Here is a 144,179-nt window from a genome sequence, read left to right as displayed (position 1 = left end):
CTGGAATATCTCCTTCCTTGAATATCTCAAAATGAGCTTTGAGCAGAACTTTAAAGAGGGTGAAGGACAGTTTGGCCTAAAGATGCTGAGAAGGATACCCAGTAAGGAGGCCCAGAGAGAGGCAAGATCAGGAAGGCTTCCTATCTCTATCTAGCATTCCAACCCTCACAGAAAATCAGACTCTAGGGACTTTTAGGGCTGCAAGAGACTTCAGAGACCATCTACCCACCTCATTTTCCAGAGATAAAATTTTCCAGAGTAAGAAAATTGCCTAAGCCTAATTATGATAGAACTGGATCTAGTTCCTTGAGTCCAGTTTTCTAATTATTATACTGCTCCCCTCAATACCACCTCCCATGTTGACTGCCCTCTCTATAGGCTCCAGGGGTCTCCTGTTCAGCCCCACTAATTCCCACCTCCTTTCAACTCCTCCATCTACATCTCCCTCACTCTCAGTGCCCAGTCTCCATTTGCTGTAGTTCTCTCCATTAGCCCTGGGCCAGAGGAGCAGAACAGTCACAGCTAAGTGCTCGAATTAGACTAATAGACGACTGCTCATTCCTGCTCTTATGTGGTACAAAATTCCTGGTAAACAAACTAGCAGCTCCCACCTCCTGGGCTGGGAGCCAAGAGCTGTGGTGGGGAAATGAAGCGTCAAGATTTCATCTTTGAGGGTCCCACCGAGTCAGATCTGTGTTGTTATGACCATTAGGCTGGCTAATAAATAAGGAAGAATAGAAGGGAAAACAGAGAGGGAGGAGAAAGAATAAGGAGGTACAAGTCAATAATCAACATGTTGAAGGAAGAAAAGAGATAACGCTTTTTCCAGTAGTGGGCATCTATCTCAGGGACAACAAAGGCATAAAGAAAGAGCTCATATATACCCAAATGTTTATAATGGCATTTCCCCCACCCTCCTTTGCAATAGCTAAAAAAGAAAAGGAAAGGAAAGGGGGGAAAAGATTAGAAACTCAGAGGATACCCATCAATGAGGGAATAGCAGAACAAATTTGGAATGTGAACATAAGGGAAGAGGATTGCTCTATGAAAATGACAGATGTATGGGATTCAGAGAAAATTAGAAAGACTTGTAAAATGATAGATAATGAAATAAAACCACAGTCAAAAGAATAATTTCTGGTAATTCGAATGAACATCATTCAACAAACATTTATGAAGTATTAGGAGGGGGAGCAAACACTCTTCAAATACAAAGACAAAAATGCCCTTAGAGACCTTCCACCAGGTCTTTAATGACTAAGTCAATACAAAAAAATAGGCAATGAAGCATTGCTTTTCTTCTTTTTGTAAAGAGGGAGTATGGAATGATGCAAACCCAGTGTGTTGGTTTTCATTGTAATAAGGCAGAGTTCAGGGAATCATAGGAAAGATTATTTAAAATGAGCAAGTATGTGTGTTTTAAGGAAAAAATGGCACCCTGGATATTAAACAGCCAATCCCAAATGGGCTGTATACATGCCCCAGGGCCCAGGCAGAGGCAAATGAACAAATCAGTAAAAGAAACAATTAGCACCAGCCTCCAGATCTAAGGATTCCCAAAGCTCCATTTTGCACAATAAATTATATTCTAAGTGATGACTCTCTTTGGGACTGTGTAGCCTGGGATCTAAAGATCAGAAATTGTCAGAAGTGCTCAGTTAAAATTTCTATTGGTTAAAACAGCTCTTCTACACTTGGAGTAATAGGGACTAAAAGCGGGAGAAGTGGTAGAACTGAAATGATCCATTTTTCTGTCCCCTAGTTTCCTTCTTCCTGGATTTGAAGGAGTCTCTTCTGACCATCTTTCCTCAATAAGGCATAGAAGGAGGTGGCATTTGGTCCCTGTTGTGATGTTAGGTAGGTCTTTCTTTTATCTTCCCAAGTATAAAATTAGGGAGCTTCACTGGGAACTGGAGAAGAGCTAGTGAATTGAGGAGGAAATGGATAAGAGGGATTTTAACATGAAAGTCATCGAATCTGTTTTGCAATTTAGCTCTTTTTGGAAGCATGTATGCATAGGCAGGGTTCAGGAGCAGGATGGATGTGTTTCTTTTTCCACATCATGATCTTACACATCTGGAATGTGCTTTCTTCCCTTTACCTTGTAGATTTGTTATCTTTCTTTAAAGCATAATAACTCAGATACTAGTTTCAAACTGAGACCTTTCCCAATCTTTTAGATGACCTATTCGTTAGCCCTCTTTCCTTCTTGAAATTACTTTGTATATATTTGATCCCTGGAAACTTTGTAGGAAGGGCCATATTTATAAATAGGTTGTATTCTGCCAATACCTTGAAGGTGTGAAGTTTTGCTTTTTTAGCTTTAGTGTTATAAAGTGTCTTGCACATAGATCCTTAATAAACATTTGTTGATGTTTAACCTATATTGAATTGCTTGCTGTCTAGGGGAAGGGAGAGGGAGAAAGAAAGGAGAAAAATTTTGAACACAGAATTTTGCAAAAGTGAATGTTGAATTCTGATGGACGTGGCCCTCTTCAACAATGAGATGAACCAAATCAGCTCCGATAGAGCAGTAATGAATTGAATCAGCTACACCCAGCAAAAGAACTCTGGGAAATAACTATGAACCACTACATAGAATTCCCAATCCCCCTACCTTTGTCCACTTGCATTTTTGATTTCCTTCACAGGCTAATTGTACACTGTTTCAAAGTTCGATTCTTTTTGAACAGCAAAATAACTGTTTGGACATGTATACTAATATTATATTTAATTTCTGCTTTAACCTATTTAACATGTATTGGTCAACCTCTCATCTGGGGGAGGGGGTGGGGGGAAGGAGGGGAAAATTGGAACAAAAGTTTTGGCAATTGTCAATGCTGTAAAATTACTCATGCATATAACTTGTAAATTAAAAGCTATAATAAAAAAGGAAAAAAGAGTGAATGTTGAAAAAAATAAAAATAAATAAATAAAGAAAGAAAAAAAAGAAAGTGAATGTTGAAAATTTGCATGTATTTTGAAAAATAAAAAGCTATTATTATTTTACAAATAAAACATATTGCTAAATGATTTTAAAAATAAGTATTTGTTTAATTGAATTGAATTCTCTTAGATAGAAATCTATCCCTACTGACTTCGAGCCTCTTCTGTAGGTGTTTTGCAACCTTACTCCACTTTCTCTTTTGTACTAAAGTTTTAACACAATATTTCTTTACCCAGTTCAGGAACTGCTTAATTTTCCTATTCATGGGCTTCGGAATCAGAAGATGCAGTTCCAATTCTGTCTCTGAAAATTACTAACTCTATGACCTTGAGCAATCTCTGTAAAATGAGGGGGCTGGATGAGATGGCCTCTAAGGTCTCTTCTAGATCTCCAAGGGTCTACTCTTTTCCTTTAGCCAAATAGCCACTACTCAAGTTTCATATCCACTCCCCATTCTAAGGATCCTTTGAGCGTGACAAAACACGCAGAATAACTCACAATGGTTCCTGGATGTTCAGGATACCTGGCCCTAGACTCCCCTGGAGAAACAGGACAGGGACTAGAGCCTGAATTATATTTGTTATCCCCAAACCCAGGGCTCCTTCAGTTTTCTCTGCAACCAAAAGTGGAGTGAAATGCAGAGGTCATTGTATGTGGAGGAGAAGATGAATTGGGAGCTGTGTCTGAATTCCTAATGATGGGGGAGCAAAAACACTGGATCCTTCCTCTCTTGGGGAGACAGTGCCAAACAAGCCTGCTCAGTTCCATTCTGCCTTGACCCCTATCTGTCTCTTTAGTCTACTGAAGTCCAAGGCATCCCTTTCACTGACCCTCTCTTCACTGGCTTCTTTATATGTTGAGGTCAGTGTGAGATGCCTCTCCTCTGTTCCAGAGCAGGCTAACCCAGCACATGGACTGGGTGTCCAGAGGATTCAAGCCAGAACTATTCGCTGCTCCATAGTCATTGGATTCCACAGCCTCTGGTTATGAAGTTGTAACCTTCAAGTGCACACAGAGAGTAAATAGGAGAGAGAAGTCAGCTGGTGAATTGCACTAAAAACAAAACTTTACCCTGTTTTCTCAGTTTTGCCTCAGGCGGGTCTTTGTTGGACTTTTCCAAACACTTTCCTTCACAAAGCTTCCTTGTATCTCCCAGTCTTTCTATGACAGACCCTCTGATTCACAATTGCTTCCCTCCTTCGGAGTAAGGTTCCCTCCTAGTCTGTCTCTGATGGGGATGGGGAGGCATGAGGGAAGGAGGGAGGGAGGCATTCTGTGGATTGGATGGGCAAGAAGCTGGGGGATAATAAATGCCTAGGGGGGTTGATTTCCAGGAAGGCAGCGGTCAGGAACACAGCCAGGCAAGAAGAGAGTTGTCTCCCTGGGGAAGGAGGTGGTGTGGTGTGGTGTGGGGTGTGTGTGTGTGTTAGGGAGAGAATGAAAAGAAAAGGGGGGAGGAGCACCCCGGTCCTGCCAACACTGAGCAAGACCAAGACAAAAATCTGGCCAGTGCAAGATCCTGTATGCGGCTATGATTTCCCAATCTTTTTGAAATGACTGTTCGAAGTAGATTCTTTATTTCTTTTGGGCGCACTGAGATGTCTGAAGTCTTGGCCTTTGGAAGAGCTCCAGGGGTTGGGGTGGAGACCAGAAGAGAAGGGGGATGATATCAATGCCTTTTATGTGTTTAGCCTTTATAATTTACAAAGCTTTTTAACAGTAATTATTCCATTTCATCCTTACAACAACTCTATGAAGTGGCCATGCAAGAATTATTATTACTAGAGCTGCAAGCTAATATTGAGGGGCAGTATGGGTTTGGTGGATGGCAGGCCCACTTTCCAGTCTGTAGGACTTGCATTCAGATCCTGCCTCTGACATATATTGGCTATAGGATCTTGGCCAAGCCACACATTCTCTTTTGTTCCAAACAAAATTCTAAGTGGCAAATAGGTGGTAGTGGAGCAAGTTCCAGACTGGGACCAAAAAAAAGTTATGATTGTTTTGAAGGATGGACAGAATTTTGACATGCTAAAATAGCCACCAAATTACCCACCCAAATCTCCAGATACTCCTCAGTAGCCATAGCCGCAGTATAACCAAACACCACCAGTATTCCCCCCAAATAAATCAAAACCACAATCAACCCCCAAAAAGTACTATTTAAACTCACAACAACAGCACAACCCAAACCCCCGCTAATCACAAGACTTAGACCTCCATACACAGGAGAAGGCTTAGAAGCAAAACCAAAAATTAATAGCAAGGACAATAGTTTTTTTATTGTGGGGAGAGTATGTAACAGAGAAGTGGGGAAAGTACTCTCAGTCAAAGCAATTTAACTCACAGGACTGTCATGTGGGTTAGATGAGATAATATGCATGGAAAATGCATATTAAACTACTATACAAATAGCAATTGCCAGATACCTAGAGTGGAGGCATATATTTTTGGGGAGAGAAAAGCCTTAAACATAGATGACCTTCAATTTAGACTTCTTAATTCTGCAGAAAATTCCTTATAGTATCAAAATTACTCTCTCATTCTGTCCTTTTTTGTATACTAGAATGGTAATTTACTAAATGGGAGTGTCAGAAGATATGAATAATATAGTAAAAACTCCATTAACAGAAATGAGGTGTTTGACTTAAATAAATTTTCTGATTAAGTCAGGGTTTCACCTAATTCCTTTCTGGATGAGTCTATGTTGTTGAAAATCGTTTCCAAATGTATTAGAGGTAGTGGGGGCATTGTGGAAAGATCACTGACTCTTGAATAAAAGGACCTGGGTTCCAATTCTACATCTGATGCCTGCTGACTATATGATATTGAACAAATCACTTGACCTTCCTGGATCTCTGTTTCCTCATCTATCAAATGATGTGATTGGACAAGATAGGTTCCTTCCAAGTCTAAATCAATGATCCTATTAGTTCACTTTCCCATCACAGTAAACTAACCAGGAATATTGAACAAAATGGAATACTTTTATAATGAGTCGATATCCTATAGGGACTCTAAGTTGAAATTCTATATATTAGTTCTCATTATGTCAGAGTGTGAGGTAACAGTTTAGGTTCAGTCTGAAACTAAATTGATTTAGTTCTACAACCTCATTAATTGGTACTCTCTCAGGCAGTACAAATAATACCCATACATACTTTTAAAAATCCATATGACTTTTGTTTGTTTAGATACTCCAATAAATTCTCACAGGATCTCTACCCAATATTCAGCCTGAATGTACACAGGATCCATCCTGGCTGCTGTTTCGACCTGTGATACCATGGGGGAAGTCCCCAAGCTTCAGTTTTTTCATTTGTAAAATGAGATTTATTGGACTAGATAAATAGATAGATCTCTTTCAGCCCTAGATCTATGAAATGTGATAGAAGCTTTCCACTAGAAATCCTAGAAATGGGGTAGAAGTTTTCTCCTAGATCTCATGATGTTGAGTGGATTCCAGTGAAGCCCATGGGCTGCTTATCTATCATCCCTAGGTCTTGTTTCTTGACCAGCCATTTCCTCTTCCACTTGTTCATCTCATTGATCATCTCTTTTGTGCTACTTTTATGGCTCAACTCTTTATTGGTTGTGTGCTATGGGCCTTCACAAACCAGTATTCTACCATAGAGCACATTTTTATAATCAACATAATAAGATATAACAAAGCCAAGAAAGATCCATGGTACTTAAGATTTGCAAAAAAATTTTAAAGCATTTTATTTAATTGAGGAAAAATAGTATCTTTCATACACATGTTAAAATCACACAACATTCCTTGAGTGATATAACAAATTTTTTTCAGTGACCCTCTGATTATTAATGTTGAGCAAGGCATAAAACAAATATGCATGCTCACTAAATGTCCTAGCTTGTCTTGAAGGAAAATCAGCATATAATCCAAATGGAAGGGAGAATCCCCCACAGACAGTGAGGTCTTCCACATGCTACTGTTTGCAGATGACATTGTGATGAATTAAATCAAGGCCTAGGGTGAGCCTTCTAAGAAACTCCTAAATTAGATCCAAAAATTGCTTCAGTTTGGCCTATTTTTCCACGAAGGAAAACAAAGGGAAAGATGAATGTTTATTACACAGATTATAATATACCACTTTGGATTACCCATTGAGCTCAGCATCAGTGTTTTGGTCAGACATTTCAGTGGGACAATAAACTGAGGCTACAAATGAATTAAAGGAAGAGAATGGACTGAATGTATTTGGAGAATTTTGCAATTCTTTTTAATAATATCAAATTTCTTGTTGGATAAAAAAAAAGTCTCCTATCTTTTGTTTTCACTTATAAATAATCTGTTCTGACAATACATCAACAAATACACAAACAACACCTTCTTCCCCTCATGGTCCTGCCCTGCTCCAGAGTATCTCCTGGAAAACTGTTAAGTAAAATTGGACTAATATGTTTGCAACAAATAGTATGAGTCAACTTCCATGTTACTGATTGTTAACAAAAAAGAAAGATGTATGCTCCAACTTTAATACTATTGTCCATTAGAATTGACAACTATTTTATTACCTCTCAGTGTTGTCAACTAACCCCTCACTGCAACAGAGGGGTTACATCTCCCTAGTTAACCTTCACAGTTCCCCTAATGTCAATGATTACTCCAAAAAGTTTATCCCCATGGCACTCTTTCCATCACCCCTCAGCCAAGAATCTTGTCTCAGACTTGATTGAAACATTGAAGCTGTTTGATGAGAGCTTTCCCTTCTTCCTTCTTTGTTTTACATTACTCAGTTGCCTTCCTCAACTATCTCTTTTCATTGCTGTTTCACATGAAAAGATATTACTTGTCTTTACTAAGACACTTCATGCACAAATTATGCTATCTCATCCTATCTTCTCCAGCAGATTGCTTCGGCTATTCCCACCACTGTCGAATTAATCTTCAATAACTTTTTGTTTACTATCTGCTTCCCTCTGACCTACAAACACCCCTATGTCTCTCCCACATTAAAAAAGGCTTCACTTGATCCATCCGTTACCAGTAGTATTATCCTATATTTTAGTCAATTAATAATCAGTCAGTGGACATTTACTCTCTGCAAAGCACTGTGCTAAATATTAGCGATACACAGAGTCAAAAAACAGTCCTTACCCTCAAGGACTTTACAATTGAATGGATTTTTCTCATGTTTTTGTGGCTAAACTCCTTGAAAAAGCAGCTATAACTGGTGCCTCCATTTCTTCTTCTCTCATTCTCCCCTCAATTCTCTGCAGTTGGGTTCTTTTACTGGATTTTTTAAACTGGATACCATGCCCTTAGACTCTGTCTTTGGCTTTCTTCTATTCTTGATCTGTATCCTCTCATTAGCTCTCATGGGTCCAATTATCATTCCTATGCAGATATTCTCAAATCTGCTTATCTAGCCCTAACCTTTCTGCTGACTTCTAATCTCACATCTCTAAATGCATTTTGGACATCTTGATTTGTATGTCCCATGGAAATCTGAAACTCAAAACTCATGACTTTCATGAGTTTTGCTCTTGTTGTGTAGTCGGTACACCAAGGAACTCATTATCTTCCTCCCTTCCCCAAATCCATACCCTATCATTAACTACTCTATCACTGTCAAGGTCACTACTATCCTTCCATTTACTCATGCTTTCAACCTAGATGTCATCCTTTCCCTACTTTTCTATACCATATCCAATCTCTTGCCAAATCATATTGTTTCTGTCTTCATAACATTTCTTCTGTTCATCCTTTTTCTCTTCTGCTGCAGCCACAGCCCTGATGCAGGCATTGTGCCTGAAACATTTACTCTCTGCCACAAAACTGTGTCCACTCCAGTCTACCTCCTACTTAGCTTTCTAAATTATCTTTTTTACAGTGCAGTTATGACCAAACCCTCCTAGTCAAGAAATTCCAGTAGCTCTCTGTTACTTTTAGGATCAAATATAAAATCCTCTGGCTATTAAAGTCCATTACAGGTTGCTTCTTTCTTATCTTTCCAGTCTTTGTAACATGTATTGAAGCTGTCAAGTGAGAATAGATGCAGCTCTAGAGTCTCCTTCCCCAATTCTTCTTCAAGAAAGATTTTAATTCTTGCCAAGAGGAGCCTCCTTAGATAGAAGGCAGGGCTACCAAGCTAGAGTTATATTTATTTGCTCCCTTAAACATTAGTAATTTGGGGAATATGATATTTATGCTCAAGATAAATTCTCAATTGTTATTTTTTTTGACCATTGGTTAATTTTATTATGAAAAGAAAGAAAAACAAATTACCAGCATCAACATTTTTAAAAAGATGAATGTATAACCAATAAGACAAAACTAATCCTACTCCTAGTGGGCTATATTGCCCACCTTCATACCAGCAAAACCAACAATCCAAGTGAAATGGATGAATACCCACAAAAAATATAAACTATAAATGTTAACAGAAAAGAAAATATAATGTTTAATAACACTAGCTTAGGGGCAAAAATGAGCAAGCCATCAATGAACTCTCCAAGAAAAAACATTCAGGACAAGGTGCATTCACAATCGAATTCCACCAAACACTCAAGCAACAACTAATTCCAACAGCATACAAATGTAGAGGGTCACAGTCAGTGGGGAAATTCTGGGTAAGGTATAAGACCCTTCAACCCAGAGGGAACTTGCTGACAATGTCTGGTCTGGCTCCCCATCTCCCCTAAGGGCTCTCGGCCTTCCTGAGAAGTCAGGGAGTGGTGACAACCTGTGTTGAGATTGAGGCAGAGTGATAGCAGGTAAAAGAGTGATACCAGGTGGCAAACTACATACAATAGCAAGTTGTTTATGTGGGCCTATGTACTCAGTATTGTTTTTGTTTAATGATATAAAAGGGAATGTCCTTGAAATAAACAGACTCCATTTTTCCACCATCCTCAGGAGTCTTGCCTCATCACTTCTCCACTAGGAAGGTATATTTTAATCACCCCGGTGTGAGGGCTCTAGAAAGCACTGGTACATTTTGTCACCCTAACTGGGGGGCTCTAGAAAGCAGAACACAACATACAAACTACCTGGAGAAAGAAAAGATAAATAGGTCCTACCAAATTCTTTCTGTAACATAAATATGGTTTTGATTTTTAGCTAGAAAAAGTAAAAATCAGGGAAAGAAAACCATAGACAAAATCTCCCAATGACCACTGATGAACAATTTTGTAAATCAAATACCAGCAAGGAAACTGTAACAATATATAACAAGGATCATATACCACAATCAGGTGGAATACATAGCAGGAATGAAGACTAGGCTCAAAACAAGGAAAGCCATCAGCACAACCAACTACACCAAGAGCAAAAACAAAAATTATATAATTATCTCAAATGATCCAGAAAAATACTCCATCAATATACAACACCCATCTCTAACAAAAACACCAGAAAGCATGGGAATTAATGGATCCCTTCTCTCTTTTTTTACCTCTCTAAAAGTAGCCCAAGATCATTTTAGCTTTATTATTTGAAAAATAACATTGTTGGCTCTTACTGATATTTCAGTCAAATGAAACCTTAGATCTTTTTTTTTTTAAAGATTTATAAAGTTTTTTATTTTCAAAACATATACATATATAAAAGAAGACCTCAAGTTTTCTTCCCTTCCCACCAAATGACAGTTTTCATAATGAGCACACAGAGCAAATGGTAAAAAAATTCATTTATCTAAGTTGATAGCAAAACAGAAATCAGAAAAAGTATACATATAATACATACCAGACAATACATGGAATAAATGAGCTCTCCCATTGGGAGTGAGGTGATTTAGCTCAACCAAGAGAGACAGTCTTTGATCTCATCTAAGAGGAAGTTCTCTGAAAAATCTAGTGGAACAAACTATGAATAAGGACATGACGGAGACTGCAAGCTCCTCTCTAGTTGACTTCTTCCCATGGTCTTTTTTCCCCTTCAGTAATCTGAAAAAAGTTGTCATTTCCCATGAAATCTATCAATTGTAAAGAGGTTACAATTTTTTGAAGTTGGGCACCAGAAGATGAACTTTAAAAGACTCAAGAATGGGAGGAGACTGAAGAGACTGGATCTTTCTGCTCCATCCTGCCCTTCATACCTGTGTGGATCTTCACCAATAAGGAGAAAATCCCATACCAAAGGGCTTTGGAATTTAAGATACATACACTTTTCTCCCTCTCATAATGTTAGATTCCCGGATATTTCTTGCACATGACACTCCAACATCCAACTCTCTTTTTTATTGTCTGTCTCCTTCTTAAATCTGCTTGCTTCCTTTCTTCAAAACTCAGTTCAAATCTTTCCTCCTGCAAAAGGTTTTTCCTGCTCCCTCCTGCTCCTTGCTCTCTATACCTATTGCCTTTCTGCTAAGATTATTTCCAATATACCCCAAATATATACTGTATTTGTTTGTATGTTATCTTTTCCATTAGCCTGTGAGCTCTGTGAGCAAGAGCTATTTTTGACTTTCTTTGGATCTGTAATACAGTACCTGGCACATAGTTAGCATTAGACATCATGTACCTTGATCTTTTGACTACTTTTTCTTTCTTCATTTTATATTATTTCAAACATATGCACATGAATTTTTCATATCTATTCTTCCTTATGGCTCAGCAATATTCTATTAAAATGTTAAATATATATGTGCATATATATTTATTTAGTTTGAATCAGTATATGATCATTATAAGACCTATCTTTTCATCACCAATGTATCTTCTAGCTATGCTCCATGATTGTGAATCATGGAATATTACTGTCTCAACAGAATGAAAGTTTTGGATCACACAAAAGGGCAGTGGAAAAATGTATGGTGACTATGAATAATCAATAGCAATTTACCAATTATAAATTTATTGTCATACTGTGGAAATTGCTTGTTTGTTCAGATAAATACTTAAACATGCTTCCTATCCTGTGGCAGAGAGATAGTGGCTTGGAGATGCAAAATGAAACAAATATTTTCATATAAAACCAAGATGATGCTTTGTTTCAAACAGCTGTATTTATTTACTATAAGAAAGGGCAAGTTAAGCATAAAAGATTGATCCAAACTATTAAGCTACGGCAGTAAAAGGTAAAGAATTAATGGAAGGCTGGTGGGCATGGCATGAAGAACCAGCAAGAAATATTAACTATTGGATAGCTAGGTGGCACAATGGATAGAGCATTGGCTCTAAAGTAAGGAGGACTTCAATGCAAATCCAGTCTCAGATATTTAGTACCGTGTTTCCCCGATAATAAGACACTGTCTTATTAATTTTTTTTGGACAGAAAAAACCCCCAGAGGGCTTATTTTCAGGGGAGGGCTTATTTTAATGAACATTGACAGCAATTTTAATAAACAGGTAAATGTGAACCAAAAAAAAATACCATTATTCAATAATGATCATGTCATCTTCTTCAACAACATCGTCATAAGTGTCCATACCCTGAATTCCATCCTGGATGTCTTGCGCCTCTATTTCCTTCAGAAGAAGTGGACCCAATCTGTCATGTCCAGCAATATAGCTCTCTTTAAGTGAACATGTCTTGTCCAGGTAACCTGCTCGTAGTGCCTTGGCGACACAGCTGTCTGTAATTTTATCCCATGACTTCTTCACCCAAGTCACGACTTCTTGCAGACAGGGCTTCACAAAGTTTCCACGCTGATTTCTTTCCATTCTATTTTCAATGTAGTCATTGACTTCCATGTGCAAATGGTCCTTGAATGGCTTGTTTATTGCAATATCAAGGGTCTGCAGATAGGCAGTCATTCCTGCAGGAATCATTACTTGAGCTATTCTTCTCTCTGCAAGGAAATTCTTCATTTCTTTAGCGCGGTGAGTACTGGCTGAGTTCTTCTTTTATCCTCCATCATGCCCCCTGAGTTCTTCTTTTATCCTACATGATGCCCCCTGAGTTCTTCTTTTATCCTCCATGATGCCCCCTGAGTTCTTCTTTTATCCTCCATCATGCCCCCGAGTTCTTCTTTTATCCTCCATCATGCCCCTCAATAATGTTTTAACCCCATCATGCTCCCTGAGTGCTCCTTCTATCCTCCATGATGCCCCCTGAGTTCTTCTTTTATCCTCCATCATGCCCCCTGAGTTCTTCTTTTATCCTCCATCATGCCCCTTTTATCCTCCATCATGCCCCTCAATAATGTTTTAACCCCATCATGCTCCCTGAATGCTCCTTCTATCCTCCATGATGCCCCCTGAGTTCTTCTTTTATCCTCTATCATGCCCCTTTTATCCTCCATCATGCCCCCTCACTCCCACTTACATACCGGGTTTTTATGTTGTCCTGCCTCAGCTCTCCTCCGCGGCACTGCTCTCAATGGCGCCAGCAAGCAAATCACTGAGGAAGAAAAGGATGATGCGCTCACTGCTGCAGCTCTGATTGGATGCAGCTTGGAGCGCGGAGTGCATTTCACCCGGGGGAGGGGGAGAAAGGGGGACGGTGCATACAGAGGATACCGTAATGTAGCATATAGCGCAGGGGATCCCCTTCACTACAGTAGCAATCTCAATAGGGCTTATTTCCGGGGGAGGGCTTATTTTAGAGGAATCTTACACAGCAAGGGGAGGGCTTATTTTTGGGATAGGTCTTATTATCGGGGAAACACGGTAGCTATGTGACCCTGGGCAAGTCACTTAACCCTGATTGCCTTGCAGAAAGAGAAAGAAATATCAATATAATTTTTAAAATTTGGAATGGAATGGAATTTTCCTTAGTTGCTCTTACTAGGTTTTGTTGGTTGCCTATAGGAATGCTGATAGTTTATGTGAATTTGTCTTAGATCCTATAACTTTGCTAAAATTATTGTTTCATTTAATTTATAGTTGACTCCCTAGAAGTCTCTACATATGCCATCATATCATTTGGGAAAAAATTAGTCATTTTATTTCCTCTTTGCTTATGCTATTTCCTCTTTTTTTTCTTGTCATGTTATAACTAGCATTTCTATCACTGTGTTGAATAGATGTGATAAGGGGCATCCTTGTTTTTCTCTGATATAAAGGCTTTTAATTTCTCCAATACATTTATTTGTTCTTGGATTTAGATTAATGCTATTTATTATGTTAAGGAAACACGTATTTGTTCCTGGGATTTGTAGAATTTTTAATAGAAATAAATGTTGGATTTTGTCAAAATCCTTTTCTGCATCTAATCACCTTTTCTCAGTCCTCATCCTTCTTTACTTCTCTGCAATATTTAATACAACTGATTATTATTTCCTCCTGAATACTCTCTTCCCTGGGTTCTTATGACATTACTCTCTTTTAATTCTCCTACTTGGTTGAACACTCTTAACTATTTCTGTTTGTCTGTCTATCTCTCCAAGACAATTAGGGCTGTGACTTGCCCAGGGTCATAGAGCTGCTCAGGACCTCTTGACTCTAGGGCCAGTGCTCTAGCCACTATACTACCTACCTGTCTTATGTTCAGTCTTTCTTACTGGTCCTTCATCCATGTCATGCCCACCATCTTCCACTTTAACCCTCTACCTTTCACTGCCATAGTTTTAATAGTCTGGGTCTGTCTTTTATCCAGAATAATTATCCTTATATATGTAACCTCTTTACAATTGATAGATTTTTCACAATCAGATGACATCCAAGTCTGGTTTCTGAACAGTCTTTTAAAATGTGGATCAACTCAGTACTATTATAAATGCTGGTTTCTGAATTGGTGGTTATTTCCTCTCTATCTAAAATGTTTTTTTAAAGGACACAAAACTCACCAGGAGTCATTCATATCATGCTCTCTCCAACAGTGAATTCTTTGACCTACCATCAAATGGGTCATTATTCCTCCTTTGCCTTTTATTTGCAGCTCTAACTTTGTTATGTTTGAAGGCTACTTGGCATAATGTCTCTAATAAAACTCAAAACATCTGTTTATTGTTTTTTATAATTTCTTAGACTATTTTCTAGTTCCAAAGGAAGAGATACTTTTCTCCGTAAAATAAATCTATTGTTCTCTCCTAATTTTTTAATTTGGAAATTCCCAACATCTTGCAAAGAAGAATTTAAAATTTTTTGTTTCAGTGGTTTTGATTTGTATCAAAGTCATGAGGCCTTTTGCTGCTGTTATAAGTATCTTTGCCATACTTCCCAAATCTGCTAAATTGGTTTTAAATGTACAAAATAAATTTGTTATAGTTGCTTACAAAGTCCTATCCTATGCTACCAGGAGAGATGGGTCTAGTAAAACATTTTCTTTTAAAAGATTTTCTTGGGGCATTGAGGTGGCGCAGTGGATAGAGCACCAGCCCTGAAGTCAGGAAAACCTGAGTTCAAATTTGGCCTCACTTAACACTTCCTAGCTGTGTGACCCTGGGCAAGTTATTTAATCCCAATTGCCTTAATGGGGAAAAAAATAAAGATTTTCTCTTAATATTTGGTAATATTATAGTTGAGTTCATTAATAACAGAATTCCATCCTGAGGAGGGACATGTAGAAATTGTATTGATTTGATAGGGAGAGAAAAAAAGGAAGAGAGAGAGAGGCAGATGGACAGACAGACAGACAAAGACAATGGTAGAGAAAAGAGAGACAGAGAGACAGGGAGAAAGACAGAGAGATTCCCTTTTGCTAAGACAAGGAGTTTAATAATATAGCCTTTGTTCATCCAGGGATGATAGAAGGTATAAGTAAAGATACAGCTGCCCTGAGACTTAGTCCCAATTCTGATCAGCAACTTATGAATTTAAAGGAGAAGGAGTTTCTTGTCATTAAGGATTTTGTATCTCTCTCCTTGTCTCCAGAGAAGATAGGGGCTGTCAACAAAATTCCTTCCTTATCTTGATCTCAGAAGTGTGGTTGTAGATAAAACTGGTCCCAGCCTTCATCAATGACTCATGGAACTAAAAGGATATGTTGGAAGTCAACTTCAGTCTGTCTTCACTAACCACTTTCTATACTTATGGGATGCTTTTAACAGCATCCCATTTTTGTCACTAAAAGCTGTGTATAGTATATACACAAAAGTATTTATTGGTATATATGCTAACTAGGGTAATGAAACCATCAAATTAGATCTATAATCAATGAATGAATCAAACTTTATTAATCAATACATGCAAACAATATACACATCAACTCCTCTAGGAATAGCCCATCAATGTGGTTCCTAAGAGTCCTGGAAAATTATCTTTTACTAATGGTCATGACAAGGTACCCTCTCTCCCCAGCTGGAGGCTGTGTATCTCTCCAATGGAGTGTTTTAATAAGTATTTGCCAATTAATACTCTTCTTAGGTGAACACAATGCTTGATTCTTTGAATTTGGAGTAATTTGGGAGTCAGTTCTGGGTGGCTACTCAAAGGCAAATTGGTAGCCAGGGGATTGGTGAGTTTTTATGGTTCTGGCTGAAGACATTTATAAATTACAACTATGTTCTGATTGGGGATCAATTATCAAAGCTTATGATAGAAGAAAACTATTAGTCAATATTTTAATTTTTAAAATTAGTATTTATGAGTTACCTATAGATTTGAGATTCAAAAACATATAAGCAATGGATTTTTTTAAACCAAATTTGGGGAACATACACATCATTGCCAAACTGCATCACTCAATTCCTTAACTTATTACAGAAAAGCAACTTAACACAACAACTACTCAGTCGCAAAATGGAGTTGCTTATCTTAAGTTAACAAAGATCATGTAGACAATGACTATGGTCACAAGTCATTTTCCTTGGAAGGAAAGCTACGAAAATCTGACAGCATACTAAAGATAGAGACACTACCTTGCTAATAAAGTATAATATATATAGTCAAAGATACAGTTTTTCCAGTAGCAATGTATGGCTTTGAGAATTGAACTAAAAGGAAAGTTGAATGCCACAGAATTGATGCTTTAAATGATGGTATTGGAGAAAACTTTTGAGAGTCTCTTGGATAGTAAGGAGATCAAATCAGTCAACACTTAAAGAAATTAATTCAGACTTTTCATTGGAAGGTCAAATACTGAAGCTGAAGCTTAAATATTTTGATCACATGATGAAAAGACAAAGCTCACTGGAAAAGACCCTGATTTTGGGAGAGATTGAAGGCAAAAGGAAAGAGAAATGACAAAGGATGAGATAATATATAGTGTCATGGAAATAATGAACATGAACTTGGCCAGACTTCAAGAGATAGTGGAGGATAGAAGGGCCTGTGTGCTATAGTCCATGGGGGCCACAAAGAATTGTTCATCACTGAACAACATTCCCACTATATTAAGGGACTAAGTTTTGTTCATCTCTTTTCCTTATAGCATTAAGAACAGGGTCTAACATATTAAGTAACACTTAGTAAATAGGTATTGAAAGAATGAATAAACAGGAAGGCTCAAAACATATTTGGTAAATGAATAAAAAAATAACTGGCTCTGAACCTCACATGAAAAAAATTTCTCAATATCAAGGTCAGCAAAAGTGGGACAAAGCCAGTATTTGCCTTCTGATTTGAAAAAGTATACTAACTCACCAGAAGCTTTGAGCTTTTATGGAAACACACACAATATTATATCAGCAAAAATATCTGCCTGCTAGGAAAAGCAGAACTTTGTGGAGTTAAAAATGAATGCATTTCCTTGTTAGTGGAGTTGTGAAATGATCCAACCATTCTGGAAAGCAATTTGAAACTATGCCCAAATAAAACTCTTCATATCCTTTAATCCAGCAGTGTCTGTACTAGGTTTGTATCCCAAAAAGATCATAAAAGAGGAAAAAGGGCCCAGCTGTGCAAAAATGGCTTATGTATGGCAAGGAACTGAAAACTGAGTGGATGTCCATCAGTTGGGGAATGGCTGAATAAGTTATGGCATATGAATGTAATGATATATTATTGTTCTATAAGAAATGATGAATAAGCTGATTTCAAAATAACCTGGAAAGAGTTATATGAACTGATGTTAAGTGATGTGAGCAGAACCAAGAGAACATTATACACAGTAACAACAAGATTATGTGATGATCAACAGTGATAGACTTGGCTTTTTTTCAATAGTGAGGTGATTCAAGACAATTACAATAGACTTGTTATGGAAAGTGTCATCCATATCCAGAGAAAAAACTATGGAGAATGAATATAGATCAAAGCATAGAATTTTCATCTTTTGTTGTTGTTTGGTTGGTTGGTTGCTTGTTTTTTTTTTTCCCTTTCTCATGTTTTTTTCCTTTTGATCTGATTTTTCTTTTGTAGTATGATGAATATGGAAATACATTTTGAATAATTGCACATGTTTAACCTATATCAGATTGCTTGCTGTCTTGGTGAAGGTGCGAAGGAAGGGAGAAAATTTTAGAATATAAGGTTTTGCAAAGATGAATATTGAAAACTATCTTTGCATATATTTGAAAAATAAAATACTATTAAAAATGTGTGCATATCCTTCCCCCTCCTTCCACTTTGTTTTCTTCCTCTTGGGGAGTATCTTAAGTAACTACAGTGACTATCTACTTTGCCTACTCCTAATTCTAGCTCTGAGGAACCAACTCTGTAACCCTCCTTATATAACATATAGCCTTTCTAAGCACACAAATTAGACACTATTTAAAAGCTCTTTGAATGATGAGTTACCCAGACTCTGGAAGGCTCCCTTTTGCTCTTGGGAGGGATAAGATGAGAAGCAAGAATGTTTGGATCTAAGAATGAGGAAAGTGAGGGGGTTGGGTTGGGAAGGAGAGAATGTGGGGGAAGAAGTACCTAAGGGACTGAGCTTATCCTTAGGGACTACATGGTTTCAGGGAAGAGTGCTGCTGGAAACACTTGTGTGTCTCTTGGTGTCAGAGTCCAGCCTAGCCCTGTAGCCAGGGAATGAATGGAGCTTCCTCAGGAGTGGGGGAGGGCAGGAATAGACTAATGTAGAAGTCAGTTAATTAGAGGAGAAGGTTATGTCATTAGCTGCGGAATCAATACAAAAAGAATTAAGAGCCTTTGACAGTGAATCGCTTGAGCTCTCTCCAGGTACCTGGGGTCTTATTTAGCTAAAATTCAATACACATTAGTAGGCAATCAATGTTTGCTTGTGTTGGGGCGGCTGCACGGAACACTTTAATTGGACCCTCTGTAGCGTTATCAAAGCTAAACAAGATGTCAGATTGAGACAGTCTGCCCAAGCTTGTCCAGGCAACCCAGGCAGTGCAAAGAAGAGACTGTTACAGCCAGAGTATCTCTGGGCTTTCCCAACCATCCACCCTTATTCTTTATACCTGGGACATACAAACACACACACACACATACACACTCCACACACTCCTCCAGGTATTTGACCATGAACTATAGGAGGAGCTCTCCCCTCCTCTTCTCTACTCTCCCCTCTTCTCATCTCCTCTCTTCTCCTCTCCTCCCTCTCCTCTCCTCTCCTTCTCCTCTCCTCTCCTCTTTCCCCTCCCCTCCCCTCCCCTCTTCCCCTCTCCTCTCCTCCCCTCCTCTCTTTTCTTCTCCCCTCCTCTCTTTTTTTTCCCCTCTCTTCCCCTCCCCTCCCCTCCCCTCTCCTCCCCTCCCCTCCCCTCCCCTCCTCTCTCCTCCCCTCTCCTCTCCTCTCCTCCCCTCCCCTCTCCTCTCCTCTCCTCTCCTCTCCTCCCCTCTCCTCTCTCTCTCCTCTCCTCTCCTCCCTTCCCCTCTCCTCTCCTCCCCTCCCCTCCCCTCCCTTCCCCTCCCTTCCCCTCCCCTCCCCTCTCCTCCCCTCTCCTTTCCTCCCTTCTCCTTCTCCTCTCCTCTCCTCTCCTCCTCCTCTCCTTCTCCTCCTCCTCTCCTCTCCTCTTCTCTCCTCTCCTCTCCTCTCCTCTCCTCTCCTCTCCTCTCCTCTCCTCTCCTCTCCTCTCCTCTCCTCTCCTCTCCTCTCTGTCTGTCTCTCTCTGTCTCTGTCTCTCTCTGTCTCTGTCTCTCTGTCGCTCTCTTTGTCTCTGTCTCTCTGTCTCTCTCTCCTGAAAGTTATATATCTTATTCTCATGAATAGGATGGTTATGGAATTTTTGCCAGATTTTTTTTTTGAGGGAAAAGGAAGCTGGGGACACAAGGTCATCTAGTCCAATAGTGTCAAGCTCAGATAGAAAGCTGGGCCACTCCAGAAACTGGAAATTGAATTAATGCCCATCAATTGGAGAATGGCTGAATAAGTTGTGGTATATGAATGTTATGGAATATTATTGTTCAGTAAGAAATGACCAGCAGGATGATTTTAGAAAGGCCTGGAGAGACTTACATGAACAGATGTTGAGTGAAATGAGCAGGACCAGGAGATCATTATACACTTCAATAACAATACTATATGATGATCAATTCTGATGGACGTGTCCATCTCCAGCAATGAGATGAACCAAATGAGCTCCATTTATTCAATAATGAAGAGAACCAGCTACATGTAGCAAAAGAACTATGGGAAATGAGTATGAACCACAACATAGCATTTCCACTCCCTCTGTTTTTGTCCACTTGAATTTTTTATTTTCTTCTCAGGTTATTTTTACCTTATGTCTTAGTCCAATTTTTCTTGTGCAGAAAAATAACTGTATAGATATGTAAACATATATTGTATTTAATATATATTTTAACATGTATGGATCTACCTGTCATCTAGGGGAGGGGTTGGGAGGAAGGAAGGAAAAAGTTGGAACAGAAGATTTTTCAAGGGTCAATGCTGAAAAATTACCCATGCATATATCTTGTAAATAAAAAGTTATAATAATAAAAAAAATAGAAAAAAAGAAAAAGAAAAAGAAAGCTGGGCCACTAACTGGTACTGAAGGATTTCTGTGGGCAGCATATTGTCTTAGAAAACCACATATTAATATTATCTATATTCTATTCTATTTTTATTTATTTGGTTAAATGTTTCCCAATTACAGTTTAATGTTTAGCCTACAATGTAGTCAGTAGACTGTGTTTTAACACCTCTGAATTCTAGTCACTTCACTTAGAATTAGGAATTCTCTATAATATCTTAATGTCCAATATCCATTCCATCTTTGCTTTGAATATTTCCAGTGACAAGATAAGCTATCTACTGAGTCAGTCCATCCTACCTTTAAAAAAATGTATTTATTTATTTAAAACTTAAATACAAATTAGAAAAAAAAATTTTCATGTGCAAAGTAGAACATAAGGGAAATAGTAAATTGACATTTCAAAACCATATGTAATAATAGAAGAAATTGTATTCAGAACTGTCCATCTTTTCTGTACTTCCTTGTAGGTTTTCTTTTGTTCTCTGCTATGCATTTTTTACTTTCTTCTTTTTCCTCCTTTCTTCTCCCTCCTCTCTCCCAAGCAAACTACAAGTAATCATGGATATATTTATGTATACATCCATCCATACACAGATAAACACACAATACACACTCCCATATATAGTTATACATATATATGCCTACCTACATATATACATATATATGCACACACATACATACACATACATCTAAAACAATATTAAAATGGCTGACATATAATGTAGATTTTTCTCTTATTGAATCTTTTTTCTTTGACTTTGTGATCAATGATTACTATGGTTACTTTTTTTCTAATAAATTCTTCTCCTGATTATTGTTATTGTGTTTGTGTATATCTGTTACTTTACTAGTTGTATGATTTGGGGGGGGGGGATAATTTTCATTTCCTAAGTTCCTGTTTCTTCCCCCATAAAACTGGATGAAAATTCCACACCCTATCCTGGGACTATCCTGGGAGATGATTTGAGGACTACTTTTTTCTTCTTTTTGAAAAAATTGAAGAAGATTCCTAGTTTTCCTTTCTTTCAGATTATGTCTAGAGGCAGCAAGGTGGTGCAGTGGATAGAGTGCTGGGCCTGGAGTCAGGAAAACTCTTCCTTAGTTCGAATTTGGTCTCAGACATTTATTAGACATGTGACCCTTGGCAAGGCACTTAACTCTGCCTCAGTTTCCTCATCTGTTAAATGAGCTAAAGAAGGACAGTTCAAATCATTGTAATGTCTTTGCCAAGAAAATTTGAAAAATTGAACATTACTAAAAAATGATTGAACAAGGTTCAAATCTTATCTCTCCTATACCATTAGCTCCATAAGCTCAGAGCAAAAGTTATATTTTACTTATTTGTGCCTCAATACTCATGAGCATGGGCCTGGCACATAATAAACATATTAGAATCTAGATTTAGTGCTTAAAATGGAGTCAGAGGCCATATAATTCAATGTCCTCATTCCATAGATGAGGAAACTGAGGTCTGGGAGATTGATGACTTTCCCAAGATATCCCCCCGCCCCCTCCCAGGCAATTAGAGTTAACTGACTTACCCAGAGTCAGACAGTTAGGAGGTAATTAAGTGTCTGGGGCTAGATTTGAACTCAGGTCTTTCTAACTTCAGGCCTGGTGCTCTACCCACTGTGCCACCTAGCTGCTCCTCAAGCTGTTGTCAAAAGCAGGATTTGAAGCCAGATCCTTTCCACCGTGCCATTCTCCCTCCCAGTAAATATTAGTTGTTGGCTGAATGGGATGGAGTTGGGAGTAATGAAGTGGAACATTCAAGGGAACACTCAAATCATAGACTAGGTCCCTTAGACAAGGCTAACCTAGGTTCAAGGTACTCTGATAGTCCTCAACCAAATCACAGTTTATGAGCCCCTATTGATGTGTGTGTATATGTATATATATAAAATTTATTATTATTATTATTATTTTTTTTGCTGAAGTAATTGGGGTTAACTAACTTGTGCAGGGTTACAGAGCTAGTGAGTGTTAAGTGTCTGAGGTTGAAATGAACTCAGCTTTTCCTGACTTCAGAGCCAGTACTCTATCCATGGCGCCATCTAGCTGCCCCATGATGTAATTACTTTTCATATTCGGCCAAGGGAGTCAGTTGAACATAAAGCAAAAGATCCAGCAGAGTAAGAAAAGTAGTCATGAAAAAATCCCTCATAAAACTTGGGGCCCACTTTTCTACAAGAGCACACGTGAAACCTTAAGCGAAATCACTTACTTTCTTTTTTTTTATTTAATAATTACTTTACATTGACAGAATCCATGCCAGGGTAATTTTTTTTTTTACAACATTATCCCTTGCACTCGTTTCTGTTCCGATTTTTCCCCTCCCTCCCACCACCCCCTCCCCTAGATGGCAAGCAGTCCTTTACATGTTAGATATGTTGCAGTATATCCTAGATACAATATATGTTTGCAGAACCGAACAGTTCTCTTGTTGCATAGGGAGAATTGGATTCAGAAGGTAAAAATAACCCAGGAAGAAAAACAAAAATGCAGATAGTTCACATTCGTTTCCCAGTGTTCTTTCTTTGGGTGTAGCTGCTTTTGTCCGTCATTTATCAATTGAAACTCAGTTAGGTCTCTTTGTCAAAGAAATCCACTTCCATCAAAATATGTCTTCATACAATATCATTGTCGAAGTGTATAATGATCTCCTGGTTCTGCTCATTTCACTCAGCATCAGTTCATGTAAGTCTCGCCAGTCCTCTCTGTATTCATCCTGCTGGTCATTTCTTACAGAACAATAATATTCCATAACATTCATATACCACAATTTACTTAGCCATTCTCCAATTGATGGGCATCCATTCATTTTCCAGTTTCTAGCCACTACAAACAGGGCAGCTACAAACATTTTGGCACATACAGGTCCCTTTCCCTTCTTTAGTATTTCTTTGGGATATAAGCCCAATAGAAACACTGCTGGATCAAAGGGTATGCACGATTTGATAACTTTTTGGGCATGATTCCAGATTGTTCTCCAGAATGGTTGGATTCGTTCACAACTCCACCAACAATGCATCAGTGTCCCAGATTTCCCGCATCCCCTCCAACATTCATCATTATTTTTTCCTGTCATCTTAGCCAATCTGACAGGTGTGTAGTGGTATCTCAGAGTTGTCTTAATTTGCATTTCTCTGATCAATAATGATTTGGAACACTCTTTCATATGAGTGGTAATAGTTTCAATTTCATCATCTGAAAATTGTCTGTTCATATCCTTTGACCATTCATCAATTGGAGAATGGCTTGGAAATCACTTACTTTCCTTGGGCTTCATTTGTAAAAGGAAAGGGTTGGTTTAGATGACTTCTGAGGTCCCTTCCAGATTTCTATTTATGATCCAATAATCTTATGGCCATCAGTGGGAAGAGTAGACATGTATAGGGAAGGTATAGCCACGATGTATATAGCTAGCGCCTACTCTGTTTCAAGTATTGTACCAAGCTCTTGATAAATATTATTTCATTTGATCCTCATGACAACTCTGTAAGATAGGAATTGGTCTTATCTCCATTTTGCCTTGAAGGTGATTTGCCCAGGGTCACACAGCTCATAAGTATGTAAGGTCAGATTTGAATTTAGGTCCTTCTGACTCCAGGACCAAGGATCTATCCATTGTGTTACCTAGATGCCTCATTCAGGGGTAACTCCTGCCTATGCTTTGGGGCTGCTGATGTTTTTTGATGATCTTCCCACTTTGCTTCTAATGGAGGGAATTGCTTTATGTGGTTCTTTGCAAGAGGCTGCTCTGGAAGTTTCTATGCTTATTTCCCACTTCTCTTAGAGATTTTAGTCCTCCTCCCTTTCTTAGCATGTCCCGATTTCTTCAGCCTTGTGTCAGAAGTGCCAAAGCACAATATGGATCACTGACATTTACACAGAGCCTTAAGGTTTACAGAACACTTTACATATATTTTCTCATGTGATCTTTACAGCAAACTGATGAGAAAGATGTTACTAGAAGTTGTCTTTTAATAGATAAGAAAAGAGAGTTTAAGTTGTGGGATTTCCTTCCCCAAATTAACTAATCAGAGACATCTTCAGGTACAAAGAGATAGCATTTATTTAGTCCCTGCAGGGAGAGGCCCAGATACACCTGGGAAGCATCTCAGGTCCCAACATATGCTTGACCTGACAAGCTGGAAACAGGAAAGCTGGTTAAATAGCAAAAGACCCAAGTTTTTTCACTGGATAAACTAAAAAGAAGTAATCATCATTGACCAATGGTCACCAATGTTGTTTGCTTCTTATGGGTCCCATCACTTCCTGTCACCTAGGGTCTTCAGAGACTTCTAGGCCTTAAGATCATGTGACTTCCTGCAACCTGGGCCTAAGACCTGATCTGGTCCTGCAGACCTCTGGGAATAGGGATCATATGACTTAGGCCTAGTCTCATAGATTTCTTGAGAAAACTTCACCTATCTCACTCAAGAGTTACACAGATAGTGTCTGAATTAGGATTCAAACTCTAGTCTTCCTGACCCTGTGGTCTTTGTCAAAAGATATTATACTTTGGTATTATTTCTTATGCCTTCCAGTTTTAATCTCTGAAAACTATGCCCCAAATTGTCAAAGCTATTCTAAGTCCCCAAACCCCCAGTTCTCTAATTCTCAAACCTGAGAGAAATAACTCTCACTGGACCTCTACTGTATTCCAATGACTATCAGTTCATTTGATAGAATCATATTAAAGTTCTGTACATAAGACCCCAGAGTTGTGAGCTGCAGATTCTAAGTTCACTTACTTAACTATGGGAAATTAACCAAAGGCCCTACACCTTTCTTTTTCCTTATGGTGACCAAACTCAGCATGGCCAAGAGTACAACTACATGGAGAGTACTCCAAAATATTTTTGTACCTTTGGACCAATCACTTATCCAATAGGAGCAGATTACCATTTTATGGCCACTTAGGTCACCAGTTGTAATAGCTTGTACCATTTCCTCCTGCCCAAATTAAGGAGAACCTTGTCTATCTTATGCAGATATATTACTTGCTTTACCCAACTTGTGATCCTACTGACATTGTTTATTTTAGGTTATGCATAGCACATCAATCAGTGGAATTATTCTGTATTGTGGTTAGATGTTCTGGAAATGACAGAACATCTAGTCTTTTTAAAAATAGGGCCCTGCCTCATATCCCAAAGTCATCTTAAAGGAGGGAAAGGACCCACATATACAAAAATGTTTGTAGCAGCCCTTTTCATAGTGGCTAGAAACTGGAACCTGAGTGGATGCCCGTCAGTTGGAGAATGGCTGAATAAGTTACGGCATATGAATGTTATGGAATATTATTGTTCTGTAAGAAATGATCAGCAGGTTTCAGAGAAGCCTAGAGAGACTTACATGAACTGATGCTAAGTGAAGTGAGTAGAACCAAGAAACTATTGTACATAGCAATAGCAAGATCATATGATGATTGATTCTGATGGACATGGCTCTTTTCAACAATGAGATGATTCAGGCCAGTTCCAATGGTCTTGTGATGCACCTAAAGAGAGGATTGTGAGGACTGGGTGTGTTTTTTCACTATTTTTGTGTTGTTTACTTGCATTTTGTTTTCTTTCTCGCTTTTTCCCTTTTTGATCTGATTTTTCTTGTACAGCATAATAGTGAAAATATGTATAGAAAAGAACTGAAGTGTTTAATATATATTGGTTTACTTGCAGTCCAGGGAAAGGGGTGGAGGGAAGGGAGGGAAAAAATTTGGAACACAAAGTTTTGAAAGGGTGAATGTTGAATACTATGTATACATATGTTTGAAAACAAAGAATTTTAGTAATAATTTTAAAAATAGGACCCTGGAAGAAGGCATCTTAGATAATGAGGAAGATCTGAAGTCCACTTCAGTAGAGAAAATCATGGACCCTTTAATAAAATGTCATTGACTCAGATCTTTGCCTCAATTTCTCTTATTGTAAGTGGGATAATTTTAATCCCCACAAACCCCTTTCTTTTTCCCAATCAGATGAGTTGAGGGACTGGCTGAAGGAGCAGTAAGGAAGTTACAGGCATATAATGTTATTCTTTCCACATGTGGGGAGGAAATTTAGGGACATTCCCCTACCTCCAATTTGTGATCTGGAAAATCCAGTAAAATTTTTTTACCCTCCTTTTGTACCAGAAGAAAAGTCTGAATTATTATGATATTTAAAGATAAAATATGTTGATATTTCTTAATACCATACATATATTTTATGCATTTCTGAATTTTTAAATTTTTTTCAATGTCATTGGTTGGCCTTTGCATATCATTTGTGGCTTCTTCAAACTCTGCCTTAATTTCTTATCAAAACTGAATGGGGAGAGTCATGATATGGAAGGGATAACTGTCCCTAAATCAAGGGTGAAAGTTTAACTTCTCTCATTTTTTTATTCTCCTGCCTTTCCTGTCTACACTCACTGAGTCAAAGAGATTGAGAAAGATAGACAGCTAGAACAGAAATCAAAAGGATAGGAGAGAGGAGGAGACAATTAATAGAATAATAATAGCTCACATTTCTGTAAAAAGTCTTTAAAATTTTAAATGTGTTTACCTCTTCTAGCAGCCTGTTGAATTAGGTAATATAAGTATTATTTTTACATTTTCCAGTTGAGGAAACAGGGTTAGAGAGATAAAGTGATATGTTTTAAGTCACACAACTGGTGTGTATCAGGACTCAGGTCTTATAAATGAGACCAGTATTCTTGCTTATAGGATGAGATGAAATTGCACCTTTAATACCCATATAGTTGCTACCTGAATTGGAGGAAACTACCACTTTAATGAAATTCATTTCAATAAATACTTTTAAAGTAATTCTTTTCTTCCTCTGCTTATTCCATTTTGTTATAACTGGGATGTTTGGTAAAAACTTCATTTCAGAGTGCCTTCTTAGGGGCTTCCTAGAGAAGGAAGATTTTACAAGTCATGGAGGATGGAAGTGTAGGGTAGTTTCTTTGGGAGGATTGCTTCTTTTTCTGGCAAGTAAAATGGGATTAACTCATTCATAATTTCCCCTGCTTTCTAACTCTGATGCTGAATGTCTGTCTACTCCTCTTTTGAAGTCTTCTCTTTATTACCTTTCCAAAGCAAATTGCTCCTCATTATTCTCTGAAAGCCTTTTTTGCATCCCCAGCTGATTCTGACTCCTGTAAGATCTTCCCAGGGTCAAGCACAGAAAGCATCCAGTTGCTGAAATGCTCCTTGCTTTGATGCATCCACTGAATTAGGCAGCCCAGGCGAGGCTGATAAAAGCGTTATCTCAATCATATCCCATTACTAGGATTAAATCAGACTGGGCTCCAGGGGGCCTGCCTGGACTACTGGGAGACTCCATTCTCTGCATCTTTGGGTAATTGCTTTTGTTCTAATCTGAGGTCATCACACTTCTCCTATGGACAAGAATGATTCTAATAAGTAGGAGCTCTTGAACGTACAATTGAAGCTGTGCTAGAGGTCACTGATCAGGGCCCAGAAAAAACAATTTGTCTGTGTCTGAGTCTAAGAGGCGTCAGGTTTTGAAATTGGTGGTTTGGAGTGATTGGAGATTCCCACGTCTCCCAAGAGAGAGTTCTAGAGTAGGAACTGTCTCTCCTCTCTCTGAGCTTTCTCATTTTCTACTTCCCACTGCCCCACCTCCCAGAAGTCAGCCAGGTATTACAGCCATATAATTGCTACCTGAATTGGAGGCAACTACCACTTTAATGAAATTCATTTCTATCCTTTAGTCCAGATACAAGAAACCAGCCCTTAATCAGATCCTAAACCAGGGAAGAAATGAAGTTTCCCTTATTTTGTTAGGTAAATTAAGACCATTCACTGCAGCAGTTTGAATGAGAGCTTAGTGTGAATTCTAGGATATTTGATCTATTTCTCCTTCTTAATTCAATTCCTGCATTTGGCGGCAAAGGCCTCTCCAAATTAATGATTATGTATTCATTCAATACCTGTATTGGGTGAGAAGAAAAAAAATAATCCATATATAAGACTTAACATGAGTTCAAACAAGTTCTATTAAAGATGTATGTGGGAGAAGGGTGCCGTTATCCTCCAGATCTGCATCCAGATTGGGATAGTGGTATGGCAGCTATCTCATGGCTTCCTAGCTTTTCCTTTTATACATGAAAAGTCCTATCTCCTATATTTGTCAGGAATGCTTCATCCTTTTTTTGCAGGGTGGAAGGGGGAGTTCAGGAGTAATTCCAGAATGGTGATTGATTAAGAGGTCTGTTACCTCCATTTTCTATTTTGGGATTTTTGAGCACAGTGATTGATTTAGAGTGACGAACTTATGGATCTGGAATTCTTTCCAATCTATTGGATTAGTTAGGTTGACTCACAATTAGGATGTGAGGGATCCAATCTGTGACCCCAGGTGTTATGGGGCCTATCGCATGAAGTATTAGTGTTTCTTGAAGAGAGGCTAGCTTCTTCTCCCTCCACTCTCTTTAAGGGAGGTTTTATTTCCCTCCAAGGGGGGAAGGAGGAAGGAAGAAACTTGGTCACTCTGTTATCCTGGCAGAGAACAGGCATAGGGTTGGAATTATATGTCTGTTACCTTAAATATTATTATTTCAGGCGGTATGGTTTTAGATTCAAACTGAGGGCAGAAACAGAATGCCAAGTTTTATACCCAAGGCTTGACTCTCTTCCTACCAAATACCAGTTTCATAATAAACACATATATTACTTAGCTAAGAAAGCCATTTATCCAAATTGGTAGCAAAACAGATGTCAGAGGCGGTATACATATGAAAATGTATACCAGACAATCTAGAGTTTGGGAGTTTTCCCACGGGAATGAGGTAACTCAGTTTAATCAAGAGAAAGAGAGAGTCTCCCCCAAGGGGAAGTTTTGAGTGTAGCAAGGTCCGGATAGGGACATGATAAAAATGACCAGCTTGTCTCTTGTCAACTTCGTAGGAGTCTTTTCTTTCAGCAATCTGAAGTGGAGTTGGCATTTTCTATCTTCTTCTTTGAAGCTCGAAGCCCCTGAATCAATTAAAGTGCCCTCAAGAGACTCTTCAGTTTGAAGAGAACTGAAGAGCTCTTGTCTCAGCTACTTTTGCCAGCTTTGCTCTGTCCCTTAAGCAGGCACAGAACATGGATCTTCACTAACAGAGTGTTCCATAACAATGGGCTTTGGGACTGGGGTTATATTCAGTTGTTTCTGCAGTTATTGTACTTGCAATACTTTCTTTGTAAGTTCTTTCTCCCATTAGGTTGTGAGTCCTGGAGGGCAAGGACTGTCTGTCTCTTACCTTTCTTTATATCACCAGTGTTTAGTATTTGGCACATAGTAGGTTCTTAATAAATGGTCATTGACTAACTGAATGAATAAATGAGCATATCAAAGTACATATTCCCTAGCAAGTAGTAGTAATTACTTTATATTCCCCTGAGAAAGGACGGCACTTGTAGTTACAAAATTCTAAGAAACAAATGTATCCTGATTTCCTTAAGGAGAGACTACAAAATAAACACTGTGAAATGAATCACAGCCATCATAGATTGGACTATAGTATTGGACCCTTCTCCAGGAAACAATATTAACAAGACAAGGGACTCAAGACACAACTATGTCATCTTCCTCTTCTTTAGGAAAAGATGTATAAAGAAAATGAGTTTCCTTGATCTTGTTATTCTTCTCATTGCACTAAATGAAGAAACCTTGAGGAAACTCAAAGTTTGAATCCCCCCTGGAAGTTTGACTATCAAATAATTGCAAATTCCCCAGGAATCTTTGGTACAGGAAGAAATCAACACCAGTACTCAGGCTCCTAATTTTAATATGCCTTCAATAAAGCTGACATCTTTACTGTCATGTTGTGTGCTCTCTGTTTCCTTATGTATCAAACTTTAATTCACCTGTGTCAAGACACTGTCCCATTGTCCTGAGGAGAATCTTGCCCTAGGATGCTTAGGTCATTTTCCTCTCTCAGTAAATTTTTTGCTATATGATGTCATTTAAGTACCTTAACTTCTAAATTATCATGTGGGCACTGAAATGAGGAAAGGAAAGGTGTTATTCAGAGGACTATAGATTGAGAGCTGGAAAGGACTTTAAAATACATCTAGTACAACCCTCTCATTTTACAGATGAGGAAACTGAGGAATAGAAAGATTAAGTGTATTGTTTAAGGAGACACAAGTCTGAATTCAGGTCTTCTGATTCTTTTTCCCATTACAAGGATTCTTTCCCTTACAGGCATAATTCATTTTATCAACTTTGCAGGGGTTACATTTTGTTTTGTTTTACTAAATTGAAAGTTTGCAGACTAGCAATATTAAATGTCAAACTATATTATAAAGCAGTAATCATCAAAGTTATATACTATAGGTTAAAAAATAGAATGGTGGATTAATAGAATAAATTAAGTACATAAGACAAAATGGTAAATGACTATAGTAACTAATGTTTGATAAATCCAAAGATCCTACCTCCGGTATAAGAACTCACTATTTGACCAAAAATTTTTTTTGAAAGAAAGTTAAAAAAAAAAAAAGACTAGAAGGACTTTTACAAAGAGCAGAAATCAGAGTTGCTATGACTCTGTAGCACACGAACCGCATTCGGCTGAGCCAAATGATCAGGGAATCACTGAATGCTAAACTTTCGTTGTTGCAATAAGAGCAGCCTGCACTCTAGGAATCCAGTTACATGGCCCTATCAATCAAAGATGGTTCATAGCCAGAGACTATGAGAAGTAGTTCCTTATGGGGCTCTAAATGACCATCTTAGCTGTGGAGCAGAAGTGGACCTCTTTTTAGAGACCACTGCCAATAAGAGAATCCTTTCTGTAGAAGTTTGAGCCAGGATTTCTATTTGTTTGACTATTGTTCAGTCATTCATCCCAGAGGATCAAATCGGCTCAATTTCAGTAGACAGGACTGTCAACTTGGGGATGGTACTTTAAAAGCCCACCCAACTGGGCTGGGCATTATTTGGCTACAAATATAGGCAAGATGAACCAAAGCATACTAAGTATACTTGAGAGTACAATGTTAATGGTCCTCTTCCTCAAAGAACAAATAACAGCCTTAATCATTGAATGGGCGCTGCCTCAGTCAAACTGAAACCTGCTAAAGACCTTAGCTTAAAAAGGCCAGGGTCTCCCATTGCATCCAGGGCCATCTTCAGTCATCCTGATCTATAATTGGCCACTGGACCCAGAGGGCTTTGGAGGGCTTGGCAATCCCTCTCATCAGAGGAGCTAGTCCTCTTTGAACACTTCATAAACCCCAAGAACAACTTTCACTTCCCCATAAGTATATAGGCCAGGGAGGATGTGGGTCTGGAAAACAATTTCTCAGGGTTCCATGAGTGGCACAGAGGTCACTGGATGTGGACTTTGAAGCTAAAGGTAAGAAAAATAGAAATACAAAGGCATAATAGCAAAGGGGAAGTCTTTGACAATGCTAAATTAATTTTTTTTTATTTCTTTATGAGCAGAAACTTGAAAGCATGGGAAGGATGAAAGTGAGCTACATTTATTAAGAACCTACTATGTGCCAAATACTAAACACTGGTGATATAAAGAAATGTAAGAGACAGACAGTCCTTGCCCTCCAGGAGCTCACAACCTAATGGGAGAAAATGACCTAAGCATCCTAGAGCTTCATACTCTTGGTATGAGTATGAAGGAAAGAGTCTCTGTCCACTCAAGCTAAAGAATGAAAAATATGAAAAGCCATAAGGGTAGTTGTTGAAGATTTCTGTAATCATTTGAGTACGGAGAATTTCAGTTCCTTTGCTGGCACTGGTTATAGCAATTGACTTGTTTGTCTCCCTTCTAGATTCTTGTGAGAATTAGATTTAAATTTTGCACTAAGCATTTTGACTTTTGTTTCACACTGCAAAGGGTGCCAGTGGATTGAAAACTGAGGTGGTGGTCACTTCTAAAATATATATTTATTGCTTCAATTTAATATGCTCTTTTTCTAATACAGTAAATTGCCTCCTGAAATAAAATTCTTTTAATCAAAGGCTTTTAATTGACACAAATTTAAGTAAGGAAAAAAGGGAGTAGTTAGTGAGATTGGGACAGCAAAGTGAATAAAGTATACTCTTAGATAAAGAAAAAAAGGAATAATGTAGCAGTTTGGGTGTGGCATTATGTTGATTGACAACTATTCCTCACCATGGTCTTACCTGTTTTTGAACGACCACAAATGTAACAAAAGACTACACCATTCACCTTTGTTGAAGTAAATCTATAGTTTCCCAGATGATTTGTGGGTACCTGGAAGAAAGTAGACACCACAGCTCTGGTAAGTGAAGACCTGACCAATATTTTTAATGTTTTGACATTGATTGGGTCCAATTGCTATCTCTTCAAAGCATTGAAAGTAGCAAGCAGCGACTCAGTACCCTAATAAATGCACATCTTTCAGGCAAAACCTAAATAGAAGAAAGAGGGCAATGCTGATAAGAATAATGAGAAACTCTAGCTTGGAAATAGAGCCAGAGGAGTTCAATTTTGAAGATTCTCCATTGCCCAAAGCATGGAAGGATTATCTGAGGAAGAAACTGAGCCTCATGCCTTGTGTGTCTTCACTGCCAGAATGAGATATAGTGGGGATGAACCAAAGATCCAATGAACATAATTCACCTCCCTGACTCACAATCTCTTTGAGATTGCTCTTAGAAAACCCTCCTCTCAAAGAATCAGGAAGAGAAGAATCTGGGAAAAGAATGAATAGTTTCCAATTCCAATGTTCTATCCATTCATTACACCACATTGCCTCTAAAAGAAGAGTGCTCATCTGGAATTATGCCCAAAAAATTATCAAATTGTGCATACCCTTTGATCCAGCAGTGTTTCTATTGGGCTTATATCCCAAAGAAATACTAAAGAAGGGAAAGGGACCTGTATGTGCCAAAATGTTTGTAGCAGCCCTATTTGTAGTGGCTAGAAACTGGAAAATGAATGGATGCCCATCAATTGGAGAATGGCTGGGTAAATTGTGGTATATGAATATTATAGAATATTATTGTTTGGTAAAAAATGACCAACAGGATGAATACAGAGAGGACTGGCGAGACTTACATGAACTGATGCTAAGTGAAATGAGCAGAACCAGGAGATCATTATACACTTCGACAACGATATTGTATGAGGACATATTTTGATGGAAGTGGATTTCTTTGACAAAGAGACCTAACTGAGTTTCAATTGATAAGTGACGGACAAAAGCAGCTACACCCAAAGAAAGAACACTGGGAAACGAATGTGAACTATCTGCATTTTTGTTTTTCTTCCCGGGTTATTTATACCTTCTGAATCCAATTCTCCCTATGCAACAAGAGAACTGTTCGGTTCTGCAAACATATATTGTATCTAGGATATACTGCAACATATCCAACATATAAAGGACTGCTTGCCATCTAGGGGAGGGGGTGAAGGGAGGGAGGGGGAAAAAATTGGAACAGAAACGAATGCAAAGAATAATGTTGTAAAAAAAAATTATCCTGGCATGGATTCTGTCAATATAAAGTAATTATTAAATAAAAATTAAAAAAAATAGAAGAAGAGTGCTCAGCCTGAGAAGATAGAAGCACTTGTCACTTGACTTCATCTAAAAAAATTATTGATTGCTGAAGATATTTCTGGAATGTGGTACCTATTATCAGATCTATGAATGACTCTTATCATTGTAGAGGTTATCTATGAGCTCACACTTTCATAAGTGGCTAAAAAGACGCATAAAAAACAAGATTGAAAGAAACGATTCACTCTGGATTCCTTGGTGCATTTTTAGAAACTGTTAGGATAAGAAAAAGAATTAGGTTTATTAAGACTTGGTTATCTGTCTCATAATAATAATTGGCTTTTTCTAATATGCCATGGGGCAAGTCACTTAAACTTATCTGGCCCTCAGTTAGCTTTTTGGTAAAATGAGTGGTTGGATCTTTTGGTCTCCATTGTCTCCTCCAACTCTAAACCTCTGATCCTGTGATCCTTTCCTATTGCACATGCATTATAATGCCAACCTTCAGGAGCTGGAACAGTTTTGCACCAGGAGAAAAAAATGACCATTAGAAGACTCTTACGTTGGCCTTCAGTCAGTTAGGCAGTCAATAAACACTTATGAAGCACTTATGTGTATTTATTCTTTGCCAAGCCTTGTGCTAAGAACTAGGAATACAATGAAAGGTTAAAAAAAAGGCATCCCTGTCCTCAGGGAACTCACAGGTAGGGAGAAACTCTTGCTAGCTTTGAATTCAGTATGTTTTGCTGGCCATGGAGAACTACTGTGGAAGGAACCCTATGCAGTAGGAATTCCATAGAAGAATGGGTTGAATCAGGTGATTGTAACACAAAAGGAGCAGAGCTACTAAAATGCAATATCATGGCCAAGAGTTTTGGACTTATTCTGAAGAAAGTGCCATTTTGTGGCTTTGAATCATATTTCCTGTCCAGAATGAATATGGACTATTGGCAGAGAGCTCAGTTATAGAATAAAGGTTGGTGAGGAGAGATATTGGTCAAAGTAAAGGCACAAGACCCTTGAGACATTAATTATTCCTTCCCTGAAGGCACACTATTGTTGAGGGAGTGGCAGGAGCTGGCACTCTGCCATGGACTGCTGGATCAGACTACAACTGATCTCCGGGGATCTGTGCTTGGCACTATGTCGGTTAATGATTTCATCAATGAATTGGATAAAAGGATAGATAGTACACATCTTTGTGAAGTGTTTGCTTTTCTGTATGTTAGATGACTATGCTATCCTCAATAAACTCTATTGTCTAGTTTATCTAGGCAATAAACTGCTATGTCTATAATAATATATAATCCCTCTATTTGTTTTTTAGTCCTTTGAAACTTTGCCTTGGGTCCTCTTTCTAACCTCATTGTATATCAATTCTCCTCTTGGACTCCAGGAACCAATCAAACTTGGCTTTTCCATCTTCCTAAATACTGTGTCTTTGCCTCTCCTCTTGGTTTTAGTCCCCTTATTTCTTTTAGGTCCAATTCAAGCAATATTTTTTTTCTTCCTTCCTTCCTTCCTTCCTTCCTTCCTTCCTTCCTTCCTTCCTTCCTTCCTTCCTTCCTTCCTTCCTTCCTTCCTTCCTTCCTTCCTTCCTTCCTTCCTTCCTTCCTTCCTTCCTTCCTTCCTTCCTTCCTTCCTTCCTTCCTTCCTTCCTTCCTTCCTTCCTTCCTTCCTTCCTTCCTTCCTTCCTCCTTCCCTCTCCTTCCCCCCTCCCCTCCCTTTCTTTCTTTTTTTGTGAGGCAATTAAGATTAAGTGACTTGCCTAGGGTCACATAGCTAATTAGTGTTAAGTGTCAGAGGCTGGACCCTAACTTCAAGGTTGGTGCTTTATCCACTATGCTTTCTAGCTGACCTCAAGCACTATTTTCTACATACAGCTTTTCCTGATTCCCCTTTGTTAATGTCCTCCATATGAAACCAGCATGTATTTAAATAACATGAGCATTTACTTTAAAATTAATTTAATTTTTAATTTGTGAGATAAGCATTTCCATAACATAGTATAATAAAAAAGACCATATGAAACTGCAAATCTATTATGTACAACTTGCTATCTCATTTAAATATAAAATCTATTTTTCCCTCCCAACTTAGAGATGGCTACCATTAGACACAAATCTATCTATCTATCTATCTATCTATATGAAATTATTCTACACATATTTAAATTTATTTCTTCTTTCTCTGGATGCAGATAGAATCTTCCTTCATAAATCCTTTGTAAGTAATTTGGATATTTACAATATTTCAAAGTTTAATGAATTAATTTTATTTTAAATTATTTTCTTTCATTCCATTCCATATTTATTTATACACACCAGTTGTTTCCCTCTTGATAGGGAGTTTTCATTCTTTGTATCTGTATTCTCAGTTTCTAGCACAGTGACTGGCATGTGATGGGTGCCTAATGAATGCTTCTTGAGTGATTCACTGATGCCCCAGGTTTATTTTGAGCTATGTAGTACCTTAGGGTTCTTAATCTTGCGTGTGTCCTGAATCTCATTGGTCATTCAGTGAAGCCTATGGATCCTTTCTTAAAATGTCTTCAAATGAATAAAATACATAAATATAAAATTACAAAGCAAACTAATTATAGTGAAAACAGTTATTAATATATTAAATACATACACATGACATAATACTTCATTGTCCAGAAGTTAAGAACCCTGGAGGTAGTTCAATTTCTTATTTTACAGATCAGGAAACTAAGACCTAAAGAAGAAAAATAACTTGCTCAACATCACACAAAATAGCAGAGTCTGGATTGAATCTAGGTCTTTAGGAAATGGCAAACTATTTTATTATCTTTGCCAAGAAAACCCTAAATAGGGTCATGAAAAGTTAGATGTGATTGAAATGATTGAAGAACAATAACTCTCCAAATTCCAATTTCTCTGAGTGGGATCACCCTCCCTCTTGATATAATATGATTTTGTGATCCCCTGATTTAAGGAGGCTTCTGTTCTGACAATAATACAGTGATTCTAGATTTTCTGCCTCAGGAAACTCCCACACCTACTCTGTCTAATTCTGACCACTCCTTAGTCAGATAGCTTCTGGCTTCAGGAAACTCCCACAGATCAAACTCTTGGGACAATAGTGAATAAGAACACTCCTCAATTCATTTCTGACTGGTAATCTTGAAAATAATAATCTGGTCAAGAGAACCAAATTTCAGAGAACACTGTTTCCTACCTATGAGCCATAGAATTAGCATATCTGTGACTGAAAGCTGGATAAAAGTATCTCCTGGCTTCTGTTTCTTTGCTGAATTCCCTTACAATTCAGTCTGCTTTGTAATGGTGTTACAATTGCAAAACACCATAAAGCTTTGCCGTTTGACTAGGAGATGGATTCAAGCCTGCAGATTCTTTTGAGATACCTCACAACACTGGTCTAGAACCAGTCCCCCTTTGGGGTCCCCTTTCCCAACCTCAACACTCTCTTCTCCTCTTGAAATATCCCCTAAGGAGAGAGCACTTGAACCACAACCTGAGAAGTGCTTGATCTTGGAGCTATTTCCTTTTACAGCCTTTGATTAAGTCAGTAAACACTGAATGCTCTCTACTAACTAGACCATGCAAGCACAGGAGAGGTGAGTCTTGGATTCACTTTCCCTCCTCTCCTTGGGTAACATCTGTAGGGTAACAATCAGTCTTCAATAATGATGTCACCACTGACAAGTTAAGATTACAATTTCATTCCTTGGATGAGTCTGGCAGAGCCTGCGTCTGAGATCTAAGTGAGATGCCCTTTACTTCTTGCCCTAAGGATGCTAGTGGAATGAATTTTGTGATGGGGTTGAAGAACATCAGAAATTATGAACTGCTCTCTTTAGAAAGCCAGTAAGGAGAACTGAATTATCCAACTCTCAGCAGCCTCCTTTTCCAACCATGTTAAATAGAACCTTGGGATCCCTCTCCTGTTTGGAATCCTATAAGCTTAGAGAAGAGGAAACAAGTTCTGACAAATCACCTTGCCTTTTGACTGGTTTGGTAAGGATCTCTTGGCAATTGACTTTCAGCTTCCCTTCCTCTACTCTTCCCATCCCTCTACTCCCCCCTTATCCAGTTCTCTTTCTCCTGGAGTCACTTCCCACTTATTAGCTGTATGACACTAGACAAGATATTTCACTTCCTTGGACCTCAGTTTTCTTAGATGAAAAATGGGTACATTCACCAGCCACTTCACAATGGTTGGAAAATACTTTGTAAACCTTAAAGCACTGTATAAATGTGTAATACTAATAATAGTGAATACACATGATTTTATTGGTATAGGGAATCTGGGGATGAGGAAACATCTACTAAAAACTCCTTTCTGTAAATTGTCCTAAAGAGTGGCTTAGAACACAGAGTTTAAGTGATTTGTCCAGGGTTACACAGCCAATATATCAGAGATGGGACTTGAACCCAGGTTTTCCTGGCACTGAATACATCCATTATCTCACACTGCCTCTACTGTTTTTATTATCTTCAATGGACTTGATGACTCCTAAAATTCCTGGCTATAAATCATAAGATCCTATGAATTTCCTTGACTAGGACTGAGGTAAAACTATGAAGTAGATAAGTAGATACTACATTTTAATACAAACAAATACAAATGGAAACATTGCCAGATTGCAGCGGATTGTTTTTGGTTGATTTTGCTGAACAGATGTTATTGTTGTTGTGTCTTAATCCTTGTTACAAGGAAAAGCTCATTAGATTGGAGATGAAAACATATATTTAGGAATTAATGTGATGTGAAAAAGAAATTAATAAACCTTTTAAAATTCCCAAATCTTAAATTTAAAAAACCCTCCATTCAATTCAACATTTAGTAAATGTAAGGCCAGATGAATACAATTCATTCCCTATGTTCAAGGACCTTATAATCCAATAGTCATAAGAAACATGTAAAGATGACTCACATTAGAATATGGGAAGTTTAGAGAAGAGATATAATAGTATTTTACATTTGTGAAGTCTCTAGAGTAACAAAGCTACCTTCATAGAATCATAGACAAAATCCAGGTCCCACGTACTCTGGAATCACTTGCTATCCACAAGTTTCAATATGAGGTATTTGAGAATAATCCTAATTATGCATGGCTCAATCTCCATTCAGGTATTCTCTATCATTATATTAAGAATTATAGGTAAAAGAATAGTCCCTTCCTTTCTCTATCAAGTCCTAAGTAAAATCTCAACTTCCATAAGAAACCTTTCCTGATCCTTCTTCATTTTTGTGCCTTCCTTCTATCGATTTCCTCCCATTTAGTCTGACCATAGCTTGTTTGTGGAGTTGTTTTGATGTCATTTGTTCCATTAGACTGAGACTTCCTTGAGAACCGACCTGTTCCTCCTTGTCCCCGTCTTTTAAAAAAAAAAATCCCTGTCCTTAGCATAATGCTTGGAACACATTTATTAAGTGTTGCTGACTGAGTAATAATGGACACCAAGAAGTATAATCTTCCATAATTTTCCCACAACAGTGGAAGAGGAACCACTAACAACTCTGAATTTGGGGATTTCTTCAATAGGAATATTTTCACTCAGAATACTCAGCCAAAATGTGCCTATAGTTAATCAACACATTTTCAGGTCCTAGGATAGTTGAGCCCATATGGCAGCGATAGCCCTCAGAACAGAAAACATTTTTATTTTCTCTTTTCCCTCCCCCCCCAAAAAAAAAAGTCCATTCAATTTTCCTTTATGGGAATTTTCTCACTACTACTCTCTTCTTATTAGATTGGGATGATTAAATTCCTTTCTGCTTTCATCGTGCTTTTGGCAGCTACCTCCAGAGCTAAGCAAATTAACCTAGGATTTCAACAAGCCTCCAAAAGGCCTTTAGTAACTAACACTGATGCTTCTTTTAGGGTTTGTTGTTGTTCAGTCGTGACTCCACTTGAGATTTTCTTGGCAAAGATATTAGAGTGATTTGCCACTTTTTTCTCCAGTTCATGAGGAAATGATGAGGAAATTAAGACAAACTGTGTTAAGTGATTTGCCCAGCTAGTATGTATCTGAGGCCAAATTTGAATTCACATCCTCCTGACTCCAGGCTATTGTCTCTATCCATTGTGTCATCTGGATACCCTATATATATATATATTTTAAGGTTACACTCTTGCTTACACTAAGCTACAAGGAGTCTTATATTTCACCTAGTTCAATCCCTCTCATTTTACAGTTGATAAAATTTAAGCCCAGGGGAAGGACAGAATTTGTCCAAGATTACACAATTAGTAATGGGCAAAATTGGAACTTGAACCTGGTTCTTTTGGCTTGAATGGGACATTTTTTCCTCTTCCCTCATAGCTTCATTTGTACTTCATAACCACTTAGAGATGCGGGAAAGGGATTATGACACTAATTTTATAGATGAGGAAATTGAAGTCCAGAGAAAAAAGGGGGGAATTGAAATTACAGAACTAATCAGTAAATGAGCCACGGATGGAATATAATGTTGTTAAGCTTCTGTTGCAATGCAATGTACCTTGCTGCTTCCAACTTTCAAGAGTTATTAGATGACTCTCTAATGGTAGAATTTCAGGACCATGACATGCAATGGACAAGGTATTGGGAGAGAAGAGTGATATATTCCTTTTCTTAAAACTATCACATTGGCTTTATGTGGAAAACAGTGAAAGGTTCAGTATGTTCAAGGCCTCTATTTAGTAGTGGACTCTCCCATTTTCTAAAAGTCCTATTGAGTCACTCCTACGCAGAAGTCTGACTCTGTATCATCACCAATGAAATTTTTTGAGCACCAAGATTCACAACTGAAAAAAATGGCCATGGTTGTCTTAAGAAATGTTTAATGATGCTTGTTGAATCAAACTGAATCAAATTAATTTGAATGATTTTATCCCAAAGCTGTTGGGTTCTTTTTAGTGTTGAAATTCTAAACTCTGGGCTTCCAGGAAAAAAAGTAGTCCTGTAAATTGTCTTCCTAGCAGGCTATCTCAGTGGTGGCTATCAATGAAATGCCTGGTCTGGGCATAAAGATCAGATTTTCAGCTGGTTGGCAAGGCTAGATTCTGGTAAATCACAAAGACATTTATAGATTGAGACTAAGAAGAAGGGGTGTTTGCTGGTCTGAAGAAACCCAGGTTGTTGAACTTTTTATTGTTCGGGTATTAGAAGAATTGAAGGTTTTATTATTATGAAAGTTGATTTCTGAAATGTTCAAAGAGTCATTAAATTGGGACCCTTTGATTCAGTAGTATCATTTACTAGATCCATATTCCAAAGAATTAGAGAATGTGAGAGAGACAGAGATATCAAGAGAGACATAGATAGAGAAGAACCCATTTTCACAAAAATTTACAGTGTCTGTTTTCATTATAGAAAAAATGTGGAAATTAAGAGAATGTCCACTTATTGGGGAATGGCTAAACAATTTATAATATTTGAATGTTACTATATCATTAAAAATAACAAAATAGAAAGTTTTGGAAAGTTTCAGAGAAAACTGGGAAGACCTGTATAAAGTGAGCAGGGGCAGCTAGGTGGCCCAATGGACAGAGCACTAGTCCTGAAGTCAGGAGGACCTGAGTACAAACCTAGTCTCAGACACTTAATACTTCCTAGTTGTGTGACCCTGAACTTAACCCCATTTGCCTCAACAAAACAAACAAATAAATAAATAAAGTGAGCCGAACAAGGAAAACAATTTATATAATTATAACTTTATGAAAAAAAACTTTGAAAAATTTGAAGTATGTTTTACATGATTTTCATATGTATAATGGGTATCATATTTCCTGCCTTGGGACAGGAAATATGGGTGACAGAAGAGGTGGAGAGAGGAAGTGAATTTGGAACTGAAAATAAAAATTTTAAAGTAATTAATAAAAAAGAGAAAGATCTGAGAACTCTGTTCAATGTAATGACAAACTATAATCCAAGAGCACCAAATATAAAACATGCTATTTCCTCTCCTGACAGAGAGGTGATGGAATCAAAATGTAGAATGAGACATAAGCCAATGAAGAAATTTACTTTATATGATTTTGAATAATTATTAAAAGGCTTTTCTTCTTCTTTTTTTTGGTTTCATGTGGGTAGGTGGGAACAAGGGGAAGAGAAAATAAATACTTGCTATTGCAAAAAAACCAAATAAAATTCTTAAAAATTAACCTTTGAAAATTAATCAAATTGAAACTGCAGGCTCACTTGATAGGTGACTTTGGACTAGTCATGTGTCCTGAGACTCAATTTCACCATCTGTCAAGTGAGATGAGTAAGAGTAGATGATTTTTAAAGGTTCCTTAGAGTTTTAACATTGTTTCTCTAACATCCTCTAACACATCTGCGGGTGACAGACATAATGGTGATTCCCAGCAGAGCAATGACATCAACTAATCAATTTTCTCCCATTTGATTGCTCTCAGCCAGTACCTTGGAGGTGAGACTTTTTCTGGGGGAGGAGCAGGGTGGAGAATGGTACTGAGCAATATGTGATGATCAGAAGAAAGGGAGGGGAGGGCCCTGGGGAAGGGGAAGGAGTGGAGAGACTGCTGGCAGGAAACTGCATCAGGCAGACGATGGTCCATTATGTCCCTAGGGTGATTACCTTAGGGAGGTAGAAATTCCATTATGCTAAGAAATGGCTCTTCAAGTAGATATCCATTTAAGTGTGAGTTTAGATAAGTGAAGATGGCACCATAAGAAAAATGATTGTCCTTTTGTGGTTATTAAGAAACAAAACATTTTAAGCTGTCTTTATATTGTCTTCTTTTATCATGTTGTCCATTCTAAGATCTCAGTTCACTTTTAATGCTGTGAATAAACCCTCAGAGTTGTTGGGAGGATAAATGTGGAAAGTGTATACTGGGGGGTAGGGAACCTAGGTTCTTGGTTATTCCTTTTTGTAGGGTTCTAATCATAGTGAAAGATGGATATTTTTGCTCCAGGGCCCCGAGGTGATTGTCAGAGAGAGCTTGAAATTATTGTCAAAGCAATTTAGCCACACATTTCATCCCTGCTTCCTGAATTGTTGGAGCTGGAAGGTTTAGATCTTCTAACCATACCCCTCCCACTTCCATCATTCCCTTTACTGGGCAGGCCTTTCCCTATTAGCAGCACTTTGTCATCATCTTGGAGACTTTTATGGTATATTTGAGAAAGTTGGCAATGGGTACTTCTGGCATTGGGTATCCTAATGTCTCCCTCTCTGCCTTTTCCTCTACCTTGTGATAATCTTGCCCCCACTACTGAAATGACCAGTACTTCAGCTACTTTACTACCAATTAACTATGTGACTTTGGTGTAGCCATTTTCTGGTACTTAATTTTTTCTCCAGGAAAATGAGAATAATAATTCTCAGTATCTATGCCTTTGTTCACCTTTTCTATTCCTCCCACACATTCTTTATTTGTTGAATTCTTTCCCATCTTTTAAAGCCAAATATAAATGCCACTTCCTTGGCTATTTATAATGATCCTTCACCTCACTGACTGACTGACTGACTAATCTGCTAAGAGACTTCTATCCTTATTAAGGCTTTCCTAACTCCTGGCTGGGCTTTTCCACACTAGCCAATTCCTCTTCTGTGAACTTCTTCAACAAACTCCCAAGCCACTCCTTTGGGTAATTGATCTCCCTTGTTTCTCAAGTTTGTAACACTCACATCATAATTATGCTTTTAGTTTTTAATGTTCTCATTCTCCATTCTCCATACCATGTTGCTGATCTTCCTATTTTTGCCCTTGATTCTCACTCATGGATGAGTGAGTTTTTAAAATTTCAATGAAGCTAAAGAAACATCATATCTTTTTGGAATCTTATAGTAATAAAATTTAGTACTATTGCTTGTTAAGAACATTTGCTAGTGGATAGTAGCCCTCAAAGTATTGGGTGGCAGAACTGGAATATGTGAGAATGGATTATCTTTCTGATAGGAGGAGAGGATTTGTTTTTCTATTCAGCCTCCTCTGTTGTTTTTTTTCCTCACATGCCAAAGAGTGGAACTATGGGAAGTCACACAACTAAAGTGATTAAATCCATTACAAAATTTATATTATCAAATCTCATCTGGGCTGTCACTGTAGTAAGGAAATTCTACTTCTTTCTACTTTTTCTATCCTATTCCTCACAGCTTTGTCTTAAATTTTCTCTTTTCTCTTCAAACTTCCTATACTATTCCTCACCTTCTACTTTCCTTCAGGATATTTATAATATCACAGAATCTCATTCAATTCATTCTTTAAAGAAAACTCCTCTGTAGCACACTCACCAAAAGTTCATTCAGTTTTGTCTTGAAGATCTCCAATGAAGAGTAATCCATTACCTCTCAAGCAAGACTTTTACTTTTGGACATCTCTAATTGTTAGGAAGTTTTTCCTAGCATCAATATATCTAATATGCCTTTTTGCAATTTTGCAACTTGTATCCATTGCCCCAATTAATGATACAGATCTTCATATTTTTAAAGATAGATAAAATGTTCTGCCCTGATTCTTCTCTTCTCCAGATTAAACATTCTGAATTCTTTGAACCAATCGTCATGTAATATGGGCACAAGGCTTCTTTTTTGTTCTTTGGATCTTATCAATGTCCTTTTAAACTGTGGTGCCCAGAGCAAGCACAATACTCTAAATGTATTCCTGGAAGATATATGTCTTTAAAAAAATATAGTTCCATATGGCATTAGCTTTTTTCTTCTACTTCACCATATTTCTGACTTCTTGAATTTGCAGTTCACTGAAGCAGCCACATCTTTTTTAAAGACACAGATTTCCCATTATGTCTGCTCTCTCCTGTATTTGTGAAGCTGACTTTTTGAACCCAAGCATGAAACTTTATATTTATCCCTGTTGAATATTATCTTATTAAAATCAGTCCAGTACTAGCCCTAGATCCTGAAACTGTTAATTTTGCATTCTGACACTATTATTAACATAGGAAGCTAGTCCTTCCTTCTTTGTATCATCTGGAAATTTAACCAACATGCCTTCTATACCTTAATCCAAGTAATTGATAAAAAGTATTAAACAGCACAGGCCTAAGCATGTGTTGGAGATGTTCCTCTTGAGACCTCTTTCCAAGATGACATTGAATTGTTAAAGACTCTTCTTTTTTTTTCTTCCATGTAAATTGGATTTGTTTTATAAACATATTTCCATATTAGTCATGTTGTGAAAAAAAATCAGAATAAAAGGGAAAAACCAAGAGAAAAAAAGCAAAAAAAAAAAAAAAAAAAAAGGGTGAAAATAGTGTACTTCTATCTGCATTCAATCTCTATATTTCTTTCTCTGGATGCAGATGGCATCTTCTATCCCAAGTCAATTGGAATTATCTTGAATCATTATATTGCTGAGAAGAGCTAAGTCTATCATAGTTGATCATAACATAATCTTTTTGTTACTGTGTATAGTGTTTTGGTTCTGCTTACTTCATTCAATATCAGTTCATATAAGTTTAAGACTATTCTTGAGTCTGTCAGATCAAACAGTTCTAAATGCATCACTCAATAAATATTTGTAATTATTAAATGCAAGCATGTAATATCAATATCTTTTTCCCACTAATTATTTCATGTTTATAGTGCTTGTCTTTCCAACTAGATTGTTTCTTATAGGCTTAGGCAGAAGTCACTATTCTGCTCTGAATCATCATTGTATCTGCCTCATAGAAGATGCCTTGTCAGAGACCCAAAGACTGAAAAAAATGGAAGGAATCTTCAACATCATTTGGTCCATCCCTCTTGAATAAGTAAGCTGAATGTGTACTGATGGATACTCTGATTGCACTTATATATTATTGCATATCGTAGTTAACTATGTTTTCATTTCTTATCTCTCTACTAGATTAAAACATTTATGAGGGCAGGTTGATTATCTCTGCTCCCCTTCCCACTAATAATGTACTCTTGTTCATAGTAGACAATGACATGCTTACCCTACCTCACAGAATTGTGAGTATCAAATGAGGTAATAAGTGTTAAAGTACTTTTAAAGGCGTGAATCCCCACAGAAATATAAAGAATTCTTATGACCAACTTTTAATTGGACAAGTACGGGAAGATGAGGCAGAGGACAGAAGGACAAGAAATTAGTCTCAAGACTCACAGCTAAGAGTGTTCTGAGAAAGGGATTGATCCCTATTCTACATGACCACAGAAGTTAAAATGCCAATGCATGTTTCTGAGCAGCTAATTTTCCTCTCATCACAGTATTACTACATTTTAGATCTCCCAGACTAGATAATTCTCCTATCTTCCTAGCGCTTCTCTCCCTACTTCCAAGCAATCCAGATATCTCCTTCAAGAGGACAAAGTTTCCTGCAGTTCTGACCACTAATGTTTCTACTCCCCCCTCCCCCTAAAAAGAGTCTTTCCTAGAAAATGTCCCACTGACTCTTATTTTCTAATACTAGCTTCATGTCATCAGGAATAGCTCATCTATGATGGGCTAATTAGTCATAGGGAGTACTAAGTGAAAAGACGTTAACAACTGTTAGATCTATAGCACATTAGAAAGGTAATCAAATCCTTTTATAAGAAGAATTTCTGATGAAATCAGCTACATGCCCAAGGGTAATGTTCAAGGGAGGGAGAGTCAGAGGGATGATCACCAGAGCTAAAGTGTCAGACTGAGGTTATAAAATGTTGCAACCCAAGTATAGATCTTGAAGATAAGCTGCAAGATTCTTTGCAGCTAATCTTTTAACTTTCCTTCCTTCCTTCCTTCCTTCCTTCCTTCCTTCCTTCCTTCCTTCCTTCCTTCCTTCCTTCCTTCCTTCCTTCCTTCCTTCCTTCCTTCCTCCCTTTCTTCCTTCCTTTCTTCCTTTCTTCTTTCCTTTCTTCCTTCCTTTTGTTATATATTTAAATGTGCTTCCTTCCTTCCTGGTAGCATGGTGCAGTAGAAAGAACACTGTTTCTGAAGTTGCATGAATTTAGACCACTTGACCTGCTTAGACCTCATTGTCATTGCCTTCCAGCTCTAGACCTTCCCTTCTTTCTCCTTCCCACCATATCAGATTTCAATCCATCAGGAGTTGAGTTTCTGTTTTGCTACTTTGGATTTGATTCTACAGGTTTTTTGGAAAACCTACTGTGAACCTACTCCTTCACTTCTGTGCTTATGTGTAATGGGCTGAAGCTGAGCAGATGCACTGAGGTGTGAGCGCTTAAGGCTAATTAGCAATTGGACAATACTCTATTAATATATGCTTGGAGAAAGAATGGCCCCACCCACTCTCTGTGCAAGTTTGATGTGTTGTATAGGAGATTGGATAGAGGATTAGGTAGGTAGAGTGTGAGAGCCAGAAGAACTGCTGGCTGGATTCCTGTTGCGATTGCTTTCACTTCCTATTGCCATTCCCTTTCACCTTGACAAAGAATAAAGATCAAGTACTTTCGCTTATCCTGACTCCAGCTGATTTTAAAATACCCTGGGTGCTAAACACAGTCATCACACTTATGTATTGCCATTGGATTCCGCTGAGTTTGGAGGAGAGAGTGAGACTTTTTAGTGGCCATATGTTTTACTAAAATGTAAAGTAAAACTTTAATGGGCTAATCAAGCCCATTGTTTTTTGCAAACTTTCATCCAGATCATGGGAAAGATGGAGAAAAGGAGGGGGGGGGGAGGGATATATAAATATATATATATATATATACATACATACACACACACACACACACACACACATATATATATATATATATATATATATATATATATATAAAATCTGTAAAGATCAGCTTGGCAAGAAACTGAGAAATAGGGAAAACTACAGGGGATTGAGAATCAAGTCTCCTGGCTTGCTTTCACCATCTGTATACCAGCTGTATAGTTGCTGATGGTCTAGTTCTGTTCTGTCTCTGCTATATCTTAGCCTTGAATCCTCAGAGCTTCTGTATCAGTCACTGAAACTCCCTAAGATCTATACCATGATTTGCAAAGATCTGCCTTTGCAATGTAGATATCCAGCAGCTACAAAGCTGCAAACAACTATTAGAAACTGATTGTCACTCTGATAGTTTTCAATTTCCTTCTTCTGCTCCCAGACACATAAAAAGACTGATGCAAAGGCATACTAATATTTCTTCCAAGAGTAAAAACCACCAAAAAAGAGGAATAATTGAATCTTGCCCTGTCTCCCAACCTGTCTTGTAGTTTTATCCCTTTCCAGAATCCAGGGCAGCAACCTTACTTTTAATTTTCAGCAGAGTAAGTTTCCTTTGTGGCATCTTTCAAGGTTCATTTGACTCCTACAGAGATGAAATATATTGAAGAGTCTGGCACAATAGTTTATTGATGCCTTTTGATTTTTTACATCATGGTCATTCCATGATAATTTTCCATACTCCTCTATTTAATTTTTGCTTGTAACAAAAGAGGAAAAAAAATCCAAAGCATTTAAACAAGACAGAAAGACAAAAGGATTATATCTGACAGCACATAGAACATTCCACATGTGTTGTTTCCCACCTCTCCACTGAAAGGAAGGAAGGGAGTTTCATGATCTATTGTTCAAAACTAGTTTTGGTCCTGGACAATATGTGATGACAAATAATTCATGGCAACTAATCTAAGTTCAACTATCTTCTTGTACTGTTTTTAATCCACATCATTGTAGTTATGTGGGAAAAGGTGAAGAACTTATAGCACATATTGATCAGAGACTGTTAGCTAAAGTAGATCAAACCTATAGGCCTCAGTTTCGGCTTCACCGGAGTCACGTGATTTTAGATAAGGCCTGGACTACATTCCATTGTCAAACGCGGCCAAAGAAGCTGTATATCACCTTGTCTACTACATTCCACTGATCAACTAGGGGAACAGTAGACTTATGTGACCAATCACAACACTTTGTCTGAAATGTATAAAAGCTATAAGCATTTTCAAGGCTCTGGCCCTATCCTGCTGTGAAATTTGGCTCACAGACCAGTATGCCACTTCTCGAGATTCTAATAAATAATTCTGCTTTCTATGAGTGATCTCTGTAGTAGTCAATTTGGGTAGGTCTTTTTGTCCCAAACATAGTCATTGTATGTATTGTTCTTTTTTTTGTTTGTTTGTTTTACATCAGTACATATAAGTCTTCCTATATTTTCCTAAATCTTACACTCACATACTACAAATACTTAGCTATTTTTCAAATAGTGGATACTTTGTTTAGTTGTGCTTTTTTTTTAAAATTGTTGCTTTTTGTCCTTGGGTCATATGTCCCAATAGTAAAATGACTGAGTCAAAGATTATGACTGGACAGTTTAGTGACATTTGTACAAAAATTCTAATTTTTTTCCCAGAAGGGAAAATACTATAGATTTACAAAGTCATTACCAGTCAATCAATTAATGTAAACCCATGGATGAAGAGCATTTATAGAAATAGAAGATAGAGGTCGAAGGGCACATAGCCCTTATCTTAGGTAACTCCAACATTTGGAAAACATTAAAGAAAATTTAAAAATGTTTTTACTGATAAATATATGAATAATCTTTTAAAAATTAATATTTATTAATTACCATTTCATAAATTTGTCCTATTAAATATGAACTAATTCCATTAATTAATAGCCCATATTAGTGCCTGCCATAATCCATGGCCCAGAACTGACATTTTATGTTTGCTGTGGACTGAATTCAATATTTGGGATTTCACACAAAACTGCTAGGAGGCAGCACCTAGATTTTTCTCCCCAAGAATATCAGAATATAGATCATATCTAGGCTCTACAGAAAAGATAAAAAGGACCTTAAGCTCACATGCAAATATCCAAGATAACAATACAGTAAGTATAAAATAGGCTTTTATTTAACTTGAGAGAAAAACCCAAAGACTTAGACCTTAGCCCCTAAATAAGCCAAAACAATTTTCATTCTCTCTCCAATATGCTTCCACTTTCTCTAGAGCTTAATCTCAATGACTATTCCAGTGAACCTCAAACTCTAGCTGGTCATATCACGATTAAATGGCTTGGGGTAGCTTGGTATAGGCTGGATATAGTAGGAGAGGGGGGGGTAGATTTTGTATCTGATTATCCCAGCTAAAAAATTCAAAAAGGCTCATTACCAGAAGGTTGGCTATCAAGTTGTTTTGGCCAAAAGCCATGATGGGGTTGTAATCTGCAATGATAAAATAAATAGATCTTTTGAAGTGTTGAAGAATAATTCTAGGTAAAATATATTATTACTATAATAAGAATCTATATGAATACAGTGTTGACTCTGGAGTGAGCAAATGAACAGAGTTGGAGAGGAGGAGGCATAGGAATACTATTCTTTCCTATCTTTCCTTTAAGGAGATCCAGTTAATAGAGGTAAAGAAAGGGGATATCAGTAATATCTTTCTAGATTTGGAGTGATTCCAGTTATTCTTTAGGCATACAGGTCCAGGGGGGGACAGAAAAAAAGAGTTCCCTTTTTGACTTTCTGACTCCAAACCACACCTTCCTTAGTTCTCTTTACATTACACTTTATAATTTATCTATTAATTACAAATCACCCTTACCTCTCCACTAACCTTAGTACTATTCAAATACTTTAAAGTATTTCACACTGAAGAAAGTGAATTCCCATGATGTAGACAAGACATATTGATAAGCCAACACAAACAAGATTAAAAGGGAAGTATATACTGGGCTTATACTCCAAAGAGATACTAAAGAAGACCTGCATGTGCCAAAATGTTTGTGGCAGCCCTGTTTGTAGTGACTAGAAACTGGAAATTGAATGGATGCCCATCAATTGGAGAATGGCTGGGTAAATTATGGTATATGAATGTTATGGAATATTATTGTTCTGTAAGAAATGACCAGCAGGATGAATACAGAGAGGCTTGGAGAGACTTACATGAACTGATGCTAAGTGAAATGAGCAGAACCAGGAGATCATTATACACTTCGACAATGATATTGTATGAGGATGTATTCTGATGGAAGTGGATTTCTTTGATAAAGAGACCTGAGTTTCAATTGATAAATGATGGACAGAAGCAGCTACACCCAAAGAAAGAACACTGGGGAAACGAATGTGAACTATTTGCATTTTTGTTTTTCTTCCCGGGTTATTTTTACCTTCTGAATCCAATTCTCCCTGTGCAAGAAGAGAACTGTTCGGCTCTGCAAACATATATTGTATCTAGGATATACTGCAACATATCTAACATATATAGGACTGCTTGCCATCTAAGCAGGGAGGGGAAAAATTGGAACAGAAGTGAGTGCAAGGGATAATGTTGTAAAAAAATGACCCTGGCATGGATTCTGTCAATATAAAGTTATTATTAAATAAAATAAAATAAAATTTTAAAAAAGGGGGAAGTATAAAGCTGGGAAAAAATTTATAGCCATTGTTTCTTTTTCTTTTTTCTTTTTTTATAAAGGAAATTCTTTAATGAATTAGGAGTAACTAAGAGTATATATACAAAATGCATCTGAGACAGTGTGTTTTTTTAAATTATAGCTTTTTATTTACAAGTTATATGCATGGGTAATTTTACAGCATTGACAATTGTCAAATCTTTTGTTCCAATTTTTCCCCTCCTCCCCATTCCCCCTCCCCCCCCCATGGCAGGTTGACTAACACGTGTTAAGTATGTTAAAGCATATATGTCCTAATATTTATTTTGCTGTATAAAAAGAATCAGAGTTTGAAATAGTGTACTATTAGCCTGTGAAGGAAATAAAAAATGCAGGCAGACAAAAATAGAGGGATTGGGAATTCATAGTCATTTCCCAGAGCTCTTTCGCTGGATGTAACTGGTTCAGTTCATTACTGTTCTATTGGAACAGATTTGGTTGATCTCATTATTGGAGAGAGCCACTTCCATCAGAATTGATCATCATATAGTATTGTTGTTGAAGTATATAATGATCTTCTGGTCCTGCTCATTTCACTCAGCATCAGTTCATGTAAGTCTCTCCAGGCCTTTCTGAAATCCTCCTGCTGGTCATTTCTTACCAAACAATAATATTCATATACCACAATTTATTCAGCCATTCTCCAATTGATGGGCATCCACTCAGTTTCCAGTTCCTGGCCACTACAAAGAGATCTGCCACAAACATTCATGCACATATAGGTCCCTTTCCCTTCTTTAAGATTTCTTTGGGACAGCCATTATTTCTGATAAAGGTCTCATTTCTAAAATATATAAAGAATCATGTCAAATTTATAAATATACAAGTCATTCCCTAATTCATAAATGGTCTAGCAGGGGTCCTCAAACTTTTTAAATAGGGGGCCAGTTCACTGTCCCTCAGACTGTTGGAGGGCCAGACTATAGTAAAAACAAAAACTTTGTTTTGTGGGCCTTTAAATAAAGAAACTTCATAGCCCTAGGGGAGGGGGATAACCATCCTCAGCTGCTGTATGTGGCCCGAGGGCCGTAGTTTGAGGACCCCTGGTCTAAAGACATAAACAATTTTCAGATGATGAAATTAAAGCCAACTATAGTCATATGAAAAAATGTCCTATTGCTTAAAGAAATGAAAATTAAAACAACTTTGAGGTACCACCTCACACCTCTCAGATTGGCTAAGATGACAGGAAAAGATAATAAATATTGGAGGGGATGTGGGAGAACTGGGACACTGATGCATTGTTGGTGAAATTGTGAAATGATCCAATCATTTTGGAGAGAAATTTGGAACTATGCCCAGAGGGTTGTCAAACTGTGCATACTCTTTGACTCAGCTATGCCACTACTGGGTCTGTATCCCAAGGAAATCATAAAGGAGGGGAAATTACCCATATGTACAAAAATGTTTGTGGCAGCTTTTTTGTGGTGACAAAGAATTGGAAAATGAGTAGATGCTCATCAATTGGGGAATGGCTGAATAAGTTGTGGTATATGAAGGTAATGGAATATTTTTATAAAAAATGATGAACAAGGTGATTTTAGAAAAGCCTGGATAGATTTACATGAATTGGTGCTGAGCAAGAAGAACTAGGAATACATTGTATACAGTAACAATGAAATGATCAATTATGATACATGGCACTGTGATATGTGGTTCTTTTCAGTGGTTCAGGAATCCAAGGCAATCCCAATAGATTTTGACTAGAGAATGCCATCTGAATCCAAAAAGAGAAACATGGAGACTGACTATAAATCAATGTTTCATTATATGTGTTCACTTCTTTTTTTCTGTTTTTTTTTCCTCTCATGGTTTTTCCCTTGTGTTCTGATTTTTCCCTTTCAACATGATTCATATAGAAATGTGTATTTAAAAGTTAATATACATGTATAACCAGAAAAAAATAATAAAAAAGAACAGATTAATATCATGTACTGCTGATAATCAATCTGGTCATTAATGAATTTGGGGCTTGGAATTAGACATGTATTTGAATTCCACTTCAGATGTATAAACCTGGACAGGTTAACTAATCTAAGACTTATCTATAAAATGAACGCAATAATGTTTATGTTTTCTAGTTTAAATGAATGTTGTAAGGAAAGCTTTCTGCACACCTTACAGCCCTAAGAGATTCCTTCTTGGGGGAATAATTACAAATATTTATAATTATAAATATACTTAAAAAATAAAAATAAAGTAAATTATAAATATAAATAAATATAAATATAAAAAAGTGTTCTTATATATACAAGCAACTTTTATATCTATTATCTTACTTAAGTTTAAGTAACCCTGTAAATTACTATGGAGATTATTATCCTCATTTTGAGGAGTATGCCCAGGTTAAAACAAACAAAATGATTTGCTCAATCATATAATTAGTGTATCTATCAGATGGGCTAATGTGACTTTCATGTATGAATTAGAGTTTGGGAAGAAAGTGCAACATTCACCAGTATCAGGTCAATTGAGATCTTTACTTGAATAAAGGATACATGTAGGAATGCATTACATATCTGCCGTAATACATATTTCAGGATTCCCATCCTGTAGAACTATGTAGAGACACAACTGTCATAGAACCATTCACTAACCATGCAATGACTGTCCAGTCTGGCCGCCCACTCCTCAAGTGATTTAAAGAGTGGGTACTGGTACTGGCTTTTTGTACAATAAGCCCCAGAAGTGGGCATAAATATATTTATCTTTTCACAACACTAAGAAATTATTCAAAGGAATTCCAGCTTCAAAGAGTCATGAATCTTATACAAAATTGTATTCTCATTTAATCATTCATCTCAGGGAATTGAATTTAGCGCAGAGTGCAATATTTGTACTAGCCATCAGGTTGGCTACTTGGCATTCTACCTAAAGGATTTGTTCATGTCTAGTTCAAGATCCTTATCTGGTCACTTTTTATTGAACAAACCTGGTTGTCTGCTTCTACCCTCAAAACAGATACTTCCATGTACTTGGCTTGGAAGTGACATATTAAAACTCTCTTGATGATTGGGTTCCAATGGAGTCTAGGAGATGAAATGAAATATTTTATTGTTCAGTTGTTTCAGAAATGGAGTTTTCTTGGCTGAGATACTGGAGTGGTTCCTTCTCCAGATCATTTTACTGATGAGTTACTGAGGCAAACTGGATTAAGTGATTTGTCCAGGGTCACACAACTAAAAAGTGGCTGTAGAATTGAACTCAGGTAGATGAGTCTTCCTGACTCTAGGCTTGGCACTCTATCCTCTGCCCTATGCTCTTAACTTTAAATAGCTAAGTATATTAGGGAAAATTCATATATCTCTATCTGACCTTTACTTTTTCAGATTTCAGTACCCTTTCAAACTGGGTTATTTTGAAGTACCAAAAATTTTTAGCATTCTAACCAGTTTTGACAACAAATTATAATGATTAAAGAAGCAGATATTAAGTATTTAAGTGCAAAGAACAGTGCTAGATGGCTATGCTACAAAAACAAATCTGAGAAACAGTCCCTCCTCTCATGAAACTTATGTTCTCTAGGGGAAATCAATATGGAAACAGATAAGTAAATATACGATCAACTGAAAATAGAGATCTGTATTTGTCTTTATAATATCTTTGTAATTGGTCATCAAACCTCCAATTAATTTCAGTCCATAGAGCTCACTAGCTCACCTGTAGGTTACTACTCCTTACCTGGATAGCTTTAATTCTTAGGAAGTTTTCCTTTATAAGGAGTTTAAAATTGCCCCTGCAACTTCAACTCATTGCTTCTTCCCTCATGGGCTAAGCAAAACTATTCTAACCTTTCTTCCTGGGACAATTCTTCAAATACTTGGGAAAATATGATTTACACCCCAAATTTTTCCTTCTCTGTAAATATCCTTAGTTCCTTGAATTGATCCCCAAATGACATAATTCCCACTTCCCTCACTACTTAAAATGTCCTATTAGTGAACTGATCTCCTTACAAGAGATTTATTTTTATTTTTTTTATTTTAAATAACATTTTTACTGACAGAACCCATGCCAGGGTAATTTTTTACAACATTATCCCTTGCACTCACTTCTGTTCCGATTTTTCCCCTCCCTCCCTCCACCCCCTCCCCCAGATGGCAAGCAGTCATTTTAAGTCCTTTTAAAGTTAAATAGGTTACAGTATATACTAGATACAATATATGTGTGCAGAACCGAACAGTTCTCTTATTGCACAGGGAGAATTAAATTCAGAAGGTAGAAATAACCCGGAAGAAAAACAAAAATGCAAGCAGTTTATGTTCATCTCCTAGTGTTCTTTCTTTGGGTGTAGCTGCTTCTGTCCATCTTTGATCAATTGAAACTGAATTAGCTCTCTTTATTGAAGAGATCCACTTCCATCAGAATACTTCCTCAAACAGTATCATTGTTGAGGTATATAATGATCTCCTGGTTCTGTTCATTTCACTCAGCATCAGTTCATGTAAGTCTCTCTAGGCCTCTCTGTATTCATTCTGCTGGTCATTTCTTACAGAACAATAATATTCCATAATGTTCATATACCACAGTTTACCCAACCATTCTCCAATTGATGGACATCCTTTCATTTTCCAGCTTCTAGCCACTACAAACAGGGCTGCCACAAACATTTTGGCACATACAGGTCCCTTTCCCTTCTTTAGTTTCTCTTTGGGGTATAAGCCCAGTAGTAACACTGCTGGGTCAAAGGGTATGCACAGTTTGATAACTTTTTGAGCATAGTTCCAAATTGTTCTCCAGAATGGCTGGATGTGTTCACAATTCCACCAACAATGTATCAGTGTCCCTGTTTTCCCACATCCCCTCCAACATAAGAGATTTCTTCTCCTTCCTCAAGCCCACAAAATAATCTCATCTTCCTTCAAATCTCCGTTCAGTTACTCAACTTGAGGCTTTTCCTATTTCTCTTCCTCGCCGTTTGCGGTGCTCTCCTTTGAAATTATTTTATTTTTATCCATCTGTGTACATATCAAGTCATCTCCCTTCCTCTTCCTAGCCTCGTTTCTAATGCAAACTCCTTGAGGGCCGACTTTTGTACGGTATATTTACGGAGACGTCAGGCATATAGTAGACACTTAACGTCTTTTGGATTGGATTAAGTGGTGGTCGTCCTCTCTGAAGAACATGTTACAACCATAACTGCAAACCCGGTCTAAAACTAGCCCACTTTCCGTCATAGACTCAGGTCGAGATAAAAAATTGCGACTACACCAAGTACTCAATTAAATTCTCAGAATTATAGAACCGCCCCTTATTCTGACCACGCCTCTCATCGCCATAGGAACAAACCAAGCCTTCAGAGTCCAACCAGCTTTACAGAGGCTCCGCCTACCAGTTAGGCTAGCATCCAATCATAGTTCCCGATTTAGTCTAGCCTCACTCCCATTTGGGTGGGGCCGGATTCTTTTTTCCTTTTTCTACCGCCCTGATGTCAGGGCTCTTTTGAGTTTTTAGTTCTGACTTTCCCGCCTCAACGATTTCCAGCCAATCAGAGGTCTCAGCCTCCGTGCTCACCCAGCCTATTCTTCACTGGATTTAAAGCCCTAGTTCTGATTGGTCTATCGGTCACGGGAGGTGTCCTATAGCCATGGGGCTCCTTGCTAGGTGATCGCCAGCAAGTATCACCTCGCGTGATTGGCCAGAGTAGGGGGACGGAGCCAGGAAGATGGCTGCTTTGGTCTCCGTTGTGGCGGCATCTATGCCTTCTGTGGTGGCTTCGGGGACTTGCAGCGACTTCTCAGATCTGAGGGAAATCAAGAAGCAGCTCCTCCGGATAGCGGGGTTGAGCCGGGAGCGAGGTTTGCAACATAGTGGGAAATGGTAAGGCTTCAGGATAATGAGTGGGAAGGCGGGCCTGGACCCTCTGCTGCAGATACCCCTTTGCCTTACTGTCTCGGCCTTTCTCTGTTTCAGGGCCTCGGAACTGGCCTTCTCTCTGGCCCCGTTGCCCTTGTCTGAGCTGCCGCCGCCTCCACCCATCACTGAGGTAATGACTTTTCCCATCGTATTCCCCCACCTCCGGTACAGGTGCTTGAATAATGACCTTATCTCCCGGCCCGGAATTTACAAAACCCTTTACATAGCACGTTTCTTTGATCTCCCGTGGTGTTCTTGTTAAGGAAAAAAGGACACCAATTCAGGTATTGTCTCCATGTTAGAAATGAGAAAAAGCGAAGCTCAAAGGAGCAAACTGAGTGAATAGTATAGAATGTACAGGCGGAAAGGGCCTTAGAGATCTTTTGACTCAGTCTCCTTATTTTGAACTAAAACTTGAGACCCTAAGAAATAAAGTGACATGTCCGGAGCCATCCAGCTAGTAAATGGGAGAATCCTAACTCAGAATGAAAAAGGACTATTAGGTCATGTAGTCTACAAGGATTACCCTCTACATCTTGAACTTGACATTGGTTATCTAGTCTCTACTTAGAAATTTTGATCTCCCATTATCTAGTGAGCATCATGTTTTACTTTAGGACACTTCTAGTTTAGGAAGTTTTGTCTTTATGTTGACTCTATATTTGACTCTGTAACATATACTTAGTATGCTTCTTGTTCTTTCCTTTGTGGCCTACTAGAGCATATCTAATTCCTCTTCCATGGACAGCCCTCCATAAATTTCAGTCAGTCAGCAAACACTTTTTAAGTACATGGCATGTAGGAGCAGTAAGGTGGCATAGTGGATAGAGCTGTAGACTTGGAGTCATAAAGAGTAGAGTTCAAATGTGACCTCATATATCAACTATGTGACCCTGAGCAAGTCATTTAACTTCTATCTGCCTAAAATTGGAGAATGAAATGACAAACCATACCAGATCTTTGCCAAGAAAATCTCATGGACAAGTTCATAGGGATATGAATTCAGACACAACTAAACAACAGCAACAAATATGGCATATACTTTGCTAGATATTAGTTTCTTAAACTGATTAGTGATCCCATATGGGTTCTTGTAATTGAATGTAGAGGTCATGAAATTATCATTTATTATTAATAAATGTTTGATTTGCATAGCTATTTAATATACTCAGGGTCACATAAACTTTCTCAGGCAAAAAGAAGTTAGTAGTGGGGAAAAAATGTAAAAAGCTCTTTGCAAGATAATGTGGATACAAAGAGAAAAAAAACCAAAACTTTCTACTATGTGTGTGTGTATGCACACGTTTATGAGGTCCATCTCTAGTTGTCCTGATCTGTATCTGGATCCTGATGGTTCTGGAGGAGAAAATGAGGCAGGTGACTTCTTTGCACAGCTCTCCCTCACTTAAATCTAATTCGCTTTCATGTCATGATATTACCTTCCTGATGTTATGTTATATGCAAGGTTGGAAGTGCATTCATAGTTTGAGGGAATCATGCTTCATGTAAAGTATTTGAACTATATCTTGAAAGATATGATTCTATGAGAAAATGTAGTAAGAGTGTATTCCAGTAAGAGTGTAGGGAGGAGCCAATGCAAAGACTCTTAACTATAGGGCACTTTGCTGGGTGACTGCTGGCAAGTATCCTCTCTTAAAGAAAAGGTTGCAGGGAAATGACGTATAGGGATAGAATGGAATGTTAGAAGGTTGTGGTTAGAGGAATATCAAAAGTTTGGGTCAAGAAAGTATAATTGGATACTTATGTGTATAGTGAGATCCAGAATGTAAATATCCCTGGAAAATGGGAAGAAGACTTGGAAGATTGGAAGAGTAGGTCATGGGACTTGAAATTGATGGACTGAGAAGTTAGGTTGTTTGAGGAATTATCAACAAAAATGTAGAAGTATAAAAAAGGAGCTAGGAAGAAGAGGAAGACAATGAGCCAGGTGCTGAATTCTTCGAGAATGGAGGAAAAATAACCTAGGAGTTATAGACAATAACTATTATGATTTGAGTAAGGTGGAAAAATTGTAATTGAATGAAGTCAAAAGAAGAGGTTTCTGAATGATATTCACAAAATCAGTAGCAGTGGGGAACAAGCATTGCTACTCAGTGTAGGTTGTGTGAATTAAGATTCAACCAGTGCTGAAGAAAATGGCAAGGTATGTTATATTCTTTAGGGGAAGCCAGGTGTCCCTTAGAACAAGATGATGGAGTATGAGAGGAAGAGGTCCAAAAAGAAAGGAAATTTGTTGACTATAAAAGATGAATTCCAGAGGGCACAGTAGGAGCTGTCAAGATTGGAGTGAGAGATTGAGTAAGTTTGAGGACTGTGAGGTTGACAGAGTTGGAAATAGAGGTTGGGCATGGTTTATTTTTAGGTAGTTGGTGATTAAGCAAACCCTGGATTGGGAGAGTAGTTTGAAGACAGCTTACATGTCTCCACTAAATTTTTCTTTCTCCAGGTTTTGTTAAACAATTTCATGGCAAGTGTTCTTACTCTATAACAGGAGTCCTCAAACTTTTAAAATAGGGGGCCAGTTCACTGTCCCTCAGACTGTTGGAGGGCTGGACTATAGTAAAAACAAAAACTTTATTTTGTGGACCTTTGAATAAAGAAACTTCATAGCACTGGGTGATGGGGATAAATGTCCTCAGCTGCTGCATCTGGCCCGCGGGCCGTAGTTTGAGGACCCCTGCTCTATAACATAAGTGCTTCCAATTTTGTCATATTTTTTGTATTTTGCTAAGCATGTCTCCAGTCATTTGCTGTCTCTAGGTTCCTGTTCTGTAAAACTAGATACTAGACCTTGATCTTTAAAACTTCTTTCCATTCCACAATTCAACTTTGTGAGGGAAGGCAGAGCAGGGATTAATTATTCTCATTTTAACTGATCCCTTCCTAGTAATTTATATTCATTCGTGTTCTGTGTCCTTTCAGAATAGTCTTATGCATAGATCTATTATTTCGCTTTTCTACTCAATAATATTTAGTCGTTCCTCTAAGTACACTTCAAACTCCTTTGCTAGCATTCAAGCCCCTCAAACCTTTTTAGCTTATCTTTGTGCTCTAATTGAGCTAAACTAGACTACTCATAGCTCTTGAACAGGTGCCTATGCCTTTGTTGTCAGTATACCTTGTGCCTGGAATAGTCTCCTTTTTTTTTTATGGCCTGTAGAATTCTTGTGCATCATTTAAAGTTCAGTAAAATGGTCTCTAGGAGGCACAGTGGAGAGAGGCATAGATTTGTAGTAGTAGTATAGTTTCTGTCTCTGATATTTGTGTGTGATTTAGGCAAGTTATTTAATCTCCCTGTGCTTCAGTGCCCATCATCTTTAAGTGATTTTAAAAATCTCTTCCTGCCCTAAATCTAATCCTAATTTTTCCCAGAGTCTTTTTCTGATTCCTCTATTTCTATCAGTTAGTAAATCAATGAAGTACCTGTTACATGCCAATCTGAAACTTAAGAGTTATAAACAATGCCAATTAGGTATCTGAGATAGGACATCTGGAGTCATATTTTCTAGAATGTCAGATTTCCATAGCCCTAATTATCTCAGTTCTAATGGGGCAGAAAAGGGGGATTGCAACCAGGGAAACTGGCAGAACAATAAAAGGCAACTGTGGCACAACAGGCTGACTATAGCTTCCTCTTTCTAGTTGTATATTTATTTCTTCTATAATCATTATAGCATTTCTTTTCATATTTGTATTGTTTATATTTGTCATTTCTTAAGGCACAATAGTAATTCTCAGTATTCATATAACAGAATTTGTCTGATGCTTCCTCACCTGTCATGCAAATGGTTTTTTTCCCCTTCATTTTTGTGACCTTTTTGTATTTTTTATTCTTTTTCTTTTGGATCTCTGAACCCTCCCTAGATGTCCTGAGGTTTACTGGCTAGATTTGTTTTTTTTTTTTTTTTAATAACTTTTTATTGATAGAACTCATGCCAGGGTAATTTTTTACAGCATTATCCCTTGCATTCACTTCTGTTCCGATTTTTCTCCTCCCTCCCTCCACCCTCTTCCCCCAGAGGGCAAGCAGTCCTTTACATGTTGAATAGGTTACAGTATATCTTGGATACAATATATGTGTGCAGAACCGAACAGTTTTCTTGTTGCACAGGGAGAATTGAATTCAGAAGGTATAAATAATCCGGGAAGAAAAGCAAAATGCAAGCAGTTTATATTCATCTCCCAGTGTTCTTTCTTTGGGTATAGCTGCTCCTGCCCATCTTTGCTCAATTGAAATTGCTCAATTGAATTAGCTCTCTTTGTCGAAGAGATCCACTTCCATCAGAATACGTCCTCAAACAGTATCATTGTTGAAGTATATAATGATCTCCTGGTTCTGCTCATTTCACTTAGCATCAGTTCATGTAAGTCTCGCCAGTCCTCTCTGTATTCATCCTGCTGGTCATTCCTTACAGAACAATAATATTCCATAACGTTCAGATACCACAATTTAGTCAACCATTCTCCAATTGATGGGCAGCTAGATTTGTTTTTTTAAGAACTATGCCTTAAACTAAAACCACTCTGATTGTCATTGATTGTCCAACAGTTGGTCCCAGGCCAAACCCTTTTGGTTGTTGGGGTCCTTAATTAAGATTGAATGTGAATATTTTGCTTTGGCCAGAAATCCTGAGAGTCTTCCCCTCCCAAACTTACATATGTTGGTGGGTTTTACTACTGTGAAAAAGGAGATTCTTTGCTTCAATTGCTACCTAGCCTTAATTACTGAATGGGTGCAGCCTTAATCAAACAAAACAGACCTGTTGAAGATCTTAGCTTAAAAAGGCTTAGGTCTCCCATTGTATTCAAGGCCATCTCGAGTGTCTTGATCTAGATATGGGCACTGGACTCAGATGTCTCTGGAGGGAAAAGTGGGACAGGAGACCTTGCACAGCCCTTCCTCTCTTAAATCCAATTCACTTGCATGTCATAGCATCACCTCTCTGATGTCATAGCCTCTTCAAGAATGGAGAATAACTCAACAAGGCAGAGAGATTAGATCTGTGATTTCAGTGACATAAAGAATTCTTGGATGACCTCATCCTCTGCCAATGCAGATCAGCCTTTTTCTTCAATTTATAATCTTAAGTAGTTGCTCAGAGCACTTAGAGATAAAGGAACTAGTTCAGGGTCACTCAACCATTATGTGCCATATTGCAATATTTCTAAGTTTAGTATTTTATAATTTCTTAACTTTTTCTTTAGGTTCTAGAAGATTGTTTTTGTTAATGTTTCATTCATTTGCAAAAGGGGGGGGGCTACATTTTCTACCTATTCTATATGTGTTAAATTTAGTTTCTTTGTCATCTATAAATGTTAGTATTTCTTCTTTATTTTTGCTGGCAATACTCCATTATTGGGGCACTTTGAAATCTCTTACTATTAATTATTTGTTTTCTTTTATAATTTTCCTATGCCATTAAATATGTAGATGTTTAATATTTCTATTCTATTGTCAGTGATATGTCATAAGCATGATTTTCTTATTTCTTTTTAAAAATTTATTTAATATTTCCCTCAGTTACGTTTGAAACAAATTTTTTACATTTTTTAAAAAAAACTTTTGGGTTCTAGACCCCCAACTCCCATTAATCACATGTGAAATTCTACAAAACACTTCCATAAGTCATGTTGTGAAAGAAAACCTAGATCCCCCACCCTGATTAAAAAAAATCTTCAAAAAAAATAGTTAAGGGAAGAAAGGGAAGAGGGAGAATGCTTCAATCTAATCAGACAAAATCAGTTTCTTCTCTGGCATGGATAGGATTTTTCATCCTAAGTTCTTCAGAGTAGTTGTGGCTCATTGTACTGTTGAGAACAGCAAACTGGTCATTCCAGAACATTGCCATTACTTTGTATATAATACATTTCACTTTTGCTTGAATTCAAAAAACCTTTCCAGGTTTTTTTCTGAGAGCGTACTGTTCATCATTTCTCCTAGAACAATAATATTCCATGACAATTTATTCAGCCATTCCCCAATTAATGGGTATCTCCTCAATTTCCAATATTTTGACCCGATAAGAGAGCTTGCTACAAATATTTTTGTACATATAGGTCCTTTTTTTTTTTTTTCTTTTAAATCTCTTGGTGTTCATGCCTAGTAGTGGTATTGTTAGATCAAAGGATATGCATGAATTTATAGTCTTTTGAGCATAGAATATATCTTTTGATTATCAATTGGGATATGGCTCTTTTTTAATAAATTTTAATCAGTTCTCTCTCTGAGAAATAAGCCTTATTAGAGAAGCTTGCTTTAAAAACTTTTCTACAGTTATTATTGCTAATTGTATTTCCCCCCATTCTATTTTTTTCTCTTTTTTTACCTTCTCCCTCCTCAAAAGTGTTTTGCTATTGACCACTCCCTCCTCCAAATATGCCTTCTGTTTTATCACTCTCCTCACTTCCCATATCCCATTCCCTCCTATTTTTCTGCAGGGTTAGATAGATTTCTATATTCATATTGAATGTGTATATTACTTCCCTTTTGAGCCAGTTCTAGAAAGAGTAAGATTCATGTACTTCCCTTTTCCTTTCCCTCTTCTCCTCCATTGTAAAAGCTTTTTCTTGCCTCTTTTTTATGTCAAATAATTTATACCATTTCACTTCTCCCTTTCCCTTTCTCCCACTACATTCTTCTCACCTCTTAATTTAATCTTTTTTTTTTTTTTTAGGTATTTTCCTTTCATATTCAATTCACACCTGTGCCCTCTGTCTATATATATTCTTTCAAACTGCCATAATAAGTTCTAATGAGTTACAAGTGTCATCCTCACATATAGTAATGTAAATAGATAAATCTTAAGTCTCTTATGATATCAATTTCCTGACTACCTCCTTATGCTTCTCCTGAGTTGTGTATTTGAAAATCAAATTTTCCATTTATCTTTGATCTTTTCATCACAACTGCTTGAAAATCCTCTATTTCATTGAATGTCCACCTTTTCCTCTGAAGGATGATACTCAGTTTTGCTGGATAGATGATTCATGGTTATAATCCTGGCTTCATTGCTCTCCAAAATATTATATTCCATGTTTTTCAGTCTTTTTATGTAGAGGCTACTAAATCTTGTGTTATCCTGATTGTAGTTCCACTATGTTTAAATTATTTCTTTCTGGATGCTTGTAATATCTTCTCTGTGAATTGGGAATTTGGGAATTTGACTATACTATTTCTGGGAATTTTCATTTTGGAATCTCTTTTAGGAGGTGAAGGATAAGTTCTTTCAATTTTTATTTTACCCTCTGATTTTTAGAATATAATAATAGAAAGGCAGTTTTCCTTGATAATTTCTTGAAAGATGATGTTCAGGCTCTCTTTTTGATTATAACTTTCATGTAGACCAATAATAATAATAATAATAATTCTTTTGGTTTTGCTTTATTGTATCTTGATTTCTCATAAAGCCATTAGCTTTCATTTGCTCAATTCTAATTTTTCAGGAATTGTTTTCTTCAGTGAACTTTTGTACCTCCTTTTCCAATTGGCAAATTTTGCTTTTTAAGGCATTTTCCTACTTGGCTTTTTGAGTTTTTTGGCACCTAATTTTTCTTCTGTCTCTTCTTCTTGATTTTCAAAATCCTTTTTGTGTTCTTCTATGGCTTGAGCGCCACCTCCTCTCCCCCCCCCCCCCCCCCCCCGCCCCCATTTTTTTTGGAGGCTTTGGATTTTGCTTTGACTTTATCTTATGAGTGAGTGTGTATGTTTTGCTCTTTCTTATTGCCATAGTAACTTAATATGGTCAGAAACTTTTTTTGTTATATACTCATTTTCCTAGCTTCTTATTTGGCTTTTAAAACTCTTTGTAAAAGTTAGGGCTTTGTTTTCAGGGTAGAGGGTGCATTGTCCCAAGTTTCAGGGATTTTGTGCAGCTCTTTTTTAAGAAATCCTTCTAGGGACCTATCACAAGCCCTCTTTTCTGCCCTGGAACTGTTAGGAATGTCCTGCCTACTATAGCTGTAAAATCTAATGTGCTAAAATAAGAGTCCTTCCTTGCTGGGCTGGAGCTGGAATTGTATTGGTGTGACCTAGACTAGGACTGCATGCTAGATTCTCACAGACCTTTTCTGCTGACCTTTTTAAATTGTCTTCAGCTGGAAAATATTCTCTTTCTTGAAGTGTTTTGATGTTCTTAAAATTTGTTTATAGTCGTCATTTAAAGGAATTTTGAGTGGTTTGGGGAAGAGGTTGGATGAGTTCCTGCCTTTACTCTGCCGTCTTGTCTCTATTTCCCCTTATGTATTTATTTGTCTCTGTTTCCCCTTGTGTATTTATTAAGATGTCTAATATGAATTCAATTTTTTTTTCCAGTAGCAGTACTGCAATTTTTAGATTTTTAGAGAATATGCGAACATAGTAAATTTTAGTCCATCCAATTTGTCTTTTACTGCATTAGGTGGTTTTCTATAGTTGCATATTATTAAATATTGTTTTTAATCCATTTAAAATTTAAAATTTTTTATAATGTAATTCATTGAAGGTTATAGCTTTTGAATTTAATTTATTCTCTATCACTGAGTGTCTTAAACTTTTTCCACTCGTGAATCAAACATTTTGCCCAAGAAATTTTTATATGATGCTGTGTATATAAGAATATAAAATAGGTATTCAAATCCAGTATTTACTGGTAATAAATCACATTTTAGTTGCAAGACCCCATATGGGGTCATGACCCACAGTTTAAAAAGTTAGACTCTATCAGACTTTTTTTTTTTTTTAGAAAGAGTACCATCTTTCTTGTTTTACTTTACCAATCCTCTAAACTTTAGTATACATTTGCCTAATCCTAAATTTAATTATATTTTCTATTAACTCTATAACCTTTAAATAAATTCAATTTTTGTATTTTCTTCTATGTGATGGAAGTTTTGCTCTAGGATTGTTTCCCTTTTTACCATTCTATTGTTTTTTGCCTTTTTTTTTTCTATTTCTCCTTTCTTAGTAAATATAATACTCATAATCATCTTATTCTTCTTCTTTGCATTTTTTTCTTCTCAAGCCTATTTGCTTTTCAAAACAACTATTCTTTTGATTATTCTTGCATAATTTCTCATGGTTTACACTGAGATTACAACTTATTCAGAGTTGTTTGTAACTCTTTTTAAACTTTGATGATACTCTGCTTTTTTGTTGATTTTGTATATTAAAAAATGTTCTTCCCTCCCATTAGACTAAATTCACATGAATCCTAAATTGTAATCTTTTGTGACAAAAGGAATGTTAATCTTATCTGGAAGATTGATTTTGGGGGGATAAAGTCCTATTTTAATTTTCAGATTAATTTCTATTTTTCTCCATCAGATAGTTTTGAAAACAATGTGTACTATTTATTACATAGTTTTTAAAGAAAAATGGAGATTTTCTGATTTCATATTGAATTCTCTTGTGTTATATACATCAACTTTTTTTTATTTTAAGTTAAAAATGAATTTAAAATTATTTTAAAGAATAGTTTAAATTAGCAATTATTTTGCATTTATATGGGACTTTAATCTTAAATATTATATGATTTGTAATATTCTCATAAATAGGTATTGTTATTCTTGAATTAATGTAATTTAACAGCAAACAGTGATTTTTGGGGTAATTGTTTTAACAATTCAATCCCTTTTCTAAGACCTTCATATCAGTCAGCAGCAGAGCCAAGATCTGACAATTCAAAAAGATTTTGCCTGTATTCAAATTTTCAGTTTTTTCTAGGTATATATTTCTTGGTTTATGTCAATATAAGTGATGACTTTAACATTAAACTATATAGGAAATTTTCTTTTTAGAAATTTGGTCTCATAAATTTTCAACATTAATAAAGAAGTTTACAGATGTATTACCTGGAATCTCATTGCTTACACCCTACTACCTGTGTTTTTCTTCTCCCAGCTTTTTCTTTTCCCCTATAAGAAAAAAACCATCTCTCCAAATTGTCTTTTCTAGGAAGATGCACAAGATTTGGATGCTTACACTCTAGCCAAGGCCTACTTTGATGTAAAAGAATATGATCGGGCAGCTCACTTCCTTCGTGGTTGCAAGAGCCAGAAAGCCTATTTCTGTATATGTATTCAAGATACTTGGTGAGTGCTATACCAGATATGAAAAAAAAATATTTATTAAATGCTTACTATATGCAAGCACTACTCTAAGTGCTGGGGATATGAACAGAAAAACAAGACAGTCCAAACTCTTAAGGATCCCATATTCTAATTGCGAAGATTACACAAATATGTTTTATTTGCAAATGAAAATTACTGTAGTCCTTAGGATATAGCAACCTCTTTGACGTTACTGCCACAAAAAATTGAACCAGCTTTTGATGTTGAATCATTTGACAATGCCAAGGACTTTGGTAGTAAGAATTTTTCTGGGTCTTTAGTTGTTGTGGCTGTAGCACCTGTAGTATGCTTAATGTGGTTTTCTTATTGGGCACCAAAAAGAAAAAATGTTTTCCTTTGATTATGTAGCAGGATCTAGGATCATTTTTACTTACTTATAGGGTCAAGTCATCCTGCTAATGATTCATTCCCTTAATATTTTTTCATTTTGAACTTTAAAGTAGCCCAGACAGATGTTGAATAATTTATTATTAATAAAATTACAACATATTTTTCTTTATCAGTTAACTCAAGGCTCTTTCCCTCTTCATTATATATCACTTATTTAATAAAGCAGAAGAATCTCCTTTCCCAACAGTAGTTATTTATAACTCTCTCTGTATTTACATCCCTTAATTTTTTAGGATTAAATAAATGTTAAAGTTACTGGGTGTATAGTTTATTAATGATAGAATTGCTAATAAAACAGATAATTATTTACAGTATTTTAGTTGTGAGAGAGTACAGCCAGAGTAATCTTAGTTTGATGGCAAATGATTTGTTTTCTCTCCTAGAAACACAATTCTACCATTTGGTTGGCTCAAGATACTAATTAATGTCTCAAGAATTCTCTTCATATTCTTAAATTCAGTTTCTCAAGAATAAAATACTTTAATTTTTTATCTTCAGCCCTCAGAGGTTAACAGTCACTGTAGAATGCATTATAAATTCGAGTTTTCTATAGACTCTCCACAAAACTGTTTTTACAATGTTTCTCCATGAATTAACAGTTGACAGTACTAAAAAGAAAGACGTTTCTCTTAATTTTCTTTTTGTATTTCTTCTTCAGAACTATTCATAGATCATAATTGAAACCAAACAAATTGTCCTTGACTTTGGAGAATCTCCTAGAATGACAGTTATAATACAGCTGTAACTCCAAACTGCCCCTCAATATCCCATTTGGCTCTTAAAGATACAATAACAATATTTATAGCCTTTATGGGAGAGTCCAGGGAACTAGATGTTCCTCTTAAATTGTGGTATCAATAGGCAGACAAAGGATTCCTTATTGAAATAGCTTCCTAAATAACCTACTAGGGTGATAGAAGAAACTTAGAAATATTTGTTGAGGTACAAGGTAGTCTGGCTTTTCTTAATCTAAAAATCTCATTTGATGCATTTTGTTTCATTCAAAGCTGTTAAAATTGGTTGAAGGCACTTTGCCCACATTTCTTGGCCTCCCAAAGCTGTAATGGACCTTTTCAGTGCTGTTTTATGTTTTTCTTGTCATACAATGTACCCTCAAACTGTCTGACGTGTAGCAATAAAGTTGTGAGCCATGAAAGAGCATCTTTTGGCAAACTCACTTAAATTGTGAGCTTTGAGCATAGTATTATTAAACTAATTTTTAAAATTGTACTTATAGACTTTATAGTTTTCTTTTAGATACTCTATTCAAAAGAACTTCAAGATATTAAAAATGTTTTAGAAAAGCATTTATAAATAAAAGAACCAGTATTTTTTGAAATATGGAAGATGTATTTTTTAAAATTTATTTTTAATACATATTGATTTATGAATCATATTGGGAGAAAAAAATCAGAGCAAAAGGGAAAAATCATAGGGAAGATTAAAAAAAAAAACAGAAAAAAGAAGTGAACACAGCATGTATTGATTTACATTGTCTCCTTAATTCTTTTTCTGAATGCAGATGGCATTTTCTGTCCAAAGTTTATTGGGATAGCTTTGGATCACTGAACCACTGAGAAGAACCAAGTCTTTCATAGTTGATCATCACAATATATATTCTTTTGAGAGCAAATACATAATCAAAACTTTAGAGAGCGATAAAATAGGACAGATATATGTATTGGCAATTGGAGATACTGTTTTGAGTAGAATAGGGCCTTTATGAAGAATTTAAGAATATAGACTAAATTTTTATTGTTTTAAACATATTTAAGAATGAACAGTAAAAGGACAACAACAAGATTATATGATGATCAATACTGATGGACGTGGCTCTTTTCAACAATGAGATGATCCAGGCCAGTTCCAATGATTTTGTGATGAAGAGAGCCATCTACATCCAGAGAGGACTATGGAATTGAGTGTGGATCACAACATAACATTTTCACTTTTTGTTGTTGTTTGCTTGCATTTTATTTTTCTTTCTCTTTTTTTTCCTTTTTTATTTGATTTTTCTTGTGCAGAAAAATAATTGTATAAATATGTATGCATATATTGGATTTAACATTTTTACCATGTTTAACATATATAGAATAATTTGCCATCTAGGAGAGAGGGAGGGAAAAATTGTAACACAAGGTTTTGCAAGGATTAATGTTGAAAAATTATCCATGCATATGTTTTGAAAATAAAAAGCTTTAATTAAAAAAAAGCAGCATAAAACAAGAATGCACAGTAAAATCTTACTTTTTTATTTTCCTTTACAGTCTGGAGAAAAGAAAAAGGATGATGAAACAGTTGACAGTTTGGGTATGAAGTTCCTCAACTTACCTTTTGGAAAAAAATAACTAGCAAACTGATGTGTGTTGGATATGATTGTTGGACTGTGTAAGAGTTGAGTGGCCAAAGGCCTCACTTTTCAGCCAAATTAAGAAAAATTTAAGGTTGACTGGTTCCTTGTAGCCATCGTTTCCTAGAAGTACTAAGCAAGTATGAACTTTTCACTTTATGCCACAGGGAGTATTAACCTAAAAGAATAAAACAAACTAGTTTGATCTTCAGAGCTTTTTTTAAATTTTTTTTATTTTTTATTTTTTATTTTTATTTTTTTTATGTCTATAGGCCCCTTGGAGAAAGGACAGGTGAAGAATGAAGCCCTGAGAGAGCTAAGAGTTGAACTCAGCAAAAAGCACCAGGCACGAGAACTTGACGGATTTGGCCTTTATCTGTAAGTCTGGAAAATCATTGGAAGTTGTTTATTTGTTTTTTGTTTTTTTTTCCCTTCCTGAGTTTTTTGTGAGACGAGGCACAGCATAGCAAGGCACCAGGATATAGCAAAAAGGGCATTGGGCCAGAAGTCTAAAGACTTTGGGTTGAGTCCATGTTCTATCTCTCATTGACTGTGTGGTATTTAACAAGTCATTTAATTTCTAGAAGCCTCAGTTTCTACATCTTTCAAGTGAAATCAATTACACTTGCATATGGCATCTGGTGCCATGTGTCTTTTTTGTGAGTAGAGTTCTTTGTAAAATATAAAGCTCTGTATGATAATCACTATGTTTGGTGCAGTCTTAAGATTTGCCAAGTACTTTAGAAATAATATCTCATTTTTATCTTTACAACAACTCTAGGAAGTAGGTATTATTATTATTCTTATTTTACAAATGAGGTAACTGAGGCAAATGAAGTTAAGATCAGAGACTTAGTTATTATGTGTCTGAGGCTAGATTTAAACTAGCATCTTCCTGACTTTAGGAACTCTCTCATTTGGGTCACTTGAATAATAGTTGGCATGTGAAATCTTGATTTTTGCTTTGTTCTCCCTGATGATTTTCTCGTTTCCTAGATATGGGGTGGTGCTTCGGAAACTGGACTTGGTAAAAGAGGCCATTGATGTTTTTGTGGAAGCTACCCACATTTTACCTTTACACTGGGGAGCCTGGCTGGAGCTGTGTAATCTGATCACAGACAAAGAGATGGTAAGTAAAAAAACAAAACAGAAAAAGCTGGTAAGTTGAGAAAGAAGTTGTGGAAAATCTTTCTCGTGCGTTTTCTTTCTTTCTTTCTTTCTTTCTTTCTTTCTTTCTTTCTTTCTTTCTTTCTTTCTTTCTTTCTTTCTTTCTTTCTTTCTTTCTTTCTTTCGCTGAGGCAATTGGGGGTAAGTGACTTATCCAGGGTCACACAGCTAGGAAGTGTTAAAGTGACTGAAACTGGATTTGAACTCAAATCTTCCGACTTCAGGGCTGGTGCTCTATCCACTGCACCACCTAGCTGCCCCCCCACGTGCATTTTCCATCCTGTGCACTAGTTAACTGGAATATTTAACTAGTCCTTTCATTTGTTTATTGAAATTTTGCTTGCTAATGTAGCTGACTCATATATGTTTTTTGAATTATTTTGCTACTATAGAGATCTGATCTTGAAGTTAAAGATTGCTGGCTAGTTAGTGATCATTTGTGGCTATTCTTGTTTCATGTTTAATATTAGCTTAGTTTCAAATTAGATTAGAAAATTATTTTTTCATATGGAGTTTTTCTGTATTTTAACTTTGTTACCTTCCAAGAAGACTGTTTAGCCTTTAGGAATATTTAGGAATATTTTTTCTGACCTTAAGAATTGAATTAGATGAATTTAGTTGCTTTTCCAGGATTTCTTTTGTAAATTCTGTGGAAATTTTGATAATTTCTTTGATGTTGATGTCTTTAGCATTTTAGAGCTAGATTATCTTTAGAGTTTATTTCTGTTTTTTTTTTTTTTTTTCAGGTATTATTAGATTCCCTCAAAGGAGACTGACAACAAGCTTTCTCTCTCTCTCTTTTTTTTTTTTTTTTGTTTTTTTTTGGTTGAGGCAGTTGGGGTTAAGTGACTTGCCCACAGTCACATCGCTCTGAAGTATTAATTATTTGAGGCTAGATTTGAATTCCAGTCCTCCTGACTTCACAACCAGTACCCTATCCACTGTGCCACCTAGCTGTCCCTTGGCATATTTAAAGAGCCAAGAATTGTCTGTCTTTCTTGGATCTCTCCTTCTCTTCTCCCCCAGTGAAGATGCTTCTTGATGACTTCGAAACCTGCATCTTTTTTTCTGTTCTTTCACCCAAGATTCAGTCACCTGGCTCTTTCTATATTTCCATATAGATATTTTGTGGTTACCTCAAACTTAACATTTCCAAAACCATACTCTTCCTTTTTCCTTGCAAATAAGCTTTTCAGTTTTCAACTTTCCTTTCTCTGGCAGTAGTACCATAATGTTTTGACTTTTCTTTTTCATTTTTCCCATTTTTAAAGAAAATTCTATTACATCTTTATACTATACAACTATACTACTATATATGTATGTGTGTCTGTAAATACATATATGGTATTATATATACATACCATATAAATATTTATAAATTATGAATATATATATATAAAATATATGTATAAATGAGAGAAAGAGATTTATTTCTCCCTCTTCCATGCTTGAACCCTTTATTCCATTTAGCTTCATTTCCTCGCTGTCCTCTTCACAATCTAGACTCATTTCCTCCCAACTGTTTTTTCACTATGGTATCCTTTTCTTTTCTCATCTACATGTTAACCATTCTTCAGAATCTTTTTTTGATGTTCTTCCTTCTCCTTGAAGCCTTCCCTAACTTGCCCTTTTCAGAATTTCTTAGTATAAAACAGTTACAATATAGCACTTAATTACGCTGTCTTTTGTTGATCATTGTTATTTTCTATGTTGATTTTGTTTCTTAAATTAGAGTTTAAAACTATTGAAGACTGGGATCTTATCTTTTATTTTGTTTAATACAGTGCTGAGCCCATAGTAGATACCTAGGAAGCTGCTGGTTGGTTGTTTGGGAGGGAGTTGGGAACATAAATGGCTAATTTGTAAATATATCTTTTCTTTGGATCTTAATTGCTGCCAGCTGAAGTTCCTGTCTTTGCCAGACACTTGGATGAAGGAATTTTTTTTGGCTCATATATATACAGAATTGCAGCTGATAGAGGAGGCCCTACAGAAATATCAATCTCTCATTGATGTGGGCTTTTCTAAGAGCACGTACATCATTTCCCAAATTGCGGTTGCCTATCACAATATTAGAGGTAAGTGAGGCAGGGTACTAAAATGATATCAACCATAAAAGAAGTATCCTATACTTACTGAACTCTCTTCATTATGCAGATATTGACAAAGCCCTTTCTATATTCAATGAATTAAGGAAGCAAGACCCCTACAGGATTGAAAATATGGATACATTCTCTAATTTGCTCTATGTTAGGGTGAGTTGTTTTTCCTTTTGTCTTGACTTTATCAAGTAACACTGATTTGGGTATGGATATTACTGAATTAATAATTTTTCTGACATTTAACTTTTTTTTTTTTGAGACGTTCTAGGGATTTCTTTTTTCCGTTATCAAATTTATTTTTTTCTCTCCCTTCAGAGCATGAAACCTGAACTGAGCTATCTGGCTCATAATCTGTGTGAAATTGACAAATATCGGGTAGAGACGTGCTGTGTAATAGGTAAAAGTCATTTTTTTAATTGGAGTGCTGTGAGTAGGTTGGGGAAAGGATTAAAGAAATTAGTCCTCCCAAAGAGATCATAAAAGGGGGAAAAGGACCCATATGTGCAAAAATGTTTATAGCAGCTCTTTTTGTAGTGGCAAAGAATTAAAAAATGAGTGGATATCCATCAGTTGGGGAATGGCTAAATAAGTTTTGGTATATGAATGTAATAGAATACTATTGTTTTGTAAGAAATGATGAACAGGCTGATTTCAGAAAAGCCTGGAAAAATTTACATGAATTGATAATTGAGTGAAGTGAGCAGAACCAGAAAAACATCGGATAGAGCAAAGCAAGATTGTGTGATGATCAGCTATGACAGGCTTAGCTTCTCTCAGCAATTCATTGATCCAAAGCAATTCCAATAAACTTTGGATGGAAAATGCCATCCTCATCTAGGAAAAAACAACCAAAAAAAGTCAGTCCTAGAACTAGACATGTTAAAATAGAAGGGGTTGTTTTTTTTTTCTTCTGCCTGGCAATTATGAATATTCTTATGAATAGGTGTTTCTGTTAAAGTGGTAAGCATCCAAACACTATATTTCATGATAGTAGGAAAACCTCGTTTTTCCTTGAGATCATGCTTAAAAGTATTAGATTCATTTCTTAATCTCTTAGCATTAGAATGGTGTAAACAAACTGAAGAGAGTTCACAAAATGGAATAGTCCTAGTAATGAGGACTTTTAAAGTAGAATGGGGGTGAGGACAATTTTGCCCAGATCCCTAAGAGAATTGGTCAAATTGCAGATTTCAGGACAATAGAATGGACCTGAGGTATCTTTCTTTGTTCCTTTTTCTGACCCTTGGAAAAATTAGTTGTGAGAGTTAGAGTTAAGTTGTTTTTTTCTTGAGAGAAATGTTTAAAACATTCAAGAGGGTACTTGGTACAGTTAAGAGAATTAGCTTCAGGATCAGGTCCTATTTCTAACACCCGCCAGCTATGTAATCTAATGAAAGTCTCTTACCAACTTTTTAGTGCTCTAGGAATTCTTCAGGGCAATAGCGGCTGATCTGATCTGCACTGATTGAGGATGTTTTCTCACCAGGAGTTTCCCTTACCAGTAAAATCATGGATATTTTTTTTTTTTAAATTTTTTAAAAGCATTTATTAAGCAACTGAATTGCAATTTTTGTACTTTTCAGTTTTTCTTATAATACAGTATTACATTTATAGAAAATGATTTATTCAGCTAATTTTTTTTTTATATAAATTTTATTTTATTTAATAATAACTTCGCATTGACAGAATCCATGCCAGGATAATTTCTACACGACATTATCCCTTGCAATCACTTATGTTTCGTTTTTTCCCCTCCCTCCCTCCCCCCCCCCCCCCCCCCCCCCAGGATGGCAAGCAGTCCTATATATGCTAAACATGTTGCAGTATATCCTAGATACAATACATATTTGCAGAACCGAACAGTTCTCTTGTTGCACAGGGAGAATTGGATTCAGAAGGTAAAAATAACTCGGGAAGAAAATCCAAAATGCAAATAGTTCACATTCATTTCCCAGTATTCCTTCTTTGGGTGTAGCTGTTTCTGTCCATCATTTCTCCAATGAAACTCAGTTAAGTCTCTTTGTCAGAGAAATCCACTTCCATCAGAATACATCCTCATACAATATCGTTGTCAAAGTGTATAATGATCTCCTGGTTCTGCTCATCTCACTTAGCATCAGTCCATGTAGGTCTCTCCAAGCCTCTCTGTATTCATCCTGCTGGTCATTCCTTACAGAGCAATAATATTCCATAACATTCATATACCACAATTTACCCAGCCATTCTCCAATTGATGGGCATCCATTCATTTTCCAGTTTCTAGCCACTACAAACAGGGCTGCAAACATTTTGGCACATACAGGTCCCCTTCCCTTTTTTAGTATCTCTTTGGGGTATAAGCCCAATAGAAACACTGCTGGATCAAAGGGTATGCACAGTTTGATAATTTTTTGGGCATAATTCCAGATTGCTCTCCAGAATGGCTGGATTCGTTCACAACTCCACCAACAATGCATCAGTGTCCCCGTTTTCCCGCATCCCCTCCAACATTCATCATTATTTTTTCCTGTCATCTTAGCCAATCTGACAGGTGTGTAGTGGTATCTCAGAGTTGTCTTAATTTGCATTTCTCTGATCAATAGTGATTTGGAACACTCTTTCATGTGAGTGGTAATAGTTTCAATTTCTTCATCTGAAAATTGTCTGTTCATATCCTTTGACCATTTATCAATTGGAGAATGGCTTGATTTTTTATAAATTTGAGTCAGTTCTCTATATATTTTGGAAATGAGGCCTTTATCAGAACCTTTAATTGTAAAGATGTTTTCCCAGTTTGTTACTTCCCTACTAATCTTGTTTGCATTCGTTCTATTTGTACAAAGGCTTTTTAATTTGATATAATCAAAATTTTCTATTTTGTGATTGGTAATGGTCTCTAGTTCATCTTTGGTCACAAATTTCTTTCTCCTCCACAAGTCTGAGAGATAAACTATCCTATGTTCCTCTAATTTATTTATAATCTCGTTCTTTATGCCTAGGTCATGGACCCATTTTGATCTTATCTTGGTGTGTGGTGTTAAGTGTGGGTTAAAATCATGGATATTGACCAAAAAACAAATTTAACCATTTAAACAATTCAGTGTAGACAGAGAAAAACTTACTAAAATAAGTATAATATAAGAAAAATTTTTATTTTTCTAATATAACTAGCTAAAAGAAAGAATGTGATAGAGATTGGGGGGAGGGAGGGGAGAAGGGTCTGAGATTCTGAAGAGAGAAGAAATGTGGAGAGACTTTAAGAAAGAAAAACTGACATCCATTTGCCCGATCCTACTATCCACAGCACATCTTTCCCTGCTTGCATCTGTTCCCAAGGCACTGGTCTAAATTGGCTTCTTTGTTAGGAGCCTTACCTTTTTTTTCACTCCTCTACCACTAACCAATATCATTGTCCAACCCAAATTCTTTGATGATTCCTCTTCAGTCATATCTCCTGTTTGACTCCTGTACTGCCATAATATGGCTCTTTAGCCTGCCTACCCACATTTGGTATTCCCACTATCCATTTTTTTCCCCTGACTGGACAGCTGGGATTCTGTCACTAGTCTTTTGCTTTTTCCTGTCTTACCTCCAAAGCTTCTCTTATTTTTAAATACTGTTTCAAGGTGTTTTTCATAGGATACTACATCCTACATCTTGCTATAGAAACTTTTCTAGATTTGCATGTTTTTATTAATTTTAACTGCATGACAGAAAATAACAGTTTTACATATGTTTAATTTAAGAAATTTGCCCTGATCCAGATGAAATAGACAAAATGCTGGTTTTGTCTCCAACTATATTCTTTTTATCCCAGGGAGTTTCTATTTGTGACTCTCTAGTTCTTATTTTCTGTTGTTCTCAGGTAATTACTACAGCTTACGTTCCCAGCATGAGAAAGCAGCCCTTTATTTTCAGAGAGCCCTAAAATTAAATCCCCGCTATCTTGGGGCTTGGACTCTCATGGGACATGAGTACATGGAAATGAAGAATACATCTGCAGCTATTCAAGCTTACAGGTGTGTATACATACTGGGGTGAGGCCAGGCTACCTTAGGGAAACAAGTATTTTGTGGGTATCAGCATTGTATGGATCTATTCTCATATGCATAACAATACATTTCCATTTCTCAGACATGCTATTGAAGTAAACAAGAGAGACTACAGAGCCTGGTATGGCCTTGGACAAACCTATGAAATTCTTAAGATGCCATTTTACTGCCTTTATTACTATCGACGGGCCCACCAACTTCGGTAAGTGTGACCACTTTGGTGTGGGACAATCTGATATAAATCAGGTCTAATTAGTGTACACTGATAGTGCACTCAAGGAATCAAAATTAATAATTTGACTTGTCAAAAATCTTTGAAAATTCTTTGGAGTCATTTAAAGTTTTTTTCCTTTGGGAAATTCCAATAAGTTTAGTAGTATGATTGCATAGGTCATTTCATCTGGATCAGGGCAAATTTCTTAAAATTAAGCATATATAAAACTGCTATCTTCTGTCATGCAGTTAAGATTAATAAAAACATGCAAATCTAGAAAAGTTCCTATACAAGACGTAGGATCTAGTATCCTTTGAAAAACACGTTGAAACAGTGGGATAGTCCATACATTGATTTGGGATGGTGGCAGTGGCTGGACAGAAGTTACAAATAGCTGTTGACTGTAACCTCCCTTATCTCATAGACCCAACGATTCTCGTATGCTGGTGGCCCTAGGAGAATGTTACGAGAAACTCAATCAGCTCGTGGAAGCCAAAAAGGTGCCTGGGGTTGGGTATTGGAGCATTGCATGACATTTTTGCAATTTAATAAAGGTTGGTCGGTCTGTTTCTGACTTCATTTGGTGTTAATCTGATGCATACGCCAGTCTCAAGCAGGGTACTTGCTGGGCTCTATATCTTGCCTGCTCATGTGCAGTTCTCTGTTCAGTGTCAGTCAGGCAAGGCAGTGCCGGAGGTCACAATCTGTGGAAAGTTGTCTGTGACCAGGTACTTGCCACCTGAGCTTTGTTGGCACTTGTTCAGTGTGAACAAGAAAGTGTTCTTCTGCACTGAGCACCAGCCTGAGCTCCTGCAGGGTTTGCTGAAGCCTGAGCCTCGAGGTAATTGTCTGCTTGTTGGTAGGCATGGGGTGGCTCCAGTAACCACTTTGTCCCTTTGGCAGTGTTACTGGAGAGCTTACGCTGTGGGAGATGTGGAGAAAATGGCTCTCGTGAAACTAGCAAAGTGAGTAAAAAAAAGACCAAACATTCTTAAGTGTTTCAGCCCTATATGCTCTGGAAGTGTCTGGGAGTACTCCTAATGGGATACTAAAGCTGTAGGACTTGTGAGAAGTCAAGAAATGTGATTTTTCCCTTAGGTCAATTAGGTCACATTACTATATCATGAATAAGTTCTTAAGTAGGTGAGGTGCTGCTAAGGAACTAATAGAACTTTACAAGCAGTACGTTGGTTTGATGAAAGGAAAAAATTAATCACATATTCAACAAGGCAAACAGAAAAACTTGTCCTATGCTGTCATTTTGCCCCTTGCTACAGCCAGGACAACTTAGAAACCCACATAACTTGTGATCACTTTAATAGGTGGGCTTTTTGTTTTTGTTTTGTTTTGGGGTTTTTTTGTAGTTAAATTTCCTCCAGAACTCTTCCCATATTTATCATTAGGAAAATAATGATTCTGTTTAATGGCTGTGACTATTAAATGTAGAGGTCACTGCTAATACTATGGTTGTTTACATTTAATTTTTTACTTTCATGTAGTCCAGTTTATTTTAGGCTCTGGGTCTGTGTTGATTATGTGTTGCTTAAATCTTGGTTCAGAGGTCTGTTTATGCTTACAATCCATTTCTTTCAGACTCCACGAACAGTTGACTGAATCAGAACAAGCTGCCCAGTGTTACATCAAATACATTCAGGATATCTATTCATGTGGGGTAGGTGTCAGAAGCAAAGGAGTTAAAAGTCAATGCATCTATTACTGTCACTTCATTAATTTCTGTTCTTTGCCTTTTTAGGAAATAGTGGAGCACCTGGAGGTGAGCACTGCTTTCCGATATCTGGCTCAGTACTACTTTAAATGCAAACTCTGGGATGAAGCCTCGGCCTGTGCACAGAAATGTTGTTCGTTCAATGATGTGAGTGCTAGTATTAAATCAAGATTCTGATTTAAACAGTTATCTTTCAAGGGTGGGGGTTGTCAGGCTGAGGAATATCTTTATTAAAAAGTTTTATTAAAAAAAGTATTGGCTTAACTTTTTTATAACTTGAGTAACATTATTTGTTTCAGACTCGAGAAGAAGGTAAAGCCCTACTTAGACAGATCTTACAGTTGCGGAATCAAGGAGAGACTTCTACCACAGAGATATCTGCTCCCTTTTTTCTACCTGCATCACTGTCTGCTAACAACACACCTACACGCAGGGTGTCTCCACTCAACCTATCTTCGGTCACACCATAGACTACTACTTTCTAGGCTGGATTGTCAGTCCCTTATTAAGTCCTGATTCATAGACAGAAGCTGAATGTGTTCTTCAAAGACCTTCAGTTTCTGCATTTGGATACCACTGCTTGAGGATTAGCAAGGGTCATTGCTCCAGCTGCAAGCTGATTGAATCCTGTCTGAAGACATTTTCTATTTGCTACAGTTATAGCAGCTGGACTTTTTAGGAAGCACTTTTCTCTCCCTCCTGACTCAGAGACAAGCTGCAGTTTTTAGTCCTCTTTCCCAAACAAAATATTTTTAAGAACAACTCCTTATGGCATTTTAGCAGGTAATGCTTCAAGAGCCTTGTTTCTTTGTTGCTTGGTGGGATTGTCCTTCTGAAGCTGAGGAAGGTAGACAACTCTTTTAATTAAGAGTTCCACTTTCATCACCTATGGGATGCTGTTGGAATGAGCCAAGTTGTTACAGCTGAATACTCAGAAGCAGGGTTGCTGAAACCTGCTTTTCAGGCTAGAAGGGCAAAGAGTTAAGCTGTTGATGCTATGTAAAGGGAGCTGAAGCCTGGACAGGCCCTTGGTTTCAGCTCTGGAGGTGTGGGGAAGAAAGATCAAGCTGTCTTACTCAAATGAACAATATTCATTATGTTCCTGTCTAAAATAGTGTATCTCACAAGTGGCTCTCTAACTTGTCATGGAGGAGAGGGAGAGCCTGGGCAGAAGACTCGTATCTGAAGAGCCAGTCTGTTTTAATAAAATATTTTTTTAATCCAACTTGCTACATTTATTTTTCCTAAATTGGATCAAGTGATGGAATTGTCATTTCAATACATTTTATATTAACCACAGCTTTGAAAAACTTCCTTGGGCTTCCTAATGTAATGTTCTTCTCTTTTCTAAAGTATAATAGTTCTCTCTGGGAGCAGATTTCTTGGGGGGGTTTCTGGAGGCCCCTTTAGTTTCAGTTCAGATCAATAATCACCTCAAATACAGTCAGTTATTAAAATACAGTCCTTTATTGTCTTTTCCCAAGATATCCCGGTAAGCTTTCCTTGGTTCTGAGAGCTCTTGCCACAAGTTCTTTGTCTCTTCCAGCTTCAACTTTAGTCTCCAACTCCCCCTGAATTCTGGCTCTCAATCTCAATTGACTGACTCCTGCTTTCTCAATCTCTCAAAGTCCTCTAGTGCTTGTCCTTTTATATGCTCTTTTAGAGGTGTGAACTCAAAGGTTGACTCCTCCTCAGGGAGAGTGGGATTGTGGGTTCCTGACTTGTGAATCTTGAACGCTAATGTGTGAACTCTGAACTAGAGAACTGCTAAGCACGATGCTAAAATTAGACAATTGACTTAACACTTTGTAAGAATCCTAACACTTAAAAAAAAAAAAAAATCCTAACACTTAAAAATATTGCTTATACATAAGTAACATAACCATTTGAATAGGCTTTAAAAAAAAGTCTTAACAAAGGCTAAGTGTATTTATTATAATGTACATACATACATACATACATGCTGAATACATAGGAACCATTAAAAATGAAAACATTATATTACATATGAGGGAAAAAGCAGCTATTGGAGTATATTATACCATCATAAAGCTTGTGGTGTACATTAAAGCTTATAAAGAACACAATTTCATGCATAGAGAAACATGCCCCATTTTAGCTCAAGTGCTAGTTTTACAATTATGTTCTTAGTATTTTTTTCCAAATGGCCCAGACTTGAGTAGAGGGGTACGCCGGGAACGAAGAATGCGGCTGTAGGGACTATTTTCTGCTGGGCCTTGGCAAGTGGGGGTTCGAGGAAGCAAGTTTCGAAGGAAAGGTTTCTTTCCTGGTGGTTGCTGGGTGGGCTGCTGGTTCTCCTGGTTGGGATCTAGACGCTTTTTTAAGGAAACTGAGGAGGAAGAGCCCTGCAGCTTCATGACTGTATGGTACTGCTCAGCAATGCAAGCAGCTTTCTTTCGAAGGTCCAGTTTAACTAGCACCATGTTATTTTGTAGCTCAGCTAGGGTTTGGTCCTACATTGGAAAGAGAAAGATGCTTAAGATAACAAAAGAGCTAAATCTCAAGAATTCATCTTAAGTCTATTCCACCTCCACCCCACCTCCCAGCAGTGTCCTAAAAACCCAAAAGAAAGGGGAGAGGATCATGTACATAGTACTTACGTACTGTGGGTTGGGATATAATTATGGAAATCAAATCATTGGGATGAGATAACTAGATTATTTTTGGTTGTTCCCCTAAATTACAAAGGAGGTATTCCTTTTCCCTATAATATTTATAAATAAGTAACTCAAATCTTTGCTAAATTCACCTGATCCTGTTGGTTTGTCTCTGTGGGCAAATGTTTCTTGATGCCAAAACTCAGTTGATTGCAGGGGGTTACCCTAGGAACCCAGTCATTAGGTAGTAGCCGATAGAACTCCTCACTTCCTACTACGTAATACATATATCCTCATGACTGCTTTTGTTTTATTCAACTCTAGGTTCTGCTTATCCCATAATAGCATAAATTGTTGATATCTACTTCAGAGTGTTATGAAGAAAGTGCTTTTACAAAGCACTTTAAAATGTCAGTTATTTAGCAGCCAGTCTTTTCATTATAAAGATCAACAATAAATCTGAAAAAACAGTATAGGTTAGTGTTCAAGTATCAACAGAAAAGTTTCACCCTAGATCTGGGCTTTCTTCCTTACTATCCTCTGCTTCCTAAAGTGGGCAGTATGGGGCAAAGCAAAGACAGATCAGACTACCTGTCTGATCAGGATGTCATCACATATGGTCAGGGCCTGGCGGAGTTTTCCTGCTCCAGTGCTATGACAACAGGCCCTCTCTGCTGATTGGAGGGATTCTCCAAGTTTCTGTAGCTCAGTCCTCAGCAGCCTGATGTTCTGAAAAAAGGAACTGTCAATATACTGTGGCCACAACTAGCTGAAAGATGAAGTGTTAGTGGCTCACCAACCCCAGAAATATGCAGTGCAGTCCTCAAATGGATCTGGGGCAGTGTTACTAATTGAAAGAGCTGTGGCAGCAAAGAAACAAGCTAGTGAGGCTAAAAAGTAAGGATGAGTTATATAAGGTGATTGCTATTGAGATGTGTCCCCTTCCTTCCCTTTGTTCATTCTTATTACCTTTTGTCCTTCCTCTAACTTCTTGTCCACATCTATGGTAAATGGTTTAGCTGAAGGAGGTGGATCTAACATTCTCTGATACTTCCGCAGTTCTGAGAAAAGAAAGGAACCTGCTCAGTCAGTGGACATTAATGTTTGGGTTGTCTCTCCAGAGCAATTTGGAAAGAGTTGGAATCAGATACACTAGGACTTAACACATCCTGAGAATGAGACTTCCCCTTTCCCCTTCTATCTTTTATTTGTTTCACGGGCATTACTTTGTTTTTTCGCCTCCTCACTCTTTACTTACCTTCAGTGGTAGAAGCTAGTTCTGCCCTGCATTGTTCCAGTTTGGCTTTAGTCTCCTGGAGCTGCTTGTTAGAAACAGAGGAAGCTACTCGCTGAGATCTACGCAAGGTTTGCTCAGGATCCAATTGCAGGTCTGTACCAAGGGGCACAGACTGCTTCTTAGCTTCTTGCAGGGCTTCCTCCAACTCCTTAATCTTTTCATCCCTCTCCTGAAGGAGGAGTAGAATGCTGTGAACAATACTTAACCTTTTAAACTGTGTGATAATCTGCTTTTCCTGATGCCATTGTGAGATCCCACTGAGAATAAAGCCACAATTAATCCCATTCCATTTCCTAGAGGTCTCAGTCTCAGGGGTCTTGGTGATAAGACACCCTAGCATCTAACTGGGGAGAAAAGTCAGGGTGATTCCTCTGATTTTCTCTACTATTTACCTGGAGCTCTTCCTGGTAATAACTCTGTAAGGACTCCTTCAGGATCTTTAGTTTATCCTCATACATTTCTTCCAGCAACTCTTTCTGTGTATCTAAGTGTTCACTATAAAACAGGATTAAAAAAAAAAAAGTTTTCTTTGGGGCTAAGTCAGGTATATGGAAGGAAACAGACTCAGAATTCTATTCCATGCCCAAACTCCTTTTCAAGGAGATGTGTAGGTATCTACCTGCACCACTGTTCCCTTTGTTGCATTTGCTCTATCATCTCAGTACAAATTTCATCGCGGAGCTGCACCTCTAATTTCAACTTCTCCTGACGCTCTTGTAGCAACAGCTCTTTCATGGCTTCCACCACTTGTAGCAGTTCCTAAGATAATCAGGAAAAACCAGATAATTCCTGTATCCTAAATGCAAGTTACCATCTGAGCGTCCCATGTTACCTATGGAAGGCAAACCCCAGCCATCTATTTGCTTCCTTACCTCTTTGTCATACATGGAGATCTCAAATTCATCACCACTATTTTCATCTGGTCCTTGTTCCTGCTTTGCCCCTGCCTCCAAACTGGGAGAGGCTCGTAGACTGCGCTCTTTAATAAATGAATGGAGGGATGGAAGTCCTACTTTCACAGGTGGGGCATGAACAAGCTAGAGAGGAGGAGAAATCTCTTTGTACCCATGTGGGCTTTATCTCAAAAGGGTATGAACACAAGAGGAACGCAACCATTTTATCTGATGAGTTCCAAGGACTCACCTGACTGGCAATGGCTGAGAACTTGGCGACATGAAGGGTCTCATCATAGGTAGAGGCACAAGGATTCACATTGACAATCATGCAGGAACGGCCACGACCTGTGAAGAAGCCCTGGAATACTCGAGTCAGCTTGCTGTCACGGAAGGGTACTAAGTTTTGCTTGAGCCTGATTGGGGAGAAAACACAACTGAGTTCTGGAAAGACCCTAACCATTATGAAATCTCAAAGTACCAGTCTCAAGAGTGATCAGTGTCTAATGATAGGCCTTTCCATCTGGTTATAAGCAAAATTCAGAGCCCCCCACTGTCCTTTCTGTGTTTGGAATGGTATTTACCGTTGCTGGTTCTGACGTATGGCAGCAATACAGCGGCCCAAGGTATGAAGGGAAGTATTGATATTTCCTGCCTCCTTCATCCGTTCACTCATCTTCTGTTCCTTACAGCGTTCCGAGCCAGCCAGATCACACAGGGATAACCTGAATGAAGGAAGGAAAGAAGGAATTGACTCTGAACCTACCTTCTACCATGTTATCTCCTAGAAAAGAACTTGATTCTAACACTGCCAACAATTCCCTGGACATCCACCCAAAGAGAACTGCCTCGAGCAGGGAACCAGGCTCTGGCAACATAAACTCACTCGCTGATCTTAGACACCACGTTGCCTTCACCCTGCAGGTGCAAGATCCGGATGGAAAAAATGCTGTGGCTAAAGGAACACAAGAAAGAGCAGGAATGAGCACAATGGTCATATTTTCTGACAGGGTCCAAAGTTAACTTTTTTCCAGCCATGGCTGTGAATGGGCCCCCTTTTCACCTGCGACTGGAATTCTGGTTAAGGTGAGTACTGGCAAAGCTCTGATTTTTACGTCCTAATTTCAGGAGCTTCCAAGCTTCATCAGCATCCTGGATGTTAATCCAATTCAAATCTGAGGAAGACAAGGAGAAAAGAGGGTAATTTAAAAACAACTTTTTTTTTTTTTTTGGATATGTGAGATTTTAATCTGCCATCCCCTAGATGGCAGGTAGTACAAAACATGTAATGTTAAAATATATGTTAAATCCAATATATGTATACGTATTTATACAGTTATCTTGCTGCACAAGAAAAATGGAATCTAGAAAGAAAGAAAAAAACCTGAGAAGGAAAACAAAAATGCAAGCGAACAATAACAAAAAGAGTGTAAATGCTATGTTGTGGTCCACACTCATTTCTCATAGTTCTCTCTCTGGGTATAAAAATATCTATTTCTTATTTCCCCTCTTTCTTTTTACTACCTTTCACATAGGGATTGCCATTTTGGTCTTCACATAGCCGGAGTGTTTGCCTCTTTCGCTGCTGGCTGGGGGGCTCCAACAAGTCAAAGATCATTTCATTGTAGATCTCAAAGAAGGAGATCCAGATAGAGAACCGAACATCAGCTGGGACACAGAATGGGGCAGTGTCTGGCTCAGCCCATCTACAACATGTGTCTGTGGAAGGTACAATAAATAAATAAGTCAGCCACAAGTTTAGTCCTGATCATTATGCTTGCTTTCTCAGTAGCAAACTTAGCAAATCTTAGGCCTTCACACAGCCAATTTGGGAATTTGTTTTGCTGACTATGCGTATTTCTTGAAAGGACATGGTTTTTCTTTTTCAGTGAGGGGTGCAGGCAGGGTGAGGTGGGAAGGAAAAAAAAATAGATTTCTAATTACATAAAGATTTTTAAAGTTAAAAAAAAAAAAAGATACCTTCCATTTGGCTGAGACTGACACTGCTTTGGCTAGTAGAAGAGAGTCCAGCAATGCCACTGTCAAAACTGGCACTGGTCCCCAGTCGTAGTGATTCAGTGTTGTGGCTTTTCTTCAAAGAGGTTATCAATTCCTCCTAGAAAAACCCCCAAGAGAAAATAAATACGAAGTTTTTCTGGATATACTCCTGTCCTTCATTGATTTGGATGTGGGAACTAGGTACTCACCTCCCGAGAGCTGCCGTTCAGCAAGGCTGACTTCTTTATCTCTTCCTGCTTCACCTGCTTGCTATCTAGCCAGATCACTTCATTAGCAAAGGAAGGCTTCAGATCAGAGGCTGGGTAGAGCTGGTTCTGAATACTATTGAAGATCACACTCAGAGAACGAGGTAGGATCCCCCCATCCTTGTTGCTACCTAGAAATATAGAAAAGGTTAACAAGGTGAGCACTAGCTCTAGAAATGCTAAGAAATCTTGCAAAAACTCACTAGAACTTCATAATGCTGAGAGTTTCACTCACCCTGGACAGTATGGGTCTTTCCAGAGTTCGTAACTCCATATGTATAAATGAGCCAATTATATCCTTTGAGCACATCTTTGACCATTTCTTTCACTGTCAGGTTGAAGAAAGATGCCTGTCCTATTTCTGGTCCAAAGATCTAGAAAGAATACAGTTCCTTGAAGTCTCTTGTTTTTAACATACAATTGCTCTTTTTAACTCTAATTCAGTTCCACCAACCTATTTCTCCCCCCTGTCGACTCCCCCATAGTCAGTTCCTCCTTTATCTCTCCATTACTCCCCAGATTCAGTAACTTTGCGAATCTTCCTCTCAGTAAATATGTAGAAAAACCATTCTCCCATTGGTTATATATCTCGCTGGCAGCCTTGTTGAAAGTGCCTAGCTTCCAGCTTGATACCTGGGAAAAGGTGAATCTATGAGTGGCTTGGCCCACCCCTCTTTCATTGCTTCTCATAGCAAAAGAGTCCTTGGGTGCCTGCAGAACAAGGGTTTCCGAGTTCTCGATTCGAACACAACCCTAGCAAATGGAACATAAACAAATGTGTTAGGGAGAAAGAAGCAGTCCCATTACCCTTTTATATCATGTCATACAATACCAGTAATTTCCCTAGATACTCACCTGTTCTTCATGTCTTTCTACCTCTGAAGGGAGCAGGGGCCGAACTCTCAAATATACTTTTACTTTCTCTGTACCATCCTCAGGTACAACCTGTGGCAGAAACCCAGCCAAGAGAACCACTGATTAGATTAAACAACTGTCTCTGAGCCTGAGATTAAAAGTAAACAACAAATTCCTCAGGAGTCGCACCAGGGGAAATGGCCTAGAGTAGATCTTTCTCTATTCATCCCAAGAGGCTGAAGAAAAGCCATTTTACTCCCTGGCTTTTTTCCCTTTCCTAACAATCTTAGAAGATCTAATCTGCCCAATAAAAACCAGCATGTGATTTGCGGGTGGGGAGGTATGCTTGCCAGTGTCTGGGGGTGTGAATGAGTAAGGGGAAATGAAACAGTGGCTGTCATCCCTCCCGACTTTACCTGCTCTTTGTCCTCTATTGGGGGTGGGGAGATGGCAGAGAATTCAGACAACAGGTCTTTCTGAATCCCACCTCCCAAATCAGCAGCAGTGGATTCGAACATGGGCGACACAATGATTTCTTCATCTGAGAGAAGGCCCACAGGCGGGGTCATGATACCCCGAGACATGACAACGGCGTCAAGTTCCTCTTGGGAGAGGAAAAGCAGCTTCAGATACAAGATATAGGGGTAGGGGTGGGAGTATGAGTACCTGCAGGTGTTAACCTGTTCTCCTCTCCATTCCCCCCTTCCCCAAACCCAGGATTGAGGTTACTCCAGGTAAAGCTTTGGCTCCGGTACAGGGGATGGTGAGCACCTCGCGCCACAGATCCAGGCCTAGGGTCCTGCTCTTACCGCCGGAGTAGTCGCTGACTCTCCAGATCTCCTAGGACTGGGCGGAGACCAGAGTCCCGGAGGCAGAGAACGGAGCCCAGTTCCTCACCCCAGGCAGATCGCTCGGGAGCCGAGGTCGAAAGGCATAGGGTCAAGTTTGCCCAGGTGAGAGGCGTCTGCAAAGGACAGAGCCCAGGGGTGTGCAAACGTTTACCCGTTGGCGCGATGATTCTCCCAGCTCAGTTTCCAGTGCAAGGAATTCGCTCTGGGTTCCCCTGGAGCACGGGGGAAGACGCTGCCCGCTACTACGTTCCTCAAGCCCCAGTTAGTCCTGCAGCCCCCAGTCCAAGTCCGCTCACACACGAGAGGTAGCTTTGTTTCCGATGCAAGTTTCAAACTACGCGCTCTGCTCTCTTAGCCAATCCAACGGCGAGATCACATATCTGCCAATCATGGCGCTCAGAAGGCGGGTTGAGTTACTAACCGTTGCGGTGTGGGCCTTCGGGCTTTGGGCTCAGGCCCAAGGCTCCTGCACACCCCTAAAAATTCTCGACAGCCTGAACAGCCATAAAACGTTAAGGGAAACCCAGGACTGAGGGCACCATCCCCCGTGCTACTGTTTTCTTATCCAGAAGTTTTCCCGAGAACTAGAGGCTCCTCCCCAACTCTACACCATCCACCCCAAATAAACTCCATTTCCCAGAAGTCATCTGGTTGTGTGTCGACTCAGGGACCGCACTCCATTTCCCAGAGTCCCTCGGGACGGGGCTCGATAAGGACCTGCCCCTTCCCTGGTCTGGGAAGAGTCGGGGCCAAGATGGCGACAGGGACGGGCAGTGAGTGTCTGCGCTGCTCGGGAATGGGCCGCTGCGGCGGTTGTGGCAGAACTCTGCCGATCGCCTCCCCCTTCCCCTTACAGCTCGAGGGTTGGGATTCGCAGAGCCCTCGGCCTGGGGGCTTTGTGAGATCCGCGCTAGGCGAGACTCGAGCTTTCCGAAGGGGCCGCCGAGGAGGGGATGTTATGGAAGGGTTGTTTATGGACGGGCCCGGGCCGTGTGCCGAGACCTGGGGGGGAGGGGAGGAGGGGGAAAAAGAAGTGGGGGCGGGGCGGGGCGGAGCGGAGCAGCTAGGCCTCAAAACGCTGGTGGCCGAGGAGAATGGAGTCCCTTACCCGCCCTCACCCCTCCCTGCTTGTCTCCCTCGGGTGACTGCTGCGTTCCCTGCGGCATGGGAGGGGCGAGGCCTCCTGTGGCCTGGCCTGCGGGGAGCGGCTCAGATTTTCCAGCAAAATATATGGATCTTGAGCCTATGCTACGATCTACGAGCCCAGATCTGGGTCCAGAACTAGACTTTCCCTCCCGATAGATGGACCGATAGATGGAGGGACGTTACAGCTGGGGGAACCTAAGACGTTAGGCCGCCTAACCCTCCTCTTTTTATTTTATTTTTTGTTTAACCCCTTTTAAAAAAGCAACTACGTCCCTGCAGTAGAAAGATTACGGAACTAGGAGTCAGGAGGCATGGGTTCTTGCCCAGGCTTGATTACTCAGTTTTTTTTTTTTAAATCTGTTATCTAGTCACTTGTGGTCTTGAGGCCTCAGTTTCCTAAACTAAAGGGATAGGAAAAAGCGGTGTTGGACTACATGTGTGGTACATGGGAAAGAGCAGAAGATTATGAAGTCAGGAGGCTTGAGTTCAAACTCAGGTCTCCTACTTAATAAGAAATGTGAGAGATCTTGGGCAAGTGATTTAGCCTCCCTTTTCTTCATTTGCAAAATAAGGGAATTGGCCTAAATCTTATAATTTGGAGTTTATAGGTAAACTAAATAGATCTCAGTAAGTCTGAATTTGGATGGAAAAAATAGATCTTTATTTCAAAATAATTGGATTCCTCTTTATTTTTATGCATTTAAAAACATTGAGTAGGGGAGCTAAAGGTTTCACCAGACTGTCTAAAGGAGTCCATGACAAAAAAATTTAAGAATGATGATTTCTATGTTCTTAACTCCCTCTACCTTGTTCTCAAGGTAGGTTGTTATAAGATTTGAAAGTATGGAACAAGTTCAAAGTGGATTGCTCCCCAGTCTTTGATGAAATCTAAACTGGAAAGTGTTATATGGAGACCAATCTGGTTTATTTCATTTGGTTGGTATACTATTAGATCTTGGGAGTGGCATCTTTTCATTGGGCTCTCACCTAGTTTCCTTTTTCTTACAGAACACAAGCTGCTGAGTACTGGCCCCACCGAGCCATGGTCTATTCGGGAGAAACTATGTCTGGCCTCCTCTGTCATGAGGAGTGGAGATCAAAACTGGTAAGATAACCTAGGATATCAAATGTAGGATCGCAGTAACGTGGGACATTGAAATTGCTGGGTAGCTTTCCTGTAGTTAGAGGTTGGTGGATCCATAGGAGCCAGGAAATAGGGTAAACTTAACTATTATCTCAAGACTTATGAAATTCCAGGGGAATAAGGGAGAAGGATCTTGAATCTTATTTAGCTAAATATTTTTGTGATTTTTACAATATAGTAACACCAGAATAGTCATTTGCCCTTTCTGTTAGTTAGTTTTTAAAAGTTTTTAAAGTCACTTTTTAAATATCTTGTTTTCCACTCAATCCAACCTCCATTTAGGAAGGTTGCACTATTAACTTAAGTGAAAACTAATTACTCATTAAATAAAAGATATTGTTTTCTACAGGAATCTTTATAAACTTACTTTCTGGTGTTCACCTGAGTTCTTAGATGGAATTTTGTAATGAAAAAGTTTGAAAATTACTTCTTAGGATTTATTGAGTGGTTGCCAAAATTTATAACACAGTAGCCCTGTTTCCAATGCATTGGTAGAAGTATGTTCAACTGTGGTAGAAAATAGTATAGTTATTCAGGAGCCATTCCTGTCTTCATAAAATCATGGGAAAACTACTGGTTTTGAAGGCAAAAGACCTGGGCCTGATTTCCTGCTTGAATGAATATTGAGTTTAGTTACAAACCAGATATTTCCTAATCTAATGGTGGCTGATGTGCGAGCAGCATGAAGTTATTATAAGGTTTTTAAATCCATTTGTATAAAAACATTGTCTCTATAACCTTTATTTCCAACAGCTCCTGTATAATTGTTGTAATTAAGGAATGTTTCAAATATATCTAGGTACTTCAGGAAGTAATAAATGCAGGTTTTTAGAAATGTTATTGAATTCTTAATATCTTTTAGTCATTAGATAATTTCTTTTAGATTGCTAATATTAAAATTAGTGTAACAAAGAGGTGGATTTATTTTACATTAAAAAGGGGTCTTCATGTACAAAGCCTGGTAATAACTCTTAAATCTGCAGAATGGGAAACTCCCTATGTTACAAGAGTATTGTGTGGCAATTGCTTTGGAAACTTAAAAGCACTATATAAATGTAAGTTATTACATGTAGGAGATATGATAATGATATTGTTGATCTGCATCATTTTGAGAGTATGATGTGACAGAAAACACTTTTTTAGAGGTGTGTTTTTGTTTTGGGTCAGAACAGAGGCTGAATCCTATGGGTCCCTATTGGATATTTCTGGGCCAATTACCCATTCTTTCCCAGCTTTAGATTTCTTATCTTTAAAATGAGCATAATAATACTTGTATCATTTGCCTAATAGGGTTATTGTGAGGAAATTTCTTTGTAAACCTCGTGTCACACAGCCAAAGACTAGAATAAACCAAAAAAATGCCTGTTTGTTAAACCCAACAATATTATTTTACGTAGTATAAAATCCAAACCAGCTTTTCATAAAACATCTAGTGAAGTTGTTTGAACTGGTACTATATTTATTTATTTTTAAAGCATTTGAGCCATAGCAAAATTAAAATCCTGGTATCTTCTCCAAACAGATACAATGTTAGCTCCTTATTCTTGCTCTTTCTCACCTAGAAGTTCTACTTAGAAATATTCTTTTCATTCCAAATGACTTCTGTGTGTTCATTTCCATATTTAAAAGTCTGTTCCTAACTGTAATCCTTTTGGTTTTAACCTAACCTATGGACCTGAAATTCCCAACATATCTTTTGTCCTCTCATGATGGAGTTTTATAGTATGTTGTGGTCCAAGATTGATGCTTTGAAGGTCCTTATTTTTTTCTTTTTTTGTAGGGTGTCAGTTAGCAGAGCAATCAAGCCCTTTGCTGAACCTGGCCGACCTCCTGACTGGTTTTCTCAGAAAGTAAGCTCCAGGGAGAGTGTCCTTCTATAGCAGTCTTTCCCACCTAGTCCTATTAATTTAACTAGAAGACCTTTGCCATGTTGAGAGAATTTAAAGATTAGGCATTTATATAGGAGATCAGTGAAAATTGTCTTTTTATTCCTTGTTACCCCTTCTTCAAATTTACCTATTTGTATTGAGGGTACCACTATTTACCCAATTTTAAAATCTTGGGAATTTTTTTTTTTTAAATTAAACTTACTTTTTTCAACTAATCAAGATCTAACATCTCTCCCTCCAACCATCAACCATTCCCCAATTCTTCACTGAAAAAGGAAAAACGAAGCTCTTTTAATAAATACGTTAAAGCAAAACAAATCCTCATATTAGTCATCTCAAAAAAAATATAGGTCTCATGTTCCACATTGAGTCCTCACCTCTATGTCAGGAAGTAGGTAGCTTACTCCCAATTGTCATTTCAAAGTTGTCTTTCTTCACAACACAGTTGTTATATTCATTGTTCTTGAATCATTCTTAATTATTCTTTTCTCTTACCCAGGTCCTTGTTGATTTCCCCCCCCCCACCCCCAACTTCTCTCAAATCATCTTTTTTCTCTATTCATACCCTAACCATTCTAGATCAGCCTCCCATCACCTCTTCTTTGACTAGAGAAGTTAGTTACTGGTTAGCATGGCTTCCATTCCTCTCAATGATACTTCCTAAACAAAATAACTAACATCTCTCTAAAGTGAAAATCTTATAATATTTGCCTTGTAAGAACCTTCAGTGGCTCTCTATTGATTATGGAATAAGATAATAATAGTTAACTTTTGTATAGTATTTACCATAAATGCTTTACAATTATTTTATTTGTATATTCTTATTTTAGAGATGAAACTGGGGCAAACAAAGGTTAAGTAACTTGCCCAATGTCACAGAGTTAGTGTCAAAAGTCAGATTTTAACTTAGGTTTTTCTGATTCCAGGCCCAATTCTCTATTTTGACAGTTATTTTACAAATTAAGTTTGGTGTTTAAAGAAATTTACAGATTGAATCTTTTCTTCTCTCCCCCTACTCCATGTTTAATGTTTATTGCTACCTACCCCTCTTGCATTCTACATTCAAGCCATTCCTTTTTCATTTCTATGTCTTAGAATTCCTAACTTCCTTCAAGCTTTACAGTTTGTGAACTATCTTCTGTGACACTGGTTTTCAAATTTTTGATTGTATATCCGGTTAGTTAAACTTTTTGCCTCCAGTTTATGTACATTTACTTACAAATTTTATTTGTGCAGTATTGTACTAATGATAATCAAACTTACACAAAAAGATAATTTTTTTTTTAAAAGGCTATGATAAAAGCTAAATATTTGGTCCTAGTGTTTGTAAGGAGCCCACTGGAGTATAAATATAGACTCATATATATATATATATATATATATATATATATATATATATATACACACACACACAGAGAAAGAGAGAGAGAGTGTGTGTGTGTGTGTGTGTGTGTTAGTTAGATCTGCACTTCCTTTTGCAGCTCTGTGGAAAAGTCAGGCTTGAGCCAGGAAGATATCTTTACAGCTATTGTAGTAGGTGATAAAGCCCTGAACTATCTAGATAGCTGTATGAGTAGAGAAAATTGAAGAGTTGTAAAGGTAGAAAAGACTTAAGGGAGATTGAGGAATGGAAGATGACAAATATTTTGAACATGGATGACTAAAAGGGATAGTGGTGCCCTTGATAAGAAATAGTGACTTTTGGTAGAGGAATGGTTTTGGTATAGTGAGTTACTAGTAAATGTTTAATAATTGGCACTCAGGTGGGGATGGGAGATGGAGTAGAGGGGAGGATACACATACAACACACTTTTAAGTTTTAATCTTCATTATTAACAGGTTCTCTACTTTCTTAAGTCTAGACAATCAAACAATAATTTAGGCCCCGATTTGTAGAATTTGATTTGATTTATTCATGCTCAAAATTTTAATTCTCTTTAAAGAGCCAGTTTGAACTGACTCTAGTACATGGCTGGTTTGGTGGGAAAGGTAATATAATGAAATCTGTAATACAGATCACAACCATCACATTCCTGTTTATCCTATATTGTTCCCATTGTCCCGCAGGAAACAAATAGGTGAAAGAGATAGGGAACTTCAGTGAGGAGGAAATGTCTAGGGATGGGGAACATTGGGGAGAGATAAGGTAGGAAATGGCACCTCTGCCTTTACTGCAGATATTTGGATCAAGGTTATGCTATAACTCTTCCTTTCTCCCTTTACCCCAGAAGGTGAAGTAGGAGAGTATTGATTTACAATAAATAAATAGGGTTATACAGTTGTATTGGAATAAGCACATCTTGGCTCTTGTGGGGATCCCGTAAAAATCTATCTTCTTGTCCTCTAGTTGGTTGATTCTATGCCCTTGCTATCATGCCATGGCTCCTTGGGGATAGATAAATCTCCATTTTAGAGGCTGGTTATATAATTATGAGAATGTTTTGAAAAGTCTTTAATTCCCCTAGTCATTATTAGTATCCCTCCCTCCTAGAGTCATGTGTATATATTTATTCATTTCCCTAGTAGAATACAAGCTTCTTGAAGTCAGGAAGTATTTTGTACTTTGTTGAATTAATTGGATTCAATCCTCCTTTTGATAGTGTAATCCTCTCTTTCTGTTCCATCTCCTCTCTCTGACAACTCCCATTCTAAACTCTTTTCTTTAATTATCTTTGCAAAGATATACATGCTGTAGGCCAGGTTTGGAACTGATGCTAATGGTCTGCTTTGGTTACAAAGTTTGTCTTTTTTTTAGAAACTACTTCCTTTCCCCTCCCTTGGTTTGGTTTCAGTTCATTGGGTCAATAAAAAACCAGATCCTTCTTTGAGCTGTTCAGCTGTTGTTTATTAATAATAATAATAATAGCTAACATTTATATAGTGCTTACTATGTGCCAGGCATTGTGCTAGGCACTTTAGAATTATTCTCTCATTTGATTTCATTAGATTCTTGATTCTTTGTTTCCATAGCATTGTGCTTCCCAGTATTCGGAACTTCTAGAGACCACTGAGACCCCAAAGTGAGTGACAAGCCAAGGGATTTGCCAAGTGTTTCTAGGCATAGTTATGAGGTAGAGGGAAGTTATTAGGAAAGTTCTATTGATGGGAGGTATAATTAGAGCAGAAAGTAGTTATGATTGAATGGTGGGGAAATTGAGGGCTATTCGTTGAGAATGGGGGCGATCTTCTTTTGCTATTACGTGGATTGTCCTTTTCCAGGCGGAAACGTGGTGAAAAGGGGGAAGTGGTAGAAACAGTAGAAGATGTTATTGTTCGGAAACTGACTGCTGAAAGAGTTGAGGAGCTGAAAAAAGTAATTAAGGAGACACAGGAAAAATACAGGTATTTATCAGGTGCTGAGAATCAAAAAATAATCACTTTTAATAATGGGCCAGAATAGAAGCTAAGTGTTGAAAAGTGGATAAAAACCAAAAGATCTTTTTCTTTCCCTGAAGACAACTGAAGAAAGATGCAGAACTTATCCAAGCTGGACATATGGACAACCGACTCGATGAACTATACAATGACATTGCAATGTGGGTAGTATTGGCCTCATCTCTGTATCTTTTCTCCCTTTCTGTTAGAGAAAATCTGGTCTGTATATTCTGCTTGCTTTCCCTTTAAACGTTAGGGGTAGTTTTAAAGGGGAAAGCTGCTAGATAGCTTACGTAGGCACAATGACCTTTGTGGAGCTAGTTCTAGAAGGTGATTTCTAAAAACACCATTACATTGTCATAATAACTTGGCTTTTGTCCCCAATGCCAAATTTAGCATTTGCACCTAGTAGGCACTTAAGTTTTGGTGCAGTTAAATAGGTTCTCACTGGAAAAATGATAGTTTCTACTCTCTCTGAGTCTAGAACTCAGATATAAGCTTGATCTTACTCTTTTCTGGCTTCACTGATGAGGGATTCTCTAAAAGAGACTCAGCTTATTCTAGCAGAGTATTCCTGGGACATTATTGAATTGGAGGAATAGAGCTAACTGGCAGCTAACATCTAATGTCCTCTTCAGGAAAAAAAAACTGGAGGAAGAAGAGGCTGAAGTGAAGAGGAAGGCTACAGATGCTGCATATCAGGGTGAGCGGAGACACAAGGTATTTTTTTCAGAGTTAGACGATATAGCAGATTGTATTATGGAAGAATAATTGGCTTTTCTTCAATTTACGTCACAATTTTTCTTTAATTTTTTTTTTTCATATTTATTGACCTAAGCCCACAAAGTACACTTAGTTGGCCGAATAATGTTTCAGAAAATGACAACAGGGAATTTTGAACTCTGCTTGTTTCTCATCCAACCCTAAATGGGTGTGATTGGAGGAGAGCACAGAATTGTCCAGACATCAAACTTTAGAAATTAAATACTTCTTAAATTGAGGCTCAGTTGACTTAAATAGTTTTTGAAACAAAACAAATTATGAATAGTTACTTGAAAAAAATTCTTAAATACATCAATCAGAAAGATAAAACAACTTTGCAATACAGTCCCACATCAGATTGGAAAAAAATTATTCATAAATGGTAGGTCTTGGTGCTGACAAATTGTAGAAACAGATATACTTGTTTTTTAAAAAAATTGTTGGTTTAATGATTTGGTTATTGGGATCATACTCTGAAAAAGTTACTCATAAACAACAACCAAAAAAACCCCATTGCCTTTTCAAAAGATTGGAAACAATCTAAATGTTCAAAAAAGGGAAATTGCAAAATAAATTTAGATATTTTCATGAATTACCATGTTATAATTAAGGTCAAACATGAATAATATAAGTATATTTGAAAGATGTTTTTGTAAAATTGTGTAGGACTAGGGACTGGACTGATGATTTCATTGATTTAACAAACACCCCCTACCGAGGCAACTTGGTACCTTCTTGGCAATTTGCACTCTTAGAGAAATTCCTAGATTAAGTGATTCACTTGAACTAGTAGGTTTCAGATCCTAGGCTTAAACTCCATTCTTCTGATTTCTAGATTTCTCTGTTCACTACACCATTATAATCGCTACATAATGTGAATAAGGCAAAGCAAGAAAAAAGAAAAGAGTGTTGTAACTTATGACAAATAAGATGAGTGAATGTGAGAATAGACAAATAGAAATTTATAAGAGGAAGTGACAGAAATTTTTTTTATATTTTAAAACTAAATGCAAATGTTTATTAGCATTTTTTAAAAAATAAATGTATTTACATGGATTCATGTATGTGACTGAGAACTTCTCAAAAACAGTAAGTATAAGCTTCTTTTGAAGAAAGGTGATATGTGATTTAATGCCACAACATAGCTTTTTTAGCATATACAAATTAGTGTCTTTCTTTTGTTTTGAAACTTTGGTTGGTGTTTGTTTGTTCTAGCTCGACAGGCAGTGAAAACGCCACCTCGGAGATTACCAAGTGTGATGGTCCGATCCCCTGCAGGTTCTACTTCTCCAGGAGGTGACTATCCATTGGGTGACTTGACTTCATCAGCTATTGAAGAGGCCAGTCCTGGAGTAAGTATGTTCTTATTTTTGGTGAAGTCACTGCTACTGGGAGGATAAGCTAGCACACAACTATGAAATAAGAAAATCATTTAAATACTAGCTAATATCCATGTTCCTCCAAAGTTTTCTCCTATTATGAAAATTGGGGCAAAGTTAGGTGGAGCAGTGAATAGAATGCTAGTCCTGGAGTCAGAACTGTTTTCCCAAATCTGGCCTTAGAGACTTACAAACTCCATGATTCTGGGCAAGTCACTTAACCCTATTTGCCTCAGTTTTCTCATTTGTAAAATGAGTTGGAGAAGAAAATACTTTCCTTCAAAGATTCTTAATATCTTTGCCAAGAAAACCCCCAAATGGGGTCATGTATCAGAGATGGCTGAAAAAGGACTAAATTAAAAAAAAAAAATTGAAGTTCCATGCACTGAGCTGGAAGAGGGCCTGATGACTGAGTCTTATGTGGGGACATGCAAAAACTGGAAAAGAAAATGTTGTTAGGAGTTCACTAAGATCTCTAAACTTAAGAGGGTTGAATCCAGGGATTTGCTTTTTTAGGTTGAGAAATTAAATAGACAAAAAAATTTGATAGACACCATGGTGCTAATTCATTATTAGCAAAGGGGGAGTGGGAAGTTTCTACTGAGGGAATAAGAGGGAATGTATTGTTGATTGGATTTTAAGGAGGTATGGGCTTTGTCTTGTGAATAAGATATTTTTCTAGGCATTCTGTTTGGGACTTAGATAGAAAAGGGGGAGGAGGGAGAGTGAGGAGAACCATATAGATAAGTGATATAAGATTCCAGATTAGTAGAGACCTTGAGTTTGAGAAGTCAGATACAGGTTCTCTGTTGTCTCTTAGGTAACCCCTGGGACACTGCCGAGTACCCCAGTTACCTCGTTTCCTGGGATTCCTGATACCCCTCCTCCAGGCTCTGCACCCTTAGAAGCCCCCATGACCCCAGTCACAGATGACTCACCCCAGAAAAAGATGCTTGGACAGAAAGCAACTCCACCCCCCTCCCCTCTGCTGTCAGAGCTCTTGAAGAAGGGCAGCCTCCTGCCTACTAGCCCCAGACTGGTATGGAGACTTCTGTGGGTGTTTGAGAGCTGTAGTGATTTATACTTGGAAGGGAGTTGTCTGGGGCTTAAAATGTTGTGTTGTGTTTTTTCCCTTAGAAAGGTCCAAAAGCGGGAGTGGTCTCCTAGCTCTTTTACAGGGTGCTTTGAGTCCTGAGGCATTTGAACCACAACTTGAAAGAGGTCTCTTTCCTAGAGAATATATCTTTTTTAACAAATGGGAGTCTATGTGTTCTTTGGGTCTGGAATTTTTTTCTTGTCAGATTGAGTATAGGCTTAGTGTTATAAAGTTTGATCCATTGCAGGAGTTCTTTGGGTAGATTAGGGAAATCTCAAATGTTGCCTTCACTTTTTTTCTTCTCTAATAGGTCAGTGAGAGTGAGATGACTGTGGCTTCTGGCCACCTAAACAATGCAGGTGTTCTTCTAGAGGTAGGCGGGGTCCTTCCTATGATGCATGGAGGGGAAATGCAGTCAACACCCAGCACTGTTGCAGCCTCTCCTGCTGCATCAGGTAAGTCTGTGTTGCTCTTTCCTTTTGGTTTTTTCAAAGTTTTTGATATAGTTATTGGTGCATTTTGAGTGATTTTTTTTCTTTTTTTTTTTGAGTGATTTTTTTTCAAATGTAACTAATATCATTCAAAGATAGGGTGGTGGTTTGTGATTTGTTGGTATGTTTTTTGACACTTTAGCCTTACCTCAAACAATTTTGTTCACAGACCTCATAAAGCTTCAAAATTTGAAACCCCTCACTCTACCTTCCTGAAGAAATGAGTAGCATAGACTGAATAATGTCAGTGTAAATAGATGAGAGGGGAGGGAGGTGGAGTGACCTGGACAGTGAGTGAAGGGTTCATGTGGTCAGTAGAACTGGTATTAATTTTGATACTTAAATAAAAATGTATTTGGCAGTCAGGACGTACCAGTATAGCTAGGAAAAAGAAGATGATTTTGTTGACTTTACCAGCATTGGTTGCTTTCTTTGTTCATCTTCCTATCAAGTATGTGATTAGTACCTTGATGGCTCATTTCAAGCATAGATAATAACTGGAGGTTTCTGAGTGATGTGTGTATAAGGCCTGTTTAACACAGAATTTTCTTTCATCCTCTGATTTCTGGTGAATGATTGTTGATTGAGTTTTAGAGAAATTAGCTATTGCTTTCTATTTATGTGCTTTTCTGCCAATTCCGTTTTGTGTACCTCTTTGTCTGTTAGGTGCTCCTACTCTTTCCCGGCTTTTAGAAGCTGGTCCTACACAGTTCACCACACCTCTCACTTCCTTCTCTGCTGTTGCCAGTGAGTCTCCAGCTAAACTTCTACCACCCCCTGTAGAGTCTGTACCCCAAGCTACCATTGTTATGATGCCTGCATTGCCAGCGCCATCCTCTGCTACAGCTGCCGCCACATCAGAAAGTGTAGTTCCAGGTGCGTCCCTGACCCTAGACACTTAAAAGCCCACTTGTTCCAAGATTGCAGAGTTCCCATATGGGCTGTAGGGAGGAAAAATATGACTAAGAACATCAGCCCAGTTCAGATCTTTATTTCCTTTATCTACACACTGATGCTCTTAGAAAAACTGGTGTGAGAGGGAGGTGGGCGGTCTTGAAAGCATGGAAAGAAAGACAGATGGGTGGATATTGAGGCCAGGTTCTTACTTTTGTCTCCTGGATGAAACTGGGGAAGGGTAAATAGTTAAGAAGGTTCTTCTTCTTGGTCTAAATGGTTAAGTACTTAACACTTGTCTCTCCCAGCTATATTATTGGTGGCCAGTTTGTACCTGATAATCTCCTGAGGTGTTTTATTCTTCCTGTTTAGTAAGTCAGCCTGACACTCGGGTACCTATGGAGGCTGTGAGCGATCAGCATACTGTGACTGTTTCCATGGACAGCAGTGAAATCTCCATGATCATCAACTCTATCAAAGAGGAATGTTTCCGATCTGGGGCAGCTGAGGCCTCTGGAGGATCAAAAGCCCCCAGCATTGATGGAAAAGAAGATTTGGACCTGGCAGAGAAGATGGACATTGCTGTATCTTACACAGGAGAAGAGCTGGACTTTGAGACTGTGGGAGATATCATTGCCATCATTGAGGACAAAGTAAGTACCCAGCTGAGGTGGAGAGAGTATCCCATGAGACTTGTCCAAGATTCCTTTCCCCAGCCTTTACTCTATCAGTAAGAATACAAATTTCTTCTGCTTCTATTCTTATCTTCCTTTTGTGGTTCATAAAAAAGGTTCCTGACCCCGTGGTTGCTATTGTCAAACAGGAAACTGTAGATTCAGACCATCTCCTAATGAAATTTTTGGGCCAAAGCTTCCCTTGATAACCTCATTACTGTCTGTATTATGGAACAGGTTGATGATCATCCAGAAGTCTTGGATGTGGCTGCTGTAGAAGCTGCCCTGTCATTCTGTGAAGAAAATGATGACCCCCAGTCCCTGCCTGGCCCTTGGGAGCATTCTCTTCAACCAGAGCAAGAGAAGCCAATCCCTGCTCCCTCAGCAGACATGACAGTCAAGCAAGAGAGGCTTGACTTTGAGGAGTCAGAGACCAAGGCAATCCGTGATCTGGTAGACATTGTGGAACCAAGTGCTGAGATCAAAGTTGAACCAGTAGAGCCGGAGCCCAGTATTCCCAGTCCTGAAGCAGCAGCTGGAGTTGTTATAACAGCAAACTCAGAGCCACCTGAGCTTAGAAGTCAAGATGTAGAAGAGGAACCTAGAGGTGGTGTTGCTGTTGCTGCTGCCACTGCCACCACCAGTGCTGTTGCCACCGCTGCCACCACTGTTACCACTGCTGCTGCGGTGGCTGCGGCTGCAGCAGCTGTGGCAGCAGCCACAGCTGCCGCCGCAGCAGAAATTCCTGAAGTGGAGACCTTGATTGGGAAAGTTGATGAGCCCTCACATCCTACAGTAAAGATAGAGGTATCAGGAGAGTGGGTGGTAGGTGTAATGTTCTCTCTGAAATGTAATGTTCTCTGTTGAGGTTTTCTTAGGGTCTCTGGAGGCAGCCTTTGTTTTAGTTCAGTAATCACCACAAGTACAGCCAGGCGTTAAAAGTCTAGATCCTTTATTATCTCCTTCCTGGGGCTGGGCAGCTTTCTGGAGAGCCTTTCCATTTGGCCTTGTTCTTAGTGGGGGAAGTGCAGGAGCCCAGGCCAACCACCAGGAAGATCGAAGATCAAATTGAATTTCTCCCCTTGGTTCTGAGAGCTTAAGGTCCTGCCCCCCAGTCCTTTGCCTTCTTTCTGAATGAATCCTGGCTGAGGCTCCTAGCTAATATGTCCCACACTGAGTATAAACCAATCATTATATCATTAGGACACCATTATTTGTTATAGAATTAAATCAATGCCATACTAGATTTAACCATTGTCTCCTCAATTCCACTTAGTACCTTGTTTCAAGTTCTGGCCCATAATAGTAGATTACATTAAGGTAGAGAAGTGACAGAGGACATGGTTTCCCATTTCCCAGTGACATGATAGCATTAGAGTTTTTCTTACTAATGCTATGTTGAGTACACTACCTGAATCCCATAAGCCATGCATGATAAGGCGAAATCTATCCCATTCCTGCTTATGATACAAGGTTGTGGTTGAATACGTAGATGGGACTTGGCATTTCTCTTTTTGGCCTCATTGTCAGATTTTTGGATAATAAGTGTAATGTGTTTTTTTCTTTAGGCTTCTCCTGAAAGCGTGATATCTTTCCCACATGTTCAGAATCCCAATGAAGATCCTTCAGAGACAGATAATCAGCACAAGTTTGAGTTGTCAGGTAAATTAAGAAAGTTATGCTCTCCAGGCAGCCAACTCAATGGAATTAATTCTTATTTTTGACATAATTTGAGTTATGGATAGCCAGTAGAGGAGCAGAGGTCATTGTGAAAGGAAAGAGCACCAGCAGAAGAAATTTGTAAGGAGAAACACTTGAAGTGTCTCTTTTCTCTGCAGATTCAATGAAAGAAGAATCGGGAACTATTTTTGGAAGCCAGATAAAGGTAATTTAACATTTTCTTTCTTTTTGCCACATAACTTGATGTTGCATAGCAATGCCTCACAATTTCAACATTTCCTCCCCAATTTTTCTGAGATTTGAATATTAGGAGGGAAATGAAACAATTGATTCTAGGTATTGAGCAAGATTAAATTATCCCTACTATATAATCATAGTAGTTCATTTCTTATGTCAGAGCTACATAAAGCTTATTTTAGTGCTTTATACAAATGGCAGTGCATTTGATAAAAATTGGAAATACCAGAGAATGATACCAGGGTAAAGAGCTGTATATAAATAGGCAAGGGGAAAAAAAAAGATTGCATTTCAAAAAAAGGCAAATTGTCTAAAGAGAAAGATTAAATCTTTCTCTGTCTCTCAGAGAATCTGCTTTCCAGATTTCATAAGGTAATTAAAAGCGAACTTGTAAAATGACATATCATATTAAATCCATTTCATTTCTGTGCTTGAAAAAGCCAAGTATGGGATGGGCCTCATAGTTTAGACTTACTTAGAAACTTATTTAAGTTCCTGGGTGTCTTAAGCTTTTCCAAAGCCATAATTCTTGACCTTTGTACAAGTGATATTTTGAACCAGTGCGGGTGGATGAGACACAGTCAGTACATGTGAGTATTAGGCTTTTATAACTAATTTAATTTGATTGATTCCAGATCAGAAGTTTGCTGATTGTAACTATCTTATATTTCAGGATGCCCCCGGTGAGGATGAAGATGAAGATGGGGCCAGTGAAGCAGCTAGCTTAGAAGAACCCAAGGAAGAAGATCAGGGAGAGGGTTATCTGTCTGAAATGGATAATGAGCCTCCTGTGAGCGAGAGTGATGATGGCTTTAGTATTCATAATGCTACTCTTCAGTCCCACACTTTAGCAGACTCCATCCCCAGTAGCCCTGCGTCTTCACAATTGTGAGTTTCAGTTATTCTTAGACTTCTGGGTAGGGAGGAGGGTAGGAAATAGTTTATTTTTTTCTCTATTTCACCTTCTTATCCTCTTTCATCTTTTGACCTGGATTAAAGGGTAAGCTCAGAGTTGACTGAGAGCCCTGGAAGTGTATTCTCTTGGACCTGTGCCTTATGTGGGACTCCTTTATCTCACAGGCTCTTTTTATTTCAGTTCTGTTTGTAGTGAGGATCAGGAAGCAATTCAGGCCCAGAAAATATGGAAGAAAGCTATCATGCTGGTATGGAGAGCTGCTGCCAATCACAGGCAAGTAAGATTTTTGTCCAAATCAGAGGTAGGATGCTCTCTGTCTCATCCAAGGAATAATAGGCTATGTAACAGGAAATATTATTAATATTTGTACTAGTAAGTAAGTTGAGTTTATAATGTCTTTTATTTTGCACAGGTATGCCAATGTCTTCTTGCAACCTGTCACAGATGATATAGCACCTGGTTACCATAGCATTGTACAGAGGTAAGCAATGGTTTGGGTACTTTAAGCAGATACACAACTTGGAGAATATATAGCAAATTTTACATTCACTTAAAATAATTATTAAATACCTCCTTATGATGAAATTGTTGAAGAAATGTTCCTTGCCTTTGTGCAACTTAAAAATATGTAATGAATGCATTAAAAAGGTGAAAAGCAAAATGAACTCCAAGAGGCAAAAGATGGAAATCACCTGGGATAGGGAAGGTACAGAGAACAATAATAAGCATTTCTTAAGTGCCCACATTGTATGGGCATTAGTATTATAAAGACATTCTGTAGAAATATTAACATGTGGTAACATTTGAGATAAGTTTTAAATGATAAATAAGAATTTTAACACATAACAAGGGAAAATATTCTAAGCATAATAAGCTCTACTCAGAGAAAACGAGTTCTTTTGGATGGAAAGCAAAAGGTCAGAATAGAAAATAGTATGAGTTGAAGGTAGAAGTAGAAAGGGTGGTACCAGATTGTGGATGTAAATTCCAGATAATGAAGAAAGATGAGCCACTGAAGATATTTAAATATGATTGAAATAGGAAAAATTAGTCAAGCCGTGAGAAGTGGAGAGATTATTTATTAGGGGGCTATTTAAACAGTTTAGGCATGTGACAATGAGGGCTTCTAGTAGAGTGATAATTGAGAATGTGTTTAAAACTAAATAGAACTGCTAATTCAGCCATATTAGTAAGAGCAACCACTGGTATCCAGAATATATGAATGATACATTTGCTGTTTTTTTTCAGAGTCTAGTGTCGCAGATCTTTTGTCTCCTAAGCTCTATATAAAACTTATTTGCCTTTTGGTTTAGTCAGTACTGCTTGTTTTGGATAGGCTAGAGTTGTGACAGTTATGGTCTGAGTCTAGTCTAGTAGGAACAGTAGCAAGAGCTGGTGTCCTCAGAAGATTGAACAGCAGCAACTTCTTCATTGTTGTCTACCCTGTGTTCCCTTCTCAGGCCTATGGATTTGTCAACCATTAAGAAGAACATTGAGAATGGGCTAATAAGGACAACAGCTGAATTCCAGCGAGACATCATGCTGATGTTCCAGAATGCTGTGATGTACAATAGCTCTGACCATGATGTCTACCACATGGCTGTAGAGATGCAGAGGGATGTTTTGGAACAAATCCAGGTAATGGCAGAATCCTTCTTGCTTGATTTGAGTGAAAGAGGCTGTGCTTCTAGTCATGAGACATAGCCATGATGTATGCATAGGTGTCAGATGCAAACAGAAAGGGATCTCTATCTTTACCAGCCACATAGTGACTTTAAAAAACACAAATGAACATCATTTACGTTATGATTAATTATTTTGTTGAACATTTCCCAATTAGAAGTTAATCTGACTCTGAATTTGACAAGTCTAGTGTAGTGACTAAATAATCAGTTTTAGAGCCAGCATAACTTAGTTTCCTATCCCAGCTCTGTCACATCTTATCACATGACACCTGGAAAGGCTCTCCACCTCTTGACACCCCAAATGATTCTCTATGACATAAGAAGCAGAACAATTGTCAATCTGCATTGGTTGAGGGAGTTTCTTCCTAAAGAACTCCCTACCCCAAAGAAATCACCAGAAAATAAAATTAGTCATGATGTGGGGTAATGTGAGTATCCCAACTAGAAACACAAGATTATTCAGTCATATTTGTTTTACCTATAATTTTGAGTGCTACCAGAAAAGCTCTACAAATAATTAGTATCTTAACTTCTTTAACTCTGTCCTGTTGCTTCATTGCCAGGAACTGACGTAGTGGTAGAAGTTCTATATAAATTGAATCATATTTTTTCAACTAGTATCTCTTTTTTCCTAAAGTTTATGTGCTTTACTCTACCAATTTACTACTGTATTGAATGATAAAGAAAATGAGACAATCCATACTTAATAATCTTGCATTTTGCCCACTGAAATTCTTGTCCTTGCTGCCATTGCCAGTCTTTGATGGCCTTTGTCAACCTTCATGTCTTCTCCCTACAGCAATTCCTGGCCACACAACTGATCATGCAGACATCAGAGTCTGGAATCAGTGCCAAAAGCCTTCGAGGGAGGGATTCTACCCGCAAACAGGATGCTTCAGAGAAGGTGAGGGAGCCAGACTATACCAATGCCTAGGATAAATCTGTATTACAGAGATCTGCTGATAGAAACCCAAAACATCTTAAGAAAGCTGTTGTGCTCCCATGATTAGACCTTCCAACCCACAAGTACACATAGATCTTTAGAATTTTAGAAATATTTATAGTCAGATGGATGCCTGATAATCTGGAAGCTACATCTTTTATCAATAGTCAGACCTCTGGGCGTTGGATAGGCCGCTCCCAAAAGTCCTGACGTTCTCCCCATAGCGTGGTGGACGTTTTCTCCCAAACCAAACATTGAAGAAGCCGGGAGTGACTGAGAGAGACAGATCCAGTCACTTGGGGGAAACCGTAAGTTGAGTGAGTGATGTTGCTGGGGACAGCACTTTCAAGGTGGGGGAAGCTACTCAATTTGCAAGGGTTTGGGTGCCAGTGAATCCCCATGCTAGAGGCTTACTAGCCAGATTGCTTTTAGGCTTTGTTTCACAATGTCCTCTCTTGTTCTTGAGTTTAAAAAAATTTTTTTTGTCTTATGTCTGTATCCGTATGTGTGTTTGTGTGTGGTTATGTGTTTGTGTATGGTGCTTGAGTCTCTGTCCTAAAGTGTGGGTTGCTTGTGGCTGAGAGTTTCCATGGAACCTGATCAGTGTTTGTTTGTCCTCTAACAGGACAGTGTCCCCATGGGCTCTCCTGCCTTCCTTCTCTCTCTCTTTGTAAGTATTGAATGGTTGCAAGGGATGTTGATGCCACAAATGTTCTCAGCTCCTGGTAGGGGAGGGTGGCAGAGGGAAAACTGACTTGCAGACTCTAGCAATGTCGTGAACTTATATTTATTCAGGTTATTGAGTAAGAAGTGTTTTCTCTACCGTATTCCTGTCTTCTATGCATGCATGCATATGTGCGTATGTGTGTATGTGTGTGTGTGTGCTCTGGGTGGGTACTGCTTATGCTGATAAGGGGTCACTGAGCTAGTAGGGTTATATATATTCTTTGGGTGGGTGGTATGAAGGCTCTAGGATGCACATTCCCTTTTCTTCTCTCCAGCTTTTTTATAGGATCATACTATATTTAAGTTATCCTTTTGCAAATGAAAGGTTATCAAAACAGTTATTGGCTGGCTTTCTAACAGCTTCTTATACTTGCAGATATTCAGAGTCTGTCTTCATTTCCTCCTTTAAAATAAGTAACAAGACCAAGCATACCAGAAGGTCTTGCACAGTGATAATACAAGTGGGTGGGTCAGGGATGAGGGATCTGTTGGAGTGACCAGCCTAAGTTTGCTTAATGGAATCAAGAAGTGGTTTTGACTTTTCTTTCTCCACGTTGTTTATTGTGGGTCAGAGAAGTAGCATGGTGTGAAAGAAAGAACACCAGACTAAGAATTAGGAAAACTGATTACTAATCTTTGTTCACTAATTTATTTTGTGACCTTGGGCAAGTCAGTTTATCTGTGCCTCATTTATATATTTCTTCTGCATAATAGATATAATGATTACCTGTGTTACCTACCTCACAGGGATGTTGTGAGGACAGAATTAAATTATAGTTGTAAAAATGGTTTGAAAAGAGTTAAGTACTATACAAATGCAAGGTGGTGGTATTTTTATTATTCTTCCTGTTGCTTCACAGGCAACCTGTGTCCTTGAGTTGGGAACAGAAAAAGTTTTAAAGACTTGGCAAATTAGTAACAAAAATTTACTGGCCCACCAAAGATGTTCACTAGCTCATCTTCTCCCACAGGCTTCCCAGCCTGTACTACCGAAAGAACAAATTAAATACAATCACCATTCTTTCCTACTGGCCTGCTGCCCATCATCAGTGACTCTGGATCACCCAGGCAGGTGTCTGGCTGCCGCAAGGCCGGTTTATAGGATTGGTCTTCTAACCTTTATCTATTGAAGACAGCAAAATATTGCACAAGAGGAAGGAGCTGGGCTGCAGGGAGAGAGCAGCAGATGGAAAGAAGCCTTCTGATTGTCCTGCCCTCATGGAAAGCAGCTGTCAGGAGGTGCTAGGGAGCTAGTGCCAGGGTCAGTCGGCAGGAAAGGCCTTTCTTGTAGGGACCCCAACAGCTGGACAGGTACGTTAGCCAAGAATCTCACTGTTCACTGCCCTTTCTGACTTTCTATCTTTGTTTTGACTCTTCCTGTCCCTTTGCACAGGGATCTGGGAACTGTGGGTGGGATGACTAATATTTGTTCTGTGGGACCCCCAAGGTGAATGCTAAAAGCCTCTGTTTTGGGTTTGAACAGGATTCCCTATCCTGTATCTCCCTTGCATCTCCTCTCACATATTACCAGGTGCTCTTCAGCCACTTTGTGGGAAGACAGAAATGCACCACATTTCCTTGGATTCCTCTGCTGATTTGTCTCCTGAGAAACTTGACTCCCAAGCGTGCCGGGTCCCACCTTCCCATAACCTTTGACCCTCTCTGACGCTTCCTTTCTTTGTTTGCCTGTCATTTAGGATGGGGGCACAAGAGGGCGCCGCTGCGCCATTGAAGCTGATTTGAAGATGAAGAAGTGAGGCTTTAGATCACCTTTCTGTGCTGAAGCCGAGAGAAAAGAGGGAAGAAGACTGAGCTTGGGCTTGTTGACCTTGCTCCCAGGGTGGAACAAGAGGCGGCTGGGCGACTATGCACAGGCCAAGGAAACCTCTTGGAGAGTCAGAGTCCTCGGCGGACTGCCCGTTTTAGGGCAGAAGTGATGGCCCGTGTTCATGTTCCCATGTGTAGCTAGCAGTTGTGGCTAGTTTGTACTGTCATGTGAAGTGTACAGACTTTTTTAACTTGTCAAGTGTCTATGTATACAATAAACTCTAGAAGAAAGAAAACCTTAGCCATGTTTGTGTGCTCATTTTCAGTTTCGATAGCTTTCTTTATGAGATCAGTCAGCCTATGTGTATATTCAGTTGTCTCACCACTTTTTGGCTTGAGACTGCAAGAGGGAAAAATTGTTCCTAGGAAATCAAGTATGTTCCCATGGTGGGTCATTAGAGAAGGTAAGTAACTACTCACAATTTAAATCTATATGTTTAGCTAGTCTCTGTGGGAGAGAGGCCGGTATTTAGTCTTTTGATGCACATTTTAAAAGGATTCTCAGAGTTTAGCCAGTGCATAAACAGAGGCAGGATTATCTTTTATTTTAGTGATGTTAGCTACCTTTGCAGTTAGCATTTGTAGAACAAAAAGACTGCCATTCTTTTTCCCTGTTATGCATTGAAGCCTCCACACAAGATTTTTTTGTGTCTTGTTTTGGAAATTTCCAAGATTTTTATGTGAAAAATGAATGATGCTTTTAAAAGTTATTCCTTTGATTTGACCAACCTTACTCTAGCTTCTCATTGATTCCTAGTTTGCAAATAAAATGTCATTTTAATAATAATTTTGCACTATTATAGAGATTATGGTATCTATAAAGTACTTTTGAGATCTTTGGAGAAAGATGTGTTAAAATGTAAGTGAATGTTATGGTTAAAAAGCATAAATAGCCTTAAATAGTAGCACTTACTTGAATGATAATTTTTGTGCCTTTACGTGATATTAAGAGGAATGCCAAAGTCCTTGTGCCATGAAAGTCTTTTCTACTTAAGTTGGAGATAAAAGAAATGGAAGTCATTTTCAAGTTATGATGATGCTAAAGGTTTTAAGAAATACAGAAAACTGGAGAAAGTGGGCATTGAAATGTCACATTGGGAGTAGATTGATAAATTGGAGTAGCATAAGAAAGCATAGAAATAGTAAGTAAAACTTTTATGGTGAATGGTAAAGATATTAGGTAATTGGGATTTGGTTGATGAAGGAATTAGAATATTAGGAATTTGGATTTGCTCTAATGGATAAGAAATCTTAGTGGGTTCTTGATCAAGAAAGTAATTTAGGTTTTTAAACAATGTTGGATAATGCAAGAGGGCAAGGAAGCTATTGTATTCCTCTAGAAGATAATCAGTAAAGGTCCCTGAAGAGAAGGGTGAATGTAAAAAATATGAGATGAGACTATTAGGTCTTTATAAGATTCTAATTCTAGAGTCGGAAGGAACTTTAGAGGTCATGTGGTCCATTCTTCTCTTTAAAGATGAGGGCACTAAGACTAATGTTTATAGGGACTTGCCCGAGGTTACATAGGTAATACTGGGGAGAGCTGAAATTTATACAGAAGACTTCAACTCCAGATCCAGCAAATGGATGTGGGGAGGGACATTCAGAAGTTGTAATCTCAAGAGTTGAGAAGAATGCTACTGATAACTGGATGGGAGTGTTGAAAAGGAGAAGTTTCTTTTTAAAACAGATTAGTTGAATTTTGGACATGTTGAATTTATGATGTCAAGGCATCCAAGGAATACTGTCTTTTGGGCAGGTAAGGTTAAGAAATTGAAAGAGTTGAGTGATTATATGAGTGAATGATAAATTGGAGTCATTACAGTAGATAAAAATTGAAGTCTTAATTGTGTGTGTGTGTGTGTGTGTGTGTGTGTGTGTGTGTGTGTGTGTGTGTGTGATACTACACACACTGAGCGGAGGGCTAGGAACTGAGCCTTGATGCTTATTTTTAGCAAGAGGTCAAGTCAAATTAAAGATGGGAAGTAAAGTCAGAGGGATAGGAAAATTGGACAATTTGACTTCAAAACAGAGGTTTATCACTTTGCAAGATTTGGCTAGAACATTGGCAAACTCAGAACAGTGTCAAAGGAATGACAAAGATAAAGCCAAATAGGAATTAAGGGTTATGGTTAGTGGGCAAATTTCCTCAGATTTACCTTGCATTTTATAATGTGTCTTCCCGGAAAAGAGTATTTTTCAGGAATTTGCCTAGATAGATCTATTATCTTTGCCTTGAGCTGAATACTTGAGAAATCTTAAGCAAAACTTTTGGGATTGGGAGTAATAGTTGTTTTGTTGATTGCAGTACTTTTTCTTTACTCTTTATTTCCTTTTAGCTGCAATTTGAAGAAATATTAAAAATCAACTTGGGGATTTAAGATAACTTTCCCCTTCTTAAAGAGAAATTCCTGACACTTAATGTTCTGAACTGTAGGGAAAAGTTGACTATTGGGGATGGTTCTGGAATGTTGAATAAATCTAATCCTTTTTTCTGTGTATTTGCAGATGGGGCATGACTGGGTTTGGTTGGATTCTGAACAAGATTATCCTAATGATTCTGAGCTGAGCAACGACTACAGGTCCCTCTTCAGCTCATGGGACTCCAGTCTGGATCTTGAAGTGGGCAACTGGAGGGAAACAGAAGAGCCAGGAGCAGAGGAGCTAGAGGAGAGCAACTTAGGCAGAGAGTCCAGTGACCCTCTTATGGGGGATGGAGGCAGTGAGGAATCCCAGGAAGAGACAGAACAATTCAACCATCAGAACCTCCTTCATTTCCTCTCTGAGGTAATCCGTATTTGCTCAGAGTGGTCAGGCCAAAATGAGGGAAATTTTTCACCCTCTTGGAGAACTTTGCCCTTATATTTTCCCCACATATTTTTCTGAGACACCAGTTTGAGGGAGTTGAGATGATTATTGCTCAACAAGCCCTGTCAGAATTCAAAGTGGTATGATATAGAGGGTCAGGAAGATCTCTTGCCTCTTCTATAGTTGTCTTCCTTAGCATGTGACCATGGGCAAGCTATTTAACCGCTTAGTGTCCAAGGTAACTCTTTAAGATTTTTTTTACAGAGAATTGGCATTCTCTTATCACTGAAGAAAGTTTTTATACTGGGAATTCCCTGTACTTAGGAAATTACACAACAGATTTTTTTAAAAAAGCAATTCAGGACCATTTGTAGCATTGCTACATTTCATTCTTTCACTAGAACCAGGGAGGTCAGTAGTTATTACTTAATGTAAATGAAGTTGATAGATAAAGTATTCTATGACTTTGAGCTGAAACAACTGTGGGTGGGAGCAAAGTGCTTGAAATGGGCTGGGTTTCGGGGGGTGAGGGGGTGGTAAATATAAGGGTTTTGTACAGCCATTGGGATAAAGCTTTCTCAAAAATAACCAGGTACATACCTGTTTTTTAGTTCAATTGTGGGTCTAGATGATGATTTCCATTGGTGTCCTTATGAATATGGAAATAAACTGTTATTGCAGGTAGCCTACTTGATGGAGCCACTGTGCATCAGCAGCAAGGGAACAAGTGAGGGCTGCAGGTCTCAGCCTGGCTCTAGGAAGCAAGAAGGAAGGGAAACTCAAGATGTTGAGGGAGAGACAGGGGAGCCATGCAGGGAGATGGAGGAGTTTCCAGCCATGGGGAACGGCTCAGTAGCACAGAAGGAATTGGAGGGAAAAAATGAGAGGCCAGAGATGGTCCCAGTTCCCTCAGATATATGTGAAGTTCAGGGGCCACTCCCAGAGAGTAAAGAGGTAAGTGAAGAGCTAAACCAGTTGCCTAACTAGGATGTTTCTCATTGCTCAGCCAACTTGACTATCTGCTCTGATCTAATCTAGAAAGTCTGACTTGTCAATAAGTATTGAAGAGTATAGCATACATACTATCAGCCTTGAGAACTTTTCATAGCAGGGCTTGCTGATGTCAGGAGTGAAGTGTTTTTCTTATTTGTTCTGGAGGGAAAAAAGGGAAAGTTCTGTGTAGAGTTAAGTATTTTGCTGATACATCTAGTTCTAAAACTTGTTTTTTTTTATTTAGTACTTTAAGTAATTAGCCTCCTAAGAATAGAAGGTTCTTAAGTCACCTTAAGGAAGACGTTGCTCCAATACTGAAGCTTTTTCTAAAGCTTACTTTGTCTCCTGGCCTCCCCAGGGGGGGACAAAGGAAGAACCCAAAGAAGAAAAAAGTGAAGGATGTGTCTCTGAGGTAGAGAGCAAACCGCCTTTGGGTGAGTGTGATGATGGCCTCAACATTAAGGAGACTCCATTGGTGGATTTAATTTTCAGCAATGCCTCTTCCTCCAAGATGTGAGTAACAGCTTTAACCATGGTTGTCAGATGTGTTAAAATGATCTGGCTTTGTTTTGGTTTGTTTTTTATAATTTTATTATAATCCTTTATGTATGTGAATAACAAAGGTACAAAGATGGTACATGATAAATGTCAAACAAGAAATGCATTCTGGATTGTTTTTCCTTTTGATGATTTGTCAGCCTTTTTGTATGACAACTTTCCATCTCTAAATCAAAAGGTAGGTTAAAACTTTGCTTTTTTATTGAAAATGCAGTAATTATGACTGAGTACTGACTATTTCTTGTGGAGGTTTGAAAAGTGGGGGTTGTGGGTTGTCCTTTTAGCAAAAAAATTCCTCTGAAGGATAATATTCTTTAGAAATGGATGTCTGTCTCCAAAAACATCTTTATTAGATTGTAAGCTCCTTGAAGGCAGGAACTGTCTTTCTTTTTCTTATTTGTATCCCTGCCACTTAGCACAGTGCTTGGCATACATTAGACACTTCATAAATGTTTACTGACTACTATTGACTATATTTCAGTTTTGGTTTCTTGGCTTGTACTGTCTGTAACCTAGTAGTAGACAGCCAGGAAGCTTTACTAATTAAGAAATACCTTTCGTACCATTATAATTTCTGTTTCTGCACCTAAAATAAGTACAAGCAAGAGTAAACAAGAGATTGTGATTTATGTTTGAGGGAAATCATATGGGTGATTTAAAAAAAAAGGTTAAAGAATATCAGGAATCTGAATTAGAAGTTGATATTTTATCTTTGAGAAGAAAAAAATCATAGAGGCTTATGAACTATCTTAAGAAATATAGGTAATTATTATCAATAGGATATAATAAACAAACTTCGACTAAAATACTACCCTAAAATCAGCATCATGACATACAGGTGACTGAGTTCTCAAAGGCTATTCATAGGACTACATGCTTTGGCAGGTCTTCTCAAGTTGGAAAGGCTTGAAATATGGACCCAGATTTCCATTACCAGCTTGAGCTACCATGTGATAAATTTGTTTGATCATAAACCAAACTTGACCAAGACCATCTCTTACTAAAACATGAAGGGTTGTGATGGAAGGGGGAGAAATTGGTTTTAAAAATTGTTTATAGCTAATATTTTGGTAAAGCATTAGACATTTCAAACTAAAGCTAAAGAAAATCATAAGGGGAAAGAGAAATATATAGGAATTTATTATTAATAGATATAGGGTATACTATGTGCCAGGCACCATGCTTACCCAGTTTGTTAGAAAAGTGAAATGAAACTAGATAATTATCTTCTGAATTGTATTGTACCAGGGACATAAGGTGGTACTACATTACTAAGAAAATAATAAAAAATATGATATATGTATATATAATATAAATAATATAATATGAAGAAAATAATAAAATATTAATAGCTGACACATAGTCTTTAAAATTGATAAAATACACACACATTTTGTATGTGTATGTGTATGTATATGCATACATACATATATATAAAAATATGAGTTCCTATTTAATCTTTACAATAACCCTAAAGAAGATGTTATCCTTATTAACAGATGAGGTAAAGAAGTTTTAGAGAAGTTGTAACTTGTCCAGGTTCACATGGCTAGAAAGTGTCTGAGGCAGGATTTAAAACCTGGAGTCTGCCTGAGCATAAGCAGCTTCTAAAGTGTCCTGTATCTGCTTATGAGATGTGGTAGTAGTTTTAGTATCTCAGAGTTATTTTTAATGACCATATTTTAGAATTCTGTTTTTCCTATGTGGAAAAGCTGATAAACAACAGAATGCTGAGTTGTTGGGATTTGTTTTATTTTTATTTGTGTTTTTTTTTTTTTTTTTTTTTTTTTTTTTTAGTTTTGTAGTGAGTTTTTTGTTTTTGAGATTTTTGCTGGATTTTATCCTTTTGGAAGTAAAATCAGATAAAAATGAAAGGTGTTTTTAATTTAGTTCTGATGATTGTGGACCCTGAAAAGGCTTTAGCCTTTTCTGTTGATGATGTCTAGCAAATTGTAATTTGTGTTTATCTTTTGAAATTTTGGAAACTATAATGCTACCTTTAGAAGAAGCATATTCCACTTGTTCTATGTGTGACATTAGTATGCAGAAATTCATAGCCATATTAATGTGGAAATATTAAACTAAATTTTCTCCCATTTTCATAGGATTAATAAGCTCTATTAAATTAATAAGACCACATTTACATGTGTTTAAATAGAAAACCAAAAATGTTCTCTAAATGTGTATTGGGGCAATAGTACATACAATTAAGTTGTTTCAGTATTAAGAGGAATTTCCTGAAAGTGAGAATCTTCATAGACAATTGGATTAGTGACTAAATAATCTTAATCCTGAAGATACAAAAAAGAATCTCAACATTTGCATGCCATTCTGGCTGAGGTCAGGGGATGAACTTCATAGTTCAACTATGTAATGTCAGAATTGCAAAAGAGCAGATTAACAGGAGTGAAGAAGACAAAGATCATCATAGATATGCTGTTAGGGTCACAGAAAAGCCTTAAAAAGAAGGAAACCTATCATTGAGTTACTGTGAAGACTGAGCTTGTTCATAGTTTTGAGTCGCATTTATGAAAACGTTGAAAACATAGCATTTCTCATTCTGTAGTATTTCAGTTTTTTAATGTTCTATAAATACAAGGAATAAAGTTCCTTCCTCTGGTGAAATCTGATAAAAAGTTAAGGCCTAAGCATAGGCAGTACCTTTCTTGTCTGCCTAAAAGAACTAGAATAGCATTTGGGAAATGACCATGTCCCTTCCCATAGGACTGATCCAAACCAGGGTGATCCTGTCAAGGAACAGCTGCTATTCAAGAAAACCCTTCTTCCAGTCTGGAAAATGATTGCCAGTCACAGGTAAGAGTCTCAAGTTTGGCAGGAAGCAGGTGGTATTATGGCTGTTCGCCACTGAATCATATTACCCATGCTGTGTTGTCAGAAAATAGGTAGGTCAGGCATAGTAGAAGATATGAATTCACACACACACACACACACACACACGTATATTGGCAATGGGCCATATAAGACAAAAGCTTGTCTTTTGATCAGTCCTTTCCATTCATCAGCACCAGCAATTACCTGCTTTTGCAGGTTTCTGGAAGAAAAAGTTGCTGTCATTAAAATTTAATTTCTAGTTTTTTTTTTTTCAGAAATGGAACTTTTAAAGAAATAAAATTTTAATTTTTGTTTTCTGAACCTGCTATTTCATTGGGGTGAGGACTTCTCAAAGGAACCTGACTCTACCAATGCAGAACAGTGCCTAGGGAACTAAAGATGTTCCCTTGGGCATGATCATATACCCTTTATCTGTCAGAAAATCTTTTTTGAATCTAGGTCTTCCAACCCCATGGCTGGCTTTCTATTTATTACACTATGCTACCTCTGAGATCAAATTTATAGGTAAAATAAATGCCTCTTTCCATTAGGACCCTAGCAGACAGGTTTCAAACAAGTATCTGAGCTCTAAACTGGCATTATTAGCATAAAGTGTTCTATATGTTTATACATGAAGAGGGAATTTGCAGATTTTTCCACTCCCAGATGGTGTTTCCTTGGAGGAGGCTGGCATAGAACAGCACAGGACTTTGTAGTTAACCTGTTCCATCTTCTTCCTGTTTTGATTCAAAGTGACCTGCTGGGGCTCCCCTTATCCTTTCTGGGTTTGTCCCTTACCAGGTTCAGCAGTCCATTTCTGAAACCTGTGTCAGATAGGCAAGCTCCGGGGTACAAGGATGTGGTGAAAAGGTCAGTGAAGAAGGGGGAAGGAAAGGTTGGTTGCTTCATATCCTTGTGCCTGTTCTCTTTTCATTCTGTCTTCCTGTATTTTAAATGACTTTGTGCCTTATTTGCTGCACTTAGAAATAAGGAAAATAATGTTTGTCAGCAGAAGATGTTAATAAAGCTATGAAGAAGTCAACAATCTTTCTCTTTGGGAGGAAAAGGAGGGTGAGAAAAGACAAAATAGATCATTTGCAGCAGTGTGTACTCTTGAGTCTAAAAGACTTTGGTTAGTACTTTGTAATTTCTGAGGATTTCCTTTTGAACTGAATCTTTCAAAAGGATAATCTGCATGGTTGTGTGAGAGCAGTCAGTGTCGGTTACTTCTCTTTTTATGTTTTTCAAGCTTACTTGGTATAGTTACTTTTGTCTGTTAAGCCCAAAAGAAACTTAGGAAGTTAATGTGGGTTTATTAAGGCAAGAAAATCCAAATGGATGCCCCATATGAATGAAAGCGGAATTTTGTACTTATGTAGCAATTTTTTATTTAAAAAAATATTTTCAGTGTAAGAAATACCTATTTGGTATCTTTCCTATTTGAGTCCTTTCTCCTCCTTTAGTTTTTCTTCACCTGAGGAAAAACAATCATTCTTCATAGCATTTGAATTATCTAGGGAAAGTGGGAGTAAATAAATCAAAGTTGTTTACAGTGTTCTGCACTTTGAGCACTCATACTTTTTTTTTTAATAGCCATTTGAAAGTAACCATTTTCACAATGTAATATCAGGAGCCATAACTCCTATTGAAGGGGGAAGTCAGTTCTCTGGAAGAATTCATTAGGCCAGTATATATTCTACATGACTAAATAATTCCTCCTGATCTCTCTTGGCCACTTGCAGACCTATGGACTTAACCAGTTTGAAGAGGAGCCTTTCTAAGGGACGTATCCGCAGTATGGCCCAGTTCCAGCGTGACTTGATGTTGATGTTCCAGAATGCTGTAATGTACAATGACTCTGACCATCATATTTACCACATGGCTATAGAGATGCAAAAAGAGGTCCTAGAGCAGATCCAGGTATTATATTTTAGCAGCTTGTAGGAAAAGGAGGCCACTTTTCAGAGTATTCACATAAGTGGTGGTCTAGGAATAATGCTCTACCCCCTACAGGTCATGGGTAGGTGTGGTTTTGAGTCCTTCATAGGTTCACAGTGAAATTTATAGCTTAGCAAATCTTAAACCCCAGCTGTTGTTTCCCTGGAGGAGGCTGTTATAGGAGAGCACAGAACATTGTAGTTAACCTGTTTTGTCTTTTTCCTGATTTGAATCAAAGTGATATGTGCTGGGATCTCCTTTTAGCTTTTTTGGGTTTGCCCTTTATCAGGTTCAGCAGTCCATTTCTAAAACCTCTGTCATAAGACAAGTCCTGGGGTACAAAGATACGTTGCAGCTCTGTATAAAGGAGTGGAATATCACTGGGTTGTATTTAGTCTTGGGAAAATACCTTGGAGATCATCTCCAGGGATTCTTAACCTTTTTTCTCATGGACTCTGTTAGCAGTTTGCAGAAGCTTATGAACCTCTTCTCAGAATAATGGTTTTTTTTTAATGCATAAAATATATAGAATTACAAAGGAAGTGATATATTGAAGTAATTTAATGAAACATTTATGGACAATAGGTTAAGAACTTGTGATCTAATTCATCACCCTCATTTTACAGATGAGGAAACTGAGGCCCAGGGAGGTTGTGACTTGCCCAAGGTAACATAGCTGGGATTTTAACCCAGGTTCTCTGACTCCAAATCCAGGGTTCTTTCCACTATACCACAAATAGTCAGGGGAAAGCAGCAGAGATGGGTTCTCACAAAAGCTGGGGGAAGAGGAAAGGAATCCTGAAAGGATGAATTTCTGTGGTGAGATCTTGCAGGTTTCCTGGAGCAATTCCCCAAGCCACAAGTCAACAGCCATTGGGAGGAGAAACTGCAGCCAAACTTCTAAACAAGAAGCTATAGCCATTGAATATTTTCAGGCAGCTGCTTTTGCTCATATAAATTTGACATCATTCCATCTTTGCCCATTCCCAAGGTGTGTAGCAGTCAGAAAAAGACCTGCATGCGAAGACTGTATGCCTTGGTTGCATTGAATTTTTTTAATTAATAAAAAGTTGTTAGCTGGAGAAGGGGAAAGGATAAGTAGCTAGCTGCTTTCACTATTGTGCAGACATCCAATGCTTTTGAGATTGACGATTTTTTCTCCTCTTTGCCTGGCACAGGTGCTAAGTATTTGTTTGGTTAGACAGAAGAAGAAACTTGAGTGATGTGGACTGATTAACCAGGGAACCACAGAGAGCCTTTGGGCTTCCAGCCGGATGGCTCCCCAAGCCTGACCTTGACTTCTGACCTCAGCTCTGACCGGGCCGAGGCTGTTCTGGAGTCAGGGACTTTACGCTTGGCCCTGACCTGGATCGTATCTCAGAGGTTGTTCGAGTTGAGTTATCCTTTGTTTGTAAGATTGAGAGGCCTTAAGTCACCCAAGAGAAGCCCGGGATGTTTTTAGTCAGGGACCCCGGAGGAGCGGGCAGGTCTGTGGCTTGTGCCTCAGTCCATAGGCTTCCTGCTTCCACCTGGCTTCTTGTGTGACCGACCTTAGAATAAACGTTGTTTAACAAATTTCGAACTGCGTCTTAATTGGGGGAGGGAGTGAGGGAGAAGGGCGGAGCATCATCCTGTGTTTGGTTGCAACTCTAGCCTAGTTTGTCTCGGGGACTGGAGTGGGGCTACAGTGGGGGAGGGGCGCTGAGGTGTTGTTGCTGCCTGCGTGTTTCTGATGTCTCCTAGCAACTGGATAGGCAGCGCTAAACTGGGCAGGGGAGGGTTGGCAGCTCCGAGATCTGTGCGAGCCGGTAGGGATTGAAGGCCCGGCTAGACGGAGGCAAGACACCAGAAAAATCAGAAAAAGCCCTGTGTGTCTTCCGTAGTTATATTTACCTCCATTGAAGCTTCTCCAAAACTGCCACCGGTCACTGTCACCCACCTCTCTGGGCTTCTGTGACCTCATCTGCAAAAAGTCAGGCAATCCGCCCCACCCCCTGGGGAGGTAGAGGGTGGACAGGATTGTGACAAGTGGGGAAGCACCGGGAAAATCGGAGAGCACCTGGACGGGATTGACTGGAAGTGTTCCGATTAGCACCCTTGGGGTGGTACTTAAGTAGCTAGGAAAATTAGCAGCAGTAGTTAAATTTTTACCAAATAATCAGCTATCTAGCTTTGAGAAGTCTCTAATCTCAGTTGCCATCTATTGCATTTTTGTGGGAGAAGTGGGTCAAGTCTCATTGCAGTTAATATCCATCCATCCATAATATCCCGAGAAACTAAGAATCTAAAACGCCTAGATGGAGGTATTAATGCCCCCACCTCAGATTTATGTAGAAAGAACGCTGGCTCTTATAAAACCAGATATTGTGGACAAAGAAGAAGAGATAGAAGATATCATCCTCAAATCTGGATTCACCATTGTTCAGGTAAATCTCTTTTGGGGCACAAATGTTTTCTTGCAAATGAATGATAATACTTTTCTGAATGGCTGTGTTATTTCATGTCATATTTGGTGAAAAGTTAAGGAATATTCCTATTGTAGGATCAGTGCATGGGGATTTAATAATTTGCCCAAAACTTTTTACCCATTTAACTCAGGACTTAGATGATAATGATTATTTATCAAATAGAATATAATTGAGTATTCTAGATCCCCTATTTTTTAAAGAGCTACTTTATTCTATGATCCGTTTACACTAAAACTTCCTTGCTTTATTGCCTCTTCTTAGAAAAGGAAAAGAATAAACATTCTCTTTTAAAAAGAAATTTTTGATACCTTAAATTATATTACTCTAATTTCCAAATACATCCTCCTTATTCTATACCTGGTGACTCAGCTATCTCTGTATAACAAAAATATTTTATATACTTTTTTTATTATAGCTTTTTATTTACAAGATATATGCATGGGTAATTTTTCAGCATTGACAATTGCAATACCTTTTGTTCCAATTTTTCCCCTCTTTCCCTCCACCCCCTCCTCCGGATGGCAGGTTGACCAATACAATAATATTTTATAATATTTTATATATATATTGACTTCTGACCTCAGCTCTGACCGGACTGAGGCTGTTCTGGAGTCAGGGACTTTATGCTTGGCCCTGACCTGGATCTTATCTCAGAGGTTGTCAATAACAAAAATATTTTAAAAGGAAAAAAAATCAGTTCAGCAAAACTTAACCAACAGAAAATTTTTAATAGCTTTTTATTTTCAAAATATATGCAAAGATAGTTTTTAACAATCACCTTTGCAAAATCTTATATTCCCAAAATTTTCTCCCTCCTTTTCCCCTCATGCTCCTCCCCTAGACAGCAAGTAATTCAATATAGATTAAACATTTGTAATTTTTCTAAACATATTTCCACATATGTTGCACAAGAAAAATTAGATCAAAAAGAAAAAAAAGCAAGCAAACAATAGTAACCAAAAAAAAATATTATTTTGTGATTCACATTCAGTCACCATAATCCTCTCTCTGGATGCAGATGGCTCTCTCTATCATAAGTCTATTAGAATTGGATTGAATGACCTCCTTGATTTTATTTTGATTTATTGAAAATTGCCACATCCATCAGAATTGATCATCGTATAATCTTGTTGCCATGTACAATGATCTGGTTCTTCTCATTTCATTTAGCATCAGTTCATGTAAGTCTCTCCAGGCCTTTTTGAAGTCAACTTTCTGATCATTTCTTAAGTGAACAATAATATTCCATTACATTCATATACCATAATTTTTTCAGTCATTTCCCAACTGATGGGCATCCATTCAATTTCCAATTCCTTGCCACTACACAAAAGGCTGGTACAAATATTTTTTGCACATGTGGGTGCTTTTCCCTTTTTTATGATTTCTTTGGTATACAGACCCAGTAGTGGTACTGCTTGGTTAAAGAATATGCACAGTTTGCTAGCCTTTGGGGCAGAGTTCCAAATTGCTCTCCAGAGTGGTTGAATCAGTTCACAATTCTACCAACAATGTATATTAAGTTTTCCTGTCATCTTAATAGATCTGACAGGTGTGTACTGGTACCTTAGAGATGTCTTAATTTGCATTTCTCTAATCAATAGTGATTTAGAGCATTTTTTCATATGACTAGAAATGGTTTTAATTTCTTCATCTGAAAATTGTTCATATTCTTTAATCATTTATTATTTGGGGAATAGCTTATTGTTTCCAGCTCTTTTATTACCACACCTATGATTACTTTATTGTTTATAGGTTTTTATTTTTATAGTTATTTTGACCCCCTTAAAGCATATGGCTAGCTGTACAATCTCCGGGTCAAAAGGTATGGAAGCTTTATTATGTTTCTTGCTTAATTCAAAATTGTTTTCTATAATGTTTGATTCATTTCACAACTTGCTCAGTGATGTATATATGTGGCTGCATTTCTGCAGTCCCTTCAACATTGACTCTACCATCTTTTGTCATTTTTTAATATCAGGGTTTAGAAGGTTGGGATATGAGTGTAATACTCAGATTGATTTGCATTTCTCTTATTAGTGATTTCTGCAACAATTTTTTACATGGTTGTACATAGTTTTACAGTCCTGAAACCTGTTCATGGACTTTGACCCAAGTAAATCCACATAAATCATCAACATTCCTATATATCACAAATAAAATCCTGCAAGAGATAGCAATAGATAATCCATTTAAAAGAACTCTTAAGACAGTATGAAATTTCATAACCTTGGAGTATATATAAAACAAACCCAGGAAGTACATAAACAAAATTATTTTTTAAAGCCTTTTATATAAATTTGATTTAAATAATTGGAGAAACACTAATTATTCAGAGGTGCATAGGGTCAATATAATAAAAATGACAATTTTACCCAAATTAATTTATGTATTCAATGCTATCCCAATTAAATTACCAAAAAAAAAAAAATCCTACTTAGTGGTATTTTTTTTCCCCAATAACATGTAAAGATATCTGTCAGTATTTATTTTTTACAAGATTTTGAGTTCCAACCTGCCATCTAGGGGAGAGAGAGTGGAGGGAAGGAGGAGAAAAGTTGGAACAGAAGGTTTCGCAAGGGTCAGTGTTGAAAAATTACCCATGCATATGTTTTGTAAATAAAAAGCTATACTACTAATAATTTAAAAAAATAAAGTGAATTTTTGTAAAAAAATTAAAATTAAAAAAAAAAAGATTTTGAGTTCCAAATTTTTCTCCTCTCCCTGCTTGTCTCCCTTCTTCCAGACAGCAGTCTGATCTAGGCTATACATAGATAATCATGTTAAACATATTTCCAGATTAGTCGTGTTGTGAAAGAAGAATCACAACAAAAGAGAAAAACAACAAGAAAGGGAGGAAAAAGTGAAAATAGCATGCTTCCATTTGTAGTCAGTCTCCACAGGTCATTCTCTGGATGTGGATAGCATTTTCTAACATGAGTCTTTTGGAATTGTCTTAGCTGATTGTATTGCTGAAAAGAGCTGAGTGTATCATAGTTGATCATTGCACAAGTGTTGCTATTACTGTGTGTAATGTTCTCCTGGTTCTGCTCATTTCACTCAGTATCAGTTCATGTCTTTCCAGGTTTTTCAGAATGCACTAGCTCATCCTTTCTTATAGCACAAACAGTATTCCTTTGCAATCACCTAACAAGTAACTTGTTCAGCCATTCCCTAGTTGATGGGCGGATGGTTCTGGTTCTTTGCCACACACACAAAAAAGAGCTGCTGTAAATATTTTTGTAGATGTGAGTCCTTTTCCCTTTTTTTTCTCTTTGGGATAAAGATCCAGTAATGACACTGCTGAATCAAAGGGGTAGGCATAGTTTTATCACTCTTTGGACAAAGTTCCAAATTGCTTTCCAGAATGGTTGGATCAGTTCACAATTCTACTAACAATGATTCATGTTTCAGGTTTCCCACATCTCTAACATAAAATCATTTTTCTTTTCAGTTTTATAGATATGAGGTGGTACCTCAGTTGTTTTAATTTGCACTTCTCTAATCAATAATGATTCAAAGCATTTTTTCATGTGACTCTAGATAACTTTGATTTCTTTATCTGAAAACTGCTCATATCCTTTGACCACTTATCAATTGGGAACCAATTTTTTTTTTTTTTTTTTAGGAAAAAAAATAGTTCATTTGGAAAAACAAAAAAAAAATCAAGAATATCAAAGAAACTAATGAAAAAATGTAAAGGAAGGAGATTTAACATTACTAGGTTTTCCATATCAGATTACTTGCTGTCTTGGAGATGGGAGAGCGAAAAATATTTGAACTCAAAATCTTAAAAAAATAAATGTTGAATACTATCTTTACCTGTAATTGGAAAAATAAAATGCTATTGAGAAAAAACCAGTATTACAAGGCAGATCAAAACTGCTTAGTCCTAGCTAAAAAGAAGGAAGATAAATAGAAATGTTGATATAATCTTAATTTTTAATAATAGATTTTATTTAATTTATAAAATAAATAAAATAAAAATTTAATAATATTTAAAATAAATTTAATAATAATCAATTCAGGATTGAATTAAAGGAGAAACTACTGTGGTTTTTTTGAACTTCTTATACAACAACGATCTGAACAAAAGAAATTTGACCATAGAATAGATAATAATTTTGATGGTATGGCTAACCTCCTGTGAAGGGTAGAATATCATATATTGCATATCACTGCCATGGGTTACCAATTTCTTAGAACTTTAAGAGATATATAATGAAAGCCTTTGCTTTCTTCCTGGCCAGAACCTAACAAAGGGGATGTGAGATTTTAGGTAGTACTCAGAAATCCATATTTGTGCAAGTTAGGTGAATTTAATTATATAATGACTTACATTCATCTTCTAGTACAATTACCAGTTGATAATAAGTAAGTTTTAGATAGCAAAACCCTTGATTGGGGAGAGGAAATAAGTGGTTAGGCCCAAATATATTTTTTTCTGTAAAAATTCTTCAGGCTATATTCCAAAGTTATAGATGGATCTGGAGACCAAACCTGTTGCAGAAAAATAGTTCTGATTTAATCATAAAAATTGTAATTCCAAAGAAAGAAAGCTTTGTTTTGGTAACATGTTCCGATATTTTGTCCTTCCATGACAAGAATAGCCAGCACTGAAAGATTTATTTTGAATAATTTGAGTCTAATTTGAATAATATAGCTTTTAAGATTTTTCCCCCCTTGTGTTATCTTGAGGGAAATTGAAAAACATCTACACAATTTGTCCCCAAATTAATAATCTTTTATTCTCTTGTTATTTGTTCCTTAGGATTTTCTCACTGGCTTCATCCAAGTCCCCCTTCGTTATCTTTACTCCTCATTTTCTTTTCTTTATAGCTACCTTTATTGACTTCACTGTCCTTCATCCTTATTTGGATCTTTTGCTGAACCAAATTAACACTTGTACACTAGCTTTTTAAACCATGGTTTGCAACACCACGTAGAGTCTTCTAACTAAATGTGGAGGTCACAAAATCATGATTATAGGTAAATGTTTGATTTGTAGACCTTTTTATTTATCTAGATACCAGGATTCTGATAAAAATTTCTCAGGCAAAAAGGGGTCAAGATCGTTAAAAGTTTAAGAAGCCCTGCTCTATACAATCTGCTACTCTTGATTGACTTGTCCCTTGGTCTTATCACTAGTCATCCCTGGCCAAACTGAAACCCTGGAATATCCCACTTTTCACAGCCTTCGCTTCTATTTCTGTGCTACTAAATGAAGCTGAAGAAAATTACAAAATTGTGCCCACTGGGTTCACTATAGATTAATCTCAATTGACCTCTCAGCAGCAAGGGCCATACTTTTGCTCCTCCTTAATCAATTCACTATTCTATTCACTACAATTGGCTTTTTATAATCTTTTCCACTTTCCTCAACAGTTTACCTGTACCCCTCCTTAAAAGCCAAGGATCCTACCTCCATTTGACATTAGGCAAGAATTCTTTCTTCTCTCCTCCTCCTCATTTCACATCACTTGGATACCTTCTTTCAGCATACACCATACCATAGGTGATCATTGTCTTAAACTGAGACAAATTCTTCTACAAATACCCTTGATCTCAACCCTTCCTATTCTTCTCTAGCAGATTATCCTGACCCTCATTCCCACTTTTTCTTTATCTTCAGTCTTTATCTACTGGCTCTTTCCCAAGCATAAATATGGCCAATCCAGAAAAATCCATGTTTGATACAATTTTCTCTACGTCATACTGTATTTTTCCTTTCCTTCTCAGATAAACACTTTGAGAAGGCCCCATGACACCAATAGTGTCAAACTCATAGAAATAGAGACCACTAAATCATACAGAAGGAACCCTGCAAGCCACATATTGACTTAGACTAATGCATATTATTACCTGTTTTGCTGTATTTTTATTTTGTTAAATATTTCCCAGTCACATTTTAGTCTGGTTCAGGCTTCACTCAGCAGTTTTGTGGGCCACTGCTGCACTATGTGTCTCCATTTCTTTTTCTCCTTAATTCTAAGTCCTCTATAGTCTGACTTCTGATTTCATCATTGAAGTAAAAATGCCCTCTCTAAAATTATTAATGATCTTCTAATTGCCATATTTAATGTATCTCATTTTTTTTTAACTTCTCTTGAGTCTTTGCAGTTGTGGATCACACTGTGAAACTTTCTTCTCTAGGTTTCTGTGATACTATTTTCTCCTGTTTCTCCTCATCTGTTTGACCATTCATTCCTCCTTGGCTTTCATGTGATGGATTTTAAAACATCCTAAGAAGAGTTTCATGTCCATAACATTAAATTTACAAGATTCAAACAAAAAAATTAATGAAAAGAAAAATGTAATTTTTTTTCCATCTGATTTCATAGACCCCCATGAAATCTGGCCACAGTGGAGGGTCCATGGACTTCAAGTAAAGAGCAATTACTCATATTTCTCCTGAATTTCAGTCCACGTTCTTGCTGCCTTTTAGATATTTTTAACTAGATGTGTTATAGGTATCTCGAATTCAACGTCTAAAATAGAATTCATGATCTTCTTACCCACATGATCCCTTCTTGTGAACCTATTTATTAAAGTTGGATACCACCGTTTTCCCTATCACCTAGGCTTATTTCTTGGTATCATCCTCAACTTATTTGCAGTTGCCCCATATATCCAATACATTTCTAACTTCATGACATTTTTCATATATATCCCCTTCTCTCCACTCAGCCACCCTTCTGTAATACAGGTCCCCATTATCTTCTGCCTAGACTATTAGAATAGTAATGGTTAGGTTCTCTGTCTCATCACTCTCTATTACAATCCATCCTTTATTCACCAATGAACCCTTCTATAACCAGTACTACGTATTTCCTAAAACTGTAGCTTTTAGAGCTAAAAGTATGCATAGCAGGGTCTTGTACCTGGTAGGCACTTAATGTTTGTTAATTTAAGTCTTAAAGATTATCTCTTTTCAGCTGCTTGTTTTCCATGAGATGCAGTTAGGTGGCACACAGCTAAGACTGATGGACCCAAAGTCAGAAAGGCATTAGTCCAGAATTCATCCTCTTAAACCTCTGTCTACCTTCATAATTCCATTTTCTTATCTGTAAAAAAATTTTTAATTTAAATTTTATTTTATTTAATAATAACTTTGTATTGATAGAATCCGTGCCAGGGTAATTTTTTACAACATTATCCCTTGCACTCGCTTATGTTTCGATTTTTTCCCCTCCCTCCCTCCACTCCCCTCCCCCCCCCCCAAGATGGCAAGCAGTCCTATAAATGTTAAATATGTTGCAGTATATCCTAGATACAATACATATTTGCAGAACCGAACAGTTCTCCTGTTGCACAGGGAGAATTGGATTCAGAAGGTAAAAATAACTCGGGAAGAAAATAAAAAATGCAAATAGTTCACATTTGTTTCCCAGTGTTCCTTCTTTGGGTGTAGCTATTTCTGTCCATCATTTATCCATTGAAACTCAGTTAGGTCTCTTTGTCATAGAAATCAACTTCCATCAGAATACATCCTCATACAGTATCGTTGTCAAAGTGTATAATGATCTCCTGGTTCTGCTCATCTCACTTAGCATCAGTCCATGTAGGTCTCTCCAAGCCTCTCTGTATTCATCCTGTTGGTCATTCCTTACAGAGCAATAATATTCCATAACATTCATATACCACAATTTACCCAGCCATTCTCCAATTGATGGGCATCCATTTATTTTCCAATTTCTAGCCACTACAAACAGGGCTGCCACAAACATTTTGGCACATACAGGTCCCTTTCCCTTTTTTAGTATCTCTTTGGGGTATAAGCCCAATAGAAACACTGCTGGATCAAAAGGTATGCACATTTTGATAACTTTTTGGGCATAATTCCAGATTGCTCTCCAGAATGGTTGGGTTCGTTCACAACTCCACCAACAATGCATCAGTGTCCCCGTTTTCCCGCATCCCCTCCAACATTCATCATTATTTTTTCCTGTCATTTTAGCCAATCTGACAGGTGTGTAGTGATATCTTAGAGTTGTCTTAATTTGCATTTCTCTGATCAATAGTGATTTGGAACACTCTTTCATGTGAGTGGTAATAGTTTCAATTTCATCATCTGAAAATTGTCTGTTCATATCCTTTGACCATTTATCAATTGGAGAATGGCTTGATTTCTTATAAATTAGAGTCAGTTCTCTATATATTTTGGAAATGAGGCCTTTATCAGAACCTTTAACTGTAAAGATGTTTTCCCAGTTTGTTGCTTCCCTACTAATCTTGTTTGCATTTGTTCTGTTTGTACAAAGGCTTTTTAATTTGATATAATCAAAATTTTCTATCTTGTGATCAGTAATGGTCTCTAGTTCATCTTTGGTCACAAATTTCTTTCTCTTCCACAAGTCTGAGAGATAAACTATCCTATGTTCCTCTAATTTATTTATAATCTCGTTCTTTATGCCTAGGTCATGGACCCATTTTGATCTTATCTTGGTATATGGTGTTAAGTGTGGGTCCTTGCCTAATTTCTGCCATACTAATTTCCAGTTATCCCAGCAGTTTTTATCAAATAATGATTATCTGTAAAATTAAAATAATAATATCACCTTTGAGTTGCTGTGAAGAAAAATGAAATAGTTTTAATAATTAAATTTATATATGATAAATATATAATATATACAAATGTATAAATTAAATATATAACATAATATATTTTATATATTATAAGTATATAATAAAAATTTGTATTTAATTCAAATAAAACACTTTGTGCTTTAATCTTAAAATGCTAGTTTTAAATAAATTTAACTAAATGCTAGTTACTATTACATGGGGAATTGATGCTCATATACTTGAACTGTTTTTAGGGAAGAGCATAAAACATTCAGATCAAGGTGATTGTTTTAACAGGTCAGGAAGATTCTATGATTTTTTACATAGTTAATCTCTTAGATTGTAATAATTATAAAATGGAGATTCCTGAGAAGAAATGATTTTCTCAGAGTCACTAATCAAGAAGTCTGGGAGCAGAACTAAAAGAACACAAACCTTCAGATCCCATTCTCTAAGTTCATTTAGAAATCATGTTTAAATTCCCAGTAGAGACTTCTCTGAAATAGTTATATTTCCTACTTTGCAGGTGTTAAGGATTAGATGCCCCTGAAATTTGGAAAATCAACATAAAATTTTTTGGCCTTCCCTTCATATCAGAGAAGTCTGAATTTTTTCTTTCTCTTTTATGGGATGTTTACAGTACCTTATAGTAAAATTTAGATTGATATTACACAATATTACACATATATTTTATGCATTTCTGAGTTTTAAAAACTTTTTCTGTATTGTCTATTGGCCTTTATGTGTCATCTGTGGCTTCTATAAAACTCCAAAAAAAATTCCCATTTAATTTCTTATGCCACCCTATGATATATTGAAACTGCAGTGGATAAAGTTCACATGTGGAAGGGACAAACTGTATATTCAAACATTGGTGAGGGGAAGGTCAATGTGAATCCCTGAAAGCTCTGAATTAGAAGTTTTAAGAGAAATTCAGTTTATTACTTTTAAATTACATACTATTAAATAAACTGTTTACCAATAATAAATTACTGTCTAACTGTTACAAATTGTTGAAGGCCTATATAGTCGATCTTAGGTCTGTTTTACAAATGAAGCTTCCTACAGATAGGTTGGCTTGTTACTAAGTTATTTTAGATGATTGTGAAAACTGTAATGTTAGTGAATTATATAAGCAATGGTGCCTTAAACATACTAGGCACTTAACTGTTTCTTAAATTGAATATGAGATAGCATTTTTACTTTTAATTGGCACATTATGACATCATTTTGCCATCAAATTACGAAGTAGGATAGCATTTCAGAGCAGAAAAGAATTTTAGAAATCATCCAGTCCAGCCCTACCTTAGAGATGAGAAACGTGAGGCCCAAAGAGAATTTATGGCTCTCTGAGATCATATAAATAAAGGGATCAAATCTCCTGACTTAAAAGTTTTGTTCCCTTCAGATTAAATATTCCCTCTCATAATTTTGATTTAGAGAGTCAAGAAAGGGGAACCATATTTACCAATATCATCCATGCTAAAAACTCTCTCCACTAATAAACAAATGATTACTCACTTGCATCTATTTTCGAGTAGCCTGGGACACTGAGTTTAGGTGACTTGCCCATAGTTGCACAAGTGAGAAGTTGTCTGAGGGAGGACTTGAATCCAAGTCTTGTGACTCAAAGGCTAGACCTTTGTCCACTATGCATGCAATACTCATTTTGTTTACATTTAATTTTCTTGGCAAACTAAATTAGATCCTAGCTGAGCAGATTATCTGCATTTAGTGTCTGAATCAGGTTTTAGTATACCATCATTTTAAAAATGGGTTTTTTGCATGTTTTTTTTTTCTTTTATAGAGAAGAAAACTACGTTTTAGCCCTGAACAGTGTAGCAACTTTTATGTGGAACAGTATGGGAAAATGTTTTTCCCCAATCTAACAGCATATATGAGTTCAGGTCCACTTGTTGCCATGATATTAGCAAGACATAATGCAATTTCTTATTGGCTGGAGCTTATGGGACCATTCAATAGCCTCAAAGCTAAGGAGACACACCCGGACAGGTAATTTACTTAAATGAAAATTCAATTTGCCTATGTAACCTGGAGTCTTGATTCCTAATATGAAATATTTATTGTGTGTGTACGTGTATGTGACTGTGGACACATGTGCATATAAACAAATACCACAAAAAAAATCCTGCACTATCTCTAGGAAGTGACTGTTTTTCTTCTCATGACGGTATTGCATTGCCTATAAAGTAAGAATGTTAATCAGTAGAAATAGGATGTTAGTATTTCAGACTATCGTCAATGCTACCAAATTTGGTTTCTTGATCCCCCCAAGTAAAGGTTTTTCTTATTGGAGGTTGGGGAAATAGTGTTGGGGAAATACAAATTCCTATAATTTTTTTTTCCCCTTGCCTCCACTCCACCCCTTTCTTTTTGTCCAGCGTCCTTCCTGCAAATTTGAATGTGTTGTTTGATCCTCCATTTAGATAGCTTTGAACCCAAATTCAAAATAAATCCTCTATAAGTAAGAAGCAATGTCTTTGAAAGTTGGACTCCATTTTTATAATGAGTGCAAATATAAAAGATTTGGGACAGATGCTAGATTGAATTGACATCAGTTCTACCTTCCTTTAGTCTAAGGGCAATCTATGGGACAGATGACCTAAGGAATGCACTTCATGGAAGTAAAAATTTTGCTGCAGCAGAGAGAGAAATTCGATTCATGTTTCCTGAGGGTGAGTTTTTATATGAATTGTAAATTTAAGTGCATCTAATTATAATTTTTTTTCCTATCTTCTAAAGAAAAGCTAGACTTTTAAAGGATTTTTATATTTTGGAGGGTGAATTTTCCAGTTGTAGAATGTGAATACTTGAGTAATTACTACATGCTTTCTCATTACCAAATAGAGATAAATGTTTCAAGTTTTCTTCTAATTGTGAGTTATTTTCATTCTGAAGAAGAAAATGTAAAGAATTAACCAATTTTAATATCTTTTATCTTCTTTTGATTTTTCTCTCACGTAGTCTTCTACTGTTTTATTATAGTCTTATCTTTTTATGTGGGCAGTTGACTTGAAAGTTTTAAACTATCTGGGTTCTAATATGTAATACTAGTACTTCTATTGTCTCTGAAGAAACATATACAGACCCTTGTATAATTTATTGCATGTACCAGGCTTTTATTTTTTAAAACACAGGTTTCTATTCTATATTTGTTTTCATAGTTTTCTTTCAATGTTTAGATCACCTAGCCTTTCTTCTAGTCTTCATTACCATCACCGACTTTGAGAAGTAGAATGGGATGGTATTATTTTCAAAGTAAAGATGATTATATTAATTGCTCAAATTGGGCCTTGCTAATTATTAATAAGAATGACAATATTATCTTAATCATTTTACAGATTCAGTATTGTAAAGGATTCCTTTATAAAATAAAATTAATAACAAAGTTTAGATTAAAAGATTATTAACAGATGTGACAAAAATAAAATTTATAGTTAATTCATTATTTAGGTTAAAGAATTTCTAAAATGCTGTTTCATTTTCTGCTGTAAAACTTAGAGACATTCCTGAATAGCTATCCTCTTTTGAAGAAGAGATGACTTGACATGGGGAGTAGGATATGATTATCTATTTGTCTTCTAGTATTTGGAAGGTAATTGAGTGGAAAAGAGATTGGACTTTTTGATTGGCTCTAGAGAGAACAAAAAGTAGTAGTTGGGAAAAGAGCAAATTTAGGTTTGATATAAAAAACTACATAATAACAATGAAGGTATTCTAAGGGCTGTTTTTTGAGGGAGAGCATTCTTCCTAGGAGAGAAAATAATTAGAATAAGTTTACAAATGTGGGGTAATCAGAAATTATTTTTACTAGAAGTCTTAAGTTCCTATAAATGTTAGAGATGAGAACATTCTGATCCACATATGTATGTGCCTTTTGTGTATGTGTCTTGGCCAGATGGGCTCCTGGTGTATGTTTCAGCACACTTTTCATAATCATATATGTTCTCTACATATATGCCTTCAATATCTTTTACATATATAGTACATATTGTAACATAGGAATTTATAAGAGAATTTCTCATATTTACATGGAGACTTAAGATCACTATTTGTTCTGCTATTTGAGTTTTGAATTTTAATTTTTCCTGATTTATTTTTATCAATATGATTGACATATAAATAATATATACATAATTGTTGGAGATTCATGACCTGTGGTTTTAAGTGGATGGTAATCCAAAATGTGTTTCAGAATTGGAGCAGCATACATGTGAAAAGGGTATATTAGATGTTACATTTATATCTTGTTTGGCACACTGAAGGCACCTTAATAAATGTTTGTTGAATGAAGGGCTATTGCCTACTCTACTAGTACACATACACATACTCCCCCTCCCCCTTTCTCTCTCTCTCTGTGTATAATATATATATATATATATTTCAATTACATGCGAACTACATACAAGCCACTAGTGATACAAAAGCAACAATAAAAAAGTCATCTCTGCCTTCAGAATGCTTATATTTTGCTGGAGCTTGCATACAGGTACATTATATAAAGTAATTGGAGGAGAGGAAGGAGTGCTAAGAGAAGGCAGGGTTTGTGATGTTCATGAAATAATGTAGCATGAGGGCATTTGGTTCTATGTTGTTATGCTTTCTCTTCATAACCCATTTGGAGTTTTCTTGGCAAAGATGCTGGAGGGCTGTGCCGTTTCCTTTTATTTTACAGATAAGGAAACAAGTAAACAGAATTAAGTAACTTGCCCTGGGATACACAGCTAGTAAGTTTCTGAGGCCAGATTTGAACTCTCAGGAAGATGAGTCTTCCTCATTCCAGGTCCTGCACTCTATGCATTGGGGTGGGAGAGTGAAAAGGATGTATTTATTAATGCTGCAATCTTATGCAAGGAATACCTCTAATTTGTTACGTAGACTACAGAATTGGAATGGGTGTTGGAAGTCCTCATCTATTCCAGACTGTACCTGATTTTGTGGTCCTTCTTGAGACAGCAACTCAAACAAGTGGTCTTCCAGCTTCCCCTACCTGTCTTTCACTGGCTGGAATCTTCCTACTCCTGGGGCACATTTGGACAGTTCTGAATGTTAGAAAGTTCTTCCTGTCTTTTGTAACTTTACCTTTAGTTCAAATTCTGCCCTGCTGGTACAAAGTAAAAACAAATCCCTTTTCTACAGTGACACTTTTAACATTTGAAGACAGCTATCATGTCTTACTTCTTTTCTTCTCTGAACTACAGATTTTCATTTTCTTCATTTGTCCTTAGACAAATACTTGTCCTTATTGCTTAGAGTCAGTCTGCTTTGGTTGTCTTCTCTGGCACACAGCTTTGTAAAGCTCCTTCTGAAATGTGGTTCTCAAAACAGAATATAAAACTGGGGTGGGGTGGCAAGGGAGGAAGGGAAGACAATAAGCATAATAAACTGAAGTAAGTGACTTGACCAGGGTCACACTGTTAGTAAATGTCTGAGCCAATTGAACTCAGGTCTTTTTTTTTTTTTGATTCCAGGCATGGTACCTTATCCACTGTGCTACCCACTGTCCAAGTAGAGAACTTTTGTTGTTCAGTCATTTCAGTCATTTCCTACGCTTCGTGTTCCCATTTGAGAATTTTCTTGGCAAAGGTATTTTCTTCTCCAGCTCATTTTACAAATGAGGAAACTAAGGCAAACAGGGTTAAGTGATTTGCACAGGGTAACACAGCTGGTATAACTGGTCTTCCTAACTCGAGACCCAGCACTCTAACCATTGTGCCACCTAGCTATCCAAGAATATATTGGGACTAATCACCTTTTTTGTTCTGAAGACTACAGTTCACAAAAACTGAGGATGAATACAGAGCCCTTGTCCTTGCCAACACTACAGTGATTCCAATGTTATGTTGCTTTTTGCTATTTTGTATAGCGAGCATTCTTTGCTTATTTATTCAGCTTGAAGTCTTTGGTTCCAGACAATTTTGACTTAGGAATTAAAAATTCAATGTACCTACTATTGGAATTCTGTGCACCTAAAGTTAAAATCAGTGACCACCCCTATCCCCCATCCAGCTGTACATTGGCATACAAATGAAATTGAAAAAGAACCAAAGCTGTGGAGAAAAGACAGTCATTGTTGCCCATCACCCTAAGGGGCCCATGTCCCTATGCCAGTTTTTATGTTACTTTTGTGTGTGTGTGTATGTGTTACTTTTTAGGTTGCAGTGTAGATAGGGCAAAATGAAATTGTCTCTACACAAAATTTAGATAAGACACAGAGCATCTCAGAATGCAGCATATATTATAATTAAGAGACTAACAGATTATGTGATAAATACATTAGAAAATGATTAAAAAACCAAGGTGATACTGTATGAGAACTTAGCAGATAAATTCATTGTTGAGCATTCCAGTCAATACCATCTTACAAAGAAAATAGAAGACAGAATCATAGGAGATGCAATGGATAAAGTGCTGAGCCTGGAGTTAGGAAGACCTAAATTCAGATCCAGTCTCATACACTTAGTAGGTGTGTGACCCTGGGCAAGCCACTTCACCTCTTTCTGCTTTGGTTGCTTCAGCTAAAATACAGTTAATAATAGCATCTACCTCAGAGTTGTTGTAAGGATCAAATATTATAATAATTCCAATAACATAATAATGTTTATATAAATAATATATTTTAATTGCTTAGCACAGTGCCTTGCACATAAAAGATGCTTTAGTTAGTATTTCTTCCCTTCCCTTTCATAGAATCATAGACTTAGGGCTGGAAGGGACCTCAAAAGTATCTAGTGTAAATCCTTCATTGTATAGATGAAGAAACTAGAGGTCAGAAATCATTAGTGATCACACAGACAGACAGAAAGTGGAAGAATTGGGATTCAAATGGATTTCTTGTGACTCTAAATTCTGCATTCTTTTCACTGCACCTCCTTCCCCATGCAAAGGTTTTTGTTTTTCTCCTTTAACTCTTCATACAGATTACTTATACTTCAGTTTCTTTATTGATTCTGAAACTATCAGCTAGATCTTAGAACTTTTTCAGAGGAAGGACAATTTATCCTACACCCAACAGAACATTTCCTGAGCACCTATTGTATGCAAAGCACAAAGTGATGAGATACTAGTAGTTTCTCTAGTCTAAATTTATAGCCTAATAAAGATCTGCCTCTCTAGAGCCCTATTAAACATAAAATGTTCACAAAGTATAGTAGTATTGTCCTTTTGTATTTTAATATGAGTGTACTTGGGCTTTGAATTTTTCTGTATGGCTGAGAAGTCATTTTATTTCAAGTTGTGAGTACTCTGTTAAAAATAAATAAAAGAACATTGTAAATGATGCTTACTCTAGTGTAAATTAAAAAAATCACTAAAAGATAACACAAACTCAGAGAGAGAGAGAGAGAGAGAGAGAGAAAGAGAGAGTGTGTGTTGGTGTGTTGTGTGTGTGTGTGTGTGTGTGTGTGTGTGTGTATAGAGACAGTGTGTTTAGGAGAACAGATAGTTGAATAGCACTTAATATTCTCTCAGATGAGGCAAAAGAACTGAAATATATTGATCATTGTGTTTTTCTGTCTCTAAGAGTTTTGTGTAATATATATTATATTATCATTAATATATACTCAGATGCAGCTACTGTTATTAAGTATTTTTTGCTTAACTTTCTCTTTTAAAGGGAAGATTTTGTTTTGAAGACCAAAAGACATCAATAAGACATATTAAAATTTAAAGTAATATGGTAAATGGTACTCTTATTAATTTTTAAAACTGCAGTTTGTTTTGGCTTTCATTTCCTTTTTTAAAAAAAATATTTTCCTCCAATTACATGTAAAAAAATGTACATGATGATTTTAACATTATTTTAAAATTTTGAGTTGTAAATTTTCTTTCTCTCTCCCTCACTTCCCTTCTCCCTGAGACAGTAAACAATTTGCTGTAGGCTATACATGTTCAGTCATCTCATACTAATTCTAAGTGTATTTATTGTTGTAGTGATTATTGAACCCATCCCTATTGGAGGAGCTGCTAAGGATTACCTGAACATGTATGTAAATCCGACTCTGTTGGCAGGACTCTCAGAGCTTTGTAAGCACAAACCAGCAGATCCCTTTGTAAGAAACATCTCTTTCATACTAAAGTAATGTTGTCTACTTGTTAAAAATGAAGGGACTGATAAGTTGGTTTTTTTTTTTTTTTTTTTTGGCAAATGAAATTTTTATAATGTTTGTGTTTTAACTTCCCCAGCTTCATTTTCAATTCATTTAAAATGTTCTTTTTTTGATGCAATGTTTTTCATTGAATGGCTTTTCTCTTTATAAATAGCTTCATGTTTATAAACTGTTTTCCTATAGCAACACTATAGGGTAAGTAAGTACTAGTAGTCCCTTTTTTTTTTTTTAAAGCAAATAAAAAATAAGGCCTAGCAAGATTAAATTTCTTTTTATAAGGACTTTAGCTAGCTGGTTAGATGGCAGAACAGGGAGTGGAAGCTGGGGCTTTTCATTTCAGGTTCAGTGCTTTTTCTATTACACCAGCTATATAAATTTGTATAATTATTCCAAAAAGAAAGAACAGAATCTTTAGTTCTGTGTAGAACTCTTGACCCTCAAGTAATTCCTATTAATTTTTCAAATAAAAAATACTCTTCCTCAAGCCATCCATGTCCTTTAGTTAGGTGCAAGGGACTAGGAGAAGGACAAAGATAGAGCAAGATAGCTGTTTATCCATTGGGCCTAAAAAGCATCTGTTAAGGCCAGATATCCTATTTAGTTATTTCTGCAGAGTCTTAGGGATTCCAAGAGAAATTGTGCTCAAGACAGCCTTGCTTTATTAACATCCCTACCTATTTTTCTTCCTTTTACAAAGAAATATTCAAGCCTCTAACAATTTTTCATGAGCATTTCTCCTACCTTCCGTTTTGTTGCCAGCAAGTTCAAGTCTCAGTTCCCTAGGAATTTTCAGATTTCCCCCTTTTCATATTTCTGGCTTTCATTACATCTAATAATCTAAGCAGTTTGGGCCATCCTTACACTCTTCTTGCATAGTAACAACTCACATACTTCTCAGGTGATTGAAAAGAAATTTATGGTAAAAAATATGCATTGGTCTGGAAAATGGGTGGGAGGTTTTAAAATGAGATTAAAAGGTTAATAGTTCACAATTTATCAATGTTCTTATTATTCTGGACCTTTACATCAACTGTACTGTCCTTAGTGCCCTAACTTTTGCCCTAGCCTTAGTCTTGACATCAACATAATTATATTTCCACTTCACGGAGTTGTGAAGATAAAATGAGTTAACATATACAACATTTTGCTAATTTTAAAACATTATTAAGAAACCACCATATAAATTCTAGCTGCTATTATTATTATTTATATTATTTGATGCTCCAGTATTTGACCAGATAAGAGTTATTTTTGCCATTCTTATCAATAAGGTGTCTTTCTAAGTCCTCAACTTTGTTGGGGAGTGGAATTTAAGACCTAGTTAGAGATTGTCTTTCTATAAGATACATTAGTTCAGTGGTTTATTTCACTTTCAGTCTCTGGCTGTTACCTGAACCTCTGTGGTCTTTCCTCAAATTCCCAATAAGAAAAGGTCTTCCCTACCTGGGTCCCAAAGACTTCCCCTTACCCTTTTTTAGAAGTCTTCAACTTTTTTACCCTACAAGCTACTTTTTCTTTAGCCTCAATTTTTCTTTCTTTTCTGGCTAGTCTCCTAAAATGCATATATGACTGATTTGTCAAATATTTGGTTGGTTAAGACCTAAATGGAAAAATCACCTCTATCATCTACATTATACAAGACTTGGGCTCCATGGCCCAAAGTGACAGGTCATTCTCTCTTAGACCTAAGTATACAAATTTCTTAACAGTGTGTTTAATAGAGCATTTGGTTGTCTAGATCTGAAGGAATGTTCACCAGGAATGCCTGCCTTCAGATTCCCATCTTGTATATGACCATGGACATTACAACCTTGGGCTGGTCAGGTCTTACAGACATACCCTAGAGTTCATATATTATGTTTCTTCAGTGGGGCATTTAACTTCCTAGTCTTAGAATGACTGTCATTTATTTAGAATCCCAAAGATTCATATAGATGTCATATAATTGTATATCAGTTTATATTTATACCACCATTACTCACCTGCCTGCTATTAGCAGGGTCAAATACCATTTGACATTTGGGAAATAAAGACATTTCAATCTTGTTTTCAAAACTTCTATAATTTGACAATCATCCATATGAAAAATACTTGGTGTTTTTTTATTAGAATTTTTACTTTTTCAGTTCTCATTATTGACAAACTTTTCTGTTTGTGTAGTATATATTGAAGGAAGATTAAATTTTTTTTCTTTTTCCTTTAGATTTGGCTTGCTGATTGGTTGCTTAAAAATAATCCCAATAAACCTAGATTCTGTCATCAACAAGATACTGTGGAAGAGTCTAATGAAAATAAAACACATTGAAGAATGAATCAAGAACTCTCTTATCAAGAACTATTCTAAAAGACTTTTATTCTACTGACTTTTTGTTAAAGATTCTTAAGTAGATAATAAGGAACTGTGCATGAAGTAAATCTTATTTTAAAATAATGTATTGTAAGCAGCAGATAACCTTTACAAAAGACTCAAATATAAAATTAATGTTTGATTTTAACCATTGGGAGTACTTAATAGAAATATTACCTTAGTAGTTGCTTAGTGGAAAAATGACTTGGGAAGGAATATCATTTTTCCAGAAGCTTGAACTGTGTACACATCTCAGACATCTCAGGTACAGGAATGATAATTACTGATATGATTGAGAATAAATAACTAAGTAAGCTACATCTAAGTTATGGTTCTTATCATTTATTTCTTATCATTAAGACCCAATCTAACCCTGACTGTGAAAACCCATCTAGGTTAGGGATTCTTAATCTAGAATTCATAAAGTATAAAAAAAAATTTCAGGGAGTAACCATTTCAATGTAATTGATTTCATTTTCATTTGCAGGCTTAAAGATTTTAATTTGTTTTTAAGTCTTAAAATATGTGCCATGTGCAGCTTTTTTTTTTTTTTTTTTTTTGTGAAGATCTGACACAAGAGAAATCACTAACATTGAACCAACTACTATTTCCAGAAGATTCATGGTGGAGCATTCTTCCCTCCTCCTGTCAGAGATGATGGACTCAGTGCTGACCAAGACATCTGTAGTTTTAGGACATGAGCAGGATGGGAATTTGTTTTGTTTAACTGTACATATTTGTTAGAAGGACTTTTTCTTTTTCTTTTTCATTTGGGGGTGAAAACAAAATTTAAATTAAAAAATAATTGACACTGAAAGATTTTGACTTCCAAACAGGAGAATTTACCAAATTACAAAGATTAAAAGATACACATGTAAGTAGCTTTTTTTTTTTTTTTTTTAAAACATAATCCTTTCATGGTACAAACCTACTAATAATCCAAGGTTTTAAACTGAAAGAACTCTTAGAGGTCATCTTGTCTAACATCTTTATTTACAGATGAGGAAATCCACTCTAAAAGTTCTCAAATGATCTGCCCAAGATCACATCTGAGAAACAAACCCTGCTACATCCAGAGCTTTTCACTGCTTCCTGTTGCCTCCCTTAAACTTTTGAGTCTTAGCCAGCCAGATTAATGTGTGTACATTCCTGCTCTTTGAGCAACTTCTACAAGAAAACAAGAAAGCAGAGCTGCTTGGCAGCATCTTCTGGAGCCTTAGAAACCCATTTGTTTCTAGGATTTTTTTTTTGTTTAGCAAGTAGAAGAGAATGCTAGTGGGAATACTTATTCCAAGGCCAAGGGGCTAAGAGAGAGCAACATGAGAAGCAGGAATTGGGGAGATAGCCTTGAAACTTCTTGGCCCTGCAGGTTATTGACCAGGAAAAGAAAACACTTACCTTCTCAATCATAAAATATCAGAGGATTTTTTGGTATAGTCTTAAGTGCCAGTAATGGGAATGATAACATCTGAAGAGACGAGTCTAGGATATTAATCAGGTAAGTGTTATGTAGGCCTTTCTGAGCTCAGAAAAATGAAGGTAGCCAAAGAAGCAGAAAAACAAGACTTTAGGTCTCTTGAAACTTAAAGACACAGTCTGAAGGAGCGGAGTTCAAATCCAGCTACAGATACTAGCTGTGTGGCCGTGTCACTTGACTCCAAGTGCCTCCTCTCACCAAAAACTAAAAATTATGGATTCTTTAGTGGACCCTCATGTTCAGTGTCCCCTAAGGATTTGGGGAAGTGAAAGGATATTGACCTTTCCCTTGTCCCCAAGTAGGTTACTTTATAAAGCTTCTGTAAGGAAGGCAAGTGCCTGAGAATGTGACTCGTAAATGTCAGCTAATATGCTCGGCCAGAAGACTTGTCCAACCCTTCTAGTACTTGTTTAGAAAATACCAAAACAGAATTTGGAAATGAAGGGAGCTGGAAGGGTCTACAAAGTATGGAAGCCCTGAGCAAATGCCTTGCCACTCAAATACATTTTGAGTTGTTAGTGCTAGCTAATACCTTAACTACATCCAGGCACTGTACTAAACCCTTTATAATTTCATTTGATCTCATTAGAAACCTGCAAAACACATAGAGTACCTTGTACAGAAGTATGTTCCAACTCAAGAAATGTTGCCAGTTTAGCCTGATACTGATGTAGTGTCAGAAGAGAATATTTAGGTTTTCATTTTTGCACATTACAACCTGTTTTTGAAATCTGAGATTCTGGGTTCAAATCCTGAGCCTGCTACTTAATCTGTGCAATCCAATGGAATTATTTAATCTTTTTCAGCCCTGATTTTCTCATCTGTAAAAGGAGGATGTTGGACAGGGTAATCTCTTAAACTCTAATTTCTCTGATTTGCCCTTTTAAATGCTGATGGTTTAGTGAAATGACTGCTTTTTTAGTACCTTATTTTTTTAATTCCCCTAACTACAAAACTTCCCATCCTATTTGTCATCTTAGATCTGTAACTACTTTCCAGATTTAATAGAGTCTCAATGACTTAAGCATCAATGAAGTCTTTTACAAAGATACAAACAGTAAAATCCAGAGGGTTTGAATGATTTGCCTTTAACCATATAGCTTCCAGAGAAGAATTTTTCTTGTTAGAGTTTATCCCACTAAATATTGAGATCCTGATACCACCCTTTGGTGGTTCACTATAGAAAGGTTTTTTTGTTTTGTTTTGTTTTAAGAACATCTTTGTCTTTTGTTTCATTCTTACCCTGACTTGAGTTCTCCATTTCAGGTCTGTTTCAGTTCCGATCAAATGTTGATGACATTGTTGTGATGGATTCCTTTTGTTCCCTACCAAATTGGTTTTTTACAGTCTACTCCTTCTAGCCCCCTGCTAGCATTTGGGAAAGTGCCACTGACATCTGCCCAGGAGGGAATCCCTTCTTGGCTGGGAGAGGCATTGTGATGACTGAGAGCAAGAAATAAGGGAAAGCAACTTGCAGACAAATGGGCAGATAATACCAACACCCTCAAACACTAGACCATAAACAAAATTCCTATTTTTTTCCATTTATGATCCATTTCTTGACAGGAAGAAGGGAAGTGAAGATTTTCCTGCCTCAGAAATTCACAACACAGAAATAACTATTCCCAACCCAAGTCTTTTTAACTCAGGTAATTATTCTAGGGTTGTATCATAGATTGGTCCCCACTTTCAATGCAAAGTCATTTGTCTTAAAGCCTAGGGTCCCTTAAAACGTGGATTTTCATTTACCACCTCAAATCCCACTTATTTGGGGTTGGGGAAGTGGGGCCATTCTGTCTATAGAAGCTGCCTATTTAATGGAGATGATAATTAGGGAGCCTATATCTATGAGATTATCATGCTTTATCTCATTTGTGGTTGTAAAATCTTTCTACTGGGTGGCATTTGTCCTGGGGCCTGAATGACAGTTCTAATGACTTTATCTTGTGTTTCTGGTTCTTGGCAATGTGTGAACATTTCAAGGAGCCTTTAGCATATACATGTGGCTGCATCCCCATGCTGCTATAAAATGGTTAGCCAAGGACCAATATAGTCTGCCTACAGTAAAGTCAAAGCTATTGAAATGAACACATTGTTTTCAGTGGTGCTTTGTTTTAGTATGTAGTGTTTAGAAAAAATGAATTGTGAAAAATCAGCCCTGACAAGCTCCTAAAAATACCATGGGTACACACAAACTAAATGCCACAGATAACTGTTTTTTTTTAAGCCCTCAATTCTTTTCCTCTAAGAGGAGATATGAGGATCCTAGTTCTGAGTTAATCACTTATTTGCTCTGAGATCTTAGGCAAGTTATTTAATCACTAGTATGTCACTGTCTGAATATATAAATGGAAGTAATATCTTCACTCATCCTTTATTGGGCAGCTTGAGAGTCAGTAGCTTAATCCCTCTAAATTATATTTTTGGAGAAAATACACAATATATATGCTACACAGGCAAGACATTTTTAATAGTGATAATTCTTCTGGTATAAATGGCCATGTACCCATGCCAATCTTTTCAACAGAACCCAAAGCATTATTTCCCAAAGAGTGTGATGGGATATGCCTTTATTTTCTTTCCTCATCATAGTTAACTCCATTCTTTTTGAAAGTCTTCCTATTGAAATATTAACTGCTCATGTGTAAATAAAGCCAATATAATAAAAATGGCAGTACTTCCTAAGTTAATTTAAATACCATGCCACTCAAAGTACCAAAAGATTTTATGGAGCTAGAAAAAATGAAATTCTCTAGAAGAACAAAAGGTCAAAAATCCCAAGGAAAACTAAGAAAAAAATAACAGGAAGGGAACTTAGCAGTAGCATATCTAAAATTATGCTAAAAAGCAGTAATCAAAATTTGATACTAGTTTTTAAAAAATGGATTGAGTAGGTATGCAATATATAGAAATGCCTAGCATTTGATAAACCCAAAAGATCCCAGTATAGAATCTGTCAAAAAACTGTTGGAAAAACTAGAAAGCTGAATGGCAGAAAAAAAGGTGACCAATATATAATGCCACATACCAAG

At 37.3% G+C, this 144,179-nt stretch overlaps 4 protein-coding genes across 21 annotated transcripts; 3 read left to right on the top strand and 1 right to left on the bottom strand.

Annotated features, from left to right (window-relative positions):
- Positions 1–57,079: 57,079 nt before the first annotated feature.
- CDC23 (cell division cycle 23) lies at positions 57,080–80,615 on the top strand. The gene is given in 17 exon segments (XM_051978470.1): positions 57,080–57,246; positions 57,340–57,412; positions 67,235–67,346; positions 67,349–67,371; positions 70,068–70,110; positions 70,423–70,528; positions 71,147–71,279; positions 73,218–73,395; positions 73,475–73,572; positions 73,735–73,816; positions 77,264–77,417; positions 77,533–77,652; positions 78,089–78,164; positions 78,568–78,629; positions 79,258–79,336; positions 79,418–79,537; positions 79,690–80,615. Coding segments are annotated over 17 exon segments (1,785 nt in total). The 5' UTR covers positions 57,080–57,091; the 3' UTR covers positions 79,861–80,615.
- A 685-nt stretch (positions 80,616–81,300) lies between these two features.
- Positions 81,301–88,313, bottom strand: KIF20A (kinesin family member 20A). 3 transcript variants are annotated; one of them, XM_051978469.1, is made up of 19 exons: positions 88,127–88,304; positions 87,734–87,921; positions 87,318–87,407; positions 87,096–87,215; positions 86,698–86,836; positions 86,406–86,593; positions 86,179–86,314; positions 85,723–85,917; positions 85,262–85,373; positions 85,085–85,153; positions 84,783–84,923; positions 84,449–84,614; positions 84,178–84,342; positions 83,925–84,064; positions 83,698–83,800; positions 83,267–83,474; positions 82,978–83,069; positions 82,600–82,737; positions 81,301–81,864 (listed from the first exon to the last, which is right to left on the bottom strand). In XM_051978469.1, exons 2-19 carry the CDS (start codon positions 87,899–87,901, stop codon positions 81,538–81,540), a joined length of 2,697 nt encoding a protein of 898 aa, XP_051834429.1. In that variant the 5' UTR covers positions 87,902–87,921; positions 88,127–88,304; the 3' UTR covers positions 81,301–81,537. The 3 variants fall into 3 exon arrangements, 2 of the variants coding, with proteins under 2 accessions (XP_051834429.1, XP_051834428.1); XR_007950756.1 differs by adding an exon at positions 82,161–82,467 and having other exon boundaries at positions 81,773–81,864; positions 87,734–88,313; XM_051978468.1 differs by having other exon boundaries at positions 87,734–88,304.
- Positions 88,314–88,845: 532 nt separating this feature from the next.
- BRD8 (bromodomain containing 8) lies at positions 88,846–119,736 on the top strand. 15 transcript variants are annotated; one of them, XM_051978449.1, is made up of 30 exons: positions 88,847–88,941; positions 90,323–90,419; positions 92,239–92,308; positions 95,318–95,367; positions 95,567–95,689; positions 95,803–95,883; positions 96,361–96,425; positions 97,700–97,836; positions 98,684–98,902; positions 99,270–99,414; positions 100,117–100,326; positions 100,717–100,997; positions 101,256–101,825; positions 102,587–102,680; positions 102,857–102,903; positions 103,609–103,823; positions 104,032–104,124; positions 104,264–104,332; positions 105,312–105,489; positions 106,336–106,440; positions 106,704–106,787; positions 107,105–107,149; positions 111,541–111,819; positions 112,522–112,794; positions 113,192–113,346; positions 116,116–116,205; positions 117,025–117,093; positions 117,966–118,143; positions 118,986–119,152; positions 119,340–119,736. In XM_051978449.1, the coding sequence occupies exons 1-30, from the start codon at positions 88,923–88,925 to the stop codon at positions 119,344–119,346; spliced, it is 4,215 nt and encodes a 1,404-aa protein (XP_051834409.1). In that variant the 5' UTR covers positions 88,847–88,922; the 3' UTR covers positions 119,347–119,736. The 15 variants fall into 15 exon arrangements, 14 of the variants coding, with proteins under 14 accessions (XP_051834413.1, XP_051834422.1, XP_051834409.1 ...); XM_051978452.1 differs by lacking the exon at positions 118,986–119,152 and adding an exon at positions 118,788–118,828; XM_051978448.1 differs by having other exon boundaries at positions 118,986–119,736.
- A 110-nt stretch (positions 119,737–119,846) lies between these two features.
- On the top strand, positions 119,847–139,995 carry NME5 (NME/NM23 family member 5). 2 transcript variants are annotated; one of them, XM_051978475.1, is made up of 5 exons: positions 119,847–120,587; positions 131,002–131,207; positions 131,790–131,890; positions 137,148–137,240; positions 139,527–139,672. In XM_051978475.1, the coding sequence occupies exons 1-5, from the start codon at positions 120,459–120,461 to the stop codon at positions 139,538–139,540; spliced, it is 543 nt and encodes a 180-aa protein (XP_051834435.1). In that variant the 5' UTR covers positions 119,847–120,458; the 3' UTR covers positions 139,541–139,672. The 2 variants fall into 2 exon arrangements, with proteins under 2 accessions (XP_051834435.1, XP_051834434.1); XM_051978474.1 differs by having other exon boundaries at positions 119,853–120,587; positions 137,148–137,266; positions 139,527–139,995.
- The last annotated feature ends 4,184 nt before the right edge of the window (positions 139,996–144,179 follow it).

The sequence above is a fragment of the Antechinus flavipes genome, chromosome 2 (genome assembly GCF_016432865.1).
Source record: "Antechinus flavipes isolate AdamAnt ecotype Samford, QLD, Australia chromosome 2, AdamAnt_v2, whole genome shotgun sequence".
In the NCBI taxonomy this organism is placed as follows: domain Eukaryota; kingdom Metazoa; phylum Chordata; class Mammalia; order Dasyuromorphia; family Dasyuridae; genus Antechinus; species Antechinus flavipes.
This window is presented reverse-complemented; position numbering and strand designations above follow the sequence as displayed.

Excerpts from the sequence above, each read along its gene's own strand:
- BRD8 (XM_051978448.1), top strand. Across the intron at positions 104,125-104,263 it reads AGAGCTGCTGCCAATCACAG|GTATGCCAATGTCTTCTTGC; the intron begins GCAAGTAAGATT and ends TATTTTGCACAG. Across the intron at positions 107,150-111,540 it reads CCTTCCTTCTCTCTCTCTTT|ATGGGGCATGACTGGGTTTG; the intron begins GTAAGTATTGAA and ends GTGTATTTGCAG.
- KIF20A (XM_051978468.1), bottom strand. The coding sequence starts at position 87,901 with ATGTCTCGGGGTATCATGACCCCGCCTGTGGGCCTTCTCTCAGATGAA. Across the intron at positions 86,315-86,405 it reads TGAACGGCAGCTCTCGGGAG|GAGGAATTGATAACCTCTTT; the intron begins GTGAGTACCTAG and ends GGGTTTTTCTAG. Across the intron at positions 84,343-84,448 it reads TCTCAGCCATTGCCAGTCAG|CTTGTTCATGCCCCACCTGT; the intron begins GTGAGTCCTTGG and ends CCTCCTCTCTAG.
- NME5 (XM_051978474.1), top strand. The coding sequence starts at position 120,459 with ATGGAGGTATTAATGCCCCCACCTCAGATTTATGTAGAAAGAACGCTG. Across the intron at positions 120,588-131,001 it reads CTGGATTCACCATTGTTCAG|AGAAGAAAACTACGTTTTAG; the intron begins GTAAATCTCTTT and ends TTTCTTTTATAG. Across the intron at positions 131,891-137,147 it reads TCGATTCATGTTTCCTGAGG|TGATTATTGAACCCATCCCT; the intron begins GTGAGTTTTTAT and ends TTATTGTTGTAG.